We start from the raw sequence: 121,896 nt of genomic DNA, 5'->3' as shown, positions 1-121,896 counted from the left end.
AGAGGGCAGATCCAGGGGCAGGGCCAGTACTAGCGTTTTTGCTGCCCTGTGCGAACAATTATGGTGCTACTCCCCACCTCCGTTCTGTTGTTTTTAATACAGAATTTTTGTTGTTTTCCCCAATAACCAACGCAGAATAGAAACTGTCAGTCTTGCATTCTGTCTCATTCCCCCTTTCCCCGCTGAAAAAAGCCTTGCGCCCTCCGACAATCCAAACTTTCAAAATTGACACACCCCCTGAATCTTACCCCATCCACAGGTCCAAAACACCTAAATTGTGCTGAAGTCATCCCCAGGTACTCCTGCCCCACCTACCAGTACATAAAAATGGCACTGACTGGTTCCCATAGCATTCATTGTGATGCCACCCAGAAAACCCTGCAAAAAATACATTAGGAACCCATATGGGATTCTGCCTATTGTAGTGCGTGTAGATGTGGGTTTGGCCTTCAGAAAGCCTAGAGTAAACAAAGACAATGATATAGTAAACTTCCTGTACCAACAAGTTACTAACTGTCAGCACTCAAAAGGGAACATCCCTATCTATGAAAAAGCAACATTGTAGATATTACACCAGGCCCTAAAACACCACTTTTAGGAATGCAGAACAAACCAGGCTGTATAAATCCCTACACAGAAACTACATGCTAGCAGAATATGCCACCTCGGTCAAAGATGCTAAATACAGACAGACCCCTCGCCAAATGCAGAATAAAGAGACCACAAAGAATAAATAGAAATTTATAGACAGAAACCGAACTGGAAACTGCAACAAACCAGACAATTTATGCAATGCAGCAATGGAAAACCAGAAACATTCCTAGTAAATCATCAAACAATAAAATCAAGAAATATAACTCAAGCATAATAAACCATACTAATAAAAAGAATATTGCCAAAGGAATGACAAATAGAATAACATCCAATAATTGAGAACACATATAAAAAGTTTATAATTTTTCTAAACAGCAATAAAATATTTCAAAATAGCAGACACATCAAATACCCAATAATTGAAACTAATAAGAATAGAAAAATCCCCCACTCTCCATACCTGAAAAAATTTGATATCCTGACACCTTGTGAATTAGTGAGGATGGCACAAACATTTCTTCACACACACAAACACACAAAACTAAGGCAAGCTCCCATTCACACAACATACACACACAATCCAGGCAGGCTCCCATTCACACAAACACACACACCTAATCCAGGCAGGCTCCCATTCACACAAATACACACACACACACACACACACACACACACACAACCCAGGAAAGCTCTAATTCACACAAACACACACGCACATGCGCTCTCTCTCACACACACACAACCCAGGTAGGCAAGCTCCCATAAACAGATACACCACTGCTTCCATTCTTCTTTTTACAGGGATCCCTGCCTTGCTCAAAACTTCTGCAGCTGCTCCTGCTTTTTTTTCTTCTTCCAACCAGTTCCTCTGCAAGATAAGCCCTCCTAAAAATTTAAATAGGCCTGAAAGCAATTCTGCATACCTACTGATACAGCTCCTTCTGTTCTTGGCAGCCAGCACCAGCGGCACAGAGTAAAAACTAGCTAGATCAAAACAAGCTGCTCAGAGATGTTCCGCCACACCACTCTGCGTGCCTCTGCTGGATGCAGCAGCCATGGCTTCGGGGAGGCTCAGGGAAATCTAACCTTAAAAAAAAAATGCTGTCTTCAGTGGCAGACAGAAGGAGGGGGAGAGTCATGCTTTCTAAGGCATTTTTTCACCTTGGCTCTGCGTTTCTACTGATTGTCTTGAGCTCTGCTCTTCGGTACACTGGCCGAGCGTGACTCATGAGGATGAGGCTGCCATGAATCTGCTCGCTTCCACTGCCACCGCCACCCCCCACCAGGTGTGCCGCCCCATGCAAATGCATGGTACGCACACCCAGTTGCACCGGTTCTGTCCAGGAGGCAGGCAGTTGTGGTCAGGTCCAGGCAAGAAGTCAGATCCAGGTGGCAAGTAATTATGGTCATGTCCAAGCAAAAAGTCAAGATCTGGAGAGTCAGGCCAAGGGTGGATGAAGACACTGGACAAGATGGACAGGATGAGGCTGGACAAGGAAGGCTAGAGAAGAAAAGGCTGGAAGAGACCAGGCTGAAGAGACAAGGCTGGATGAGGCAAGGAATTGACCACCGAACACTGTGGAAGTATGCACTGCTACTAGGCAGGAAACCTGTTACCAAGGCAACGACGGCGCGCAGGACATTCTTAAGTAGAGAAGTCCTGCTGATATCATCACCAGGTGCCGCAGTGCCTTTCCCACCAAAGGCCTTTTAAATATAGGCTCGTACCCAAGGGAAGGGTCCAGAGGAGCTGGAAGATGGCAGTGTCCAGCCACAGCATCAATGCGCGAGCTGTGCGAAGTGGCCCTGGTCACATGAGGTGGCCTTCCAGCCACGGAGGAGGTGGTTCACAGGTTGTCCCGCAAACTGCTGGCTTTGGCAGCAGAGCACTAATGAAGAAGCAAACAAAACTGGCTTGGTTTAGAAGTGATATCCTACAAGTCACTGGCTAAAGCAGGAAGCTGGGTTATATCCAATATAATATGGACAAGAATAGCCATACCTGGGAACTCTCAGGATTTCACCCTGAGATGCAGGGGCTCAGGGGAAACACTAGACATATATCAGGGCCTCTCTGTATACAAGCTCAGCTGTTCCTTTTCCTCAGTAAGCCTGCAGAGAACAGGAGAAGTGGGGTGAGTCTGGAGCAGACATGGCAAGTACCAGGTGGGAAGAAATCAGAGAGAGGGGCTGCAATACGCTCAAAACTCCCATCTGCAGCTATGATTCTAGGACTTGGGACTCACTTAGCTTAGGGTTGAGTGAAGATGCATAAGTGATGAAGCTTTGACTTATAGGGGTAGGAAGAAAGAGAGTGCTGGAGTCAGGGAGAGAAGAAGGGGGGAGTATGATGGTGATGGTGGGAGAAAGAGAGAAAAAGTGTGGATTAGTTGGGGGTGGTGGAAGGGAGAAAGCTGATACATATTATTCCATTTCTTCCCCGCCACGTCACCCTCTGCTAATCAACAGCAATCTCAGGGGATATCTAGGTGCTTTGAATGGATCAATTGGTCTTTTTCTGCTGTCGTCCACTATATTACTATGGTACTGGGCCACAGGCCCGGATTTCTCAATGGGTACACTAGGCCTGTGCCTAGGGCAGCAGAAATCGGGGGGGGGAGCAGTCTGGCTGAAGATCTGCTGCCTTTCAGTTGTGCTGAATCTCAAAGGCAGCGAATAGCCCTCTGTTTCTTGGCCAGTCCCTCCCCTCCAGGCAGCATGCAGGGAACGGGAGAGCCTGCAGTAAACAATGCAAAGGGGATCATTTTGGGGAGATTAGGAGAAGCTGAGTAGAGATCATCTGAGGGGTGGGAAGAGAGACTGGGAGATGAGACGGGGGATTGGCTGGGGGCTGTATGTCTGTGTGTGAGAGGAGAATAATGGTAGGTGCAGTGTTTATGTGCATGTCATATTGAGCAGGATGTTAGAGAGGGGATGCAAGAAGGAACAGAACTGGAGCATGGCAGGGACATCTCCCTCCTCACTTCCCCACCCACTGAAATTCAAATCCTTGGGTTCTCTCTCCCAGATCCTGACACTTCCCTTCCTTCTCCCCAGATCCTAGAATCCACTCTCCAGCTGTTCCTACTCTCTCCTCCCCTTTCTCTTTCTCATCTTCCCCAAAGTTCTCTTTCCTTCTCACACTCTTCTTCCTTTGTCCTCACTCCATTCCTTAATCTCTTCCCTTTCTATCCCCATCTCTGAGGTCTGCTCCCAGCATTGAAACTTGAGATCATGATTCTTTGCCCATTAAAAATAAAATAAATTATACTAATCATTATAGTATGAAACGACTTTATTATTATAATGTAAAATAAATGATGAAAATGTTTGTCAGTTTGCTTCAGAATTTTTTAAATTTTTGCCATAGGATCTACCCCTGAGCTTCACAGGAAACTAGGGGACTCTGCTTCTTCTTCACAAACTTCGGGGGAAAGAAGGGGGTGAAGCACTAACAGTGCCTAGGGGTGCCAAAATCCTAAATCCGCCCCTGCTGGGACAAATATACTAAAGGTTTCATCCTCTTTTGTATCTATGGGGAAAATGCTGAGTGCATAGTTCCACTTCCCATTATGATTCTTTCTAGCTTGCTGGCTCACAAAGAGTCCTATAGACTAAGTATTTTTTCCCAAAAAGACACAAAAGGGGAGAAACCCTTCAGTAAATAGGTCCCCTAAAGAAGGGATAATTCATATTTTTCAGACTTTGAGATTTAAATGTTAATTTCATTATGTGAGGGATCAGGCTGCCAATAAGTTTCATAGAAATGTCCCCCATGAAAGACTCCTAAGAAAATTAAAAAGTCATTGGATAAGAGGTGATGGCCTTTTGTGTACTGCAAGCTGGCTAAAAGATCGAAAACAGAGAGTAGGATAAAACTGTCAGTTTTCTCATTGGAGAAAGGTAAACAGTGGAGTGAATCAGGAATCTGTACCTGGACCGGTGCTTTTTAATAAATTTATAAATGATCTGGAAAGGGGAAATATGAGTAAGGTGATCAGATTTTCAGATGACACAAAATTATTTAGTTAAATCATAAGTGGATTGTGATAAATTGCAGGAGGACCTTGCGAGGCTGGAACACTGGGCATTTAGATTGCAGATGGAATTTTAATGTGGACAAGTGCATGTTGCGGTTTGATGCTGCTGAAGAGGATAGTGGACCCTTGGGCTGACCTACCGAGGGAGACAGGGTAGGCCGGGGGGCGTAGCCACAAGCTGAAAGGGTTCAGCCAGGAACCGGGGACCCCCCGGGAGGAGCCCGTAGGGACCCGGGCCCTTGGGACTTGGGAGCTGTAGTAGAATGTCCAGAGAGCTGTGGTGAAGCGAAGGCCGGGACCGGGGCAGGCAGAGTGAATAGGAAGTTCAAGGTACCCGGAGGGCTGGGGCCGGCTGCGCAGGCCGAGGGCCGGCTGTAGGCAGGACAGCGGGCGGCAGCGGAGTCAGAGGCAAACCGGAGTCGGAGGCGGGCAGCGGGCTGAAGCGGAGTCAGAGGCAAAGCGGAGTCGGAGGCGGGCAGCGGGCTGAAGCGGAGTCAGAGGCAAACCGGAGTCGGAGGCGGGCAGCGGGCTGATGCGGAGTCAGAGGCAAACCGGAGTCGGAGGCGGGCAGCGGGCTGAAGCGGAGTCAGAGGCAAACCGGAGTCGGAGGCGGGCAGCGGGCTGAAGCGGAGTCAGAGGCAAACCGGAGTCGGAGGCGGGCAGCGGGCTGAAGCGGAGTCAGAAGCAAACCGGAGTCGGAGGCGGGCAGCGGGCTGAAGCGGAGTCAGAGGCAAACCGGAGTCGGAGGCGGGCAGCGGGCTGAAGCGGAGTCAGAGGCAAACCGGAGTCGGAGGCGGGCAGCGGGCTGAAGCGGAGTCAGAGGCAAACCGGAGTCGGAGGCGGGCAGCGGGCTGAAGCGGAGTCAGAGGCAAACCGGAGTCGGAGGCGGGCAGCGGGCTGAAGCGGAGTGAGAAGCAAACCGGAGTCGGAGGCGGGCAGCGGGCTGAAGCGGAGTCAGAAGCAAATCGGAGGCGGGCAGTGGGCTGAAGCGGAGTCAGAGGCAAACCGGAGTCGGAGGCGGGCAGCGGGCTGAAGCGGAGTCAGAGGCAAACCAGAGTCGGAGGCGGGCAGCGGGCTGAAGCGGAGTGAGAAGCAAACCGGAGTCGGAGGCGGGCAGCGGGCTGAAGCGGAGTGAGAAGCAAACCGGAGGCGGGCAGTGGGCTGAAGCGAAGTCAGAGGCAAACCGGAGTCGGAGGCGGGCAGCGGGCTGAAGCGAAGTCAGAGGCAAACCGGAGTCGGAGGCGGGCAGCGGGCTGAAGCGGAGTCAGAAGCAAACCGGAGTCGGAGGCGGGCAGCGGGCTGAAGCGAAGTCAGAGGCAAACCGGAGTCGGAGGCGGGCAGCGGGCTGAAGCGGAGTCAGAAGCAAACCAGAGTCGGAGGCGGGCAGCGGGCTGAAGCGAAGTCAGAGGCAAACCGGAGTCGGAGGCGGGCAGCGGGCTGAAGCGGAGTGAGAAGCAAACCGGAGTCGGAGGCGGGCAGCGGGCTGAAGCGGAGTCAGAAGCAAACCGGAGTCAGAGGTGGGCAGCGGGCTGAAGCGGAGTCAGAGGCAAACCGGAGTCGGAGGCGGGCAGCGGGCTGAAGCGGAGTGAGAAGCAAACCGGAGTCGGAGGCGGGCAGCGGGCTGAAGCGGAGTCAGAAGCAAACCGGAGGCGGGCAGTGGGCTGAAGCGAAGTCAGAGGCAAACCGGAGTCGGAGGCGGGCAGCGGGCTGAAGCGGAGTCAGAAGCAAACCAGAGTCGGAGGCGGGCAGCGGGCTGAAGCGGAGTCAGAGGCAAACCGGAGTCGGAGGCGGGCAGCGGGCTGAAGCGGAGTCAGAGGCAAACCGGAGTCGGAGGCGGGCAGCGGGCTGAAGCGGAGTCAGAGGCAAACCGGAGTCGGAGGCGGGCAGCGGGCTGAAGCGGAGTCAGAGGCAAACCGGAGTCGGAGGCGGGCAGCGGGCTGAAGCGAAGTCAGAGGCAAACCGGAGTCGGAGGCGGGCAGCGGGCTGAAGCGGAGTGAGAAGCAAACCGGAGTCGGAGGCGGGCAGCGGGCTGAAGCGGAGTCAGAAGCAAACCGGAGTCAGAGGCGGGCAGCGGGCTGAAGCGGAGTCAGAGGCAAACCGGAGTCGGAGGCGGGCAGCGGGCTGAAGCGGAGTCAGAAGCAAACCGGAGTCGGAAGCAGGTGGCAGGCTGATCAACAGGAACGCAACTGGTAGCAACTATGAAGTTGTGAACCTCGTTGCAAGGTGACGAGAGAGTGTCTGAACGCCGGTTATATCGGGGATCGGGTGTGATGTCAGCCGCGAGGGCGGGGCCGGGCTTCCGGGAGCTGGGCACTCAAGAAGGACGTCCTCGCGCGCGAGACCAGAGGGAAGCAGGCCCGTAATGGCGGCCGCCACGTGGAATGAGAGAGGCCCCCGGGGCCCGGAGCGGGCGGAATCTGGCGACAACTGAAGCGGAGGTAGGCGGGCCTGAGCCCTATCAGGAGGGGAGCGGTCGGGACCGCAACAGTGCATAGGTGTTATTACCCAGGAAAAAGATCTGGGTATCCTAGTGAACAATACATTGACATCATAAGCTCAGTGTGCTGCATCAGTCAAAAAAGCAATTAGAATGTAAGGAATTATTAGGAAACAAATGGTGAATAAAACGGAGAATGGCATAGTACTTCTGTATCGCTCCATGGTGAGACCACACCTTGCGTACTTTATGCAATTCTGGTGGCTGCATCTAAAAAAGATATAGTTGCACTGGAAAAGGTTCAGAGAAGTGCAATCAAAATGATAAAGAGGATGGAAAGGCTAAAGAGGTTAGGGCTGTTCAGCTGGGAGAAAAGACGGTTGAGTGGAGATATGATAGAGGTCTGTAGAATCATGAAAGGACGAACGGGTAAATGTGAATTGTTTATTTACTCTTTCAGATAGTACAAAGACTAGGGAGCACTCCATGAAGTTAGCAAATAACACATTTAAAACAAATTGGAGAACATTATTTTTCATTCAATGCACAATTAAGCTCTGGAATTCATTGTCAGGGGATGTGGTTAAAGAAGTTAGTATAGCTGGGTTTAAAAAAGGTTTTGACAAGTTCCTAGAGGAGAAGTCCATAAACTACTATTAATGAAATAGATTTATGGAATATTCACTGCCTATTACTAGCATTAGTAGCATGGGATTTATTTACGTTGCCAGGTACTTGTAACCTGGATTAGCCACTGTTGGAAACAGGATGTTGGGCTTGATTTGACCCAGTATGGCAACTTCTTATGTTCTTAGTAACATAGCAAAATTTCTATTTAAATTCAGTGAGAACCAGAACAATTTAATGAGTCAGCAGAACTATAGTTTAGTTTACCTTCAAATTTTATAAATAAATTGGAATAGTTCCATGAATTGAGTGTAATATCCCATTCACACCCATCTAATGCAATGAGTGTATGCACCAATTATATCTTTCCATCCAGTTTTCTGTCCATCCTATTTATTTTTTTTTATCCATTTGTTTTATCTTCTCTTCTGTGATTGTGCTTATCCTCTTTGTCCACATCTTTTGTCTTTCCACATTTGCCTTCCTCTCTGCTTCTCTTACATTTATATCGCTCTGCTCAAATGGGATGCAGATTTACTATACACTTTTCCATCAATTCCACTGATGGTGAGAACACTGCAGAAAGCACTCAGAGACCGGGCACACTTGATCTCGTCACTCCAGCGTTGCACAGATGTATGATTCTCTTACCTCGTCTGATTGCCAATCAGACTTTGTCCCTCTGGGATCCAATCCAACTTTGCTAACTCAGAAGGAGGGTTGTCTCTGTCATCTGAATCTTCCATCTCTCAACTTGATAGCATGGATGTTGAGCACTCACTAATCTCATTGCTGTTATTATCCACGGAAGTTGAGGATATTGCAGTCTCCACCAGGACGCCTTCAAATACAGTTTTAAATTGTAAAGATTTTCATCTTGGTGTCCAGCAAGCTCCTGGGACCTGTTTACTTGCTGGACACAAGCTAACTAGCAGCAAACCACACCAGATACCTGGATAAGTAGAAGTACTGACTTATCCAGCTCTGTGTCAGCAGTTCATCGCTACTAGATAACTGGATAGATTGGTACTTATCTGAGTAAGTGGCGGCAGCTGCCATCGTTTACCTAGATAAAGCCCTAAAGGTTGATATTCTGACCTAGATTCAACGATGTTTTGAATGCAGTGAAGACTAATTTTTGATAGAAAGGCAGACATTTCTACCATGAAACCAAGTTCCAAGCACATTTATTCTTATACTAAGAATAACTTTCAAAGGAAGGGGCTTAGGAGGAGTTTATTGTCCCCATACATCTCATCTTCTATTCATTTGACAGTGTCACCTTTATAGCAAGACCATCATTCTCTCAACCCCTTCACTTACCTCCATAAACAGAATGGAATCCCCCCCTTTCTACTGTACAGTATTTCTTGGCTATAGCCCTGTACACAATAGGGCAGGCACCAGGTCTACTTGTCTTTGATTTCTGTGCCTACAAATGTTAAGTCATAATTTAAAGCTTCCCTGGGTCAGAATGGGAATGACTTGTCTCTGGCTGATTTGGACTGAATTTCTTCCTTTCTCTCCAGCAGAACTTTTCAGCAGACCCCCAAACAGGATGGTTTAAGTTCAAATTCCATTCTTTTTCATCCAAAAGGATCTGTTACTTTCCATGAGACACTTACTAGAAGTCTGCTGGGGACATAAAGAAAACAGGGAGGCTCTTCGGGACCGGAGATTACCCAGAGAAAGGGAAAGACTCCTTGAGCTCAACATGCCAAACTGCTCCTCGGGTAAAGAAAAAAGAAATACTAAGAAATGGCATGGTGTCCTCTAGCACGAAGAAAGCCAGAGCAGACAGTTCTGCAAAGCCGAATATAAATCTTAGCAGATGCCAACACACTATTAAGGAGTTATGCACGAGAGCAAGCATCGTGAGCCCCTGAAAGGTCAGGCGCTTGATGAAGGGAAAGTAGCAAGAATACTGTGATGCTTCCCCCCACTTTCCTGTGTTAAAATATGCATTCGGCCAATGCCAAATGCACATTTTACAATTTTTGCTTGCGTTTTAACTCCCAATGCATTTACATACCATTAGCTTACTGCATCGGGAGTTAAAAAAAAAATTAATCTAAGCAATAAAAATGTGCGTTGAAAACCAGCGCACATTTCAGATTATTGCATCAGCCTGCTTGTGTTTCTGGTCTTTTCCCAATCCCCAGATGGAAGCTCCAAACTGAAACTTTCTTCCTCTCTGTACCTACTTTCTGACCAGAGATAATTAGACAGAACAGCTTTAACAGTGGATGGTCAATCATAATAACTGATTCAATCAGAATAGCTATCTCTCTGGGAATCACAGAGAGCAACTAGTTAACTCTTTAAGTGCCAGATAGTTAGGTGGCCTTCACAGGGAGACACACATTTAACATACTCCAACAAGTATGTGCATTCTCCTGGATTATGGCTCAACCCCGCCTCCCAGAGCTCCTAAATTGAAGATCTGATCATAGTGTGCACACTTATCTCCCTTCAGATCCTGCAAGCACAGAAATAAAAGGCAAAGCAGCAATAGTCTAGGCAGCCTTATAGGGGCTGCCTAGACTATTAATACTCTAAAAGAGAGGAGGGATAAGGGAATAAGATAGAGAGATATTTAAATATTTCAAAGGTGTAAGTAATGTACAAGAAGTAAACATTTTCTAGAGGAAAGGAAGTTCTAGAACATTAATTTGAATAGGGATAAATTCAGGGTGGAGATATACATAAGGAAATATTTCACAGACAGGGTGATGGATACTTGGAACAGCCTCCCGGTATCCGTGGTATAGGCCAGAACAGAATTCAAGAAAGAATCTTTAGATGTGCAGAATTAGGGTAAAGCCTGAGACTAAGGTTGGGATGGGATCTGCGTTCTTGCATCAGAAATGTTCCGATGAAATGGACCTTATGGTCCTTATCTGCAAGCATTTTCACTGTTTCTTTAAAATAAGTGCCATCAGCTATCTTTCTAGCTATTTATTTGACATTTGATATTAAGCTTTTTAAAAAATGTCTCCCAAGGCGAATTATAAAGTTAAACTCTCAAGTTTTTTCTGCAAATTGTGAGAAAGGGCAAGGAAATGATTTTAATGTGTAAAAATACAAATTTATACTGAATCTTATTTGTCATGTACAGGACATCCTTGGACTTAAGACACAATTCCTGAAAACCCTGTCTTAAGCTGAAATGTAACTAAAACTTGATTGTCCTATGAGATCAATAGAAATGGAGGATTGGTTCCAGCACCAAGGCCTTGACACCCTGTTTCACACAAATTACCCAGAATTTAGTAATCTATTCTACAGTACTGTAAAAACATAGATACATTTTAAAGCACTAACATTTTTTGTACTATATATTAGTGAACTTTTTATATTAATTACGGTATTTATCTTGATGAAAATCACTTTGGATTCCTATTTATGAAGGAAGGTGGTATAGAAGTGTAAAATGTAAGTGTAAAGTAAAGAATGTGCCCAGACATTCTTTACAAGACATTATAATGACATTGTTCTAAGGAGAGAAATTCCCTGGCACTATTCTGGATGATGTCGCTTCAAAGTCATCAGCGTCTGTTTCACTTGCTGGGAAATGCGCGCATATTGTAAAGTTGAAACAAACATTGTAAAGCTGAATAAAGGGATTCAATTTCAAAATATAACTTTGATTGTTGAATGTGGACCTCTTCAATATGAGGGCTACTTCTAGTCTTATTTTGCAAATCTTTTTTTATTTTCTGTACCTATCCTTTGCTTGAAGATTTGTATCTTTCCTTTGCATTTCATTTACAATTTTGTTCCTCTGTTAAAAGTTAAACTATTGAATTATTTTGGTAAAAAAGTAAAACAGTTGCATAGCTGCTAATGGACTGAATTTGTTTTTCTGTATGTTTTATGTATTTACTCAAACAATGTCACTAACTGTGATCATCCCCTCTTCTTTCGACAGCTTTCTGGTACAATGTTATTATTTACAAAACCTGAATATGATTTTGCATCCAGAAGGATCTAGTCAAAAATATTGTTAGAGATTTTTTTTTAAATTATTAACAGTCAAGGAAATTTTGTGGAATGTTCAGTTGAATTCCATGGGGCAGTACTGCCACGTTTTCACTGTCATATATCCAGCTGAACTGATGACAAACATCTGTAAAATGGGATAGCTCAGTGTTTATCTCAGAGTTCATAATTGCTCCTGCTAAGAGTGTAATGTGTCCCAAATTACTGAGCAGAAATGAAGCTTTCCACAGCTTCTGGTAATAACATACTTTAACCTCGTCATATTTTTTTTGGATGATTCCATTGGCAATTAATACAAACCCCTGAGATTTCTCTTTTTTTATTCTGATTTTCATTTCATTCTTAAGATATTTGAGTTGAAAGTTTCTGAAGGCTCCTACTTAGCCATTTTCACCATTCTGCATCTTAGGTAAAATGGGAGGGTGAGCCATGGCTAGCCTTCGTCAGTGTCCTGTGCAGACATCACACATTATGTGAAAATTATGAAAGACTCCCTGAAGAACTAAAGATTGAATGCATACAAAGGGGGTTTCAAATAGAAGAGGTGATTGTAATAAGAGGAACACACATGAATTGCAAAAGGTGTGAAAATATAAGACATACAATAGACAAGTTAAAAATAAAAGATAAGGAACAAACTCAGACATAAAGAGGAAGCAGCATAGCCCGAAAATCATGGGATAAATACAGAGAATTGTTAGTTTTGAAGGAAAAGCCAGGGATCAAGTGTTTTCCATAGCACTGCAAAAAGAAATAAATAGGATAGATTATATGGGCCTTACTTTATACTTGTAATTCACTTTGAGGCCCATTCATGGTCTAAAGTGGAATATCAAATGTCAATACATGAATAAAAATAAATAAATAATCTGCAGTCATATTCTTTGTTCCTAAGAAATAGATGTAGCCATATGGAAAATAGGTTCTCATTAGGACTAAGAAAATGAAGGAAGAATCTTGTTCATGGCCTTCAGAAGTTCCTGGGAGGTGGAGAGATTGTAGCTGTGTCACACTGATGTCATTCATCGCGCCGGAGAAGAGCCCTCAAAGTCAGCTGGTGTGTGGCGCATGTCCCTTGTTTCCGCTTTTCTGATCATGGGAAGGAAAAGAAAAGAGAAGGTAATTGCTTCCCCGATGGCGTCCACCCCTATGAGAGGTTCCATGGACGACCAAAATCTCATTTCTTAGTATTACAGAGGTCAGATGAATAGGCAAGATACCTGGGGGCTCATGCAGCACTCAGGATCAGATCTGTCTCTAATAAGCACCACCACTGACTTATCCTGCTGTCTAGCTTGTAGGAGAAAAACTCCAAAAAAAATACCATTTCCTGGTGATCCCTTTCAACAAAATGACTTTCTGTGTAGATTTGCAGGTAATGTACTGCAACAGTTGTCAAGGAAGCACTGAGAGGATTTTGACATGCGTAAACAAAATCTGTCATGAGAAAAGCTAATTAAACTTACCAGGCAACTCCTGGAGGTGCTCCTTCTTCTCTTGCTTGACTACATGCAACTCAGTATCCTTTTAGAGGTCCTCATATTCCTCCAACTGGCACATACCATAAATATACAGATACTCAGGAGTGCATAGAGCTGGACAATACTATTCTGTGATCTAGAGCTGGATTTCAATGTGCATTGTAGTAAGTGACCACAGGGACCTTACCCAAAGAATTAGATACGAGTAAAGGACATGCAGCTGGAAAAGGCTGAAGAGGGAATTGTGTTTAAATGCACCTTCTTGGGAAAAGACCAGGCTGGAAATTTGTAAAAACTGTTTATTATTTGTATACTTTTTTGTGTTAACTTTTAGGCCAGCAATGAAAATAAATCCAGCAGTAAGAGCTCCCAAAGTACCCACAATTAGCTGTCACTAGGAATGTGCAGCCGAAATATTCTTTTGTTTCATTTCTTGTTTTTTATTTTTCACTTATCATTTCATTGTTGTGCCTGCTAAATTTTTTAATGTGCATAAAAACCCGTTTAGTGTGCAGTCATTTCAGTGCACACTAAATGATGTTTTCGTGCACATTTAATTGTGTACATGCATAATCAGTCACATGCCTGCATAATTCTTTTAATGTATACAGAAAAAATATTGGGGTAGATTTTAAAAGAAGCGTGCACAGCCTACAAGACATGCACCTTCTTGGGAAAAGACCAGGCTGGAAATTTGGTATGGTATTTTTTTGGAGTTTTTCTCCTACAATCTAGACAGCAGGATAAATCAGTGGTGGTGCTGATGCTTTGCTGGATGGTGATTTTGGTGAGGCTAAGGAAGCACAGGATCAGGCAGGCTCCTCTGAACGCCATGCTGCTTTTTGTAGTGAGAGGATGGCGGTCTCTCCTGCACTTGTTAGGCTGTAATCAGTAACATCTGCAGAAGAAATACTTCCAGATTCTCATCTACCTATTCCTAAGAGATTATATACCAGTGGCTCATGCAGACAAATTGCCCTTCCTGGGTAGAGCTTGCTACCAAGTGCCATTCTGCAAGCAGTACCTTATCAGCAAGAAAAAAAAAATGTATTTTTGTCTCAGCCACAGAGAAACAAAGCCCAAGGCCCTTTTCCCCTCACAGGAGCAGACACAGATTAAATAAGAGAGTGAAGAAGAGCTGGCACACCAGATAGGGGTTACATCTAATCACCAACAATGCTCATTAAACAAATGCTTGAGTGAAAAACTTTGTACACAAGTGCACACACAGTCTGTAATCCATAGCCTGTAAAATACAGTCTGAAGGTGCTTATAAAGAATGATAATGTTCTTGGTGTAATTATGGCCATACGTTCTACTACTGAAGCACAAATTGCCAAGTAGTTCATATGGGTTTTCTTGGATTTCCTGCGATTCCTAATCCTGCACAACAAAAATAATATTTCTCTCTCTCATGTTTTTGGAATGCTGCAGTAGATGAGAATCTGGAAGTATTTCTTCTGCAGACGTTACTGATTACAGCCTAACTTAAGAGGCAGAGGCACCGCCATCCTCTCACTACAAAAAGCAGCATGGCGTTCAGAGGAGCCTGCCTGATCCTGTGCATCCTCAGCCTTGTCCAAATCACCGTCCAGCAAAGCAACAGCAAACTCAAGCTAAAGCAAGCAAACTCAAAGAAAGGTATGGCACTTCTGTAACTCTGGGGAATTGTTTAAAGAACTATTTTCTTCCTCAAAAGAAATGTAGGTATCCATCCAGCATGTTTTATGTCCTAGTAGATATATTATGCCATATAGCTTAAAAAAAACAACCCTCTTAAATGCCATTGCTTATTTATCTATATAGCTATATAAATTGCTCTCTGTTTTAGATGAGATATCTATATCTATATAAATAGATAGATAGATATTGACACACAAATATAAACAATTGAATGTGGCCAGCACATTGAGCACGCACAACGTAAAGACAGATATGTAATGGAATGTACTAGCAAATAGACTGAATGATTAGGTAGAAAATATGTCTGCAGATACTGGACTCATAGTAAAAGGCACAAAAAGGCATTGAATTAACATGAGTTTGAAACTTGAGAGTGGTAGTGCCAATCATCAAGGCTTCAGTCTTGGTGACTATCCATTCATGCATCTTTCATATAGTCATCATTCAATCATCTTTTTAAAAGTCTATCTAAAGTGGAGAAACGTCTCTCACATTTACTTAGGTCTTGCTTGGATCTGAAATTGTTGAACAGCATTCAGATTTAAAATATCAATAGGAGAACAGCTTTTTTTTTTTAGGTGGCTATGATTTATTCAGGGAGGGGGACGGAGGAAACGGGATCTGAGAGAGAAGTATAGGTAGACTGGCAGATGAGAGATTGAAAGAGTTCAACAGATAAATGGAATAGCTAATAAAGCAGTTAACTCAGTAACAGTCAGAACACATGGGTTTTTCCATCCCTTGCAAAATCCATTTGTTATTTGTTCTCGTCCATGATCTCCCTGAATCTGACAAATTAATTTCAAGAAGGAGAAAAGGGACAGCAGTTGTTTTCCCACTATTACTGTGTGTGCAGAGAAGCCACGCAACTACCGACCATGACCACCAATGTTTTGGGAAGACTTGACACAAAATGCAAATTGGCTAAATTGTTTTATTCTTCCAATAACTCATACTTCCATTAAAGCAATGTTCCAAATACTTAAAATGTATTTTTGTTCAGTCAGACTTGGGGAATCTAATTGAAAAGATTTTTGGAAATACAAAAACAAACAAATCAGTTTCTTTTTTCACTTTTCATAGTGACCTTGTTCTTTCTCTGTTTTCTACCATCTCACATCTCATTGGCATGGCTGTGTGTGTGTGTGTGTGTGTAATGGTTGCCCATATGATGAGGATCTGTGGACCAGAGGCTAGCCTGGAGTGAAAAAAAGCAAGTGGGAACATTTTCAGCTGTTGTAAAATGATATGGTTTGTTGGCTTTTTATTTTGTTTTCATACTTCTGTATAGTTTTAATAGTTAACTTCTTGCTCACCATTTGATCCATGATTCCATTATAAATTTATATAAGGAATTATACAGTTTTACAATCTCAGCAAGCTTTAATCATGCTCTGCTTGTGAAGTGTCACACCCATACACACTGCAGTGAATTTCACACTTCTCTGCCCCCATTCCCTCCGTAGCCTTTTGTAAACCAGAGAGCTGCAGTGGAAATTCATGTGATGTTAATAGGGGAGGAGGATCTGCCAGGTTTAGTAGCATAACTCTATGATGGTAACTTTCAAACCAGCACGCGGGCCACATGTTCATGCATTCATGTGCCTGCACCCAGGGAAGAGGTCATTTTATAACATACGCGCATACATGCAGGCCTGTTATAAAATAGCCTGAGTGAGCGCACATATGCACACAATTTTAAGTGGCTGCACACTTGTATGGGCAAATGCTGCTTCTTTCGCATAAGTGGGGGGAATTTTAAAAACCACGCATGCCGATGCCATTGGCCGTTCTCCAAGTTTGCCCAGTTGAGGGTTAGGATTTCCAAATCTCCCTAGTTTAATAGCCTCCTTTTCCCCTGTTAGCCCTGACCTTTAAAACCCTGTTGATCTGCCTAGATTTTTTTGTTTGATCACTTACACATTATCCATAGCAGAAGTAAAGTTACATGGCAGGGGACCCCGGCACGCGCCAGCGCACATAAGTATCAGTGTGCAAATTTAATAGTATAATTCTGGAATGCCCATGCCCACCCAGGCAACACACATGCCTCACCCCTTTTGGAAACCTTATTTGTGCATGCAGCGGCATGTATTCTGGCGGCTTTTAAAATCCGCTTGGCATACACCGGCCCAACATATTCGTACATCCCCTAATTCTGGCATGCGTCAGGCTTTTAAAATTCAACTTTATGCGAGCTCAGCAGAATGAGAACCATTTCAAGTGAATGAATAGGTCTGGCTTTTTAGAAAAAAACAAAACTTTTTTATTATGATTCTATGAATAATACAATATACTGAAAAGAAGCGTGACATTTTGATCAATATTTAGATCTGAAAAGTAACTTTCATTGTACAATATTAATGAAAGAGTCATAGAATAAACTAGTGAAAAAGGAGAAAATCTTCCCACGATGCATGTTTTGTAATGTTTTAGACTTTTTATTGATTGATCTTGTTGTGTTGTGTATGTCTATTATGATTTTTTTTTATTTGTTAGTAATGTATTTTTATAGTAAACTACTTTGATTTATACAAATAATTAAAATAAAAAACTAAACTAAACAATGTGGAAAAATCTGGATGAAACTAAAATCTGTCTTTTTAGTTAGAAATCATAATCAGATAGCACACTATTTTTTCTATTTTATCTTCCTGCTTGAGGGACAGTGCCAATGTCTCGCTTCAGCCCTTGTCTACGATGTCTTGCTTCAGCCCTCGTCTACAATGTCTTGCCTCAGCCCTTGTCTACAATGTCTCTGCTTCAGCCCTCGTCTATGATGTCTCTGCTTCAGCCCTCGTCTATGATGTCTTCAGTGTACAATGGTCTGCCCTCGTCCCCTGTCCAGCGACAGGTCCGAAAGGGCTTGGAACAGTCGGAGGACCGTTCATCAACCAACATTGCATTGCTGGTTGCCATGGGCGTGCAGGTCCGGCTGAGGGTCAGACTCCGCTCCTTCAGTACCCGCCTGGCTCATCATGCCTGCACTGGCTCACCTCCCACGCTGTGGCTTGGGCTCCCCCTAAGTCTTGCCGTGGCCCAAGGGCTCACCATCTGCTCTAGAGGCGGCCGCGCCTAGAATGGTACCCGAGGGCCCCCAACCCTCGGCCCGTCGGCGGCGTGGTGGACGCGCCCGTAACAACAAGGCAGATTGGAGAGGCCAACAGGGAAAGAGCAGGAACATCCATGAACGGAAACCCCAACCTTGGACGTCTGGCCGGGCACCCAAGGCAGTGGCCATGGACGTTGGAAGGCAGCGGGGCCTCCAATCATGGACACCCGGAAAGAGGCGGGAACGTCCATGGACGTTGGAAGGCAGCATTCCCGTCTATGTTTCTGGGTGTCCATGCTCAGAGGCCCCGACCTTCACATACGCCCGAACGTTCTTGCACGTCCATGCTCAGAGGCCCCGACCTTGGACGTCTGGCCAGGCACTCAAGGCAGCAGCCATGGATGTTGGAAGGCAGCAGGGCCTCACCTCCGATCATGGATGCCCAGAAAGAAGCGGGAACGTCCATGAACGGAAGCCACGACCTTGGACGTCCAGCCGGGCGTTCAAGGCAGTGGCCATGGACGTTTGGAAGGCAGCCGGGCCTCCGATCATGGGCGTCCATGCTCGGAGGCCCCGACCTTCACAGATGCCCGGATGTCCTTGCACGTTCTTAAGCGCCCGGACGTGGAAGGTTGGGGATGGCCTCCGATCAAGGACATCTGGATGCTCAGGGCAGCGGCCACGGTGTCCATGCGGGGTCTGTAGAAAAGAACCATCCACTTACCTGCTGGAATGACATTTGAAATGACCGGTATGGCGCCAGCGCACCCTGGATACTGTATAGGCGTTGTATACTGCTCTATACAGTAAAATGGATTGCGAATGCCTACCGCTTCATAGGCGCACTTTTTACGCTTCTTTGCCGCTACTTGGATTTGCGTCCAATCTGAATACTGAATCGAGCAGCTTGTGAACAAAAATGTGCGCGCATCAAACTCGCGGGCGCCCGGCTCTGCCGCACTTTTTTTTACGCGACGGTATTGTATCGGCCTGATAGTATTCAAAGGTACTTCCTTACCAGACAAGCGAGGATTTAGATTCAAGGCAGCTCAACTGAATTCAAAGCAATCCTTAAGATCTAGCCAGGGAATTAAGGACTCGTGCCAGCAAAGTCTCTGCTGGCTAGGGGTTTAAAAAGAAAGTGCTATCAGGTGTGGGTCTGCCCTTGGGCCAATGAGCACTTCACTGGGTGTGTCCTAGTCCCTAAAGTTGGAGGATATAGGACTAATACTGTCTCCCCAGCAATTCACAGCCAGCATGGCTCTCTCTGGAAGGTTCCAGCTTGCTGCTCCCACAGTTACCAGTTCTACTGGACCTGACAATATCTTGAAATCTTTACCATCAAGTAAACCTTTGTAAAGACTAGATAATGTGCCTTTACCAGCTTTATATAACTGTATCAGCCTCTGAAATGCTGGCAAATAATATTTAGAGAAAGATAGCTTGTTTTGCAATGTAGTTTCTTTGTTGAAGATAGGCGAAGAAATCTTTTTTTTTTTTTCCTGAAAGCCTAGTTTTAATAAACAATAATCAGATGATTGTATATGTCCTAAGGTTGGTATCATCAAGTCATGTATTATCTTAAGTCCTGAAACCTCTAAAACCTGAAAGATTGGATATATGTCCCCAGGTAAGAATAACAAATTACCTCTGAAAGGGAAATAATATGAGAATTCATACTAAAGATTCATGAAGCTTCTCACAAACTTCCATACATACTTGGCAGCCCTCACAATCACGGAACTTAATAAGCACTGCGGTAGCTCATGTGTAGTCTGGTGTAAAAGATATTTCAAACTTACAGAACAGCAAATCACAGCTCCATATCCGGATTGGAATAATTGCTTTCATCTACCAACCAGTCTCATAGAGATCTTAATAAACATTAGGGATGTGAATCGTTTTAGGACGATTAAAATTATCGTCCGATAATTTTAATATCGTCTTAAACCGTTATGGAACACAATACAATACAGATTCTAACGATTTATCGTTATAAATCGTTAGAATCGTGAGCCGGCACACTAAAACCCCCTAAAACCCACCCCCGACCCTTTAAATTAAATCCCCCACCCTCCCGAACCCCCCCCCAAATAACTTAAATAACCTGCGGGTCCAGCGGCGGTCCGGAACGGCAGCGGTCCGGAACGGGCTCCTGCTCCTGAATCTTGTCGTCTTCAGCCGGCGCCATTTTCCAAAATGGCGCCGAAAAATGGCGGCGGCCATAGACGAAAAAGATTGGACGGCAGGAGGTCCTTCCGGACCCCCGCTGGACTTTTGGCAAGTCTCGTGGGGGTCAGGAGGCCCCCCACAAGCTGGCCAAAAGTTCCTGGAGGTCCAGCGGGGGTCAGGGAGCGATTTCCCGCCGCGAATCGTTTTCGTACGGAAAATGGCGCCGGCAGGAGATCGACTGCAGGAGGTCGTTCAGCGAGGGTTCCGGCGCCTCGCTGAACGACCTCCTGCAGTCAATCTCCTGCCGGCGCCATTTTCCGTACGAAAACGATTCGCGGCGGGAAATCGCTCCCTGACCCCCGCTGGACCTCCAGGAACTTTTGGCCAGCTTGTGAGGGGCCTCCTGACCCCCACGAGACTTGCCAAAAGTCCAGCGGGGGTCCGGAAGGACCCTCCTGCCGTCCAATCTTTTTCGTCTATGGCCGCCGCCATTTTTCGGCGCCATTTTGGAAAATGGCGCCGGCTGAAGACGACAAGATTGAGGAGCAGGAGCCCGTTCCGGACCGCCGCTGGACCCGCAGGTTATTTAAGTTATTTGGGGGGGGGTTCGGGAGGGTGGGGGATTTAATTTAAAGGGTCGGGGGTGGGTTTTAGGGGGTTTTAGTGTGCCGGTTTTTCGATTTTTCGATTTTTAACGATGTTCCGGCGAGGGATGGGGTTCGGGAGGGTGGGGGATTTAATTTAAAGGGTCGGGGGTGGGTTTTAGGGGGTTTTAATGTGCCGGTTTTTCGATTTTTCGATTTTTAACGATTTTTAACGATTTTTCACGATATTTTACCCCCCCAAACGGCAACAATACGATTCCCTCCCCCTCCCAGCCGAAATCGATCGTTAAGACGATCGAGGACACGATTCACATCCCTAATAAACATGCCATATTATAGTTTCTAAAATTTGAAAAATCCACACTTCCCTCATCCATGGGCATCATTAATTTAGAAAGTGGTAACCTGAATTTTTTTTTTACCTTTCTACAAAACCTTTACACACATATCATTTATATCTTTAAAAGATTGGTCTACTTGCAGGAAGGAGCCCTGCAGGCTCCCACCATCGGCAGGTGAACCCAAGTAAAGCAGCGACTGGTCAGGACATTCACTTATATCAGCCCACGTTCCTCTCGAGTTGAAATTTTGGATGCCGAGGCCAACAGGATTTAAGATGGCCGGAGAGAAGGTCCGTAGTAAACTGGGTCATAGGCAGCCATATCCAGGGTTCAGGCAATGGTCAGAGGCAGGCAGCGGTCATTCGTATTCGGGGTCCAAGCTGAGGTCAAACCAGGTATCTGTCCAAGGGAGGAGGAGAAGAGGGGCGGATAGGTAGAGCAGGCAGGTGAGGATAAGAACTAGCGATCAATGTGGATAGAGCAGATGGGGACGAAGACAGAAGACAAATCGAAGACAGCTGGTTGAGGACTGAAGACAAGCTGGACGAAGACAAGACAAGGCTGGAATGAAGACAGGAATGTTGGGAAGCAACATGCACTATTAGAAAGTAGTTGGATGTGTTGCTGAGGTGAGGTGCTTCCGGGGAGCTGCCCTTATATAGGACTATGCCACTGATGTCATCTCTAGGGGCCGCGAGGACTTTCCCTCTGTGGTCCCTTTAAATATCAGGAAGTGGTACGCTTGCACGCCTAGGCAGAGGCACAGCGTGCACTACGGGCGGTGTCATGCTGGCGGTGTCCTGCTGCGTTGAAGAGTAGTGTCCTGCCGTGTGGCCGACTGGTGGCTTTCGCTGAATCGAAGAGGAGCAGGTCTTGCCCGCTGGGGGAGACGAGTGCAACAGTTCACCAGGGCAACCTGCAGACTGCCAAACGCAATAATCTGTAACATGTATAATAATTTTGGAAGAAAACCATCTTTATCAGAGCAATTCTGTCCTGCAGCAACTCCATCCAGCTCTGCAACTTGTTCTTAAAGACTGACATCATGGGGAAAACATTACATGAATACTAAAATTTAGAGATTTTGTGAATCTCTCTAGTTCTAGATATTTAATATAATCAGAAATCACCTGCCTATCACAAAAGAAAATTTTCCCATTCAACAGACATTCCCAATGCATCCAAGGCCTCTGATTTCTCTAGACTTTATCTAAGGCCTGAGAAACTGCCATAGCGCTTTTGGCAGGCAATTAGCATTGCGAGAAGTATGAAAACATCATCAGCAAAAAGAAGGCTTTAGGAACAGGCTAGCATCACTCATACCAATAACTCCTTTTTCCTTTTCAATAATCAAAAACTCTAATGTCAATATAACATATTTATTTTTATTTATTTATTTATTTATTGATTTGGAGTTTTTTTCTATACCGGTATTCGTTTTCACATCATATCGGTTTACATAGAACAGATTAACAAAGTGAGAGAAATACATTGAACCAGTAGAGCTTAAAAAAGAGCAGGTAGAATAAAATAGGTAACAACATTATAATAAGTCAACAGGAGTGGATTATTTACAATTATTTACAGTTTCACAAGAGGTAGGTATCAAACAGGTGCGGCAGGCGTTGATGGGGGGGGGAGGGAGAGGAAGCGGGGGAGGTATCTGAGATAAAGTGAGCGGAGAGGGAAGGGAGGGTGGAGTTATGCGAAGGCACATATATAGTAATGACGGCAGAAAAGGATCAAAATGGTCCATCCATTCTGCCCAGCAAGCTTCTTATGGTGGTATCTGTCATGCTGTGCAGGTTACCTCCATATTTCTCTTTTACTTGATGATGAGCCTTCTTGAAAATTCAGAGTGTGCTGCTTGACATGCTTTGCTTATGGACTTGGCTGTAGAAGCAGTCCTGTGCCTTTTCTCTTGTGTCTGTATATTAGTACCCCAGACTACAAAAGTCAGGGCCTGTGTTGGTTGTTATCTGAATCCAATACCTCTTTCCACCCCCCATCCACTAACGTGAAAGTGGAGAGTAATGTTGCAGTTGTGTCAAGGGAATCAAAGTTTATTGGTTAAAGGTAGTAATCCCATGCCTTATGTTGATAGCAACTGCCGCTCTGTGATGATTATCCCCATGCTTATCGGTTCCCTAGATCGTAAAGTTGGGGCCCTTTTTCTTCCTGCCATTGATGTGGAGAGCAATGTTGCAGTTCCATCAAGGCTTATTGGTTAAGTGCAGTAATCCCCATACCTTCTGTTAAGGGTAGTAACTGCCATTCCAGCAAGTTACCCCCATGCACTCTTTTCTTCATTTCCATCCTTTAGCTTTTAGGGATCCACAGTGTTTATTCCATGCCCCTTTGAATTCTTTGATTGTTTTAGTCTTCACCACCTCCTCTGGAAGGACATTCCAGATATCCACCACCCTCTCCAGGAAGAAATATTTCCTGGAGTTTAATTTCATGACCCCTGGTTCTACTGATTTCTTTACAATGGAAAAGGTTCAAAGTTTGTGCATCAATAAAACCTTTCAGGTATCTGAAGATCTGTATCATATCACTCTTGTACCTCCTCTGTTAGAGAATATACATTATATAGATCTTTCAACTTTTCCTCATAAGTCTTCCGATTCGGACCCCACACCATTTTGGTCTCCCTTTTCTGGACTGCCTTCATCCTGTCTTTATCCTCTTTGAGATTTGGGTTTCAGAACTGAATGCAGTACTCCAGGTTACGCCTTACCAAGGATCTGTACAGGGGCATCTTCACCTCCTTTTTCTTACTGGTTATTCCTCTCTCTGTGCAGCCCAGCATTCTTCTGGCTTTAGCTATCACCATGTCATATTGCCTCAGCATCTTCAGATCGCAAGACACCATCACCCCAAGATCCTTCCCTTGGCCTAAGCACATCAGTCTTTCACCTCTCATCATATACAGCTTTTACGGCATCCCAGATGCATGACTCTGCAGTGTTGGCATTGAATCCCAGCGGCCAAGTCTTCAACCATTCTCAAGTTTTCTTAAATCACTTTTCATTCTCTCTACTCCATCAGAGGTGACCACTCTTTTGCAGATTTTTAGGATTGTGGACCCTTGTGTTGGGGTGAGGTTGATGCCATCTACAGGAGGGACTCTGTAAGTCCTCACCATCAAATGGCAAGCAGACAAGTGTAGAGACTGAACTGGAGCTTCACCTATCCCAGCCCTTTTCCTAGGATTGTGTCTTTGGGTTCCCCAGAGGCTGGCAGGACTTAGGTGGCAGTCTCTGGGGCATAGGCAAAAGAGTAGATCTGGAGTTAGCCTGAAGTCAGTGGCAGGCAGCAAGCAAGGATGATCAGAGTTCAGGCTAAGGTCAATGGCAGATGGCAGTGAAGGATGATGAGAGTCTAGATTAAGGTCCATCTAGAGTGAAAGTGGTAGGCTGGGTGAGAAGGAAGAAGCAGACCAGGCAGGAGGGACAAGGCTAGAGTAGGCAAGGCTGAAGAGACAAAGGTGTGTTGGGCAAGGTTGAAAAGACAAAGGTAGGAACACAGCAACACACTCTACTGGAGGTCATCGACCAGTTTCTGAGGCGATGCTGTGTTACAAGGCTGGGGTTTAAATACCTGGCTGTGTGTTGTCATACAAGTGTGCTGGGGAGAGCTATTCTAGCCATGGGGTCTTCATAGGCTGGTGTGTGCCATGCATATGCCTAGGGGAAAGCCCCGGCGGGTGATGGTGGCAGCGTCCAGGCCGTGTGGGAGCTGCTGATGTCGCTGGGGCTGGCAAAATCAAATGAGTGAGCCAGCTTGCAGGGGCAGCCCACGAGCCCGCAAACATAAAACAGATCTTAGTATCAATTGCAAATAGACAAACTTTACCTTCCATTCCTTCCGCAATATTCCTCACAAAGATATTGAACAGAACCAGTACAAACACCGATCCCTGTGGCACTCCACTCAATTATGTCCGTGTCCACTTCTACCGTTAAGGCCTGCAGTTCTGAGATTTTATTGCCCAGAGTATGAGTATCTGTGGTCATAGCTTTCCAACTTTTTTCCTTTGGTTTATTTATTTAAGGTTTTTATATACCAGCATTCATGAAATGATCACATCATGCTGGTTTACAAATAAACAGGGGTACAATAAATACATCAAAAACAGAAATAACGTGTCGAAGAAAGCAGTTACAATTAACAAGGACTATTGAACTGGGATCAGAGGAAATAAAGATAGCTTAGCAGAGACTAAATTATATACAAGGAGAAGAGGTACAGCTGCTGTGTTGGATATGTTGATGGTGAGGTGCATTAATTTAAGTCCGAGAAAGCTTGCATAAACAGCCAAGTCTTGAGTCTTTTTCTAAAGGTTTGTCTTTTTCTAAAGGTTTGTCTAAAGGTTTTTCTAAAGGTTTGTCTTTTTCTAAAGGTTTGACTTTTTTTGTTATTTTGAACTGATTGATTTTGTTGTTTTTCTTCTCCCAATTCCTGTATTGCTTAGAGGTGACATGGCAATTTCATTGGCCACTTCCTGCCATCCTTATCCTCTAGTTTAAAAGCCCAATAATGTATGATCTGAATTTTTCACTTAGAATCCTCTTCCCTGACAATAATAAATGTAGACCATCCTTTCTATATAACCATTCACTGTTCCATTTATGGTCCTAGCCTCCAATGTATCCAATCCACTTTCTTTATAGCATGTTTTGAGCCAGAAGCTGACGTTTTCTATATGGCAGTGCTTTTCCTTCCCCTTTCCATGAACAGGTAATACTTAAAAAAAAAAAAAAAAAAAAGACAATGGTCTTTGCCATATGTTTAATCTTCTTTCCTAGATTTTGGAAGTCTTTCTGTACTGAAAGGATACAATTTCTAGCAAGGTCATTGGTTCCCAGGTGGATGATATCATTGATATTTGAGTTTCTACTTTCTTCTATAGTTGCATTGACTATCTGGTTGGTATTTCTATTGGCTGAGGATCCTGGAAGGCATTTAACTGTTACCTCCCCATCAAAATGATTTCCCAAATGGGAATCTCTATTATCAGAGGAACCAATCAGAAGCAGCTTCCTTTTATGACCTTTGATAATGTTTAAGGGTTTCTGGGTACACTGGGTTACTACATCTCTTTCAGATATCACCTCATTTTCCATTGCTGGAGCTTCTTCATGATCCATTGCAGAAAAGATATTATATAAGGGTAACAACATGGAGAGTGGGTGTTTCTTCATCACAGGCCTTATTCTGCTAGAGCCCACTGTAATCCATTTATTCCTGGATTTCTGAATCCTGGATGCCTGCCTTCTGTGAGGGAAGGGGTGGTAATACACAGGATGTTCCAAAGTTGGGGAAATTGGGTGTCATGTCTTGTTCTACCAGAGCCCACTGTAAATCATTTTTTCCTAGGTTTCTGAATCCTCTGTGGGAGTTGGGAGAGAGATACTGGATAGTGCAAGGAAGGGGAGATTAATTTAAACAAAAGAGGGGAAAGAAGACATCTCTACCAAATACCTCTTGACAAATCAAAGGTTTCTGACAAGGCACCACTAGCAAGAAATTGTGCTGTAGGATTGGAATGAACAACTTTAATATAGATAGCTCCTAAAAATCCATATCTAATACTTGCCAAATTATGAACATACTGGGTCAGGTCAAGTCCAGTATCTTGTTTCCAATAGAAGCCAATCCAAGTCACAAGTACCTGGCAGGATTCCAAATAATAGATAGATCCCATGCTTCTAACGCCCAGAAAATGTAGTGGCTTTCCCCATGTCTATCTAGTTAATTATAGTTATGGACATTTCCTTCAGGAACTTGTCCAAACTTTTTTTAAACCCAGCTATGCTAACTGCCTAATAATCTCTCATTACAGAAATAAACCTGAATCCTTCTTGTGTTTTCACAAGATTCAGCAAGATTTTACCAGATTAATTTCAATAAAGGAAAGGAAATTTAAAAAAAGTAATGCTTCTATAGGGACTCTCTAGGTCCCTAGTTCAGGCCATGGATTAGGATTTAGGAATGAGAGAAGAGATAAGAGTTGGCAAACCATCCCTTACAAGCTTCTCCAGTGAGACTGCTTGGCTTGGTCAGCCAGTATGCATAAAAGCAAGCAGTACAGGGAAGGTAGTGTGGCAGTTTTTGTTAGAGGAAGAGGAAGTAGAAGTAGAAGAGTACCAGAATGATTCCCCTTTTTAGGCCTACAGCCTGATTCCTGGGATAGAAACACATTCATAGCTCAGAACCCAGCTGGTCTGGCAGGGAGTATCTCAGGAACTGGAGAAGATTGGTAGAGAGTCATTGTTTTTTATGAAGAGACTTTTGGTTTTTGGTGGATTCCTATGCCAGCCTTCAGAAGGATTTCTCCCTTGACTGGAGAAGGTCAGGAAAAAGAGGATCTGTCCTCCCCCAACCCAGTCATAAAGACCCCAGAACCCTGGGGTTAGTAGAAAGATTGAGTTGTGGCCCTGGGATGCCCCTGTATTCAGGATGCCCATCAAAAAAAAAAAAAAAAGTTACATTTCAGTGAATGCAAGGATGCTAGAGCTCTTTGATATAAAATGTATTCAATAGTTTGGGTGTACACATAAAGTTATCCACAACCCATATCTTTATTTTGACCTGACATCAGCCCTTTATTATTATTAAGCATTTTCCCCATGCCAAGTTTGTCTTTTGCAGCTGCTCTTTTCCTAGCAATAATGATGCTTAGAATTTCACCCCTAAGGACTGCTTTAGCAATTTCCCAAAATAATATAGGATTACTTTGATGCTGAGCATTATCCGATACATTTTTATTCCATTTTTCTACTAAAAAAGATTACAATTTCTGATCTTGCATTAATCGAGGAGGTATTCTGTAAGTCCCGCTGATGTACCAGATGACTTCAAGCCAAATACACAGGAGACCAGACTGTGCTCCAAAATTACATTGCATCGCATCGCAGACCCCACAGGGAATAAACTCTTACTCTCTGAGAGCAAAATATAGTCAGTTTATTTATTTATTTTAAATCATTTATTATTCGCTTTCCAGATCAAATCTGGAAAGCTAAATGCTCATTCCATTTGAATTATCGTGAGCTCTCGCATAATGGTCAAAGTCCATGGTAATCACATTCAGAATTCTCCAGATACCAACTAGTTTAAGATTATCACAAACTTAACATCTTTAAGACCACTCAAAGAGGTGAATTTTTAAAAGATGTGTGCATAAAAAAAATAACGTGTGCATGTAAAATCGCATGAACGTGAGTATTCACTATTTTAAAAACCACAACATACATGAATATATTGGGGATTTCAAATGCATTTGTGCATGTAAAAAAAAGGGCAGACCAGGGGCATTCTGGGGCAGGGCTAACAGTTGCGTACACAAATCGCTGTTTTACAACCTGCCGATGTGACGTGGTGCAAGTGATCTTTAACATTTCAAAAGTAAAAAAATGATTGGGTGGTGGGGGGTATAGATGAAATGGGGGGGGGGGGGACTTCATGCTGAAGAGCCAGGAGGGTCTTCACAAGCGCAGATGGACTGGGCAAACTGGTAGACTAATTGGTAAAATTGGTAATTTCATTGCAGCGCAGATGTTATAAAATCCCCGACTTGCACCTCTAAAAGCTGACTTACGGAGGGGGGGTGCGGGTAAATATGTCTAAATAACGTGAGTAAATTCTATTCATATATGCCCTTAGAATTAGAAGTACAAATATGCGATTATATCAATTTTGCACACTTAGCTGGCTACATTCCGGTTTATCTGGCTAAGTATTGCTTTAGCTGCTACTTGGGGCACATTTGAACTTAGCTGGATAAACAGCCTTTTGTTTTAGACTTATCCAGCCGTCTTAAATGACTGGATAAGTCAGAAAAGTGCTAATTAGATAGACAAGTAGGGCTCTTCAGACTTATTTGGCTTAAGTGCCTTTACATAGCCACATCTATTGGAATTTATCCAGATAAGTACCACTACTTTTCCTGATAAGTCTGAACTTGCGCAGGTCACGGTTTTTACATATGCAAGCATGTATCTATGCATATGTACTTGTATTTTAGAACCCACGTGTGGTAATGCAAGCAGTTGGTAGTCAGCTTACAGCCAGAGAAAAACCACCAATAGTCTCTGTCTGTGCTCCAGTGAACTTTATTTACAGTGGGAAAACAGTGACAAAAACAAAAAGTCAGCACAGCTTAACTTCTGGTCAAATTATACAGTGCTGTTCACCTTAACTTCAGGTCAAAAGCTTTTGGCATAGTTCACAGTAACTCAAGCTTCTAGTTCAGCTCAGCATAGCTCACAGTAACTCCAGGTTAGACTGCTAGTGCAGCTCACCTTCAAACACATACAGTTTTACCAACCTTACAGATAAGTGGTCTGTGTATACACTGGAACTCCGTCAGCTCCCTTAGGCTTGTCTAACCATCTCAGGCCCTCAGGTTTTAAGATCTGGTGAAGGGCTCTTCCTTTCACCCAGGGTTCCCTGCATGATTCAGCCATAAGGAGGACCAGGCAAGATAGATGTGCCCAGTCTCTTAAGGTAGACTGAGGAAGTTGTCTATAAACTCCCTCACATACCCCACCCCCTCAGCTCAGCCTTGCCAGGGTAAGTGTCCACCTGCATGAAAGAAAGCTCCCTTGACAGGAAATCCGCATTAGCATTCTCCTTTCCTACCCTGTGTCGGATCTTGTAGCTGAAGAGTTATAGAGCCAAGAACCACGTCATGACTCTCGTGTTGGATTCTTTGTTTCTATTGATCTAAAGGAGCGGATGGTGGCCCGTTACAAGTGTGAACTGCCACACCCAGCAGATAATAGCAAAAGGCCTCTAAGACCCACTTGACTGCCAAGGCCTCTTTCTCAACTGTGGAGTACTGTCTTTACATGGCATGAGTTTCTGGCTAATGTAGGCCACTGGATGTTCCTGGCCATCCTTCTTCTGGGCTCACACAGCACTCAAGATGACCTCTGAAGCATTGGTTTACACCGTGAAGGCTTCAGTAAAGTCCGGGCTGATCAAAACCAGTTCTGAGCATATTGCCTCCTTCAGGGCTCTGAAAGCTTTCTCAGCTTCCTCCGTCCATTGGACCTTCTCTGGTGCTTTATTTACTAGAAGCCTTGTGAGAGGCTCCGTCTTTTCAGAATAGTTAGGAATGAATCTTCTATAGTATCTCATTATGCCTAAGAAGGCTCTCACTTTGGCCTTCATTGGTGGAAACAGCACCCGGGTGATCATCTTGACCTTCCGGATCTGTGGATGGACCTTAACCTTCCCCAAGGTGTAGCCAAGATACTGGACCTCTTGCCCACCTAGCAAGCACTTCTTTGGGTTAACTGTTAGGCCTGCTTTCTTCAGACTGGTCAGCAGGGCCTGAAGTTGAGTCAGGTGGGTTTTCCAGTCATGGGTGTATATCATGATGTTATTTAGGTAGGAGGCTGTGTACCCTTGATGTGGGCAGAGCAAGCAGTCCTCCAAACACTGAAACATTGTGAAGGCACCATGATGGTCAAACGGAAGTACTGTGAAATGGAATAGCTGTAAGAAGATAATTTTAGGCAGCTTACCCCTCATTTATCAAAATGTGTTAAGGCGTTTTTGCATGCATTAAGGGCTTATTGCATGTGAAAAGCCTTTTAATGCGTGCGATAGCACCATAATCGTATGGTGCGATGCAAATCCGAAAAAGAGGGGGAGTTAGGGGTGGGCTGGGTTTGCCAAGCCCTATCACATGGCTTTAATGCCAATTTTAGCTAAAACGTTTTCAGGAGTGTTAAGCTGTGTGATAGCTTGTGTTAATGCTGATCACCTGTTGTGATGTGTTTTTTGGATGCTGGTTTTGGTAGTTTGAAGCTCCCAGAGCATCCACCTAGGAGAGAGAGAGCGGGAGAGAGAGAGAGAGGGGGGAGGGAGAGAGATAGAGAGAGAGCAAACCTAGCCATATTTGCCTTACCCTAGATACGTATTTGTATGGGAGGCCCACCTAGTAACTGGAGGTGAGGTTTACGTATTAGTGTATGGGGTTAGGGGCCACTTTGACATTCAATGTGAGACGTATGAACAGAACAGTGCTTTCTTGTGAACATTTGATGACCCTCGGAGTGAGGAAACTCACCCAAAGATGAGATTTGTGCAGTGTTCTCTCAACCTAGCTTGATGTTACCCAGGTAGAGAGTCCATCAAGCTAGGTTGAGAGAACATTGCACAAATCTCATCTTTAGGTGAGTTTCCTCACTCCGAGGGTCATCAAATGTTCAAAAGAGACCACTGTAGGAAATACCACATTCTGGCACTTATCTCAAAGGGTGAAAAAGTTATCGCAATTTGTAGTAACTTAGCTCTTCACATAGGTATTATTGCAATAAACTCCCTATTACCATAAAACATACCCCATTTTCCCATCGCATGTGATATTTACCACATTTTGATAAATCCAGGCCTTAGTTAGATCTCTGTAACACTTTGTGATGGGCCAGAACAGGCTCTAATGATTGATGATTATTGCATATAAGTTGAGTACAGGGATTGTATAAAGACATGACACTATCATGTTGTTCCTGAGCCATGCTCTGCTTAGGATTGTTACCTTGACTTCCGAATATGTGGCCATCCTCTCTGAGTTAGCTGTTTGATAGGCCTCTTGACTCGGTCCAATAAGTAAATTTCCCAAATATATAGCCCATCTGTCCTCTGGCCCCTCGGCCAGTCTTGCAGTACACTCAAAGTTCAAGAACTCGTCTGGGCCCTCCCCCAGATGTCATCTTCAGGAGTGGCAGCACCACCGACGCTAGGCAGGCCACAGCAGTTTGCACCAGCTGGGCAATCTGCATAAGCACAGTATACTGCTGCGCCACCAGTTCCCTGAGCGAAAATGGACAAATGTCTGTGGGCAGGCACAATAGGTGTCGGGCAGCTGACAACAGGGAAGGGTGAGGAGACAGGGATCAGGCAGGGGAGGAAGAAGATTAGGCAAGAAGGAACAGAGTAGCAGGGGAATGGGCGGAAAAGGTAAGACAATTAAGGTAAAGTGAAAGGGAGGGGTCGGAGGCTGCCATTGGACACCCACCGGGGTTTAAAACCTCCCAACTGGCAGATCACCCCCTCTTCGAAGCGTGGGCATCCTTGGCAGCAGTTCCCCACCCACCCACCACATCTAAGGTAGGATGATCTAGTCTTTCGCAGTGCAGGAGGCAGGGTGACCAGAGGACAAAAAAGGGGACGAAGCAGGAGACGCCCACAACGGATATTAACTCAAAATAGAGATGGGGCGCAGCTAATAAAGTTGAACATTGTCTCTGCTTGCTTCAACGGCAAGGGACATATGAAGAGGGCAAGCATCAATGTTGGGGGTCCCGGACTTCTATGGAACAGGCCCCTGGCCAAGTCATAGGCCCGCTGGCTGCCCCGGATCATTGGCTTCAATGGCTGGGAATGAAAATAAGACTGAGAACAAAGAATGGGTCAATAAAAGGCATGCCTAGTCACCCCCTGTTAGATTAGGAGGTTCGAATTATATGCAAATGTTTGGGTGTTTATATTTGAAAATGTTTAATCTTAAGTTTTATTCTGTATTATATAAAGCTTGTGCTGCGGACAAAATACCCAAATAAAAAATGTCTATTGGTTGGAAAAGAGCGTGTGTTGCCTTCTTCTTATCAAGTGGTCGTAGTAAACATGCATTGGAGGAGGAGGAGGCGCTTGCCCATACACATATTGTGTGCTTGTAACACATCCTGCTGGGTAATTTGTGCTTGCAGGGCATTCAGGAGCTGCTGCTGGCCCGTGGCAAGAACTTGAACTACTTGCTCCATTTTTACATCTCTCTTCGGGGATAGGAGAGCAGAAGAAAACAACAACAACAACAACAAAAATGCTGGCCTCTCCGGCCCTTACTTACTCCTTGACTCCTAACTACCTAGGAAGGGATAGCCCCCTTGGCCTGTGCACAAGCTGGGTTGGAGCTGGGAGGGCCCCCAGGAAAGCAGGGAAAGAAAAAAAAAATTCTGCAAAGGGGTTTTCTTTCTTCTGCTGCTCTCTTGTTACAGCTGTGAGTCCTTGGCTGTGCTTCGCGCTTTAGGCAAATAAATCCCACTCCTACAACCATATGTGGTAATGAGAGCAGTTAGTAGCTGGGAATCCAGCCAGAGAGAAAACACCAATAGTTTCTGTGCTTCAGTTACAAAAACAACTTAGCTTCTGGTCAAATTATACAGCGCTGTTCACCTTAACTTCAGGTCAAAAGCTTTCGGAATAGTTCACAGTAAGTCAAGCATTTAGCTCAGCATAGTTCACAGTCACTTAAGCTTTTAGTTCAGCTCAGCATAGCTCACAGTAACTCCAGGTTAGAGCGCAAGTGCAGCTCACCTTCAAACACATGCAGTTTTACCAACCTTACAGATACATACACTGGAACTCCATCAACTCACTGGGGCCTGTCTAACTCTCTCAGGCCCTCAGGTTTTAAGATCTGGTGAAGGGCTCCTCCCTTCACCCAGGGTTTCCTGCAGGATTCAGCCTTAAGGAGGAGTGGGCGGGCTAGCTGTGCCCATTCTCTTAAAGTAGACTGAGGGAGTTGTCTTATAAACTCCCTCACACCATGTATATCATTTACTTGCAGTTTATAAAATACAGTAGTAAATTACTAATCACCCTTATACATGAGTATATGGGTGCATGTGAGCTGTTTTGAAAGTTATCCTGAAAGGTTTTATTTGACTGGCAGACTGTCTTTCCAAATCAGGATCCACTAAGCCAGGAGCGGCCAACTCCAGTCCTCGAAAGCTACAAACAGGCCAGGTATTTAGGATATCGACAATGAATATGCATGAGACAGATTTGCATGCATTGCTTCCATTGTATATCTCATGCATATTTATAGTGGATATTCTGGATACGGTGCCTGTTTGTGGCTCTCGAGGACTGGAGTTGGCCATCCCTGCAACTATGCAATTCAAATCTCCACCCATTATAATAGGAGGCAGCCCCAAGAATAGAACCTGACTCATTAATTAAACAAAGAAAGCATGATCACATTGATTTGGCACATAAACTAAGACTAGAATAGCTGGTTTACCAAATAATTCCCCCAAAATAATAATAAATCTTCCAGTGGTATCTGTAGTAGATTTTTCCATCTTACAGGAAACATTTTTATTTATCAAAGTAGGTACTTCACAGCTTTTAGTAAGACCCTTGGCTGCAAAACGTTGAGCAACTCATTTGTTTTCTATTTGTTTCTTGCATAAATGTTACACGACATTTGGACTTCTCTAAAAAAAAAAAAAAAGACAGTATTTTTTTCTCTTTTTACAGGTTTTCCCAGTCTAGCATCATTACATGTAATATATTTAACATGGGTTCCAGTCCCATACCTCAGAAGTAAATCTTAAAGAATAACACCAATTTTTATATTTTAAAGAGCTGCTATGTCCCAAATCGAGCAGCAGCCTCCATGATAACCATCTATCTAATTTCATACAACAGTATGAGATGATTTTATTGACGATCCTCTTCCACTTATTCACATACTCTATCCCCGCACTCCCACCCTTCCCTCCTCATGAAAAATATAAAATGAAAACCAACCAAACTGTAAGGATTCAAAAATATATCTGTTGCTTATTAAGGGTTCGGGGCACATTGTGAAAGGTTCAGGTGTCACCTCCCCCCCTTAGCAAAACAAAATATCAGGTGTCAGAGTCAAACAAACAAAAATCTTTGATCATTAAAATAGCAAGCACTGTCAAATTCCTCCAGTCCCAAAATCACCACAAGGCCAAGTAATAGATGTTTTTTTGCTCCTTAGTCAGTAATCAAACTGTATGCTGTGACGCAGCTTTCAAGTAGAACATCCGGTCACCGATTGACATGCCTGCCTGTGGGAACACTCCAGATGTAACTCTAGGTTTAGAGCCCTTTCTCCAGGTTACCAAGAGAGCACCTAAGATCTCCAGGTCCTAGAAATTGTGTATTGTTTCAATGTTATTAGGTTGTAAGCTGCTTCGAGAGATGTAATCAGTAAGGCAATTAAAAAATATGTGTTTAAATAAATAAATAAATCACCTTCTCTTCTAAGCCTAGCTGTCTGCTTCCTCTATCTGGGCTGTACAGAACACAGGGAGGAGGACTGAATCGGTGGCAGAAGACAGGAAGAAGTTCTGCTGCGGGATTTCCGCTTCCCATCCCTGATTGGTTCTGGCTATTACAATGAGCCAATCAGCAGCAAGAGGCAGGGAAGTACTGTCTTCCTCTTCAGTCCTGATGGATCCTGGTAATGGAGAGGGAGAGGAGAGAACAAGGGAAACTGGGCGCGTATGAGTGAGTGAGGTGGGGGGGGGGGGGTGGAGAAAAACTGTGGGAGTAGAAGACAGGGAAAGGAGAGCATAAGAATGAATGTGAACAGGTAGTGTGAGGAGAACGCAGAGTGAGTACTGGGAGGGGTAGTAAAAGGAAAGAGCAAGAGTGTGTGTGTGAGAGAGAAAGAGATGCAAGCAAGGAGAGTGACAGGAATGCCAGAAGAGAGAGCAAGAGTTGGGGGATAGACGGAAAGGGGGGAGCAAGAGGATGAGAGAGAGAGAGAATGGGAGAGCAAGATGGGGAGGGAGAAGTCAAAAGCAAAGAGGAGAGCTGAATTAGGGGAAGATGAGAATAAGGGGGACAGAAAAGGTGGGAAATGGGAAGAAGGAAGAGAAAGGATGAGAATGGGCAGGAGATGGAGAAAGAGGACCCAGGGTTGGGGAGGAATCCAGGGTGATAATGTAGAAAGAAGGGGATGAGGAATGGAGAAGAGAGTGCAGGAGAAAGAGGAGGAAGAATTGTGAAAGCAGAGCAGGTAGGAAGAGAAAAAAGCAGGAGAAGGGAAGAGAAAACCAGAAAGAAGAGAAAGTATTAAAGTGTCTGCTGCTGAAGGAAAGAAAGAGAACTGAAATAAAAATAAAAAGACAGGCGGCAGAAACCAGGGATGGTAACTTTAAACCGGTGAGCAGGCACACATGTGCACGTGTTCGTTGGCTATTTTATAACTTGTGTGGGTATATGCATGCGTGTTATTAAATAGCTTGGCCACATGCACATGGGCACCAAATTTTAAGTGGGCGCATGCAAGTACATGCAAATGCTGCTTCTACTGTGTAAATCAGGGAATCTTAAAAGGGGCACGCGCCATTTGCAGTTCTACCGGTTTGTCCCCAGTTCACCCAGTTAAGAGAGAGTTCTTCCAAGCCCCCTCTGGTTTAATAGTCTTCACTCCCCCCAGTTATCCCAGACACTTAAAACCCCAAAGATCTGCCCATTTATCTTTATTTTATAACTTACAAGGCATCCATAGCAGAAGTAAAGTTACGCGGCAGAGCGAGATGTGCGCGCTGTGGCATTTAGTCGCACATCCAGGTGGCTTTTAAAATACGCTCGGCACGCATGAGCCCAACATATTTGTGCATCCCCTAATTGATGTGCGTGCCAGGCTTTTAAAATTCACCTTAAAGAAAGGAATAGAGATAAGGACAGAGAATGAGAAAAAGACGCTGAGCCAGAAAACCAAGCCAGAGCCACCAAAGGTTGGAAACAATTTTATTGTCTGATAGAGAATATTCGTTATGAAGGATGGAAGAGAGAGAAGCTGCACCCCCGCACTAATCTCAGGGGGGAGCAGAATCTCAGGGGGGAGCAGAGTTTAAAATTTCCCAGGTTTGCTACCAATTGAAGGCCACAGCAAGTATGTGTACTTCCCATTCGATAAATAAACTCGTGGAACAGTCTCAAATGAAGCAGGATCGTTAGTTCAGTAATATTTTGTTTCTTCATACCTCAGACAAAAAAAAAAAAAACTTGAAGGAAGTATTAAAAATCTGCAGATCAACATCACACAGCAACTGAAGATTACAATCAACTCAAAAGAGAGAGCATTTATTTCCTGCACATAAATAAGTGCATGCGAGTAGAGAATCAAACTAAAAGGCTCATTAAGATCACTTTTTCAGCTCCTCTTAGATTTTAGCGCACTACTTTTTTGCTGCAAGAGCAACGAGATGAAAGTCTTGGTAGCCATGACCGTTTCTAGATCTTGCACTGATCCACTGTGCCACGTTCAGCTTGGTAGGGATGGAAACAATAGAGTGAATTTAATATTGCGATTTACCATCTATGAGCAGATCAGTGAAAATTCCCTGCCTTTCCCAGATATAGAACAGAAAAGTCTTGAAAAATCATTACTTTGTTCCTTTGATGCTGTACAATTTCTTTCTTCCAATATGCTTGCATTATCAAGTTCTTATGTGCATAAGTTTGTTTGTTTGTTTGTTTGTTTATTTATTTATTTATTTATTTATGCATTTCTTATATACCGTGAGTCAGAACACATGATTCTATCTTTATGGTTTACAATATAGCTAAAAACAAGTAAGAAACAGAAAATACAATAAAATTGATAAAACAATAGGAATAATTAGTTAAAATTAAACATAATACTAAAAGACTAAAATCTAAAGTAAGAATAAAATAGATAGGAACTCGATAGATAAGAAAAATCATGTGGAATCCAGCTTTCAATGATCTTTTAACTCTCGTCTCCATAGGCTTGTTGAAAGCACCAAGTTTTCAAGTCTTTCTTAAATCGTTTTAAATCCTCCTGCAACTCTGGAGGCAAGCTGTTCCAAAGTTTCGGTCCTGCGACCGAAATTGCCCTGTCTCTAACCTCATTCAGGCGCGCTGATTTTATGTTTGGTATTGATAATAATCCTTTATTGTAAGATCTGAGATCCCTTTGAGGCACATGCAGCTTGATGGTAGAGTTCAGCCATTTGTTTTTGTCTTCATGTATAATCTTATGGATCATACACAATGCTTTATGTTTTATTCTGTACTCTAATGGCAACCAATGTAAAGATTTCAATACTGGAGTAATATGGTCCCTTTTCTTCGTGTTTGTTAATAGCCTTGCTGCAACATTCTGTATGACCTGAAGAGGCCTCAGGGTAGATTTAGGGAGACCCAGCATGGTTGAATTGCAATAATCCAGTCCTGTAAACACTAGTGTTTGTAAAACATACCTAAAATTGTTAAATGAAAGCAGTGGTTTAAGACGTTTCAATAGTCTCATTATTAAAACCTTCTTTGACTTTTGTCGATACGTGTGCCTTAAAATTTAATTCATAATCAATAATTAATCCTAAATTCCTGGTTATATCTGACAAATTAAAACTAGTTTGATCATCAAGAATTATCTTTTTTTCTAAGTTAAAATTTTTCCTGTCTAAAACCATAAAAACGGATTTGTCCATATTTAGTACTAATTTCATCTGAGCAAGGAGTTGACTTATAATTTTTAAATATATATTAATCATTCTAAAAGTAGATTCAATATCACCGTCTATGTTAAATATTAACTGTATGTCATCTGCGTAAATATAATAATTCAAGCTCAGTCCGGTTAGCAGATGGCAAAGAGGTAAAAGATACACATTAAAAAGAGTTGCCGACAGCGCAGAACTCTGCGGAACTCCAGTAGCTAATCTTATCTTATCTGACAAAGTGTTTTTTATCTTCACAGTAAATGTTCTATTTTCTAAAAATGATTTAAACCATTTAATGTGGTGTTTGCTAACCCTATATCATACAGCCTGTTAAAAAGAATTTCGTGATCTACCGTATTAAACGCAGCTGACAAATCTAATATAACAAGTACAAAACTTTGACCTCTGTCAAAACCTCTGAGAATAAAATCTGAGAAAGACAATAATAATGTCTCTGTGCTAAATAGCTTACAAAAACCATGTTGCGTTGAATATAAAATGTTATTATTCTCTAGATGTTTGTTCAATTGTTTACTACTTTTTCGATCAGCTTTGCCAAGAAGCATAAGTTTGAAACTGGTCTGAGATTGTTTAATACTGTAGCATCTAGATCAGGTTTTTTCAAGAGTGGTTTTATAATTGCATTTTTCAATATTGTCGGCATCAGTCCTTCTGACAGAGATTGGTTAATAACGGTTTGTAAGAACGTACTAATTGAGTCAATACATTGTTTTAGAGTTGACGTATCTCAGCAATATAATCTCATTTGGGATGGATTATAAAATATATGCAGATGTTATACTGATGACATTCAGTTTTTCTTTCCAAACACGTCCTCATGGTCCCCTACCCATCAGTTCATTTCCCTCTGCCTCTTCTGTTTGAGTTTGCTTCAGTCATAACCAACTCTCCCTTAATCTTACTAAAACTGAAATTATGATTCTGGGTTGTTCCACTCCAAATACCTACAGTACCTGAATGTAATCCACTTTGAAGTGCTGAAAAAAGTGCAAAAAGCAGAATATAAATCTAAAAAAAAACAACACACAAAATTCCCATTCCCTCTTCCCTTCAATTTGATTCACAATCCATTTCCATAACTGAAACTGTTCATTACCTTGGAGTCTCCCTCAGTTCTACTCTATCCATGATACTACATGTAAAGAATGTTGTTCGGTCATCATTTTATAAACTACGCTTATTTTGCCACCTAAAACCCCTGTTGAGTTTCAAACCTTTCGCACTTTCTTCCAGCCTTTAAATCGAACCGCATTAGATTATTGTAACTCCTTGTACACTGGTCACCCTTACTCCACTACCAAACCTTTCCAGCTGGTTCAGAATTCTGCCACTAGGCTGCTTTCCAACACTCACCGCCACAACCATTTTACACTGACCCTGTAAGCCCTACACTGGCTCCCAATTGAATATCAAGTTCCATTTAAACTTGCTTTACTCATTCATAATCTACTACACTCGTGTGAATTGCCCTTGGGCCTGCAGCACATTAAAAACCTATACCCCTACCAGAATCCTTTGCTCTGCCTCCTAGTCCCTTCTTGAAATTCCTTCTCTTCATTCTGCTAAATTAGCATCCACTAGACAGATATTCCAAAAAAAGCTGTTAACACTGCATCCAGGTTTATTTCACATGTGGTTACACATAATATTGCTTTCCATTCACATGGTAAAATAGCTCTTGATGGCAGAAAAAGACACAATAGCCCCATCCAGTCTGCCCAGCAAGACTATTCACTGTTAAAACTGCTACTTTGCGCAGGTTACCCTTATGCCTTCTGTGAAGGTTTTTATTTATATTCCACCTTTCAGGCACTTCAAAGCAGATTACATTCAGCTATTGTAGGTATTTCCCTGTCCCCAGAGGACTCACAATCTAAGAAATTCATTTCCAAAAGGTTTTCTCCCATTCTGTGTCTGTGGGGGAAAATGAAGCCCTAGGTTACAAGGATTAGCAGTGGGATGTGAACCCTGCTTCAATGGCTTATAGCTCGTAGCTCTAACCACTAGGAAGCTCTTCCACAGACTTGTAGCTGCCTTTCCATGCACATTACCCCAATGCTTCCCTAGCATACCAGGGTTCTGTGTTTATTCCATGATTTGTTTTTAATTCTGGTATCATTTTTTTCCACTGCTTCCTCTGGGAGGGCATTCCAGGTACCCATTAACTTTATTGTGAAAAAAATATTTTCTGACACTCCTGAGTCTATCCCTTTGGAGTGTCATATGATGCCCTCTAGCTCCAGAACTTACTTTCCATGGAAAAGGTAAACCTTCTGAGGTTTAGCTAATTTTCTAGCTTTGCATGGCCCACATTAGGCTTGTTAGATATTAGCATTGTCTAACATTAATATATAATGAGTTTATTAGCATAGGATTACCCCCATTTGGGTCATTAATATGTGCTTTAGTGTACCTTCACAGTAATGCTAATGCACATGCAGATTTTGTGCTTTAACCTGTTCAGTTGAATTGGGTGTTAGGTAGCTCATGAGTTAAGATGTTAACTTCACACATTAATTCTAGCACCTATTAGTAAATGGACCCTTTAGCATGGAGAAAACTTGAATCTTCTCTCTTGAAGCAGTGGCGGTGGCAGCTAAGGAGCAGCCCCCCCCCCCCTCCCAGAGCGAGAGGAGGAAGGAAGCCGGCACCGAGGCAGCGAGGACCACCTACCACCCGCCCACCGACAACTGAACACCATGGTGGCAACGAGGTGAGGCCTACCTGGCCCCCCCTCCCACCACTCCTCCAGCAGCAGTAGTGGCAGCAGCAGCGGCAGCTAGGGAGCAGCCCCCTTCCAGAGCGAGAGAAGGAAGGAAGCTGGGGAGAGGGAAAACATCGCCGAGGTAGCTAGGACTACCTACTGTCTGCCTACCACCCGCCCACCGACAACTGAAAACTGCAGTGGTGTCTCCGAAGGCGCTTGCTCCGTGAGGCGCTTGCCCTCGGCGCACGCACGAAGGAGCACAATAAAGGAGCTTTTCCCTTTGTGCGCGCCTGAAGTGCAAGCTCAAGGTGATTATACCATTAAATACTGGCTTTCTGGCACACACTACCTCAACAATGGAACAAATATGCAATATTGAATCCTTACTTGGACAGGGGATACACATCAAGCCTCCTTAGAACCAAGTCTATTAGTGAGATGAGTAATGTCTCGGTTGAGTGATATTTCCTAAATTCAAATTGATTTAGGAAGAGAATATTTTGATCTTCCAGGTAATTTCCAGCTGGGATAACATTGCTTTCTCAAGAACTTTTTCAAGAAAAGACAGGTTGGAAATTGGACGATAGCTGTCCCAGTAGTCTGTTCTGCCAGACTTGTTTTTTATGATCAGCTTTATCACAACTTGTTTTAACCTGTTTGGAAGAGTTCCTTCTGAGAGGGACAAATTAATTAATGTTGGGATTGTCTTAGTGATTACCCCGTGTACTTCTTTAAAGAAACTGGCTGGAATTCTGTCATTTGGATGATTGGCAGGATTCATTTTAGTAATGATTTGACAAATTTCCAGTTTTGATACTCTGCTGAACGTGGACCACTTAACCATGCTATTTGAATCTTCAGGTGCTTTTATTTTTGAACAGATAGGGAATTGTGTTTTCAACTTATTGATTATGTCTAAGAATGTGGTGGCATAATCATTGCAAGAGGTCTTTGTGAAGTTGTAGTTTCTCAAGATTGAGGATGTCGGGTCTTTAATTAAATTTTTAACAACCTTGAAGAGCAGTTTAGAATTAAATATAATCCCATGAATCTGTGTTGCACAGTACTCTTTTTTTTGGCTTTATTAGTTAGTGTACGGTATTTTGTAAGGAAAGATTTATATTTTCCTAGGGAGTCAGCAGATGGGCATTTCCGCCATTGTTTCTCTAATTTTCTCAGGTTCTGTTTAGTGCTTCTTAATTCATCATTGTACCAGGGCTTCTTATGTTTGGAGTTGTTCTTATCTTTGTTAATAGGTTTTCTATGTCATTGACTATCTTATCCCAGGATTCAAATGCTGATGTTGAATTGGTTTGATTTATTTCAGGGAGCTTATTTTCTATTGCTTCAGCAAATACTTCCATCTCAATCTTTTTCTTAAAGGTAAAAGTAAGTTTGTTACCTATACTATTATGGATTTGGTTGGTGAAGGCTATTTCCACCTTTATTAAATGGTGATCAGACCAGGGCAATATCATGTGCGACGTATTGATTAAGCAATTGCTGGAATTAGCAAATATTAGATCTAGAGTGTGGCCCGCTTTATGAGTGGCCTTTGAGACAAATTGTGACCACCCAGGGCTTCCATTGCTTCTAAAAACATTTCACAGACTAAGGTTCTCGGTGTTTTGTCTGCATGGAGGTTAAAGTCTCCTACAATTAATGTAGATTCTTAGTGAATAGTTCAATCAGTGGTGAGCAATCTTTGTGTAGTATGCCTGGGGGACAGTAGATCAGTTCTATGTTTATTTGAGGAGATTTTAGAATTGCAACCTCATATGGTGGGTTAATCTCTACTTTGTAAGGTACTAGCTTGAGTTCTTTTTTACTAATTATTAATAATCTCCCGCCTTTTCGTTTGGGTATTGGAAAGTGATATATATCATAGTTATTTTATATTTGGTTTAAAAGCACATTATCTTTGTCTTTCAGCCAGTTTTCAGTTATGCAATAAATGGAGGGATTTAAGTCCTCTAGCAGGTCATTAATTAGAGGGACTTTTTTTTTTTTTTTTAATAGAGATTGAGCATTCAATAGGAGCAGAATAAAAATAAAGCAGGCAGAGACAGAGGAAGATTTGTTACTTATCATGGGGAATATCAGCTTTATGTTCTTTGTTTCTTTTTTTGTGCTTTCCTTCTTAGCTCTGCCCTCTCAGCAACACTATTCAATATTTAAGAACATAAGAACATAAGAAATTGCCATGCTGGATCAGACCAAGGATCCAACAAGCCCAGCATCCTGTTTCCAACAGAGGCCAAACCAGGCCACAAGAACCTGGCAATTACCCAAACACCAAAAGATCCCATGTTACTGATGCCAGTAATAGCAGAGGCCATTCCCTAAGTCAATCTGATTAATAGCAGTTAATGGACTTCTCCTCCAAGAACTTATCCAAACCTTTTTTAAACCCAGCTACACTAACTGCACTAATCACATTATCTGGCAACAAATTCCAGAGCTTAATTGCGCGTTGAGTGAAAAAGAATTTTCTCCGATTAGTCTTAAATGTGCTACTTGCTAACTTCATGGAGTGCCCCCTATTCCGTCTATTATCTGAAAGTGTAAATAACTGATTCACATCTACTCTTTCAAGACCTCTCATGATCTTAAAGACCTCTATCATAGCCCCCCTCAGCCGTCTCTTCTCCAAGCTGAACAGCCCTAAACTCTTTAGCCTTTTCTCATAGGGGAAATGTTCCATCCCCTTTATCATTTTGGTTGCCTTTCTCTGTACCTTCTCCAGTGCAACTATATCTTTTTTGAGATATGGTGACCAGAATGGTACACAGTACTAAAGATGCACTCTCACCATGGAACGATACAGAGGCATTATGACATTTTCCATTTTATTCACCATTCTGTTTGCATTTTTGACTGCTGCAGCACACTGAGCTGATGATTTCAATGTATTATCCTAGATCTTTTTCCTGGTGGTGGAACCTAACATCCTGTAAGTATTGCATGGGTTATTTTTCCCTATATGCAATACCTTGCACTTGTCCACATTAAATTTCATCTGTCATTTGTATGCCCAATCTTCCAGTATCGCAAGGTCCTCCTGAGATTTATCACAATCAGCTTGTGATTTAACTGCTCTTAATAATTTTGTATCATCCACAAATTTGATAACCTCACTCGCCATATTCCTTTCCAGATCATTTATATATATATTGAAAAGCACCGGTCCAAGTACAGATCCCTGAGGCACTCCACTGTTTACCCTTTTCCACTGAGATAATTGTCCATTTAATCCTACTATCTGTTTCCTGTCTTTTAATCAGTTTGTAATCTACGAAATGACATCGCCTGCTATCCCCTGCTCCCACTATGTAAATTACTAACGAATCTAGGAATAACTTTCTTCTTGTATGTTGACGATATACAGTTTTACATACCGCTCTCCAAATCCTATGAAAACACAGCTTTGATACTTTCTACCTATATGAAAGCAATACAACAAACTAATGCAACTTAAACTAACATTAAACCCTAAAAAGACTGAAATCATTTGGCTGAGTAGAAACTCATCGATAGTTAAACCACCTGCCTTAAACCTAGGTAATTTTCAAATTAATCCCTCAAATCAAGTATGGGACCTAGGTATACAGCTAGATGAGAACTTTGCAATGAAAATGCACATTTATTTATTTATTTATTTATTTATAGATTTTTCTATACCGGGGTACGTAAATAACATCACCTCGGTTTACATACAAACAGTAATTCAGCATTGCGCTTTACAATATAACATGGTAACTTGAGTACAATACAGTATATAACTTTGTATAAATAGCATATAAACAATATATGAGAGATTGTGGATGTTAGGAAGAGTAGATGAGGATTCAGATTATTGATAGTAGGCTTTTTTAAATAGCCAGGTTTTAAGGTTTTGTTTAAATTTTTTGTGACAGAGTTCCTGGCGTAATTCAGAGGGCATGGTGTTCCATATTGTTGATCCAGCAATGATGAAAGATCGTTTTTGTACTAGAAAGTTTAGTCAGATTGGGTGCAGGAATGTTTAATTTGGCTAAATTCTGGAATCTCGTTGGGCGGGAGGAAGTTTTGAATTGTAGTTGATCTGTGAACCAAAGCATTTCTCTGTTTTGAATGGCTTTGTGTATCAGAGACATAGATTTATAATTATCCTGTAAGCCACGGGTAGCCAGTGCAAAGACTGAAGAGCTGGAGTGATGTGATCATGGCGGCTTGTGTCGGTGATAATACGGGCAGCTGCATTTTGCAGCATTTGTAAAGGTTGAATGGTGGTTTTAGGTAGACCCAGTAACAGAGCATTGCAGTAGTCAATCCTTGATAAAATAGTAGCTTGTAATACTGTGCGGAAATCATATTGGTGTAATAGAGATTTTATACGTTTAAGCGTGAGTAGCTTAAAGAAACCGCTTTTTACCGTATCCGCGATGAATTTTTTAAACGTGAGATTGCTGTCAATGATGATACCAAGGCTACGTACTTGTTGTGAAATAGGGTAGTTGTTTTGAGAAATCTCAGAGTTGATCAGTATTGTGTTTTTTGGAGGTGAAATTATGATAAGTTCAGTTTTGTTGGTATTTATAGCCAATTGGTTGTCTGTGAGGATAGTTTTAATTTCTAATAAGGCTATCTTCCAGGTACTCAGTGCATTTGTGATTGTGCTGGTGGTTATGGGTATGAGTATTTGAACATCATCTGTGTAGATGAAGTGTTGAAGACCCAATTTAGAGAGAAATCGGCATAGCGGTGTAAGGTAAACATTGAACAATGTGGAGGAGAGAGAAGATCCTTGGGGGACTCCTTGAGAGAGATTTCTTGGTTTGGATTCACTTTGTCCACATCTAACGCTGTATGTTCTATTGCTCAGGAATGACTGAAACCATTGTAAAGCCGATCCCGATATATCTATTTCAGAAAGACGGGTAATAAGGTAATAAGGATGAGATATGATTTGCCAGTATCTAAAGCTTTTAGCAGCACCTCAGATAGTGATATCAAAAGCGTTTCCGTGCTGTGGTACTTTCTGAACCCATATTGGGATGGGAAGAGTATAAATAAATTAATCAAGACAGGTTATGCCAAGTTGTGAATATTACATCAATTGAAACCATTATTAACTTTTGCGGACTTCCGAACTGTATTGCAAACTCTAATCTTCTCAAACCTAAACGACTGTAACTCCCTATCACTAGGTCTTCCAGTATGTCACTTAAAACCACTACAACTATTACAAAATGCCGCAGCAAGGCTCCTATTAGGATCCAGAAAATATGATCACATAACACCCTCACTGACATCACTGCATTAGTTACTGGTACAATATTATTAACGATAATATTCAACATCATTCATTCCAGTAACAAAGGCTTGTTACGAGTGACACTACAAACGTACAATCCTAAACGAACACTAACGGCCAAATTTTTAATCGGCCATGCGCGTAAAAAAAAGCAGGAGTTATGCGCATGGCCAGGCCTTGCGCGTGCTGTGCACATTTTCAAAGGGGTCCAGAGGTGGCTGGTACAGCGGCCATTTGCCACTGTGCCGGGGAAGGGACTGCTGGCGCACGCAAGTTGCTTCTGCTCCAACGGAGCAGTAAGCAACAAAATAAAAAAAATAAAAGGTAGGAGAAAGGGTTTAGGGGGTGGGGGGAAGGGGAAGGGGAAGAGGAAGGGGAAGGGAGTTTAGGTACAGGGGTAGGGAATTTCCCTCCCAGTCCGCTCCTATTTATTTATTTATTTAACTCTTTTATATACCGATTAGCGCGAAATTGCACCATGGCGGCTTGATGCTTCTACCAGTTAGATTGTGAGCCCTCCAAGGACAGGGAAATACCTACAGTACCTGAATGTAATCCCCTTCAAAGTGCTTGAAAGGCGAAATATAAATAAATACATAAATAAATAAAAAATGCAAACATCCACTTTACTAGTTAAATATCTTTTTAATTTGTTTATAGAAACATTTGGATTTTATGTAAAATAGCAGACAAAATAGTGCATCATGTAGTACTGACCAGAAACTTGAAAATTAAAGAGCACTGTGAGACCTAATGTGTTCAGGAATCTCCTTCCCTGCCTTATACCTTTTTATCTCCTCTGCAGTGATGTGATCTTTGTTCAAATTCACTTTTTGTTTTCATTTATATTTTTACTTTGCTACTTTTTTTTTTAGTGTTTGTGGTAAACTCTGTTTTATGACTTGGCAGATGTGGTAACCATGCAGATCATTGAAGATATGAAGAAGCAGATTAATGACATCTTGCAAGACGTGAACTTACTGAAGGAACAGCAGGCCCTGCAGACAAGTAAGACTTCCTTGTTAACCATTTAACATGAGCCTTTTCACAAAATCAACCATCCCTGAACACCAGTTCTGCAAAAATACAGTTTGTCCTATAATTACATACCAGTTATACTACTTTTATCCTTCACTTTGGTAATGAGCTAACCCTCCCATATTAGTATTCATTTGTTCCCTTCCATTATCTTTGTTCCTTTATATTTTAATTCTGCCTCTATTCTATAATGTGCTGCTGTATCAGTTTTTTTTTTTAATATAAGAGAGCCACAATGAGCATCTTAAACAGCCAGACTGAGAATCAAGGATCTATGGAACATGATAAAAGACACGGTCTTGATATTGTGGTCCTGAGTTTGCAGTTTATCCAGTTGAGGAGAAGGTAACATCCTCAGATATTTGTATCTGAGCATTTTCTTCCTTCCACGCCATAAAATGCATACACCGTCCCCTCACCTCAGAGTGAGTCACAATTAGTTGCTAGGACCTGTGGAAATGGAGAGCAAACTTCCCTGCCTTTGTCCTAAGACTATCATCTCTGCCATGAGGCCTGCCAGCCTGAGAATTAAAGGTCATGCAGAGGTCACTCTGTACCTGAAGAGTCTTCCTGATAGCTTTGGATGATGCTTTCAGCTGGGGTTTTGGCTTTCATCTTCTAGCCCTGTTTAACTCCCGGTGCCTTGCCTCTGGAACTTGCATTTTATTATTACAGAACCAAAGTCTGAATGATGATTGCACCAGGACCCTACTGAGAGTTTAAGAGGATGATTTTCAAATAGCCCACCTACTTTACACCACCTATTTTGTGTGTGTGTGTTGGGGGGGGGGCACCTGAGAAAGGTAGAATATCACATGTATTTTTGTCATGTAGAAGTGCTGTTTTCCTCCCCTGACCTAAACACACCCCAGAGAAACACCTCCTCACAGTCCAGCCCACGTGTACATTCATCTGGGCAAAGGAAGAACATTTTCAGAGAGAGCAATGTAAGGTGTACTATTCCATTGCCATGCTGCTACATTGCTTTGAAAATTGTCCTCTGAAGTCTGAATGTGCACCCCTCTCATCTTCTGCCTAAACATGACTAGATGGATCAGTATTTATGTTCATCTGGCTTTCCACATTATGTGGCTGATGTACTGAACTGCACTAAAGATTGGCCACTAAAACACATGCTATTAACATGTGTTAAGGGACAATTTTAATTCAGTTTGCATTACAGTGAATGGGACCTAGTTTCTTGGGGGGGGAGGGGGGGTTTATTAACTAATTTGATGTCCATATTCAAAAGCATTTAGCTGGCTAACTCAGAAGTTACACACCAAAAACTCACAAAGCCCAACTGGTCCTCTCTTCAACAAATCAAAACGTAACAAACAGAAGACACTTTATTTTTTCTTTATCTACACTGATGTTCGGTATTTTCCATTAGCTAAACCATAGATTGGTGACAGCCTTACTAATAAATATACCTTTTTAAAAATTTTTTTTATTTTTCTTCAATAATTTAAAATTCTCTAGTTTTGCTTATTGACCATCCGTAAATGGTATCCCTCAACCAATAGCGTTTGACTGATATGCTTAAATCAGCTCCCTCTTACGGTCTCCATCAATCGCCTATGTTAACAATATTTTATACTTAGATGTTTGAGTGGGAGGGTTTCCTCTCCTTGTAAAGTCCATTCAGTATTGCGAAATTGGAATTGTCAGCCCGACACTGGCAGTGTTTCGACCATCCCATCTTCATCAGGGACTGAGAGAGATTTTTGTTGACTTGAACCCTTTCATAACGCCATGTTGCTGTCCGTTTTAACTCAGAAGTTAGCCAGCTAAATGAATATTTGGGCATATATCCAGCTAAACTCTAGCCGGCTAATAAGTTAGGGAGCTAGAATTTAGCTGCCTATGTTAAAGGTGTTCCAGGGGTGTTACTGGGAGGAGTTGAGTTAGCTGGCTAACCTTATGATAGCCGGCTATATTCAGTAGTGTGGCTGCACTACTGAATATACCTCCAAAGTTAGTTGGATAAGTTTATCTGACTAACTTTGCTATCCAGATTGTGTCTGAATATGGACCTCCAAGTTTATTTAATACAACATTTTCACATATGATGCAGGCAAAGTAAACAAAAGAAGAACAAAGTGAATGTTACAGTTATAATTTGGAAAAGCATTACAGTGAGACTCAAGATATTTTCTGATATAGTCAGTCCCTCACACTCAAATCACACTTACAACATCCAACTGGACAATTATCAACATGGCAATCCAGTGGAGTAATAAGTTTAGCAAACCACTATTAACCAATCTAGGCAGATCAAACAGAAAGTGAAAAAAAAAAATCATTGAATCTGCGAACTGACAACCAAATCCTGAAGTAACCCCATGACATAGAACATAAGAACATGCCATACTGGGTCAGAACAAGGGTCCATCAAGCCCAGCACCCTGTTTCCAACAGTGGCCAATCCAGGCTATAAGAACCTGGCAAGTACCCAAAACCCAAGACTATCCCGTGCTCCTGATGCTAGTAATAGTAGTGGCTATTTTCTAAGTCAACTTGATTAATAGCAGGTAATGGACTTATCCTCCAAGAACTTATCCAATCCTTTTTTAAACCCAGCTACACTATTTGCACTAACCACATCCCCTGGCAACAAATGCCAGAGTTTAATTGTGCGTTGAGTAAAAACGAGCTTTCTCCAATTAGTTTTAAATGTGCTATATGCTAACTTCATGGAGTGCCCCCTAGTCCTTCTATTATCCGAAAGAATAAATAACCAATTCACATTTACCCATTCTAGACCTTTCAGGATTTTAAACACCTCTTTCACATACCCCCTTAGCATCTCTTCTCCAGCTGAACAGTCCGAACCTCTTTAGTCTTTCATCATAGTGGAGCTGTTCCATCCACTTTATCATTTTGGTTGCCCTTCTCTGTACCCTCTCCATCGCAACTATATTTTTTTTGAGATGCAGTGAGCAGAATTGTACACAGTATTCAAGGTGCGGTCTAACCATGGAGTCCATCAAGCTAGGTTGAGAGAACATTGCATAAATCTCATCATTCCGAAGGTCATCAAATCTTCATAAGAGAGCACTGTTCTGTTTGTACGTCTCACTTTGAATGTCAAAGTGGCCCCTAACCCCTACACTAATACCTAAACCTCACCTCAAGTTACTAGGTGGGCCTCCCATAGAGATAGGTATTTCTATCTAGCATGAGGGCATTATGGCTAGTGTCTCTCTCTCTCTCCCCCCCCCCCCCCAAATAGCTGAGCTGGCTCTCCAGGAGCTGAAACATGGTCCCCCCAGTGGTTGTATGTAGGAAATACATCAATTCTGGCACTTATTGTAAAGTGCAAAAAAGTTATCGCAATTTGCTCTAAGATAGTGCTTCGCATAGGTTTTAGCGCAAATTGCTATAAACTACCTATTACCATAAAATACACCCCTTTTCCTATCGCATGCAATATTTAGTGCATTTTGATAAATCCAGGCCTAAGTTAGCCGGCTGACTCTGAATATCAAAATTAGCTGGATAGCCTATCCAGCTAACGCTGCTCCTTTCTGGAATGCCTCCCACCCATCCCAGAACACTCCTGACTTATCCAACTAAATTTAGCAGGATAAGTTGCTGAAAATGCCTTTTTTGCCATTTAGAAAGATAACTTTTAAGTAATACATCTAAATGGCTTTTGAATATGAACCTCGTCATTTCTTTATAAACACAGCATACCACATGAAGTTGGTGCCTCTCTTTAGGAAGAATGGAATGAGCAAAACATGTCTCTGTTCTTCTTCTTCTGACCTTTTCCAAACACCTGCTCCTCACGATAACCATCCTGTGGACTCTCTACCTCCAGGAAAGGGAAACTTAACAAATATGCTTACAAATTAATGAGGGAATGCTTCTTTGCAAAACATGTGCTGATGATAAAATTACTACAGGGTATCAGTCCATTAGGCTCTCAGATACATAGCAATATCCTAATTAGCTGTATAAGTGAGGTTAATTTGAAGAATGTTGATGACTGATACTTTCCTTTCAACTAAATCATTATAGTTATGAGATTTGGTCAAACTCCAGTCCTATTTTCTAATTCCAGTTTGTCAAAGTTTTGAGCCTTTGTTAATGCAAACCACAGTCTTTTAGGTTTCCAGTTTGGTTTTATTGAAAACAGCAAGATAATAGTAATGTCCTGGCTTATATGTAGCAGGTTTCAACAAGCATAAGTCAAATTATTTCAAAGAACTTTACATTACAGGAATTTCATTTCAAAGCAGACATACAAATTCAGTTCACGTTACTTGGTCAGGTCTGGTTCAAGATCAGAACCTCCAGATGTTATGTTCCGTCACTTCAGCAAGCATATATACAGCTTACTTTAATAATAAGACTTCATACATCTCCCACTGGGTTCTTTTGCATTGCTCAAAGTCCTCAACTTGCTGAGAACCAGGTGGTGTTCCCAGAAACCCCTTTTTGTAAGCCCAGCGATGATCAATCCTGTTCCTTAGAGACAGAGTTGCAAGTCAGTCTCAGACACTATGCACATGCTCCTTACTTGCTCAGGCTACTCCTGGGAGAATAATCTGCACTACTGCAGAGTGCAGAATTTGCACAGAATTTCATTTATTTAGTGCATAATTTGGAGAGAGTGACAGTGGGCTGCGAGGGCCTACCAGAAGAGCTGGCAGGCCCGGTGGCCATGAGCAGAGCCTATCCCACATGCGGTGAAGATGAAGACCTGGCGACTGTGAGCGGAGCCCATGCCACTCACGGCGAATGTGTGACAAGCTTAGCTGAATGAGGGTCCCAGTAAGAGAGCTTGTGTGCAGAGGTGTATGTATGTGTGTGAGAGAGGGAGCCTGTGTGCAAGAGTGTGTGTGTGTTTGTATGTGTGTGTGTGTATGTGTTTCATTTTTGTGTGTGAGAGAGAGCGAGGAAGCTTGTGTGAGGATGCATGGGTGTTTTTGCAAGACAGAGAGAAGGAGCCTGTGTGAGGATGTATGCCATGGCTGTGTGTGAATGTGAGGGAGTGTGTATGAGTGAGAAATTGGAAGCTTGTGTGTGTGTATGAGGAAGTAAGGGTGCATGTTTGTGAGAGAGGGAAACTGTGTGGAGTACTAATGTAAGAGAGAGAGAGAGGGAATCTGTGTGCAAGGGTGTGTGTGAGAGAGAGAGAGGGATCCTGTGTGAGGGTGCTTGGGTATGTGTGCAAGAGACTGAGAGAGAGCCTGAGAGACTACTGCTAATATTACAATGCATGTGTGTGTGTGATTGTGAGGAAAGATTGGTTGCTGGTGTGTGTGCATGAGGGAGTAAGGGTGCATGTTTGTGAGAGAAGGAAAAAGAGTGAAGGGGTGTGTGTCAGAGAGAGAGGGAGCTTGTGTGGGTATATGTACAAGAAAGAGAGGTAGTCTGTGTTAGGGTGTGTGGGTATCAGCATTTCTGATAATTTTGTATTTTGCATGGAAGAAGCAAAAGTGCATTTCTGTTTCTATTTCTTCCGTGCTGCACTGCATGCAGAGTCTGGCGTCTTGGGTTTTCCAGTTCATTTTTGTCTGATTATTATTCATAGTCACTTTTTCTGTATTTGATGAGGCTCTATCCATGACAGAGAGAAGGAGCCTGTGTGAGGATGTATGCCATGGCTGTGTATTAATGTGAGGGAGTGTGTCTATGTGATGGTGAGATATTCCATTAGCGTGTAATTTCTGTGTAGTGATCCAGCTTGTTCTGTTTTCCCAATAGAAAGTGCACTGGTGGTCTAGGCTTAGGTGTAATATTTTCAAAGCTGTCATTTCATATGCCCTGCAGTCAGGTGTAGGGCAGGGCCATGGGTGATTGCTTTTGCCCATCCCACCCGAAGGAGGATCCTACATCTGAATACTGGCACCTTTACTTCCAAAAAAAAAAAAAAGTGCTAGCTATTACAGTCTATTTGGGTAGAAGGAGCAATAAATGAGAGAACATAGAAGCAATAAAATGCAGAAGCGAGTGATGGCATGCGAGGGGAACAGGAGTGTATATGCCGAAAATCTGTTTTGTTTCATTTAGGGAGGGGGAGTTTGTTTTGTTTCATTTTCCATTTTTACTGTGCACTAAAATTGGAATATGAAGTAAAATAAAATAAAATTCATTTCATTTTGAAAAGATATGAAACAGCTTATTTCTATTTCACTGAATGAAATAGACAACCAGACAATTAGATATTTCTAGCTATCGATCCCTGCTTTCAGATTATCAGAATGCTATTACTGCTGCCAAGAAATCACATTTCCTGTAAATTAGCCATACCATTCAATAATCACAGAGAGATATTTCACTCTGTTAAACAGATCATTGATCCAGTTTCACTTCCTACTGCTGCACTTTCTCCATCTCCAGGACAGAATATGGCAGATGCATAAGAACCATATTTCAGTGAAAAAGTGGTGACTATTAGAAATACATTTCAGACTACTGCTAATATTAGAACTGATGATTATTTCTCTGATGGAATGAAATGGTGTGTGGGCAGCCGTAGAGGGGATGTTATGGTCACAACCTCTGGGAATGGTGCAAGACAGCAAGGCTGAAAATAGGTGTGGGCAGTCTGCTGAGTCTGGAACAAGCTACAAGTGCAGGCTGAGCTGGAGCTCAGGAATGAAGTGCAGGCCGGACTGGAGCTACAAAAAGTGACGTGCAGACTGAACAGGAGCTCTGGAGCGAAGGACAGGCTGAGCTGGAGTTCAGAAACAGACTGAGCTGTGTGGTGCTAAGGGTAAACTTAGGTACACTGGAACAGAGTATAAGTAAGCATTTAACTGGAAGCAGGTAAGCATGGAACTGGAACACTGGAACTGGGGCAAGACTGACTAGGACAGGACCGGACAGGGCACACAGAGAACATGGAACACCCAGAGCCCGAAGACAAAAAGATAAGAAGGCCTTGTGGGACAAGGCAGAGAGAGGCTCAGAGACAGAGAAGAGACCTAGGAAGTCTCAGACTAGGCCAGGGGTCAGGGAATAGCGAGAGAAGCCTAGAATCAGAAGAGACCTAGGGAGGTTTCAGGCTAGGCCATGGGTCAGGAAACAGAGAGGCCTAGGGTAGGCCACAAAGGCAAGGCAGGTTCAGAAGGCCCGTAGGCCACAAGGCAAGGCAAAAGGCAGAATCAGAGGGCTTAAAGGCCACAGGAACAAGCTAGGCGGAACTAGAATCAGACGGCATGGAGGCCACAAGGGAACACAAGGAAAGGTCTTAAAAGGCTGCAGGGCAGAAGTAGCTAGAGCAAGGAGCTGAGGAGAACTTGATGCCGAAGCATTGAGGGAAAGGTCAGGTAGGGTTAAGTAGGGCAAGAATCTGGGTGTGTTGCAGGCAGGAGAGAGGGGCCTGGATAGCCTGAGGGATGTGCTCAAAGCTATCCTCTGGTGGAGCGGAGGTAGTACAACCAGAGACCAGAAACGTGCTGGAGAGAATGGTTCCAAGCAGGGTTCGCAAGGGTCCCCTGGTGGAGGGGAGGCTGCCAATGGCCAGAAATGCAACAGTAACCCACATTTAAGACCCCTCTTCCTGGGTCCCTTTTCTTCTGAGAGTCCTGAAGGTGATGCTGAGGTTTGGCCCGGGTGAATACTCTTACTAAGTGGACTGACTGGTAACAGATGCCCCTTACTGGGCAGACTTTCTGAAAGCAGGCACCTCCTGCTAGACTTGCTGAGAACGAGTGCTTCCTGCTGGACAAAATTGCTGTGGCCCCTTTCGGAGAGGCACGATGACTTGGGCTCCCTCTGGAGCTACATGACTGACTTGGGCTTCCCGTGGAGCAACATGGCTGAACTGGACCCATCCTAGGGCAGCAGGGCTGAACTAGGCCCTTCAGGGGTTGCTTGGCTGGACTGGAACTGACGCTCCTGTCTGGGTGAATTGGTTGCGAGCAAGCATCCCCTTCTGGGCAGGCTGGTTGTGAATCAGCATCCCCTGCTGGACAGGCTGTTTGCAAGCAGATGCCACCTGCTGACTGAATTAGCTGAGTGCGGGAGTGTGCTGCTGGAAGAACTTGATGGGTAGAGGCGCCTCCTACTGGTTGAGTTGACTGTGTGCAGGAGCCTGCTGCTGGAAGAATGAGCTGCAGGCAGGCTTCCCTCTGCTAGGTGGACTGGTTGTAGAAGAATTGTGCTCTTTGCTGGCTGGCCAGACTGTGAGTAGCAACCCTTGACTGGACTGGCCCTGACAGGGTAAGAGTCTTTTTGCTGGCCTGATTGCCAAAGGAGGAGAGCTCAGTGCAGAGCTGATGGTAGCTGGATTCAAGCTGCAGCTCTTCTGTGCTCCAATCTCAGGTTCTGGCATGTGTAATTGAAGATTAGAAAAAAAAAAACCCATATGCTGCCTTTAGCCGTTTCCCTGAAAAGCTTGTTAACTTGTGTTGGCCTGCAAATGGAAAAGGCTGGGCTCTGTTGGGCTTGATTAGTGCTTTGTGCTCTAGAGTCTCTAATGTCTGGGAACAGACCAAAGAAGCCACAGAAGCATTAGAAATTGGGTTAGTGTCAGTCTTTTCAGGTGAGTGTTTTAATCTCTCTTGATGAAAGATTTTTCTAGAGATGTTGTGCTAGAACTTTTTACAATAGCTTGTGCTCTGTTAGCTTGAGTTAATTCCCCTCCTGGCCCAGGCTCTGGTTTTAAAATTGCTATGGATTTTCCAAGGGCTGGCTTGGTGACCCCACAGATGGAGGTTAATTAATTCCTGCTGCTTCAAGCAATTGGGTGTCTGAGCTCGGAGCCTGGAAGCCACTGGATCCCTGTAAACAAGGGCAAGAGTCTGGGTGTGGTGCAGGCAGGAGAGAGGGGTGGCCTGGTCAGCCTGAGGGATGTGCTCATGGCGATCTCCAGGCGGAGCAGAGGTAGTACAGCAGGGGGAGGCCAGAGACCAGAGACCAGAGACATGCTGAAAAGTATGGTTCCAAGCAGGGTTTGCCAGGGTCCCCTGATGGAGGAGAGGCTGCACAGCGGCCAGAAACACAACAAATGGGAGCAATTCAACATGGTATCGGAGTCTGATATTATCCAAATTATTGCTAATATGAACTCATCTACTAGCCCCCTCAATCCCTGCTTCACAGCATTATTGAAAATAATCAGCATAAAAATAGCTAAATTTATTGTGAAGTTTGTAAACTCATCACTGAATTATGGTTTCCTCCCTGATTCCTTAAAAAGGACTTCAATTTGCCCAATACATTAAAAAGTCTCTATCGACCCAACCTTTCTGTCCAATTACCGTCCCATTTCATCACTACCATATCTTGCTAAAAGTCTGTAAAATTCAGTACTTAAACAACTTATGACCTTTCTTGACTCGATACCAATATCAATTTGCTCTCAAAAATACCAAAATGTTTCTTCTCTCTAGTTTTGATACTATCCTGTAGGGACTTTGATCGGGGAACCTCTTTTGTACTTACCTTGTTTGCTATTTCTTCTACTTTCGATAAAATTGATCACTCAACCCTCCTTTAAAGGTTGCAGTCTCTTGGGATTTTGGGTTCTGTTCTCTCCTGGTTTTCTTCTTACCTTATGAACTGAGTGCAACAAGTCAAGGCTGGCTTGGAGACCTCAGCCTGGATCCCACTTTTGGTGTACTCCAAGGTTCTGCATTATTGGCAGCCCTTTTTAACATCTATCTGACTCTGCTGTGTCATTTGCTTGCTAGCCTTGGGATCCACTACAAGTTATATGCAGATGACATTCAATTCTTTTTTTCCCATCAAAGCATCATGGGCTCTTACAGAAGAATTTCTTTCTTTCTGCCTTTCAACTATTCATGATTAGCTGAATTGGAACAAACTCACTCTCAACATTATCAAAACTGAAATTATGATTATTTCTCGATTTCCACTGATATGTATTCTGGAAAAAATTGTGTTCAGAAATCAAACACATTTCCATATCAAAAACAGCTCACATTCTTGGCATTCTTCTATACCCTCACTCTCAATGCAGGATCACATCAAATCCCTAATACAGATCTCATTTTTCAAACTATGGCTTCTGCATCATCTGAAACCTCTATTAGACCCTAATAATTTTTGTACTGTTCTTCAATTGTTACTTTTCCCCAGCCTTGACTATTATGACTCACTTTTCCTTGGTCTCCCAGCTTACATAATTCATCCAGTACAGGTTATTCAAAACACCACGCAATCAAATTACTCCTGTTTTACAATCACTGCACTGGCTTCTGATCTCTTATCAGATTCATTATAAACTGGCATTACTATTCATACTCTTTTACACAAATTTTCATTACTATGGATTGCTGCTGTACTGAAAATTCATAACCCCACCAGAAGGTTGAGGTCTTCGAACTAAAGGTCTAATAGATCTCCCTTCACCTAACGTAGTCCATCTGGAAGAAAGTGGAGAGCGTGCCTTTTATATTGCCAACCCTCTCCCTCTGGAACTCCCCTCCAAAGGAGTTAAGATTGATTACAGAACCCAAATTGTTTCAGAAAGCCCTGAAAATGCACTTAATGTCAAACGGCAAATTCCATGTAACTGTCTGATTATTACTCCCACACAGACACGCGTTCCTCGAAATGCCTTTTGATGCAATCATATTGCTGTATTTTTGTTTTGACAGTTTTTTAAATTTGTTTTTAATCTGTATACTATGATTGTTCTTTTGTATCCCACCCTGAACATAGGAAGGGTGGGTAACAAATATTTTAAAATAAAATAAATAATAATAAAAAAAATAACCTTAGTGGGGAGATGAAATAAAATAAATAATAAAAAAACAAAACAAAACCTTAGGGGCAGATTTTCAAAGGGTTATGCATGTAACCTCTGAAAAGCTGCCCCTTCCACTCCCTTGCGCGTGCCAAGCCTATCTTGCTTAGGCTCGGCGGCGTGCGCAAGCCCCGGGGCGTGCGTAAGTCCTGGGGCTTTCCTGGGGGGGGGCGTGTCGGGTGTGTGTCGGGGGCGTGTCGCGGCTGGCGTGTCATCGGGGGGCATTGCGGGGTGTGGCAGCAGGCGTGGTTCCGGCCCAGGGGCATTCCGGGGGCATGGCCGTGGCCTGCGGACCAGCCCCCGGACCAGGCAGGCATAACTTGTAAAATAAAGGTAGGGGGGGGAATTAGTTAGGGCTGGGGGGCGGGTTAGATAGGGGAAGGGAACGGAGGATGGCTGCGCGGCTCGGCACGCGCAGGCTGCCGATTTTGCATAGTTTTGCATGCGCCAACCCCGGATTTTATAACATGCGTGCGGCAGCGTGTACATGTTATAAAATCGGGCGTAGATTTGTTCGCGCCAGGTTGCGCGAACAAATCTATGCCCACGCATATGTTTTAAAATCTGCCCCTTAGTGGGCAAATGAAAGCAGAGCCTAAAGGAGGGTGGAATGCCTTCCTGAAGGAATGGGATTCTCATACGCTGTTTTCTGATTGCCCTTGATAAGAATTCTGTCTCAGTTTGTGGAGGGATTAGAGTAACAACCTGTTCCCTTTATTTCTCACAATCTAGCCCCCAGTGATGGCTCAAATTACCATGTCTGCCATTGCATGGACCACGTTCGAGTATTATAATTTCGAAGGCACGATATTGCAGTCCATAAAAATACGAAGTAATAAAGGATTAATGTTTCTCCCACTGGAAGCACACAGTTTTGGAGGAAATAAGTAAGCTGAGGGGCAGATTGATCAAATGTTTGCCCTAGTGAAAAAAAAGAAATTGCTCTAGCATTAATCAATCAAAATCTCCCAGGCAAACAAAGGGGCAAAAGTGGAACAATTTGTTTGAACTGGAGCAATGCTTTGTTAAATCAGCTCATTAGAATAATGTGAGGTTGGAGGGAAAGAGAAGGGGGTAAGGGAGAGAGAGAGAGATACTGTGATTTATGGGCACATGAAAGATTGACATTCACGTTTACACTGTTTTGTCTTTTGCTTTTATTAGTTTGTTTGAAAGGTTTCAAAGTCCACAACAAGTGTTTCCTGCCCTTCTCTCAGGCAAAGAGTTACCATGAAGCCAACAATGAATGCATGGCTCAGGGAGGCATCCTCAGCACCCCTGAAAATGGCGACGAGAACGATGCATTATACGAGTACATGAGAAAGAAAATCGGCTCAGAGAAGGAGATCTGGATCGGCATGAACGACATGGCAACCGAAGGCCGGTGGGTGGACATGGCTGGCAGCAGCGTGGGCTACAAGAACTGGGAGACTGAAATCACCACCCAACCCGATGGTGGGAAGCAGGAGAACTGTGCATCCTTGTCGGGAGTAGCCAATGGCAAGTGGTTTGACAAGAAGTGCAAAAATGAATTGCCTTTCATCTGTCAATTTGCAATTGTGTAACCGTCACAGTGCACGTCTACTGCTATGCTAGACCGGATTTGGCTTCAGGAATATTATTCTCATCTCAGCAACAAAACCTCTACAAATGCTCCAGAATGCAGCAGCCAGAATCTTAACCAACACTAACCGAAGGGCTCACATTACCCCCATCCTCCGAAACCTACATTGGCTACCAATAAAATACAGAATTCTACATAAAGCACTCACCATAATCCACAAAACCATCCACAAACAGCTCACCCTAGACCTTCAGACCCCTTTCAAACACCATGCTTCAGAAAGGCCCATCAGAGAGGCATATAAAGGAATGCTTCAAGTCCCACCTACCAAATCCACTCGTCTAACATCCACCAAAGAACGTTCCTTCTCCACAGCAGGCCCAGTCCTTTGGAACAAATTATCGACTGACCTAAGACTGGAATCCTGCCTCCTCACCTTTCGAAGGAAACTTAAAACGTGGCTTTTCCTCCAAGCCTTCCCCTAACTCAAAATAATCCGTCAGACTCAGATCAAGGAACTGAATGTTTACTAATTTCACAAACGATCTTATATGATTTATATGTAGTTATTCCTATCTCTCTTATTCCCAGCTACTATAGCTACCAAGTTTAATCCCCCTGTTATATTGTAACTTTGCTATTTTCAGCCTTCTTGTTTTGGTTACTTTTCGTTTATCCCTTGTTCTATGTAAACCGGCCTGATATGAATCCCATTCATGAAGTCCGGTATAGAAATATTTTAAAATAAATAAAATAAATAAATTAGACAAATGTATATAAATATCAATATTAAATGGTCATGGCCTACTGTGATGGATTAATGTGGTCAAGATCTATGCTGGATTTTGATAGCCCATGCATTAAATTCAGATTCATAGATGCTGCATAAACCTTCTCTCTAAGGCATGTGTTAGAAATCTATTTTTTTAAACATTAAACTTATCTGCCGGCATCTTCTATGTTACTATGTAAACCTTGTAGATGAGATTATATGAAATCATTACTGACAAACTATGCAACATACATGTTTATAAAATAAAAATAAATATTTCTTGCAAACATTTTACAGTCCATGTTTTTAAATCAGATTATTTTTCTCACAGCGTCCTTAGTACTCTGCTAATACAGTGCATTCTCATTTGGCATTCAAGTATCTGTGCCATATACTTGCTTGATTTTGAAGAATCTAAGCAAAGCCTACCCACACTTTCTACCCTTTAAGTAATTCAACCCATTATTTTACTCCTTTGATTTTCCATGACACATTAAAGAGACTTCCTAGCAAGGCCACAGAGCCCTAGAAAGTCAGCTATTCAAGCAATAGCCTCACTACGGACCTGATTTACTAAGACTTTTCTCCCATTCTGTGCCTATGGGAAAAATGCTTAGTAAATAATCTCCTAACTGGTAGCTGTTTGGATTATTGCAGGGCATGGTGATGGGGCTGGGTGTTGGATTAAGTATGGGCTCTTGTTTGGTCATATGCCTAGGATGATAAACCAGCAAAAACTGAGTTGAATAAGAAGTGATATATTACAAGCAGTCAAGTTTTACAACTGGCAGCTGGGCTATATCCTTTGCATTGTGGACAGGCATACAATAGCTAGGCAGACTTAATGGTCCAATTGTTCTTTTTCTCTGCTGTCATCTACTATGTTACTTTAATGTGCAGGTCTAAGTAAATTTTTTTTCCTTCTGTTTTGGCATACTTTGGGTAGCATTTGAAATGTAGATTTTCTTCTGAAATTGCTAGCACTTTATTAATTTGTTTTGATCTCATTTGACTCTCTCATGCATATTTCCAATTTAAAAGGAGCTGCTGTTGTTCCCAGGGCATTGATGGTAATTTAAACCCTTTAATTAAATCATACTTGGATACAGAGTATTGTTTTATAATAAGCAAAAGCAGTCATTCCTGTCACAAGCAGCAATATAGAATTCCTGTGCAGTATTAAGGTATTTCTCAGCTTTGAAGACTATTTCCTTTTCAGTCATCCATTTTCCAGATTTTAATCTTTTCTTTAAAAAAATGTATTGAATTTTCTTCATATAATACAGAACCGAACAAGCAAGTTCCATATGTCATTGACAGTTCACCGGGCCAAAAATACAAATCGATCATTCATAATGGCACCAAAGTCTCTTATTGTTGGGTATTGCTTCTGAGTTTATATATACACAGTAAAACTATCCTAAACTCACATCTCAGTCCAAGTTGAACAGGTTGATCCAGGGATCTCAAATTGTCTTAAATTTATAAGCATATCCTCTGATTTTCTAGGCTATCATATCCATTGGCATAACAGATATCACATCAGAGACCTATTCTTTTCTAGATGGTATGTGTCATCTTTTCTATTTAAAGCAATACTTTTCCAAGACATAGAACATTCCAGTAATACACAATAGAAGATTAATCTAGATCTCCTGTGCAGGCCAGCAACCAATTCTGTATGAACAGCAAGATCACCTTATCGTTAACATCGTTTATTCCAGTCATTATATTGAAGAGAACAGATTTACAGTACATCTTCACATTATCCTATTTTGTGAAGAAAAGATGTCATCTTACTTACTCTATAAAAGGCCTGATTTTCAAAAGCATTTGCACACTTAAAACTAGGTCTTACATAGAAACATAATACCATGACGACAGAAAAAGACCGCATGGCCCATCCAGTTGGCCCATCCATCCAATTAATTTAGCTTTATAATTCCCATCAGTTCCTTAGAAATTCCCTCTATTTATCCCATGCTTTCTTGAATTCAGTTTTAGTTTCTACTACCTCCGCTGTTGCATGCATCAGCAACCCTTTCTGTAAAGAAATATATCTTAAGATTATCCTCATTCCATGCCCTCTCATTTAAGAGCCTCCTGTCCGTTTTACACGTGTAAATGCACTTTACTCATCTAAGTGGGTCTTTGAAAATTGCTGCAATATGTGCCATTGAATCGTCCATAGGTTTTTGCCCATGTTAATGCACTTAACATGGGTAAATGGCTTTTGAAAAATGCCATGATAGTAGGTTAAATTTACATGTCTATAGCCTTTGAAAATTCACTTGTTAGTGTGTAAAGGAGAATCCCATAGGTCCATTTGAAACAACCTGTTCAGGAGTTTGGTTTAGCCTGTGAAGACATTTATAGGAAGCAATTCTGAATAGCAGTAGGACATGACTTTTGTGCCCGCATTCCTTGTAAATCATTTTCAAAGGAAAAGCTACCCATTTACTTTGCACCTGCAGTATCTGTGGATGCAGAACCATATTAAGGCCAGGGGCGGATTGGCCTATCGGGGGATCGGGCGTCCCCCGGTGGGCCAGTCGCGCTAGTCACATGGTCTGGCCGAGCGCGGCCGTGACAGAGCCGTGCTCGGCAGACCATGTGGTATCTCCCGGGCCGGTCTTCGTCGGGAATCCGCCGGTGATTAAGGCCAACTGATACCCTAAGCTCAGCCCAACAATGATGCCCCCTTGGCCTTTACATTGCTTACCTGACAGGAGGACATTAAGACTCAGTAAGGGCTGCAGGGGAAATAGATTAAAAATTCAGTTTTCTTCCAGGCCAGACCCCACAAGTATAGTAAATATAAACATTTTTTTAAATTGTATTTCTTTAACACTAAATAGCAGTAAGCAAAATAAGCAAATTATTTACTTATAACTAGGGGGGCAACAGATTTTCAGCACTCTGCGGTGCCCCCCTTCCCTTGCACGTGCTGATTTTGCTTAATGGTTAATCCAGGGCTGCATGGATGGCAGGACAGGGCAAAACATCGTGTACATATTTTAAAATCAAATCTGTCTGTATGATTTACCTCCCCTGACCTAATCACTCCTCCAGGATGCCCTCTTTTCCCCATGCCTAGGGAAGCCGGGTGAGAATATTTATCTGCTGCAAGGGGGACAATTTTCAACCAGGGCAATGTAGCCAGGCAAATCTGTTTGAAGTGAGGCAACTTTCCCAGTGATCCCAGAAAATGTCCCTAAGTGGCAGAGACAGGGTGAAGCAGTGGGCAGGGGCATCTGTGAATGGAAGAAAATAATCTGCATATGACCCCGGTTGCCCTATCTGCGTTGGGAAAGCAGGGTCCTAGTTCTGTCTGTGTACAACAGCCAGAAGCCAGGACTTGGATTGCAAGTTTTCCTGTGCAAGAGTTCATGTTGCAATAACCAGTAGTTAAGCACTAGCATTCTGGGTATATCTTTCCCCTGCAGCATTTACTGGGCTTATGATTTTGCATGCATCCATTTGTAAAAAGTACTATCAGTGGAGGAGATATAATATATTTATACATATATATATTTAGGGCCAGATTTTAAAACATGTACGCGCGTAACCGGCCTTGCGAGTGCGCTGGGCCTATTTTCAAAAGGCCCGGTGACGCGCGTAAAGCCTCGGGACGCGTGTAAGTCCCGTGGCTTTACTAAAGGGGCGGGAAGAGGGCGGGATCAGAGGCTCCAGGCACAGCAGCCATTTGCTGCTGTGCCAGGGATCGCGCGCCGGCAGTCAGCCAGCGCGCACAACTTACTTCAGCCCCAGGGCTGAAGTAAGTTTTGCAATATAAATAAAAGTCATCAAAGGTAGGGGGGAAAGGGCGGGGGAGGGAAGGGAAGGGGAAGGTGGGGTGGGGGTAGGGAACAGGGGGAAGGCAGCCCAGCTCGGCGCGCACAAGGTGCACAATCGTGCACCCCCTTGCGTGCACCGACCCCAGATTTTATAACATGCGCGCACATGTTATAAAATCGGGTGTACATGTGTGCGCGCCGGGTTGCGTGCACACATGTATGCCCGCATGCCCCTTTTAAAAATCTACCCCATATTGTTTAAAGCGAACCTGTTATATATAAAAGCAGCAAAGTGGGAACACTAGCATTAGAGTGCTATGCCTAGTGAATTAACCTAGCCACATGAGATTCACTACACCATCTGAACAAACAAAGCCATGTCCAACGTCTTCTCTAAGAGATGGCTACATTTAAACCCAGGTCCCAGTGTTTCCTACACCACCAGCCCCCAACTCATATCGTAAGGTCCAGTTCCTAACTGACTTGTTCATATCAATTCAAAAAACTATAGAATCTGTGTTGTCCTGCACTATAGGAAGCATAATTGTACTCTTAGAAACAGCACAGAGAAGCTTAAATGGCTCAAACCTGCATTGTATAATTTAATTTGTAAGCATTCTTCAAATCTTTATGCAGAAGTTTAGTTCAGAGATGACTTGGCTCTGTCTCCTCTTCCTTTCTGCCCCCAAAGAACTTAGTGGCATTCTTACAGAGTCTAAAACTCACAAAATGTTCAAGTTTCCTTTTTCAGAATACTAGTCACCCTGAATTATAGGGCCCTCTGTAAGTTTTGCATCATCTCCCATGACACTTAACTAAAGTATTTGTAGACAGTGAATGACTTTTACTGTAGCACTACCTCTTCCCTTTTACTCCCTTGCCTGGTTGTTATGGGTAGAATAACATTCAGACATTACGTCCCTGCTATTATGGGAAGCAGAAAAACTACCCGTGAAGGACCGTAGGCTTGGAATCCCTCTATCTACCACTGGAAGTCACTGTTGCATTATTAAGGAGTATAAGGAGAACATTACAGCATTACTATTGCAAAGGCCTTTACAAACATATATTGGACATAGTAACATGCAGGCAAAAGGGTGGAATTAGCACAAGTTTGAAACTCAAACATACATATATATATATATATATATATAAAAAACACAAAATCAAGCAATATTAATAATTAACTGTGTCTATTGTTATCTATAACACATCAAGACACTCTACACAGAGTGAAATACAGACACTATTGATCATTTATGAACCATATATCATTTTTTAACAAACATATATGTTCTGTGACTAAATATACTGCTCTGCCAACATGCTTTAAATCTGCTCTGATGGAGTCATCTTTTACAATGTGGGGCTGCTTTCACCCCTTGCCATTTTATCCTTGGTTACTCTTCTGAGGCTGCCAATAAAAGGTGACTATTAATGCCAATTTTGAGTTTCATACTGGGGACACTTGTCTGCTGAGGACCAGACTGAGCAGTCAATCGTTTTATATTTTATAAGATTTCTACAGTGAAATGACTCATCATGTAACCCTGCCTTCCCTTCTCCTTATATTAATTGGGGTATACATTCCCACTCCAGCCTCCTTCTGCTATAGTGTTCTAATGGCTATCTTGCTCCTGTCGTACACTGGATGCTCTGCAGGTTGTTGTATTGGATTAATGTAAGAATTATAAAAAAATATATATATATTGTACATGAGCTTTAGAAACATATAGGTCCCTTCTTCAGAGGTTGCACCATGGACATTTATTAATATCTAAGAAAAAAGACTTCCATGGTCTCAAAAGCTACCATGCTACCTGCCTGGTATGACTACCAAACTCTGTTGATGGCAGCCAGGGAGGCAATTGGGTGTCTGCTGCCACAGGGATGGGCTACTCTTGGGCGGGTTACTCCCAAAAGGATGCCCCAAAGGGGTTTTCCTCTTTGGAAAATCCTTCAGGAATGACCAGAGACATTGGACACTTTGCTCGGTAGTTAGCTATTTGGGGACAGGATGAGATTAAATGGCATGGGTTACTTCCTTCCTTATTAATTATTTTAGTTGAGCTGTGGCCTTCACCTCCCTAGGAAGAGCAGGGTGAGTTAGGGCAACAGTTACTTTGGGTATTTGTTGTGTTTTTTGCTGAACTATTATGTGGAGAATTATTTTGATGTATTTTTTTATTTCATTGTTTTTTAAGATGATGCATTTGCTCTGCGATGTATTTATGATATATTCCTTTGTTATGTATTGTATACTATTGTTATTATGTAACACACATTGAATACGGGTTTTCCTGTAAAAAAAAAACCCCAACAAAATGTGAAACCACTGAATTTAGATTAGAATAGATTAGAAAAGCTCATGTACAATATTTTTGGATAGTTCTTCTATTGATCCAGTAAAAGTTTTCAGAATATGTCAAGAAACGACCAGGAATGTTGTGATTGGAATGTGATTTTTCATTATTAAATTTGTGTGTAATGTATTTTCTATTAAATGGAGTGATGCGGTGGAAAGTTAAATAACTTTATGAAAACAAAGGGATAGATTTTCGTAGGTGCACACGTGCGCACACATGGACCTGACAATTTTATAACATGTGCTAGGCACGCCCAAGGGGGGGGGGGGGGGAAATTATGCAATTCTCGCACAGTGACACATCACGGCCTTCCCCAGTTCCCTCCCAGTCTGCTCCAATTAAGGAGTGGACTGGGAGGGAACTTCCCTACCCCCTACCCTAACTTCCTTTCCCCTTCCCCTCTCCTCCCAAATCCCTTAGTCGTACCTTTTTTTTTTTTTTTTCCATATTTGTTTTTCAACTTACTTCAGGGCCCGACCTGAAATAAGTTATTTATTTATTTGTTTGTTTGTTTGTTTGTTTAAAGCTTTTCTATACCGAGGTTCCGGTAACAGAGTTACTAATCACCTCGGTTTACATTTAAACCATCAAACAAATGACATGAAATATGTCTTACAGTGAACAAGGAAGAAAACAACTTGGATACAAAAATAACATGGTAGAACCATCAAACAAATGACATCAAACCATCAAACAAATGACATGAGATATGTCTTACAGTGAAAAAGGAGGAAGACAACTAGGAAATAAAATAAAAAGGTAGAACAAGGAGTGACAAGGAGAGGGAAATGATCTAGTGTGGCCTAAGCCAACTAGAATGAGGAAGGTTGACTGCAAGAGGGGTGGAGGGAAAGTGCAATTATAGCTTTATAAAGTAAGTTAATGAGTGTTGCTCTAGGTAAGGTTGCTCTGGGTAAGGGTGGTCCGTGGGAGCTGTGGAAGCTGAGTCTTAAGAGAAGGCTTGACAGAATAACAAGGTCTTGAGTCTTTTTTTGAACGTGATTGGGCATTGTTCCAGCCTGAGGTCAGGTGGGAGCGAGTTCCACTGTTTGGGACCAGCCGTGGAAAGAGCTGTTTTACTTAAGGTCGTTTTGATAGGTGGAGCCTGTAAGGTGCCTCTCTGTGCTAATCTTAGCGGATGGGAGGAGACATGAGATTGTAGAGGAATCCTGAGGTCCAGTGGAGTGATGTTGTGAATGACTTTATGGATGATTGATAATAGTTTATAGCGGATTCTGAATTTGATTGAGAGCCAGTGGAGATTCTTTAGAATAGGTGTTATATGGTCTCTTTTTCTGGACTTTGTTAGAATCCTTGTTGTTGAGTTTTGTAGCATCTGAAGGGGTTTTAATGAGTTGTCTGGAAGTCCATGTAGCAGTGAGTTACAATAATCGATTTTTGAAAAAATGATTGATTGTAAAACAGACCTAAAATCGTGGAAATGGAGAAGGGGTCTTAACCTTTTTAAAACTTGGAGTTTGAATTAGCATTCTTTAACAGTGTTGTTGATAAAACCTCTGTAGTTCAGTTGATTATCCATGATTACCCCTAGGTTTCTGACCCGGGGTGATAAGGCTGGGAGTGTAGAAAGGATTGAGTTATTTATCGGGAAGTTGCCATCTTGTGAGATCAATAGAAATTCTGTCTTGTCGGTGTTTAGTATCAGGTTGAGGTTTGAAAGAAGGTTATTGATGGAGAGAAGGCAGGAATTCCAAAAGAGAAGTGTCTTGTGCAGTGAGTCGGTGATAGGTATGAGGATTTGGACGTCATCTGCGTATACGTAATGGGTTAATTTTAGATCGGACAGCAGCTGACATAGCGGCAGCAGGTAAATGTTGAATAAAGTTGGGGATAAAGATGAGCCTTGAGGGACTCCTCGTGAGGAATTGAAAGGTGTAGACTCTGTGCTGTTGATCTTGACTTTATAGTACCTGTTCTGGAGGAAGGATTTGAACCAGCTTACAGCTGTGCTTTTAATGCCGATCTCGGTTAATCGTTCTGTGAGAATCTCGTGGTTCACTATGTCAAATGCAGCAGTTAAGTCGAGGAGGATGACCAGACTGGGTTGTTTATTTTCTAAGTTCATGAGGATGTTATCTGGTAGAGATAATAGCAGGGATTCTGTGTTACGGGATTTACGGAATCCAAGTTGCACCGGGGAGAGGATGTTGTTGTTGTCAAGGAACTCGGAAAGTTGTTTATTGACAATTCTTTCCAGGATTTTGGCGATAATCGGAAGATTGGCGATCGGGCAAATGTTAGCTGGGTTGTCAGTGGAGAGATTAGGTTTTTTTTAATAAGGGTTTTAAGATGGCGAGTTTAAGGGGGTCCGGGACTAGGCCCTGAGATAGGGAGGCGTTGATGATCTGAGCGATAGGCTTAGCGACATCTTTAGCGCATGCTATGAGGAGGTTGGATGGAATCGCATCCATAGGGTGTGATGCAGGTTTGAGTCTCTTTAGCACATTTTCTATCTCTAAGGTGGAGGTAAGTTCAAATTCTTCCAGGCATGCGGTTTGGAGCAGAGAGGCGGTGAATCGTTGAGTAGGTTTGGAGTTGAGATGAGGAGAATCTGTGATTGTATGCGGTAAGGCAAGAACCTTGTTATTAGTAAGCGGGGCCAGTAAGTTTGATATTTTGTTATGTGCGCTGGCAGCTAGCCAGCATGCAAGACTCCGGGACAGCGATCAATGTCGCTGTCCCAGCCTGCCCCCCACCCCTTCTTGCCTCCCGGCCCGTCCCTTGGAAGAGGCCTGGCTCTTGTGTGCGTAAAGGGGATTACGCACATGGCTGGGCCCCTTCTAAAATGCATGCAGTGCGCATGGCCCAGCACACGCTTGACCCCTGTTTTCCCCGTGTGCACCTTTTTTAAAATCAACCCGAAAGTGTCTCACCAAGTGGAGCAAAGCTGGTGGGAGCCCCTTGATAAGAAACTGGCTGACCATCACTGGTTCTAGATGCAAGAATCAACACATGGCAATGCTCCATTCTTAAGAACATAAGAATTACTATACTGGGTCAGACCACGGGTCCATCAAGCCCAGTATCCTGTTTCCAACAGTAGCCAATTCAGGTGACTGGCAAGATCCCAAATCGTGATAAGGAGTTGCCTTGCCAGTTCTATGCTCTGTATTTAATATTTACAACATAAATTGAGAAATTATAATTCTTTTTTTTTTTTTTTGCCAGAGCAGGGGGTGCTATTTAACTATTATGGAGAAATATTCTAAATCTGCTCTTATCCAATGTAGAGGGCATTTTCTGTGGACATGGAATGTCAGTTTGCAGAACTGGAGGTGTAGAGTTTCTACTGGGGTTCTGTCTGGGTTAATGATGGACCCCAGACTTTACTCCCATACAGAAAAATTGGTTGAATAATGCTATTCAATAATTTTAATACAAGGAGAAGCTTTTTCTTGTAGTGTCTTTATAGTCAATTTAAAAGTCCCTGAAGCACTTAGATGGTAATTTTCAATAGACTGTATAAGACAGCACCTAGGCCCAAAAATTGATGCATCTAAAGTTACAGCTGCATGGTGGGAGCTACATAGTTTATAAAATACTGCACATTTCTGTCCCAAATGTATGTGCATATGTTTCAGTGCCCACACCTACTTGTAAAGCAGGAAAATGCATACTTTCTCAACCCATTTTATAAAAACATGTAATAATTGTAACATGCGAGCACAATAACATTGAGCTATATGTGGAGGCAGGTATTTTATAAAGAATTTGTGTACTATGTTCATGAAAATGTTTACTTGTGCACGTACTTGTAATCACTAATTCACCAATACCACCACCAGTTCATCCTCACCTTCCAGCTCTTCACCCTGACTCCTTCCCCACCACTTAACCCAGACCTCTCACCCAAAAATTGCAGACAAAATACAGGTGCACTTTCACTTCCACTTCCACAACTTCATTAGCAGGTGTAAAAGTGCATGGACAAGTTCAGGAATGTATGCACGAATATTGCTTACAAAATAGTAACTTGTGCCCTTACTTCTGAACTCCACACCGGAATGACCCTAACCTGTCTTTTTTAAAATTTTCACATTTCACATCATGGGAGGAACCAGACCATTTGCCACTTGCCTCCAGCCTGCCACATGACTAGCGAGATGTACAAGACAGCCAGCCAGCTCATCCCATGAGCCCAGTGATGCCAGCATTGGAGCCACAGACAGCACCTCAACAACTACCAACCCCACTACCTGCAGCACCAGTAGTGGATCCAACAGTGCAGGTCACACTAGACCACATTGAGAGGAGGCATGGGCTGCAACTCACGATGTATGGGCAGAGATGATCCATTTGTGGAGAGCTTAGGTTGCCCAGAACCACGCCGTGCAGCAGCAGACAGCGGCCCTTACACAGTGCTTAACCACCATCTCAACCTCCATCAATAATTTGACAACAGCCATCCTACAACTAATTTGGCATTTGTCACAGCCTGCACCCTTGCCATCACCTTCCTCGCAGGAGTCCACTCTGAGAAGCAGTCCTCGGCTCTTAGGATGGAGCTGGGGTAGGCCACTTGTAGTAATGCCATCCCTAGCCAGCCAAAAGCCCCGGGGAGGAAAAGGCCCAAGAAGCTGACTGGTGCCAACCAACCCTTAACAATTGCACTCAAAGATACTGGTTCCAAACAAGCCAGGCCTATCCTCTTTTCAAAGTTCCTGTGCCGGCTAGATGGAAGAAGACTGCTGAGCCCATTCTGTATATAAAGTTCCTGTGCTGGCTTGCTGATGTGGATAGTCTGTCTGCCAGTGTTATCCTGCTGCTTCCTTCTTATGCCCTACTCTATGCTCTGCCCCTAGTCCTGCCTCCTTGCTGCAGTCTCCAGCCACAGTCCTGCTGCTGTCTCATCTCATCATGTCTCATTTCATCCTGCTGCTGTCTCATCTCATCATGTCTCATCTCATCCTGCTGCTGTCTCATCTCATCATGTCTCATCTCATCCTGCTGCTGCCTCCATCTTTCTTTCTCATCTCCTGGGGCTGTTGCCTCCATGCTCCTTTCATCATTCCTGGTCCTGCTGCCTCCATGCTGTGCTCTCCAGTCCTTGTCTTGCTGCCTTGTATGTTAACTTTGCTGCCGTGGCCCTTTGCTGTCCCATTTGCGTGCACTCTTTCAACATGGGCTGTTGTGGGTCTTTTCTTGCCATCAAACTGTTGTGCTGGCATCAGCTCTAACATTAGAGCTGTACTGTAAAAACTGGGTTGCCACTTCCGCTTTTGCTATAATCATCATTTTGCCAAAGGATCAGATCACTTTTTTGTATATATAGTGTTGCCATTTGTAACAATGTATGTGTATGAATCCACAAAATTACAATGCCATGTGCTATTTGAGATCGTGTCCTTGCAGAATATGATTACCAAAGATGTTGAATTGCTTTGAAAGTGGTGACTACAAATGTTGCTTAATAAAGAGGTCAAATATTTTGAAACTTTACTTTCTGGTTGCATCTTTTTATTATCTGGTTTTTGTTTTGAAGTTTCACTAGATTAGAGGTTTGGGACCCATGTGACCTTGCATGCAGGAGTACCATTGGCCAGAACCAGACTAGAGTCAGTTAATCAAAAAGCAGGAGAGTCACTACCATAAAATGTCCGATTAGTGAGATGACAACAAACTGGGTTTGCATAAAGAAGCAAATCTAAAGAGTGTGAGCAAAGTCAGAGAAGGTGAGGCTGTTATAAACTTTATAGTATTGAAGGAAAACAATCAGAGGTGAGACAATTGTCAAATTACAGAGTTAACAAAATGCCAGAGGTCACAGTGTGAGTTGCAACTAAATTGGGAACCAGAAGTTGGAGAAAAGCCTTACTATTAGAGCCCTATGTTTATAAATTGAGTTTATAAGAGAGTTGGGTTGACAGTATGAGGCCCCATTGCTTGGTGTTAATTTGTCTGTAGAGTCATTTTGTACTGCATGTAACACTATGCATCCAATGTACATGTGGATATCTTAAGATGCACACAGATGTGAGCTAGGGAATCAGGTTGCAAATGTGGAGTCTGTGATTGATGCCTGAAAGTGTCAACTTGTAACTTCAGTTTGTGCCTTTAAGCAGCTGAGTTACTACTGATTTGTAAGACTTCTAAAGGACGGCCCCATATCCTAGGCCCTGCTGGAGTTCCATCATATGTAGGCCACTATCTTGCCAACATATGAGGGCTATGACAAGGTCCAAGGGGTAACCGAGGCAAGAAGGTGCCATCTATGGCAGCCTCTGTACACTGTATTGCTAGTCCTACACGAAGGCTATGGTGAGACGTTACTCTTTTGGATGGCAATCCACTATGAAAAGATTAGGTCAGCCACATCTCAGTGGTGTTAAGTTTATTTAGTGTGTACATTGGGTACTACAGTCTCTTGCACCTATTGCTCCATTATGACTAGGTGGCCTAACTAGGCCTAAGTCATTGCTGTGATACAAGTCCTCTGTCTGGGTCAGTGTAAGTACAAGAAAGATAGAGTTAAGACCAGCTGAAATCATTCTGCTGGGGTCTCTTCCATGGAAGGGGAAGGAGTAAATGAGGACTGTAAGGCAAAGTAGCATTGGATGATGCTTTGCTGAAGTTGACCGCCAGTCCATGTGGTCTCCCTGGCTTCTGCACGGGGATATAGGGTATCCTGGGGTAGATCGGGAACAATGTCTACTGGGAGACCATGGTATAATGCCAGATGATGGAATACACAGCAGAGAGCAATATCTCAGCGACTCTGGGTGGGACGTACATTAAAGCTCCCCTCAATTTGTCCAAACTGTGAAATCTACTTTTGAGAATTCCAAAGGTGCATTCTATGACACAGCGGGTAGAACATGGGCCTCGTTGTATCTCATCTCCGTTGGCATGTTAGGAATAGCAACTGGTGTGAGAAGCCACGGTCTACAACTGTATCCTGAAACTCCTGAATGCCAGCATCATTCACTTCACTCTGACCGTGATCTCTCTGCCAACACTCATCATGCTATCAGACATTACAAGCTAGGCTCTAGCCTGACAGGAACCTTAAAAGGCTATTGGCAAGTCCTTGCCAACTTTTATTGTGAAACAATATGAATGCTCTAATGCTTACTTAAGCGGCAACAGATCTTCCTGAATGGGAAACCACTTCTGGGGTTCCTACACAATGTTTCCATGTCACCTTGACCGGATGGTATACACCCCAGGGTTCTGAAGGAACTAAAAAATGAAATTTCAGACAGATTAGTAAAAATTTGTAACCTATCATTAAAATCATCCATTGTACCTGAAGACTGGAGGGTGGCTAATGTAACCCCAATATTTAAAAATTGGCTCTAGGGGTGATCTGGGAAACTACAGACCAGTTAGCCTGACTTTAGTGCCAGGAAAAATAGTGTAAAGTGTTCTAAATATCAAAATCGCAGAACATATAGAAAGACATGGTTTAATGGAACAGCATGGCTTTACCCAAGGCAAGTCTTGCCTCACTTTTTTGAAGGAGTTAATAAACATGTAGATAAAGGTGAACCAGTAGATGTAGTGTATTTGGATTTTCAGAAGGCGTTTGACAAAGTTCCTCATAAGAGGCTTCTAGGAAAAGTAAAAAGTCATGGGATAGGTGGCGATGTCCTTTTGTGGATTACAAACTGGCTAAAAGACAGGAAACAAAGAGTAGGATTAAATGGAAAATTTTCTCAGTGGAAGGGAGTGGGCAGTGGAGTGCCTCAGGGATCTGCATTGGGACCAGTATTTTTCAATATATTTATAAATGATCTGGAAAGAAATACGAGTGATAAATTGCAGGAAGACCTTGTGAGACTGGAAATTTGGGCATTGAAAAGGCAGATGAAATTTAATGTGGATAAGTGCAAGGTGTTGCATATAGGGAAAAATAACCCATGCTATAGTTACACAATGTTGGGTTTCATATTAGGAGCTACCACCCAAGAAAGAGATCTAGGCATCATAGTGGATAACACATTGAAATCATCGGTTCAGTGTGTGCTGCGGCAGTCAAAAAAAGCAAACAAAATGTTGGGAATTATTAGAAAGGGAATGGTGAATAAAATGGAAAATGTCATAATGCCTCTGTATCGCTCCATGGTGAGTTCGCACCTTGAATACTGTGTACAATTCTGGTCGCCGCATCTCAAAAAAGATATAGTTGCGATGGAGAAGATACAGAGAAGGGCAACCAAAATGATAAGGGGGATGGAACAGCTCCCCTATGAGGAAAGTAAAGAGGTTAGGCCTTTTCAGCTTGGAGACGAGACGGCTGAGGGGGGATATGATAGAGATGTTTAAAATTATGAGAGGTCTAGAATGGGTAAATGTGAATCAGTTATTTACTCTTTCGGATAATAGAAAGACTAGGGGGGCACTCGTTGAAGTTAGCATGTGGTGCATTTAAAACTAATTGGAGAAAGTTCTTTTTCACTCAATGCACAATTAAACTCTGGAATTTGTTGCCAGAGGATGTGGTTAGTGCAGTTAGTGTAGCTGTGTTTAAAAAAAGGATTGGATAAGTTCTTGGAGGAGAAGTCCATTACCTTCTATTAATTAAGTGGACTTAGAGAATAACTGCTGGTATTATTAGCAACAGTAGCATGAGATAGACTTAGTTTTTGGGTACTTGCCAGGTTCTTATGGCCTGGATTGGCCTCTGATGGAAACAGGATGCTGGGCTTGATGGACCCTTGGTCTGACCCAGTATGGCATGTTCTTATGTCACTCACAACTAGGCTCTCAGAAGCCATTTCTTGCATTCCTCTAACACAGAAATTGTACATCACAGCTGCCACAAATTTCTTAGCAGAAAGACTGCAACCTGTGTGATGGTCAGGACTTACTTGGCTGACATCCTGGTTGACAGATCACTAACAGGGCACACTTGACCTGGGAGTCCCTGCGGTGAGGACACAAAATGGGATTGATTTACAAGTGACCTTTCAACACCTCCAAATGAAAGCATTTTATCAGCCTTTAGCTTAAAGTTAACCAGTAGGAGTATGTAGTCCATGTTTACATATAAAGTTGTGGCAAGTGTATTGTTTGGGAACGCAACATTAGCAGGCCTCTCCAGAAAGGAGAAAGAAACCAGGCCCTGGCTTGCTGGTTTGTCAACTGAACTGTACAAGCTACTTGTCATGTTACCTATGCTGTCACATCCCCGACATCCCCTCTCCCCCCCGTGTCATTGCCATTTGCTAGAAACACATAGCCCACGAGGGACTAGAGAAGAAAACATCAGTCTTACCTACAAGCCAACAGTCACCATAGAGGCTGTCTTCAAAACATTCAAACAGGGCTGATTGTCTAAGTAAAAAGGAATCGTGCGCGGCTCCTGGGTATCTGACTACCACATTGAGGATGCGCATTCGAGAGTCAGAGACCAGTTGCACGTTGATGGAGTGCAAGAGCTTTCTATTGCGGTAGATCTCCTTCCTGCGATGCGATGGGGTAATGGCCACGTGAGTGCAGTTAATAGCTCCCAGAACATTTGGAAAGTTGGCAAAGGCATAAAACCCTCTCTTTAATTCCAGCAAGTCCCGCCTTTTGCGAGGGAATGCTATGTACTGATTAATGCAGACATGTACAGATGTTATGACCTGGCCCAGACAGCAGGAAAACGAGATCTGGGGCATTCCCCCAACTTCCGTTTGGAAGAAGCTAGGTGCCATGCACAAAAATTTAGTGAGGCTCGGTATAGCATGGGACCTTTCTGTGACTGGATCCAGATCCCCTCTAGTTCTTCATATAATGCCATGATAGCCTGAGAGCTGAGGTGTTACCCCGCTAACCACATGTTCTTCTGGCATGACCAAAAATGTGGTTTGTGGATGAAAGAAGCACTCCTTGTATGGCCAGTACTGCCGTGGGCTGGGATGCTCAGCCTGCAGGCTCCGGCTCCAATGCTGGGACTTCCTTAGGAGGGGTTTGAACCTCCCTTGCCTGTTGTAGTGGTTCTTCTTGTTGTCATCACTGCCGAGCAGCCCGAAACAGCCAGTATCCCACTACAAGAAAACTTCCTCCTAACATTGTAGCTTTAGGAAGACAGGCCAGGTAAGAAAAGGTGTTTTTACTGATTCAGGAGTCCTTGGTAGGTGTGTCTGATAGAAAGCCTCATTTTATCACACACGATAATAGCCATGCTCTGCGATAAAAAATGTTATGGCCCTCTACCACCCAAAGAAAAAGGTATTGTTATTTCTAACATTAAAACCCGTGTAATGGTGCATTATTTCACTGCTATATGCAGTAGGAAGCCCTAATTTGCATAATTTTCAAACTTTTGCATACTATCGCACCACACACAATTATCACATGTCTAATGTGCGTTAGACCTCTTTAATTGCGCCATACGGCCCTAATGCAATTTGATGTTTGACCCTATCTGGTTGTGCCATAGAGCTATCCTAAAGTTAGCTGGATAAAGTTATGAAGCTATCTTTAAGATAGTCATATATATTCAGTGGCATTGACTACAACAATTAGTAATAATTTTTTTCCCTCTTTTCTTTAGAACTGGCTCTCATAAAAAAGATAAGTGTCTTGTCAGATACGTTTAGTTTTTTTATTTATGCTTTTAGCTATTTGTAAGTAAATTAAATTTCATTGATATAAATTGATTCTATATGATGTTCTATCTCATTACAGGTGTGTTAATTTTCCGGGTTCTTCTCCTTGGATAAGAATGATTTATTATGTTTTTTTCCCCCTCTTTTCAGTGTCTTTCTCTTGATTAAATGTACTTAAGTTTTATTCTTTTCTTGAGTGCGTAGTCATTTATATTTTCCTTTCTTTAGTCTCTTGGTCTAGCTAGACTGGATGTACTTTTAGTGCAGGTGGTATGCACATTTAACTTGTTCTTCGTGGTCTCTACGGTGCATTGTAGCCATTGTTTTCCTGTGTTGATCATGTATCGTCTTGCTCTTTTCTCCTTCATCTCTTGCTGGTACCTAATACTGTTTACTTAAATCATAGAAGAGATTCTGACTACTTTTTCCCCATCATGTTTCCAAAGTTCTATTATATTCCCTAGTGTGCTTGTTATACTGAATACTAGCTAATACAAAAATAAAAGGATAATCTATGTTCCCTATTCAAATAAATTGCTGGAACACCTGGCACAGAAGTTCAACAATTTACACTATCATTTGTTCTCTCTCCGGCATACGAAATACTGTTTTATGAATGTTAGTCACTTCTTTGACCATTTTATTTCCGTATACTGGTGTATTTTGTATCAAATGACTGCATCAGATTCCTTGTAGTACTGTCTTGTTCCACTGCTATACTATAGATGAGTTCCTATGGCAGCCCTTCAAACATAATGTGGTTTGAGGTAAACCTTGGCATGGAATTATGCTATACTGTATATAGCTCACATATCCAAAACCTTCCTGGGTCACAGACAGACATCCCCTGTGTATGGTGCAGGTGGCAGGGGCTTGCCCAGGGCACTCTGCACTTATTCTGCTCTCTTTATTACAACTGAAAATTGCACAGCACTGCTGCTGCTATTTCCTAGATGGTCTCCTATGTTTTATTAATGTGGTGGGGGCTTGCTCATGGCCACAGCCTCTCCATCTGTGTCCCTTTTACTTTAAATTGTATTTATTTTCATATTTTTTTTTTAAATGGCAGTGCCACGCCCCATTCACTTCATTACCGCCAGCAAATTCAGCATTGGGGGCTTTCCACTCCTCAGAAACACTTTTCAATGTCCCCCAAGCTGGCATGAATGTCGGTATATAAAAGTTCTAAATAAATAAATAAATAAATGAGTGACGGCCACAGCTCTTGCACTTGGGCCATTGCTTCAAAAAAAGTGCTACACTGCCTGCAGTTATTTGGGCTATTCCGCTCCTTCACTTTCCTTGTCAACTTTATGTGTCAGCTAGTTGTTTTTTTTATGTTTTGCTTTTTTAAAGGTTATTATAGCCTCCCTTTTCTCAATCTAGGCACAGCATCCTTCCTTCTGGTAGCAATAGCAGCACTCTTCCACCACTTCTTCATCCAGTTGCTTCTGTGCCTCAACCAGCCAGGATAAAACAATCCATCCGAAAAGGTCTCCCCCAAGGGCAGCAATAGGAACAAATTTTAAAGGAATCCCTTATTTTTTGCCCTTATTATATGTGTTTTTTTTATATAGGCTGGCTGACCAATCTAGACATCCTCACAGGAGAATCCTGTAAGGGATGGTCTGCCATCTACTATCAAAGATTCCTAGCTAGGGCTTAAACTAAGGCCAACTGGGTAATGGAAACCTTGAAGGTCCTTACTCATGTGATTTGAAAAGTTGCCCATAGATTCCAGGACAATGTTGCCCTGCCATAATGTGGTTTAACATAACCCAGATGTTTGTTTTCATAGGGAAGGAATAATTTCCTGCATTTCAATGCAATGTGTCACAGAATATCTGTCATACAGTCATTACAGTGAATTGTCACTCCTGCATTATTTATAATGAAACAGCACTGAATTCACTTTATGAAGAAAAAGCAGGACACACATATTTAGCCCTACCAAGGCCCCTTCATTCTATATGTCTTATTTATTTAGATTTAACTCATGCCTTTTCATTAGTACCTCAAGATGAATTATATATAGGTATTTTTCCCTAGCTCCAGAGGACAAACAGTTTATATTGTACCTGAGGTAATGGAGAGTGAAATGAATTGCCCAAGGTCACAATGAGCAACAGAGGATTGGAACTCTCACTTTCCTCAGCCCTCTGCTCTAACCATTAAGCTACTCCTTCACTCCTTGCTTTGTCTCAAATTATTTTCATTTTGTTTGAATGACAAAAAAAAATCCCATAACCAGAAGCTTGCATCTTTATGATTACTGAAAATCCAAGTTGCATAAATAATGTAGAAGTGTCCTGCTCTAGCAAGCGTTTCCCGTAAGAACATAAGAAATTGCCATGCTGGGTCAGACCAAGGGTCCATCAAGCCCAGCATCCTGTTTCCAACAGTGGCCAAACCAGGCCACAAGAACCTGGCAATTAACCAAACACTAAGAAGATCCCATGCTACAGATGCAATTAATAGCAGTGGCTGTTTCCCTAAGTAAATTTGATTAATAACCGTTAATGGTCTTCTCCTCCAAGAACTTATCCAAACCTTTTTTGAACCCAGCTCCACTAACTGCACTAACCACATCCTCTGGCAACAAATTCCAGAGCTTTATTGTGCCCTACAGAAAATCAGAGAGGATTGCAGGTAAGATCAACCCACCAGCTGCACCATGCTGACTCAGTATCATATTGCTAATAAGAGGGAAAGATGAATCATTCATGAAATTATAATTAAAATGAAAACTTAAATCAGTATAGTTTGAACAGGTACAGACAGAGTTTGTATGAGTAAGTATCGCACAGCCAGCAACCAAAAGAACTGTGCCTAAAGGCACAAAAATGTGAATAACTAAATCACTGGCCTTCATAATAATCACCTCACATTCTTAGGTGTGGCACTGTTGGATTTATCTTCCTCTATCCACCAAGGATGCCTAGGAAGGATTATTTAAAATGAATTATTGAATCAGTTTAGTGTTCTGGAAGCGCCAGAAACCAGTGCTCCATTAGCTCACAGATAAGATACAGACACTGCCCTGCCAACACACTTTAATGCTGTTATGGAGGAACCATTTTTTCAGAGGGATGGGGGTTGGTTGACCCCACAAACTATGAACAGTTATGTTAAACCACAACGAATGCAAATCTCGTTGAAAAGACGTCAGGTAATTTTATTTTCTTACATTTCAATGTGCATTACTGTTATTTATAGAGCCATCATAACACCTGCAGGCATACCAGCATATTTAGCTTGAAGGTTTTGCCACTTCAGGTCATATTTAATCATTGGCTCAAGTCCTTTATTCTTCAACTTATTTTTGTTAATTTTTGTTTTTGTAAAATTCTGTATCGGGGTAAATGTATTCCTTGAAAGTAACTCAGAGTGTCAAGGAAGTTTAGAGCCCAGTCCGACGCGCGTTTCGCACTGCTCAGACGCCAGCAAGAATCAGACGGCGACAAGGTTGGAAGGCTAGAAGCAAGCCAAAAAACAATTGAGTAACGGGGCAACTCCTCTCCGTTGATAATAACAAAAGCGGAGAATCTGTGTTTCAGTCCCTGATGAAGCAGTGCGAAACGCGCGTCGGACTGGGCTCTAAACTTCCTTGACACTCTGAGTTACTTTCAAGGAATACATTTACCCCGATACAGAATTTTACAAAAACAAAAATTAACAAAAATAAGTTGAAGAATAAAGGACTTGAGCCAATGATTAAATATGACCTGAAGTGGCAAAACCTTCAAGCTAAATATGCTGGTATGCCTGCAGGTGTTATGATGGCTCTATAAATAACAGTAATGCACATTGAAATGTAAGAAAATAAAATTACCCGGTTGGTTGACCCCCCCATGCCCATTTAATCCCTGGTCTCTGCTATCTGCCAATAAAAGGTGTCTATCACTGCCAATTGTGATCCTGATTTTCATGATGGGAACAACAATCTACCCAGACTAGCGGCTGATTTCACATAGCTCCTGAACAGCTAGCTGTCAGATGGGAATGCTTTTCTGGCACTACTAACCTAAGCTAGTTTATAATCAATGACCAAAGGGCAGACGCTTCTGTGTCCCTGTGCCAATTCCTTGAGCCATCCATTCCTGTCCCCCTTATTACACAACAGAGCTTTAAATCACAGTACATTTATAAATAAAGTGTGAAAATGTGTAGTTCTGTCTATCTAGTCCTATTAAAGCAAGTGCTCTGGTGAGCTGCGGATAATGGCATTGTGATGAGTGACCTTGGAGAGTTTGCAGACTGAATAGAATCCTGCATCCATCTGGCTCAGTTAGTCCTCTGGTTGCCTATAGCAACCTCATCTACTCTGTTTTATAATAATAAATACCTGTATGCATCACACTTGTGGAAAACACTTTTCAGACATAATAGAAAAAAAAATCTGACTAAAATTGGTGCCTATTATATCTTCTTCAGGTAGAGAGAATGACCTCGGCTGGGATTTGCCCCTGTAAGACAGAGCAGAGCAGCAATACTCCTCGAATTCCTGCAGCTCTCAGGAGGCAGAAGGGGGAGAGCAGGATCCCTGGTTGTAGTTCTGCACCACTATGCTCCAACATTCCCCCACCCCACCCAGTGGTAGTGGTGTGGATTTTCTCCCAGCAGCCTCCTCCCTCCCACTCTCCGGAGGCAGTAGAAGAAAGTATCAGCGTTGAGAATTTGCTCCCAGCAGAGCTCCCCCCCCCCCCAACCCCCTCTGGAGAAGTGAAAGTGCATCAGTGGTGTGGATTTATTGCCGGCAGGCCCCCCTTCCCTGAGGCAGTCAAAGACGATCAGCAGCAGCATGGATTTGCTCCTGGTAGCCCTCCCCCCTCCGTGGGAGGCAGTGGAAGAGTAGAGACCAGCTGGCCATGTGGTCGACTCTCAGCCTTCCCCCCCCCACCCCAACTCCCCCCCTGGAGACAGAAGATCCATAGCCAAACAGGACCCCTGCCCTAGTGGCCAGAGAGGCAGAGGGTAAGGGCTTAGAGAGGAGAAATATTTACAGCACCTGAGTGTAATCCGGTTTGAAGTGCTGAAAAGCAGAATATAAATTAAATAGCTAGATAAATAGAGGAAAGCCAGGAAGGCTGCTTTCTTTCTAGTGTGATGCAGCCGGGAGGGGATGGAATTGGTGATCACCCTAGGACCAACAGGGATTGGGGGGTGGTGAGGCTTGAGGACCAGAGAGAATCATGAGGTGGGGGTGCTAGGGGGCTGAAGGACCAGCAGCAGAGAGAAGAGGAACAAGAAAGGTAGGGACCGTGAGGCAGGGGTGGATTGGCTTATTGGGGCTTCGGATATGCCCCTGTGAGCCAGTAAGGCCAGTCACGTGGCTGGTATGGGTTGGAGTGGTCCATGCCTGCGGAGCCACTGCAACCAAACACCAGACCCAACATCTCTCTCCTGGTATTTTCACAGTGGCAACAGCAGCAGCAAGGCCCCTGCGCCTGCTCTGCTGCTCTCCCGCACTCCTCTCCCGCACCCCTCTCTCTCAATCTGAGAAACACTTTGCCACTTCCTCTGAAATCTCCTCTGCCTTTTTCTGGTGGGAGTCAGGTAACACATCCCCAGATGTTGCCTCAGGCTTTCCCACTGTGCTTCTCTGCCACTGATCCCCTCATTCTTGGGCTGCAGCAAAAAAATAAAAACAAAAAACCAAAACCAAATTACAGTATTGGGACCTTGAAACCCTCGCCTTCCCATGCTACACCTTTCAGTCTTCCCAGAGCATTAAGTGGCAGCCCACCTTGACCTTGTTCTCCTGGGGCCTTGCCTAGATCCTTCCAGCCACCAATGTAGTTAAACCTTCTTTTTAACATGTCAGTGAGTTTGTGAACTGTGTGTCAGCGAGCACGCTTCAGTAAGAGACTGTCAGTGAGCATATGTGTGTGAGTGTGCATGTCAGTTAGTGAGAATATGAACCATGCCATGCTGGGTCAGACCAAGGGTCCATCAAGCCCAGCATCCTGTTTCCAACAGTGGCCAATCCAGGCCACAAGAACCTGGCATGTACCCAGTTTGGAAATTCTGAAAACCAGTGCGTGTGTGTGTGAGAGAGAGAGAGAGAGAGACTGGTTACTTCTAGCCCTGGCCCCACCCTTGGCCAACCCACAATTCTACTTCTTTTTTGTCTATAGATTAACTGCTTGTCTATATTATATTATCCAACATAGAAAAATGGACCGTTAGTCAGATAGAAATATAGAAACATGACTTCCGGGTATGACGTCATCGGGATCTGGACCGGGAGCGTAGCTTTATAGATCCGTGGCCCCCCTCACTCAATCAGCATCAATCCTCCCCTTTGCCGGGGCCATTTAGTTAAACCATTCCATTGATCCTCCTTATCACCCATTTCACAAATAATAAATAATGATGTAGAATCTAAAAATGACAATCATTGAATCAGAATAACTAAATACATGGGATAAATCTATGTCATAAACTTACAAAGAGTGAAATAATGTATCTAACATTATAAATTCCACACAATATTTTTTTTAATATTAAACTTATGCAAAATTCTCAATCATAAATAACTTTAATCAATATAATCTTTTTGCATAATTTTACAAAAGATATTCCAACATTTATAAAATAGTATACAAAAAACAAGATGTCAAGGTTATGGACCCTTGTTACTGTGGGGAGGTTGGCTCAACCTACAGGGAAGACCCTGTAGGTCATCCCCGACAGCTGGTGGGACTAGGCTGGCAGGAGACTGGTCTGGAACTTCACTTATACCAGCCCCTTTTCCCTTAGGTTGAACCCTCAGGTTCCAGGATCCAGCAGGATTTAGGCATGAGTCTTATGTAAGAGGATAAAGATGTAACTCCCAGTCGTGGCTAGGGTCAGAGGCAAGTGGCAGGCAAGGATGGTCAAGGTCCAGACTAAGGTCAGGGGCAGGCAGCAAGCAAGACTAGTCAGAGCTCAGGCGGAGGCACCTCAAACATTAAACCTTATACTTCACTTTGATGCAGCTCCAAAACTGCTCTCTGCATCATTGGTGGGGGTGGAAGGAAATTAGAATCAAAAAGTTACCAATAAGGGCCCTGAACTCAGTGGTCAGAGTAACAGATAAGTATGAGAAAACAAGTGTGAAAGCTTGCTGGGCAGACTGGATGGGCCTATTGGTGGTCTTCTGCTGTCATTTCTATGTTTCTATAATGGCAAGGATGGTTGGAGTTCAGGCTATGGTCAAGGCAGGCGGCTGGCAAGGATAGTCAGAGTTCAGGCGCTGGTCGAATCCGGTAGTCAGTCCAAGGATGAAGACACTAGGAGGACAAAGAGAACAGGGCAATAAGACAAGGCAGGTTGGGCTTGGAGAGGCAAGGCAGGCAGGCAGGCTTGAAACTGGAATGCAGGATCAGGTACACTGGATGAAACAACACACTTCTGTAAGGATATAGGCAACCCATGGCTGGGGCAGTGAGCCTGTGTCTGGAGGGGACCTTTATAGGGCTAGGTGTCTGATGTCATCAATGGGTACCACGGGTCCTTTAAATTAGGTTGAGTCTGGCAAGGGAAGCAGTGGAAAATTACCATTTGGCCGGTCAAGTGGGCTGAGTGAGTGCGCTGACTTGCAGGGGTGTCCCACGAGCCAGCAAACATAACAATAGAAAGCCCAAGATATTAGTTGGTTTCTTTGTGTCCAAAGGTCTGAGTTCCTCGACAGTTAGGCGGGCTGTGGGGCAGTCCACAGTGAGAGGCAGAGACAGTGGCATCCAAGGATATTTCTCTAAATGATCTAGAACAGAGAGGACCCAGTAGTGCTACTCACATGGTTGTTATGCGAAAACTCTGCCCAGGGTAGTAGAGTGGCTCAGTCATCTTGCCTTTGGTTAACATAATCAAAGGAAGGTTTTGAGAACCTGGTGGTCCCCTCAATCTGCCCATTGCCCTAAGGATATGTTATGTTGTGGTGAAGTCTAGGGTGATGCCCAGTTTTTGATAGAAAGCCTTCCAGTAATGGACTGTGAATTGGACATCCCTCTTGGACAGAATGTGAGAGGGTAGGCCATGTAATCTGAAGACATGTTGGATGAATAAATGAGCCAACTCAGGAGCCAAAGGTAGCCCAGACAGGGGTACAAAATGTTCCATCTTAGAGAATCTGTTCACCATGACCCATATTGAGGTTGAGCTGGGTGAGAGGAGGAGATCCACACTGAAGTCTGTGGAAGTGTGTGGCCAGTGTTCTCTGGGAACTGGCAATGATTGTAACATCCCCCAGGTCAGGTTCTGTGTGCAAGCAGGAGAGGAATCCATGTAGTTTTTTATGTCTCTCTTTACTTGAGGCCACCAATAGTGTCATTGAAGGAGGTCAAGAGATCAGGATATTCCAGGATGTCCTGCCACACGAGAGTTGTGTGCCCACTTTAACAACTGTTCCTAGATCCTCATGGAAACAACTGTCTTCTAAGCTGGGACGGAAGTAGAAGCAAGGATGAATCTTACAGGATCTACATGTCAAGAAGTCTCCATTACATCTTCTGTTATAAAGGAATGGGATAGCGCATCTACCTATAGATTCTTTGCAGCTGGTCAGTAGTGGTGCTCAAAATCAAACCAGCAAACGAAGAGATACCAGCAAACCTGCCTGGGATTGAGTTGTTGGGCTTGCTGAAGGTACTTGGCTTGGTGAGCCAGTGCTTGGCATCCTCTAGGATGACCGTGATCTGGATATCGCAGGCAGGGACCTTGAGTTTTAGCATCTGAAATGAATTGATGGCTTGTGAAAAAATGAGACTGTAAAAGTGAAGATAAGTTTGCAATGAATTGTAATTTTGAAATTCAGGGTTCGGCAAAAAGGATGGCACATTGCATCCTTGCATAGATTACAGAGGCCTTAACGAAATAACTATTAAGGACCGTTATCCCCTGCCTCTGATTTCAGAACTTTTTGATAGACTACAAGGAGCCCAGATCTTTTAGGGATGTGAATCATTTTTGAACGATTAAAATTATCGTCAGATAATTTTAAAATCGTCCAAAATCGTTAGAGTGCACGATACAATACAAATGCCCCCGATTTATCGTCAGGGGCATTTGTATTGTATTGTTAAATAGGGCGTGGGAAAACCGGCACACCAAAACAACCCTAAAACCCACCCCGAACCTTTAAAACAAATCCCCCATCCTCCCGAACCCCCCCAAAATGTTTTAAATTACCTGGGGTCCAGTGGTGGGGTCCCGGCGCGATCTCCAGCTCTCTGGCCACAGCTGCGTTGAGAAATGGTGCCGGTGGCCCTTTGCCGTTATGTGACAGGGCAAATGTAGCGCCGGCGCCATTTTGGTTCCTGGCTCCCGACGTCACGCGTGCAGGAGATCGCTCCCAGACTCCCGCTGGACCCCCAGGGACTTTTGGCCAGCTTGGGGGGGCCTCCTGACCCCCACAAGACTTGCCAAAAGTCCAGCGGGGGTCCGGGAGCGACCTCCTGCACGCGGGCCGTATTGCCAATCTTCAAAATGGCGCCGGCGCTACCTTTGCCCGTATGACATAGTGAGGGCAAAATCTTCAAAATGGCGCCGGCGCTACCTTTGCCCTCACTATTGTCATACGGGCGACGGTCGCCCGTATGACATAATGAGGGCAAAATCTTCAAAATGGCGCCGGCGCTACCTTTGCCCTCACTATTGTCATACGGGCGACGGTCGCCCGTATGACATAGTAAGGGCAAAGGTAGCGCCGGCGCCATTTTGAAGATTGGCAATACGGCCCGCGTGCAGGAGGTCGCTCCCAGACCCCCGCTGGACTTTTGGCAAGTCTTGTGGGGGTCAGGAGGCCCCCCCAAGCTGGCCAAAAGTCCCTGGGGGTCCAGCGGGGGTCCGGGAGCGATCTCCTGCACGCGTGACGTCGGGAGCCAGGAACCTAAATGGTGCCGGCGCTACCTTTGCCCTGTCACATAAGGGCAAAGGGCCACCGGCGCCATTTCTCAACACAGCCGTGGCCAGAGAGCTGGCGATCGCGGCTGGACCCCCCCCCCCCCCACTAGACCCCAGGTAATTTAAAACATTTTGGGGGGGTTCGGGAGGGTGGGGGATTTGTTTTACAGGTTCGGGGTGGGTTTTAAGATTGTTTTGGTGTGCCGGTTTTCCCGCCCTCTCCCGATTTATGATTTTTAACGATTTAAAAAAACAAAAAAAACACGATGATCAGATTTCCCTCCCCCCCCAGCCAAAATCGATCGTTAAGATGATCGATCACACGATTCACACCCCTAAGATCTTTTCAAAACTGGATCTGAAAGGAGCATACAACCTACTTCGCATTAAAGCTGGTGATGAATGGAAGAAGGCCTTCAACACTCGAGACAGCCACTTCAAGTATTTAGTGATGCTGTTCGGCCTGTGCAGTGCTCTGGCCGTCTTTCAAAATCTAATGAACGACATCTTCCTAGACCTCCTCTATAAATGTGTTATCTACTTAGATGACATCTTAATCTTCTCACAAGACATCACCACTCACCAAGAGGATGTCAAGAGAGTACTACAGAGACTTCATGAGAACCATCTCTACGCCAAGCTATCTAAATGTGAATTTCATAAGGAATCAGTGCCTTTCCTAGGCTACATTGTCTCCAAAGAAGGTTTTCAAATGGACCCACTGAAGCTGGAGAGTATCAAGAAATGGGCACAACCCACTGGTTTAAAGGATCTCAGATGCTTCTTAGGTTTCACCAACTATTACAGGACCTTCATCAAGAATTACTCCTCACTCACAGTACCGCTGACCGCTATGACAAGAAAAAGTACCAACTTGGCTAATTGGTCTCCCGAAGCGATTGCTGCATTCCAAAAGCTGAAGGATGCCTTTTCAACCAAGCCATGCCTTCGACATCCAGACCCCTCAAAACTTTTCATCGTAGAAGTCGACACCTCAGACTTTGGCGTGGGGGCAGTACTAAGCCAGGCTGGCGATTCTAAGGTACCACATCCATGCTCATTTTTCTCCCATCGATTTTCTCCTGCCGTGAAAAATTATGGAGTTGGAGACAAGGAACTTCTGGCTATAAAGATGGTATTTGAAGAATGGCACCCTTGGCTCGAAGGAGCGCAACATCAAGTAACGGTCTTCACAGACCATAAGAACTTGGAGTATTTCTGCCACGCACAGAGCCTGAACCATAGACAAACGAGATGGTCTCTGTTTTTCAACAGATTCAGCTTCATGCTCAAGTATTGTCCAGGAGACAAGAATATCAGAGCTGATGCTCTTTCACACTCCTTCCTTTCTGAGGACGTACCCAAAGAGCCGCAACACAACACTGACCCTGAGAAGGTCATATTGGCAGCTACCCATTTGGTGCCTGCAGGAAAGACTATCATACCCAAGAACCTCAGGAAAAAGCTATTGGCTTGGGCCCTCGACTCCAAACTCTCAGGACACCCTGGGTAACGAAGGACGTTGTCTAAACTGCAAACCTTTTATTGGTGGCTCACCATGAAAGAGGACACGTTCGCCTATATCGCTTCCTGCGCAAACTGCACTAAACAGAAGACGCTGCCAGGATGTCCATAGGGTCTCCTCCAACCCTTGCCGGTCCCTGAAGAACTGTGGACATATTGCCACTGACTTTGTGGTAGATTTACCATCATCAGGAGGGAACAACATCATTTGGGTAACCGTTGACAGGTTCTCAGAGATGGCACATTTTGTGGCTCTCCCAGGCTTACCCACTGCCATGGAGCTCGCACATCTTCCGCCTGCATGGCTTACCTAAGCACATAGTCTCCAATCACGCAGTTCAGTTCACAGCTAACCTCTGGAAGGCATTATGCAAGAAGTTCGATATAGCCCTCTACTTCACATTGGCATATCATCCTCAGTCCAACGGCCAAACAGAAAGGATGAACAGGACACAAACAGTTCATTCATGCCTATGTGAACACCCTACAGAATGATTGGAGCGAGTTGCCATGGGCAGAATTTGCCATAAACTCTCATCCAGCAACATCCACTGGATAAACACCATTCAAAGTGGTCTATGGACGACTACCATTACCACCACTGCCACTTCCGTTATCAGTGTCGTCCCCAGCAGCACAAACTACTGCTACAGATATCCATCAACTCTGGACTCAGACTAAAGAGATGCTTATGAAAGCAAGAATACGAGCCAAGAAAGGATATGATGCTCATCATCGCAAGGCTCCAGACTTCAAACCTGGAGACAAGGTCTGGCTTTCAACAAAACATTTAAGACTCAAACTTCCTTCAGCTTGATATGCTCCTCGCTTCGTTGGACCATTTCCCATTCTCCGATGACTGGGCAACCTCACCTACAGTCTGAAGCTACCAGCTACTTTAAAGATCCACAATGCATTCCACATCTCACTATTGAAACCAGTGATACTCAGTGAATTTTCCAACAAGATACCCGACTCTACTCCAGTAGATGCAGAAGACATCGAATACAAAGTTGACACAGCTCTCGATGTAAGAAAATGAGGCAGAGTATGGTAATACCTCCTGTCATGGGATGGTTATGGCCCAGAAGACAACTCTTGGACTCCAATGTCCAATATCTTGGATAAGAAGATGCTTCAGGATTTCCATCATCTACATCCACAAAAACCTAGACCTGGTCATTGCGTGGACGCCCTTTGAAGGGGGGTACTGTTGCGTCTGTCAGTCTTTTGACGGCTTCACCCCACTTGTTGCATCCCTATCTCAGCTCCTCATGCTTACCTGGGCAAGATGGCTACTGCAGCATCGTCAAGCCGACCTCTCTGGCGTCCCCGGAATGGCTATGGTGCAGCCGTATGCCTTTGCTCCTCCCAGGTACTTGCTAGGGTGCACGCGCGCAACCCACATCTAAGTATGCCCAGTGGCGCGAACCTCGAGGGCGTTCCCTCATCTGACATCACGCCAATCTGGGTATATCTACTTCTCAAGATTGCTAGCTCATTGAGTTGGCAAAGGCTCGAATAGACTCGTTTGGACATGAACTGTTCCTGTCTGCGCTACTCTGCCGCTTCCCTGCTGCATGCAGGAAGCTTTCCTTCCGCCCTTCGGGGTTTTATTACTAACTTGGGTACCTGATCCTCGGGGGCCCTCTGTTCTATTTTCAGGTGCCATTCAGGGAACAGGTACTCGCTCCTCGAGGGCCTGCTCTCCCTGCCTCAGTGCCTGTACCAAAGACAACTATCTGGTGGAATCGCATCCATAACAGGCTAACTCCGAGTGAGTACGCTAATCTCTCATCTGTCTCATCCACAGTAACTCCTTGCTGCAGAACCTCCTGATGTCATCGACGAGCGAAGGGCTCCCTCTGCTGAGGTTCCTGAGACTATAAATCACCACTGCCACCTGGTGGCTACTTCAAGCTGTATAATAAGAGAGTTCAATTCCGGTGTTTTGTGTATAAGCGTCTAGCCCAGTGCTGTGGCTCCTCACGGGGCTCTTCCCCGTGGGCGTGGTCATCTCCACAGCACCTAAGGATCCACTAAAACACACGTAATAACAACATTTAGAGCTGGAATTAAAAAAAATGTTGACAAGCTAGATGCGGTAACCGAGCGAATGACTTCATATGATACCCATTTTGGGGAAATCAAACAGAGAATCTCTGAGAACTATGGTTCAGAAATGGCTGCCAGGGTGGGGATTAGTGACCTGCAATTGATCCTGAAGAGGCATGAAGACTACTTGGAAGAATTGGAAAACTGTTTTCGATGCAATAACCTTTGGTTTCTTGATCTGCCAGATTCTTTGGCAGATGTCGATCTGGCCTCCTTTTTGGAAACTTGACTGGTGTCAGACCTGGGCCATGGCATGGTGTGGGGACCCTTGCAAATTGAGTAGGCGCATCAGCTTGGAGCGCGTCGCAAGCACGCGAACAGGTCTCATGTAGTTATTGCTAAATTCTTGGACTTTGCTCATAAAGTTGAGATCTTGCATGCACTGAGATCGGGGAAGAAGCTGACCTATAAGAACAAGAATATTTTGGTATTCCAGTACTATTCATCTAAGCTTTTCGGTCTCCAGAAAGAATTTTCCCCCACTTGTGCACGGTTCTACAAATTGGGCCTGCAGTTTGTGCTTATGGATCCCGCCAAGCTTTGGGTACAGTTGCCTGAGGGGGTTGGTTGGATTCAGATGGTGGTGGAGGCAGCCAAACTAGCAGATAGTGTGGAGAAAGATCGCGATGTTCCACCTGCAAGCTGAGGATTTTCCTTTCTTTTGCTTCAATCGCTGCCTCTTTTTTCCTCTCTGACAGTTTTCCCTTTTTATGGGGTTTTGGCTGATCAATCACTGAGGAACATGAGCATAACCCGCAAAGTAGTGGGGTAGTATTGCTTAAATGTTGAACTTTGTCTAATTCTTTATTGGGGATTCCCGTTCAGATGGAATTTTTTCCTTTTTTTTCTCTTCTGCTGATCCCATCTTTCGAGATGGACAAGAGTCTTTTGTTCATTTTTTTGGACAATTTTACAGCTTGATGGATGCCAAACCTTGGCTGATCTCTGCACCAGAAACACAGAGTTCGTATGTTTATCAGAGACACTGTTGTTGCCATGTTTCTTTAACGTTTGTGGACAGGGGGAGGGTTCCTCCCCTTTTTTTCTCTTATGGGACCGTTTAGATGGGAAGTTACACTTGACAATTATGTTTAAGGGGTTTTAAGAGGTGAATTGTGGCAGGTTGGGAGGTGTATGGCTCTTTGAGTGACTTTGTTCTCTGGTGATTGCTGGAGAATGGGGGGGGGGGGGAGGGGTCAAACAGTTTTTGTCAAGGATATATACTACGGGCCAAACTAACTAAGGTGTTTCTTGGAAAGGTTGTTTTAATTTTTTTGTGAGTGCTTTAGCTGGGAGGTGTCCACTTTTGGTTGATATTTTTCTCTTGGATTTTCTCCTTTTTTGTATTCCATCCTGGGAAAATCGAATTTGAAATTAGTGCCTTGGTGCATTCCCATTAAACATCACAAGGTTTTAGCAGCCTTAAAAAAAACAGGCTGTGGACATTGGGTTTTTACAGGAAACCCACATTAATGATATCAAACACTAAAAACTTAAGCGGGAGTGGGTGGGGCAGATCCTTTACGCTTCTGCCTCCACTAGGTCTGCAGGTGTTGCCATTTTGGTACATAAAAATGTGACTATGCAGGTCCTACAGGAAATAAAATACCCACAGGGGCACTATATAATCTTGGTAGTGGAGATGGGAGGGAAGTGAGCTACCTATTGTAATCTTTATGCTCCAAATACTTATAATCACGTTTTTTCTTCATAATCACACAAAGGTTATTGTCTATCAGGGAGGGGCCAAGAATCATAGGGGGAAGACTTTAATATTGTTGCAGATCCTGACTTGGATAAATCACATTCCTTGAGAGGTACACCATTGGGGACCAGGAAAGGTATAACTTTTTTGCTCTCTGAATTGCAACTTGTGGATTCCTGGCGCATCTTTCATCAATGAAACGCAATCTCAGAAAGTTAGAAAGGAACTGGCGTAAAGACCCTTCTACCATTCAACTCGCCAAATACAAACAAGCCCTGCACACATACTGTGAAAAAATCCTAAAAAATAAACAAGATTTCCATGCACAACGCATACATGAATTCCACTTTAATCCCAAAGCATTATTCGAATACATAGCTAATCTAACCAAAAACTCCCCCCCCCTCCCACCTATCCCTGAAGAGGAAGTGGAAAACAAATGCCAAGACCTAGCCCAATTTTTCCATGATAAAATAGCAAAAATCATGACACAATTTCAAACAAACCCATCTTCATCTTCGCCAACCACACCCAAGAGCCGTACATTAACACCACTAGCAACCATGAACTCCTTTGAGAACACCACTCCCTCTGAAATTGAAACATGTCTAAGAAAAATGAGACCATCTACACACCCATACAACACTATACCCACCAAACTCCTCCCTCGCTATTCCCACCACTATATCCCACCCATTAGCCCAAATTATTAATAGATCTCTCGCACTGGGTCAAGTCCCCTCAGCATTAAAACAAGCAGGGATCAAACCCATTCTCAAGAAACCAACTCTAAACCCAAATGAACTTACAAACTACCGCCCAGTATCCAACCTACCATTCATATCAAAAGTTATGGAAAGAATAGTTAACATCCAGCTTACGGAGTACCTAGAAAACAATATCCTATCCAACTCACAATATGGTTTCCATAAATCCTTCAACACTGAATCCCTCCTATTATCACTATCCGACCACCTACTCAAAGGACTAGATAAAGGCCACTCATTCATACTTGCACTTCTAGACATATCAGCGGCATTCGACACCATAAATCACAATGTGCTACTTGAACGGTTAACTGAAATCGGCATCTCAGGAACCCCCCTCCACTGGTTCACATCTTACCTAAAAAGCAGGCAATACAAAGTAAGAATAGACAACCAAGAATTCAAAGCATTCAATCTACTGTCCCACAAGGCTCCTCACTCTCCTCTACACTTTTCAACATTTACCTCCTGCCCCTCTGCAATTTCCTCTCAGATCCTGGACTCAAACATTACATATACGCAGACGATGTACAAATTGTCATCCCAATCACAGACTCACTTCCTAAAGCCATTAAAACATGGGAATCATCACTTGCAGCCATCAAGAACTTCCTCTCTAGTCTCAACCTTGCACTCAATACTGCAAAAACAGAAACCTTAATAACTATCCTACACAAACATCTCATATCGAATCAACAAAACACTCCCCCTAATAATTCAATGCTTACAACTCAACCTCCTTCAAATTCAATCATTACATCCCAACACGCAAGAAATTTAGGAGTCGTCATAGACTATCAACTCAACCACAAAAAATTAATTAAGAACTCCCTCAAGGAATGTTACTTCAAACTGCATATTCTAAAAAAACTGAAACCACTCTTACATTTTAATGACTTCCGGACTATACTCCAGTCCACAATATTCACAAAAATAGACCATTGCAACTCGCTACTCCTTGGCCTTCCAAAAAACACCATATCACCACTCCAATTACTGCAAAATGCAGTGGCACACATCTTCACCAACACGCTCAGGAACGAACACATAACCCCAATCCTCAAAGACCTACATTGGTTACCTATTCAACAGCGCATACACTACAAAAGCCTCACAATAATTCACAAATCCTTACACAACCCAGGTAAATGGCTACATAACACCTTCTCCTTCCGCAGTGCAAACAGACCTACTCGATCACGCTATCTAGGAATCATAAACATTCCCACACCCAGACTCACTCATTACAATGCCACCAGAGAACGCGCACTATGAGCTGGGCCCACACTCTGGAATTCCATGCCCTCTGATATTCGTCAAGAACACTGCCTACACAATTTAAAAAAAGACTCAAACTTGGCTTTTCTCACAAGCATACTCAATCTCAAGAATTCTACTTAAACTGATAATGTTAAATTCCACTCTAAACTGATAATCTTAAACTGTCAAACTGTCAGTTATACTGTAAGAATTTGTTAAAACTGATTATGCTGCAAAGCATGGTTGCTAACTCAATGTTGCTTTAAACTGTTAAAACGACATTATAGTTATGTAAAAATAGTTATTTGTTACACTATAAAGCACTGTTTGCTGACAATATGTTGCCTGTAAACCAATTTGATGTCCAACAACGAAGGTCGGTATAGAAAAACCCTAAATAAATAAAATAATTCCTTTAGAGAAAGACTTTAACTCATTTGTCCAAAGCCCACTCCACTTTATCTCAGACTACTTTTTGTGATCCAGCGATAGTCCTCTCTCAAATGGAGGATACTGGTATTAGAAATATAAAAATTTCAGATCATGCCCCTATTTAGCCAACGGTAACTGGGTTGGTGGGAAGACCCTCTCGCTTTTTTTGGAAATTCCCTTATTACTTGGCTACAGATACTGCTTTCAAGAATATTGAGGCATTTCTAGGTGAATTATGTGGCTACCAATGGGGCCCATTTTGAAATCTCTCTGACTCTTTCCTGGTATACTGCTAAAGCTTTTTTATGGGGAGATATGAATTTTGTATTTAGCTTGGAGAAGGAAAATCATGGAAATTAGTTTGAGAAAAAGTAAGGCAGCGTTGCTGCTTACAGAGGATTACTGCATGTCCCCTAAACTAAATCTACACATCATCTAGCATTCAGAGACCGGCCTTCTCTACAGCGGGACCATCTATATGGAATGCCATTCCCCCTGATTTCAGACAGGAACCATGCTTACCAACATTTAGAAAAAGGCTTAAGACTTTGTTGTTTAAACAAGCCTTTCCCGAACCTAACTGAAGCACCACAACAACTCTTGAGAGACCCTCAGCACTATGTAAATAATTGCTCATCCCACTGTTAAGCTACTCTAGCTTTGTCGTCTTCTTCCCCAGTTCTAGCACCCTTGTTTTATTGTAACTTTATTGCTCCTCTTCACTTGTTAATTGTTCAACCCATTTACACCCCTTGTTAACTGTAAACCAGCATGATGTGATTGTATCATGAATGCCGGTAATAGAAAAGCTCTAAATAAATAAAAAATAAATAAATAATAATAATGTGGTTAACAGGAAAGCTTTTTTATCAACACAAGCTGCTTTAAACATGGTTTTGCATCAGAGAGCCAAAAAAAGCATTTTATATTATAAGTTTAAACTAATAAGCCAGGGAAGATGTTAGCCCAGCTTATCAAATGGGTGTCATGCATCTTAGAGACCAGAGTGGGAGGCTGACTCATTCTACCTCAAGTATTTTATGGTTGTTCTCCAATTATGCACAGCTGTATAGTTCTGGTGGTTGTGACATAGCTAAGTGTCAGGCTTTCTTATCTAAACTTGGCCTTAAACAATTTGAGGAAACCCATCTGCGCAAACTATATAGGCCTATTAGTATGGGGAAATAATTGTGGGCATTCGTTCAGCAAAGTCCTTGAAGACCCCAGGCCTGGATGGCTTTAAGGCCAAATTTTATACAATTTTAGTCGATGAAGTACCCCATTTACTTGTTCATACCTTTGCTAATTTGATTAAAGATGGACAATATCTGGCTGCTGAGAAGAAAGTGATTATTACAGTTATCCTTAAATCCGGTAAGGACCCTGCTTCTCTAGTGACCTATTGACCTATTTCCTTGTTAAATTTTGATCAGAAGTTGTTAGCAAACATTCTGGCCAATAGATTGGCTTTGGTGTTGCTGGATTGCATTGGGCCAAGACAAGTAGGCTTTGTCTGTGGGAGATATGCATTGGTGAGTGTTCGCAAATTGTTATCTGCCATTCATGGCAGTTAACTTTGATGCAGAGAAGGCATTTGACAGAGTGGAATGGCAGTACTTATTGAAGTGTTGAAGCATATGACCTTGAGTGGGTTCTTTTTGTATGGGATTCTTTTATTGTATGCTAACCCTTTGGCCACAATCACAGTTAATGAGGATTTTTCACTGGCCCTTGCTGTTTATAGGGGCACTAGACAGGGCTGCCCTCTATCCCCTTTGTTATTTCTTTTAGCTCTAGAATCATTATTGATAGCGATTCAACAGATGGTTGGGATTCAGGGCATCATGCTGGGCTCCTTTCTTTTTAAGTATGCAGCTTTTGCAGATGATCTTTTGGTTGGTTTTTTGTTTGGTTTTTTTTATGTGATCCATTAGATTCTCCATCCCATATATTACAGCTGTTTCAGACATTTGGGGAATTTTTGGGATTCAGATTGAATCAAGATAAATATGAGGCCCTGGTCTTTCCGGACACAATCAGGGAACAGTGGTTTGGACATTTTCCTTTAAAATGGGCATGGAGTTCCTTTCGTTATTTGGGGATTTTATCACACTGAACCTAGACAGCCTTTATTCTCTTAATATTTCTCCTTTGTTAACGTTTACTAAAGATAAACTGGCAGTGTGGCAGAATTTACCATTATTGATGGGAGGGAGGGTAAATCTCTTTAAGATGATTGTGTTTCCCAAATGGCTTTATGCACTGCAGACTTTGCCCCTTTTGTTAAAACGAATGTATGTTCATGCCTTGGACAAATTGCTTTCATGTTTTATATGGGTGGGCAAGAAGCCCAGAATTGCATTGTCCCGGCTAAAAAAGCCATGGCTCCATGGTGGGTTGGGTCTCCCGGACATAATGGGTTACAATTTGGCCTTTTACATATAGTTAGGGATTGGTTGTATGATGGCTCTATTTTTACTCTTGGTGAATGTGATAGAGCAGTTATGCATAATTTGGACCTTCACTTTTTACTGCATGCTTCCCTGCATAGCCTTCCCTCTGGTCTGGCTAAGCATTGAGTCCTATGCAATGGGCTTGGAGAATTTTGAAATTGTTGCACTCAACTGCTTCATGATCTCCTTTTTTTACCCTTACGGGGAACTTACAATTTCAACCAGGGTCTCATTCTCGGGGTTTCTTATATTGGCAAAATCAAGGTATTACACAACTTCAGCGGGTGTTGTCTCCTGATGGGTCTGTCCTACCATTCCAAACACTACAGATGCATTTTGGGTTGTGAGATCTGGATATTTTCTCATATGCCCAATTGTGACACTATATTTGTTCTCTAACCACTGCAGATCTGGCATTAACTTGGTACATAGACTAGATTATTTTTTCCACATTGAGCATAGGAAATTTTCTCTCTCTCAGACCCAGAGGGCACTACAGAAGTAATCCAAACTTCTTAGTCCAAATTCTATCTTGGCCCGCTGGCATTTGGACGGGTGGGGGGTTCCATTGGCTAGTAAAAATTTATTTACCTGCTTAAAGTCGATGAAAAGTGTGTCCCAGATTTTAGCCTTCAGAGCCAAGCTTACTCCTATGGCAGATTGTTTAAAATGTTCATCTCTTAGGCGCTCTTTTTCACATGCATTCTGGAGTTGCTCTGTCATTCTGTGCTTTTGGGGGGAGGGTTCTAGCTTATATTAATGATTTATTAAGCAGCAATATTCTTCTATTGCCTGAAATTTTGTTTGAAGTGGACCTTTCTAAATATGTCCATAAAGACAGTGAGAGGATATTAATAAGGACGTTTTTTGCCCAGGGTAAATGTTACATTTGGTTTGGAGGGAATGTATTCTTCTCTCTTTCTGGCAGTGGAGGGACGTGATTCATAACATGATGTTTATGGAATCCCTTGCAGCTCGTTCATCTGTTCATTCCAAGTCTAGATTTCTGAAAGTATGGGATTTGTATCTTTCCAGCCTTTCTAGCAGAGCTCAAATTCTAACTTTAAACACCTTATAGGGATGTTTTTCTTTTTTTTTGGTTTGCCTGTTACTTGGGTGGGTTGGGTTGGGAGGATAGGGGTGGATTTAGGGTGGGGTAGGAATGGGATATCTGCATTTCTTATAGGGGTTGAATGAGCATTTTGATTCCTTTACCATTAGCGTTGCTGGTGGGGAAGAAATTGTAAAAATTGATCTTGCACACTTCTTGTTTGCATGATTGTTACAATGTTAATAAAGATATTTAACTAAAATAAAGTAGCACTTTTACAAATGGAAAAAAAAAAAAAAGTCATTCAGTCTGCCCAGCAAGGGGCTTAGGGTAATAACCGCCCTTCTGTGCAGGTTACTCTCATGCCTTCTGTTTAGGATAATTGCCACTCAAACTCAAATTTTACATTTCTGCATGAACAGAGGTTACTCCATTGCCATTCTCTAGCCTCTAGGGATCCTCTGCTTTTGTCCCAAAGGAAGGGAGTAATAATGCTCTTTTGGTACAATTAGCCCTCTCCACTGCATTCAATACACTGAACCATATCCTACTCCTAGGGCATTTGATGGACCTCGGAGTGAGAGGGACCCTTTTGGCTTGGTTTACAATTATTTATTTATTTATTTATTTTAAATCAAATAGGACCCAATCTGCATATTGGGAGGAAGGAGAAAATGTTCTGAATCTTGTTTATGTCCTATGGGTTTACTACAGGACTATTTTGTCTTAGGTCCTATTTAATGTTTATGTAGCATCTGTGGCCAAAGTAGTTGAAAAATTTGGCATCAACTGCCACATATTTACAGACATACAGTCTACATGGCATGGGACCAGCAGGCCAGTATTATTAATTTGAATATTTGTCTTGGGACTGTTTCAAAATGGATTTATCATCATAAACAAATTGAATGTTGTAAAGTCCACAGTTTTGTGACTGTCACAGAAGAACAATCTGCTACTTGGTTTGCCATACATTTCAGGAATAACATTGGAGTCTATAGTTCTCACTTTTAGCTTAGGGGTAAAATTAGATGCTTGTCAGTTATCTACTGAGGTAAGTTAAGAGATTTTTGTTTTGTTTTTTACTTACATTTTTTTTGCCAGCTTCAATCATATTTGGATCTGTTATCCTAAACTGGATTTCTACAATTCTTTATACTAGGGCTTGCCTAATTCCTGTTTAAAAAGGGTTACAATTTCTTAAAAATATTGCTGCCAGGTTGAGAGGTAGAAAAAATGATTACATTACTCATATACTATGCCCCTCATTTGCTTCCTGTGGAAGCTAGATCAAAATTTAAGATCCTTTGATTTTTTTTTAAATGTCAACATACAGGTCAATCTTTTTTGGTATGAGCCTGTTAACATCTTTGGATCTTCGACAAGGTTTCTTGACTTTGCCATCTCTGAGATAGGTTCATTTGACCTCTACAACATGTTTAACCTTCAGTTATTTTGGTCTGTGGATTGTTTATTTGGAACTCAGTCCCTGGGGAAATCCAGGATCAGTTAAACCTCTTACAGTTTAGGAAGCAAATTGAATCTTGGCTCTTTACTCAGTTATTTGGAGAAAGGGAACTACCTAGCAATATTGCTTAAGAACATAAGAAATTGCCATGCTAGGTCAGACCAAGGGTCCATCAAGCCCAGCATCCTGTTTCCAAGAGAGGCCAAACCAGGCCACAAGAACCTGGCAATTACCCAAACACCAAGAAGATCCCATGCTACTGATGCAATTAATAGCAGTGACTATTCCCTTAGTAAACTTGATTAATAACAGTTAATGGACTTCTCCTCCAAGAACTTATCCAAACCTTTTTTGATCTTTATGGACCATTAGCTGGGGTTCCATTCTATTAGGCTGTTTCAGGTAACATGAAAGAAGGGAACCCCAGTACCTTCTGCTCTAGACATGGACCCAGTTGCCTTTTCTTGGGTGAAGTTTTTCCATGGGCTACAAAAGCCTTTGTACAGGTGCAGTTTGCTGCCTCACTTGCCCCTGTTTGTACGGAACCTCAGCCAGCGACATCTCCCTCTCCCATTCCCACCAACAGACCCTGAGGCATGCCTCGCCTTACCCAAGGATATCCCTGGTAAGGACCCGGATGGCATGGAAAAAGAGGACTACCCAGATTCCTTGAAGATGGGGAAATAATCCCCCCTGGGTTGGAACCATATTGGACCATGTTTACAGATCTTTCACAGAGACAAATTGCCAGTCCCTGTTTTCCCAGACCCTGAGACTTTGTGAATTCCTGGGGTGTATTCTATGACTGAACCAAATAAGAATGCCATTCTGATTTCCTTGTGAAAAGCTTCTCCTATTTTCCAGTGATGGACACCATCCAGGAGTTGATTGACCTGGAATGGGATGTCCCAGAAGCAAGTTTTAATAGGGGCTGAGCGTTGGAAGCTCTATACCCTCTGGACCCGGTGGTAAAAGAACATTTGCATTTTCCTAAATTACATGCACTGGTCTGTGCCATCTCTAAGCGAACAACTATCCCAGTGGAGGGAAGTACGGCCTCAAAGGATGCACATGATAGATGGATTGAGCCTATCCTTAAACAAGCCTTTGATGCAGTAGCAATGACCCTACAGATTACTTGTTGTGCTCTGGTGGCTTGTTCATGTCTACTCTCTCAGAAGTAGTTGAATTCCAGCGCTGATATGGAACCTGCTACTGCCTTTTTAGCAGACGAGGGCTCAGATTTAGTACTATTTCAGCCAGAGGAGAGGCCTCAGTGGTGGCGGCCAGATGACAGCTATGGCTGTGGTATTGGTCCACTGACGCAACCTCCAAAGCTAATCTTACAAAGATGTCCTTTAAAGGATCACTTCTATTCGGGAATGAGCTGGAAAAGCTGGCTAGTAAATGGGGTGAATCTCTACTTCCCCAGTTACTGGAAGATAAGAGGAAGCAGTTACAGCATCCTTCACCTATGAGGGATCGTTCCAGGGGTTCACAGCATTTTCGCCCCCTACAAAATTAGACATCTCAGAGGTCTGGACCCCTTGGGAGGTCTCAGTCATTTTTTTTTTTTTATTTTTTTTTTTAAATCGGGTAGCCCAAGAGAGGGGAAGGTTAGGTTTCAGACTCAACCTGAACCTCCCAATGAAAATTTACCGACTCACCTTCAGGACTGACTCTCTTTTACCAACAGTGGATCAAGATTACTTCAGACAAATGGGTACTGGAAGTCATATGAAAAGAATATGTACTGGAATTCCACAGCACTCCTTGGGACGTATTCATGATATCTCCTTGCCACTCCCAGCTCAAGAAGCAGGCAATGGAGATTACACTTCTAAAGCTCCTCAGGATGAGGGTTGAGATCCCAGTACCTTTGTTCAGGAACATATGGGGCGTTATTCCATTAATTTTGTCGTACCCAACAAGGAAGGTTTCTTTCGTCCATCCTGGACTTCAAGAGAGTCAACTGTCAACTGCGAGTGACTTATTTTTGCATGAAGACCTTATGCTCTGTGATAATGGCTGTACAAATCGGGAGAGTTCCTAACCTCCCTGGACCTATCTGAGGCCTACCTACATATTCCAATCTGACAAGAATACCAACGTTTCCTATGTTTGCGATACTGGGTCGACATTATCAGTTTTGGGCACTGCCTTTTGGCCTAGTCACCTCCCCCAGAACATTATCCAACAGGATGGTCACCAGGAGGCCAAGAGCAGCCTCAAGCCTTTCCAATCCTTGGAGTATCTAGGAGTCTGGTTTGACACCACGCGGGGCAAGGTCTTTCTGCGAACCAAATGGATACAGAAGTTGATGCACCAGGTGTGTCAATTGGTGAACACTGTATACCCGGCAGTGTGGAGCTACCTCCAAGTCCTTGGTTTGATGGCAACAACCCTGAAGTAGTGCCTTGGGCAAGGGCACACTTGTCCACTTCGACGCTCTCTGCTATCATGTTGGAATCCAATGTTTCAAGACTATGTGGTTCATCTCCACTTACTGATGGAAGTCGGTTCTTGCCTCTAGTGGTGGTTGCAGGAAACATCTGAGCAGGGACGTGTCCCTGACCTCCCCAAACTGGCTGGTTCTCACAACAGATGCGAGTCGCTGGAGCTGGGGAGCTCACTATCAGAAGCTGACGGCCCAGGGATATTGGACGGAAGAAGAGGCCCTCTGGAATGTCAATCGCCTGGAAGCCTAGGCAGTCAGATTGGTATGTTTACATTTCAGCTACAGACTCTAGAATCAAGCGGTCTGCATGTTATTAGACAACTCAATGACTAAGGTCTACATCAACTGCCAGGGAGGAACCAAGAGCCATCAGTTATCACAGGAGATAGACCTCCTTATGGAGTGGGCGGAAGTACATCTACAGATGATCTCAGCCTCCCACACTGCAGGAAAAGACAACATCAGAGCAGACTTTCTAAGCAGGCAGAGTCTGGATCCAGGAGAATGGGGGTTCTTGACCAAAGTGTTTCATTGATAGTAGATCACTGGGGCCTCCTATCAATCGACCTGCTGGCCGCATCTCAACACGAAGGTTCCTTGATTCTTCACTAACAGAAGAGATCTGTTGTCCCTGGGAATAAACGCTCTCATCCAGATCTGGCCAAAAGACAAGTTGCTATACACCTTTCCTCTGTGGCCCCTACTGGGCAGGGTCTTTCGCAGAATTGAACTCCACAGGGGACTAATCCTACTAGTAGCTCCAGATTGGCCCAGGTGTACATGGTATGCAAACATGTGGAGACTCCTGATCAAGAACCCCCTGCGGCTCGCAATGCACAGGGACCTGTTGCAGCAGGGACTGGTTCTTCACGAGGGTCCAATTTGATTTTGTCTTAAGGTCTGGCCCTTGAGAGGGCTCACCTGATGAAGCGGGGATATTCTGAGGCAATAATTGTCACCTTACTCTGTACTTGGAAGTTCTCCATGTCCCTAGCATATGCATGGGTCTGGAGAGTATTTGAGGCCTGATGTGAAGAATGCGGTGTCCCCCCCCCTCAGTCGGTCAAATCCCACTTATTCTGGAATTTTAGGCCTTAACTCCTTGAAGGTGCAGGTAGCAGCTCTCTCCTGTTTCAGGAGTGAGGTGAATGCTCCCTGTCGGCTCATACTGACGTGAACCATTTTCTGAAGGGCTTGAAGCACCTTTGACCTCCATTATGGTTGCTAGTTCCCTTGTGGAATCTTAATTTAGTACTGGATTTTTTGGCAGGTCTTTCCTTGCGTTTATTGACCTTGAAAATGGCATTGTCGTACTGGGAACCATTCTTCCAGAGGAATCCAGGAGCGTTACAGCTACGTATGGTTCCATCCTTCTTGCCTGAGGTAGTATCGGAGTTTCATTTGAATCAGTCCATTTCATTTTCATCCTTAGATAAACTCAAAGACACGGAAGGATATTTCCTCCTCCATCATTTGGATGTCAGGATTCTCCTAGTGTGGTATCTGGAAGTCTCAGAACTAGTCTGAAAGACGGATCACTTGTTTGACCTTCACAGTGGAAAGAAGCAGAGCGAACCAGCTTCATGGGCTACTATAGTTCGCTGGACTAAGAAGGTGGTCACGGGCTCCTATGTGGAGGCTGGAAAGCCATTGCCTGCTTAGGTAAGAGCTCATTCCACTAGGGCTCAGGCAGTCTCATGGGCGGAAGTTAGACTGCTGTCGCCCGTCAATATCTGCCAAGCGGCGATGTAGTCGCCTTGCACACCTTCTCCAGGTTTTATCACCTGGATGTAAGGCCCAAGAGGATGCAGCCTTTGCATGGGCAGTGTTAACCAGACTGCGGATAGCCTCCCGCCCCGATCGGGAGTAGCTTTTGTACATCCCACTGGGTCCTGAGTCCATCTGGCTACACGCTAGGAAATTGAGAAATTACTTACTTGATAATTTCATTCTCCTTAGTGTAGACAGATGGACCCAGCATCCCGCCCTTGGCTGCCCAAGGACTGGATGTGGAGTGAGTCCTTGGGCAGCCAAGGGCGGGACGCTGAGTCCATCTGTCTACACTAAGGAAAATGAAATTATCAAGTAAGTAATTTCCGAGGAGTGAGTCTCGAACCTAAGGAATTACGGGTAAGTGTTCATCCAGTCACTATATTAGGATACCTATATTCTTACTGAAGTTCAGTGTTTATGGCTGGTTGAGTATAGTTACGGTTATCCATTTTTAATCATTATTATTATTATTTTTAATCTCCTTTTACTAATATGTCCACAATGGCTTTTGAAGAGAATACTGGGAGGGCTGAGGTCACGGCTGGGGTATATGTACTGTGACGTTAGATTTACAGCCTTACTCTGTCTCCATCTGCTGACAGGGGACAATAACTAAGTGGACCTGAGTCCATCTGTCTTCACTAAGGAAAACAAAATTATCAGGTAAGTAATTTCTCCATTATAAGCCACATTGTTTACAGCAAAAAGCAGTAAATCCAAGTTTGAATAAATGGAATAAAATAAGTTTGGGATAACAGATCAGCATGGTGCAAAGAGCTGATTTTAACTGTCCAAACTTATTTAACAGCTTTCTATTCCAAAAGAATTTAAAACTTATCTAAATCTGCTGCTTCTAAATGAAACTGGATTGCCTGGTGAACATGATAAGCAAATATCTTACAATTTAATTGGCTGTGCCTAACTGCCATGCAATACTTTTTTTTTTTTTTTTTTACCTTTTGAATGGCAGCTAGCTTTCAGCCAATTAGGTGTCAAGTAATTGTTGTAATCTACAAAAGAAATCAGATTCGTTTTTCTAAAAAGAAAAACACATAGTATTAATTTCAGCAAACAACAGATAAAGAATAAGAATAGTACATAACTTTACATAAAAACTAGTAAAGTTATCATCAGAAATTAAACATTTTTCATATAATTATAATCAAACATTTATAATTGATATTATCTGAATGGAATTCATAGACCAAAATGAAATATGGTACTCCATATTCACTAACCAAAAACCTCAGCTTTTCTTCCCCTGGACAATAGGGGATGTCTAAATTCAACTTTTATCAAAATCAACACATTTGTATTCTAGCTGCGAACTGGAAAAAAGAGAAAAAAATATTCTAAACCGATATACTGAAAAAGGTATCACAAATTCTTCCATAGAAACCAGAAGTTTGCATGAATTTCCTTGTATTCAGAAATAACAATGCATAGAAAAGATTCATCACCATAATCAGAGCTTGAGTCTAGGAATAAAAGAACGGGGTCATAAGCTCTGCATGCTCAAACTGCATAATAAAAAGCACAAAGCAAAATTATTGGTAATGAAAGGATCACACCTCCCAAGTTTATGTAAACTAAGCAATATCCCCCATATGTTCTACAGTGAAATAATGCTAAAAAAAATTTGTGAGAAAATATCATATGTCAAAGCTGAAATCATTATCTTTTCATGCAATGCTGAGCAGTACAATCAAATCATGCTGGCGTTAGTTCATTTTTTTTTTGTATGCCAGAGGTAGGTTATAGGACTAATGTGGTGATTTCAGGTCCTTGAGTGCTACAAGCAGGCCTTGTTTTTCAGGATTTCCACAATGGAAATTCAGGAGATATATTTGTATTAATTTGATTCAAGAACTGTGTTAATTTGCACACAGTAATTTGACTACTCTGAAAACCAGACCTGTTTTGTGGCACTGGTGGCCACTGGAGTCCACCCGTCCTGCTCTAGGGTTCAAGCACGAGATTACGAAGAAGTAATCAGGAAAATGGGGAGAGAAGGGGACAAGGGGGGAGAGACTGGCCAGACTGCGGGAGAGAAGAAAAAACCAATGGAGTCACCAGGAGACAAAACAGAAGTGGAGGGGAATGCTGAGCAAGAGCCACAGAAAGGTGGATGCATAAGCTTTGGACAGAGAGAGAGAGAGAGAGAGAGAGAGAAAGAGAGAGAGAAAATGGAGAGACCTGAGTTAGAAGAGAGGTCTGCTTATGCTACAACCCTACGACCTGCACCCCATTCTGCCGGCCCATCCATGGGAGGAGATATTAGTGAGAAAAGAGCTGGCACTGGGGCCTGATGTGGCCTTTCCTGCTAGGCGCACCCACAGAAGCAGCCTGCCTAGGGAATCCTAAAACATTCCATGCTTGGTGGGAACTCTTCTAATACTAATTTATTAACATACTACTTAATACAATTCCTACTTAGAATGACTATGCATTAGGAAATTGCAGGAAAAAATGTTTCAATTTGCCCTGTGGCATAATTTTAGCACAAAGCAATCCTAAGACGAACCTTGTCCCTAGTCCTATACCTGTTCTAGAATAGATATTGTAGGTAGAATAAAAAATAAACTAATCATGTCCACACTGCATGGGAAGAAAAGATAGCCTGTATTAATTTAATAAAAAAAAAAAAAAAAACAAACCCACACAAAAAAAAATTTAGTATGTCAAACCAAAAATGAAAGGTATTTCATATCACAACTACTAAACTATTCCATTATCCAAACCACCCAGAAGACATCTGAAACAGGAGTTTGGAAAACAAAAATTATGAGGACAAGACAGAGCAGAGGCTGCAGGATGAGATGAGGGCAACAGGCCTCCACAAGCAGCAGGAGAGCTACACAGCTGCAACACAGGCCAGATTCCCCCAAAAGAGCCAGGGAGCTACAAGAGGAGGCAGAACAGTTTGGGCAGAGATCTATACAACAAACTTGAGGAACTTCTAAGAGCCAGTGCAACTTGGGTCTGGCCCCTACGAACAACTGTGAAGTTGCAGAAGGCAGCAAAGCAGGCATGAGATACACTTGGAAAAAAACAGCCAGTATCAAACGGGATCTGTGGGAGAATGTGCTGTGTCCACGGCTGCTTGCCTCTAGCTTTCAGCTGTGCATGTTGGCTACTGCTCTTCACTCTCTGGCTGTCACTTCCTGCTCCCTCCAGTTCTGCTAACTTTATTTTATACTATGCTTCTTGCTCCCTCATATGCATCAAGTGCACCATCACTACCACTCTCTTCCGTAGCTAGCTCATAATCACTCCTCTGATTGTGCAATTTGTAGGGAACATGAGCACAGTTCACTAGATGAAGAGTCTTGAATTAATAGGATTTGGAAACTAGGACTGCCCTAAAGTTGAGCTTATCTAACGATCATACAGCCATCAACTCAGGGTAAAGCTACTGGTGTGTTTCCAAATGGCAAAAGGTTAGTATCCTCTAGAGATGCAAAAATACTTTTGCTTTTAACAGAAAAGGTAGAGGGCCCCACACACTACCACTTAAGAATTGTCTTTTGTTCATTCTCTTTCATCTTGAGATTCATAATTCAGATCACTGTTGCAGAAATTACTGTATAATATTTTATTTGGTCAGAAAGCAATTGTTACCACAAGTTATCTTTTAAAAAGTGTGCCTAATCTGTAGTTTGACTCTGACACTCTATGATTGTAAGAAGAACGTAGCTAGGGCCTGGTCCAGAAGCAACCCCGTTGGAGGGCTGATGAGCCACAGGGTGGGTCTCTTCACTTGCAGCCAAGCAAGCTGAGAAGACTTTCACACCTACCCTTCAGTCCAGACCTGCAACCCTGCCCTGGAGAACTTGGATTGGTCCTTAGAAGTTCATAAGGGAACGTAGGATTATCCCAGTGTTTCTGGCAGCTTAAGGGCTGAGCTGCGTGAAACAGCGGCAACTGGAAATTGTCTTTGGAATCTGCAATGTGTTATACAGACCCGCAAGTGTGCGCCCAGACAGACTTATGATGTGTGCACAAAGGATGTTCTAACAACAAAGCCCAGCTATTAAATGCAGGACTGAGTGACTTGCTGGTGGGAGGCTCTAACTTAACAATGCTAGTTACTTTAGGAAACTGCAATAACAGAGAACTGAGAGGATAAGCATTCAAGCTGTGTGCAGAATGTAGACAGTAGAAATGTGTATTTATCAAGGATCTAAGGAGACAATATATTAAGACATCACCTTAAAATTTCTATAGAGAAAATTTCTGATATAGGAGAAGTTACAGCTTTAAAATATAGAGTGATCTCAGAATGGGCAATTTAAACAATTAACAATACTTGCTGACAGAATAAAGTAAAATAATACTCATTAAAGTACATACACAGAAGATATACTGCAGTAGATCTTGCCAGCATAAAGGTGAAAGCTAAATAATAACTGCTGGAAGATTGTATCTATATCTGTCCCAAAAGAAGAAACATGGCATACAGTATTAAAAGTCTTCTTTGTCTATGTTTCATTGATTGTAGGACTTGCTCAATGACCATGGATTTAGAGAGTTTTCTATCCTCTGAGCAGTGATGCTATAATCTTATCCACTGAAATTGTGTCCCAACTTTCTAGAGCCAGTACCATTCATTAGCAGTCATTCTATACTTGTGCAATGCAGATTTTGAATACCATCACAAGCTGCTCACCTCCCATTAGCAGAAAGGTAGGCTATAGATAAAGCTAAAAAAATCTGTGATTCTGTAATAGAGTACTCATATAATGTTAGTAAAGCGGCCTCGATCATCCATCATCATGGAAATTTTTAATCGCAATCACCCAAAATACTCAGAAGTCAGATTAGATATTCTATAATCATCATTTATCTCATGTATTTTAGCTGCTGTAACGTAGGCTCTGTTATAATACTTTATACACTAACAGGCCGATTCAGTACGGTGCGCTCAGGCTGAGGGCACAGTTAGCCCCCGTTTGGACGCACGTTTTCCACGTGCTATTATTACCCCTTACACAATAAGGGGTAATAGTGCATGGAAACCGTGCATCCAACCCCCCCCGAAACTAATAGCGCCCTCAACATGCAAATGCATGTTGATGAGCCTATTAGTTAGTCCCGCGCGAATACAGAAAGTAAAAATGTGCAGCCAGACCGCACATTTTACTCTCAGAAATTAACGCCTGCCCAAAGACAGGAGTTAATTTCGGCCAGCACCGGGAAAGTGTACAGAAATGCAGAAAAACTGCTTTTCTGTACACCCTCCACTTAATATCATAGCGATATTAAATCGGAGGCCCCAAAAATAAAAAAAATAAAAAAATCTTTAAAAAAAAAAAAAAAATCTGCCCACGGCCTGCGGGTTGGAAACAAGACGCTCAATTTTGCTGGCGTCCGTTTTCCAAACCCGTGGATGTCAGCGGGTTTGACAACCACGCCGGTAAAATTAAGTGTCGGCTGTCAAACCCGCTGACAGCCGCTGCTTTCTGCCAATAAGGAGGCGCTAGGGACGCGCTAGTGTCCCCTAGCGCCTCCTTTTTACTGCGGGCCCTCATTTTGCATACAGAATCGCGCGCCCAGGAGAGTGGCCTGGGCACGCGTCGGAAGAGCGGGCGCTCGCCTCGGAGCGCCGGCTCTCCCACGCATTTTACTGAATTCGGCCCGTATATTACTTGAACAAAAGAGTCAGAGATGCCTTTTCTAAAGCATTTCCAGACTACCTCTCAGCAGTGTGATGATATAGATTGAAGGCTTGCAAATATTTTAACATATATGACATGAACCTGTATTATAAAATATGTTTGAAGCAGCACATATCATGGTAATGAGTCCAGATAGTTTTCAAGAAGGTACATAAGTTTCACAATAGGGGGAAGCATGATGTTTTTTGAAAAAAACAAGATTTTGATTTTTAGGTAAACAAGTAACCTGCCAAATAAGATATTGAAATAAAGTTGCTGTCTTCTCCACTCTGATCTAAAACAGCTCCACTGTAAACATTTCTTGCAAAAATGGGTATTTAGCAGGTGCTTATTTGTATAATGAACATTTTCACAATAAATACATTAAATGTTTCCAAAGAGATCTACATCTTTAATACTGATGAACGTCTACAGCCTTTCAGTCTGCCTCCAAATTGCAATAGCATCGTGGGCTAATGGAGAGAGAGTTTGATAGTAATACGGTTAGGCAATAGATAATCCCCAATGGCTTTCCAAGTGTCTAACCAATAAATTGATTTTTGGTCTTCTATAGTAAAAAAACTATACTCTCACAGTCAAAGGAAAAAGGGCTAAAAGTCAAGATAACCTAGTTATCCTTTAGTCCAGTGGTTCTTCACATTTTGTTTTTTTCTATCAGGATACACCTGACAGATAGTTCTCACATGTGGTGATACACTGAACACATGACCATCATGGGGCTAAATTGTAAACACACACTCTGCATCCACAGGAACCCCCACAACCCCCAATCATAGGTGCAGAGCAGACTAGGACATTCTCTGTACAACTCATCATGCAAGAAAGATGATCTGGTTCTGGTGTTCTCAGTATCAGCAACACAAACTCCCTCTACTACCAGGTACAATAGCCCTACTTATGAAAAGACAGCAGTTCACCACCAATGCATGCCCTACTGAGAAAACATAGCAAATAAGACTGACAAATTAGAGGTGGGAAAAAGAAAAACATTTTGTTTTATTTTTGGGGGATTTGATTTTCCATGAACTTGGTTTCGTCTAATGGTTAATTTTGCTTATCTGGTTACAAAAGCAAAAAAAGAAAGAAAAAAGAAAAAGGGTCACCTGTGTCCCTCAACCATCCCTCCCACCTGAAAAAAAAATAACCTGGAGGGGGGGGGGGGGGCGGAATCCAACACAGAGAGCTAGGCCAAAGCCTGGACCCCAGATAGATTGTGCAATCTCAGCCTAGGCCCTAACAGCCTAGGCCTACGCAATGCTGAGGCTTTAGATTAGGCCTAGGTGTTGGGACCAGACTTCAAGGCCTAGGCCTGATGCTTGGGCCTTGGCCAGATCCTGAGACCCTGGTCCAAAGACCAGATACCAACGCCACTGCCCGGTCTGGAGACCATGAACCGACACAGGGGATCTCAGCAGAGGCCAGGGCTTGGACCCAGGCCAGACAACACAGCCCAGTCCAGAGACTGAGGCATGATGCCATGGCCCAGTCTGGAAACTGGGTATCGACACCAGATCCTCGGCCCAGGTTCGGACCAAGCCTAATGTCCAGGCCTCGGATGTCTTCAGTTTGCATCTTCTCCCTAAAACAAAATGATGCAGTCTACTTGGGAGGCACCGGAGTTAATTAACTCCATCAAATCCTCTCTAGCAGAGGGTGCCAATCTGATGAACAACATCACAAATTAGCTCCAGTGCCTCCCAAACAGATGGCATAATTTTGTCTAAGAAAAAAGATGGCGCAGATGGAAGACCTATAACAACATAAGAAGCTGAAGGTCTATCAAACCCAGAATCATGTTTTCAATAGTGGCCAATCAGGTTACAATTAATTGGCAAGTACTCAAACACCAAATAGATTCCATGCTACTGATGCTGGAAATAAGCAGTGGCTATACCCTAAGACAACATGATTAATAGTGCTTTATGGACTTCTCCTGCAGGAACTTATACAAATCTTTTTAAAATCCACATTGCCTTAACCACATCCTCTGGCAATGAATTCCAGAGCTTATCTGTACATTGAGTGAAAAAAAAAAAATTTTCTTTGATTCGGTTTAAATGTGCTACTTGCTATCTTCATGGAGTGTTCTCCTAGTCCTTGTATTATCTGAAAGAGTAAAAGGATAATTAACATTTACCCATTCAAGTCCTTTCATGATTTTATAGACCTCTATCATATTCTCCCTTATCTGTCTCTTCTCCAAGCTAAACAGCTCTAACCTCTTTAGCCTTTCCATGTCCTTTATTATTTTGGTCGCCCTTCTCTGTATCTTCTCCAGTGCAACTATATTTTTTTTGAGATGCGGTGACCAGAGCTGCACACAGTATTCAAGGTGAGGTCTTAACATGGAGTGATACAGAGGCATTATGACATTTTCCATTTTATTAACCATTCCCTTCCTAATAATTCCTAATATTCAATCTTATTGACCGTCACAGCACACTACGCCAACGATTTCAATATATTATCCACTATGATGCCTAGATCTTTTTCCTGGTTGGTAACCCCTAATATCGAACCTAACTTTATGAAACTACAGCATGGGTTATTTTTCCCTATATGCATCTCTTTGCACTTGTCCACATTAAATTCATCTGCCATATGGACACCCAATCTTCCAGTCTTGCAAGGTCCTCCTGCAATTTTTCATAATCCTCTTGAGATTTAACTACTCTGCATAAATTTATGTCATCTGCAAATTTGATCACCTCACTCGTACCCTTTCCAGATTTGTTATAAATATATTAAAAAACACCGATCCAAGTACAGATCCCTGAGCCAATTCACTTTTTACCTTTTTCCACTGAGAAAAATGACCATTTAATCCTACTCTGTTTTCTTGTTTTTTTTTTAACCAGTTTGCAATCAACAGAAGGACATTGCCTCCTATCCCATGACTTTTTAGTTTTGTTATAAGCCTCTCATGAGGGACTTTGTCAAACACCTTCTGAAAATCCAAATACACTACATCTACCGTTTCACATTTATCCACATGTTTATTAACCCCTTCAAAAAACAGTAGCAGATTTGTGAGGCAAGACTTCCCTTCGGTAAATCCATGCTAGCTGCTTCCCATTAAACCATATCTACCTATATATTCATTACTTTTGATCTTTAGAATAGTTTTCATAATTTTTCCAAGCACTGAAGTCAGGCTCACCTGTCTATAATTTCCCGAATCACCCCTGGAGCCCTTTTTAAATATCAGAGTTACATTAGTTACCTTCCAGTCCTCAGGTACAATGGGCAATTTTAATGATGGGTTACAAATTACTAGTAATGTCTGAAATTTCATTTTTTTAGTTCGTTCAGAACCTTGGGATGTATACCATCTGGTCCAGGTGATTTGCTACTCTTCAGTCTGTCAATTTGGCCCACTACATCTTCCAGGTTCACAATGATTTTGTTCTGTTCATCCTGATCATCACCCCTGAAAACTGGCTCTGGAATGGGTATCCCTCCAAACAGGGCCAGCTCAAGGCAATGTGCCACCTAAGGCGGAGACCACATGCTGCCGCCCCCCCCCCGTACTGCCCCTACAAAAATAAAAACTCCCTCAAGACTCACAAAAACCCCTGTTGGACCAATCTGCCTCTCCTGGGCCATCGGCTGCCACTAACCAAAATGATGCTGGTGGCCTTTAGCATTCTACCATGTGACAGGGGCTACCAGTACCATTGGCTGGCCCCTGTCACATGGTAGGGGCAATGGACGGCCTGCACCATTTAGCCGATGGCCCAGGAGTGCCATATTTCTACTGGCCCCCCGCTAAACCATCAGGGGTTTTTGTGAATCTTGGTGGGGGGGGGGGGGCAGGAGGGTAGTGTGACCAGGGGGGGCCGGGTACAATTTTGAAGGGGCACTTTTTGCAGCTTCAAAATTTTGTCACCTGAAGTGGCCCCCTCACCCTACCTCATTATAGAACCGCCCCTGCCCACCAACATCCTCATTAGTAAACACACCGAAGCAAAGAATTCACAGAGACAGTTTACTTTCACACCGGCGAGCATGTGTACATTTTCACACACATGTCGTCCTGTGCCCAAGAATGCGGCCATTTTATTACCATGTGTCTGCATATGCATGTAAGTTATAAAATAGTCCGAGGTCTCGTCTGAGTTGGTGCAGCAGCGGATTGCGCGATTTCTTTTCTCCACACTAGAACCGGGAAGTGAGGCTGCGGTGGGGGTTGGAGTGGAGCGAACCCCAGCCCTCCTGGCCAATGAAATTTCATTAAGCCCCAGTGCACCTAGAACGCCGACCCCTCCCCTCTGGAATACAGACGGTAAGTGATATCCTTGATATCTTCTCCTCTTCAAGAGAGAGGAAGGATTAATTACTCTGACATAGGGCAAATGCTGCTTTTGGACTCTGTACCTTCAGCAAACCCGGTGGGGTTGGAAACTGTTGATACTTCAATGAAGGATCAAGAGGAGATGTTAAGAGCAAAATAAGAGGAGTCTATAGGTTTTAATATCCTGCAGAGTGAAGGAGCTGAGGATACAGTAAATTCCATTTATGCAATTTAAAATTAAAAAAAATCCTGCAATAATAACATGGATAGTATTTGGGAAGTATTGGCCACATTGGGAACTATTTCCTCCATTATCCGAATTACCTCTGATACAAAGAAACGAATACTAGCTATGGAAAGTTTGATTACTGCGCAAGATTCAAAGATTCAAGCTCTGGAAACTAAGTTTGTTTCATATGAAAAAAATACAGCAAGGTTTGGTACATTCTGAAATAATTGCCTCCAAGAAAATTGGAAATCTGTAGGAGGTATAGATTTTAAGCACCAGAAAGAAAACTTTCTGGTGCTTAAATCTATACCTCCTACAGATTTCTTTAAAAAGTTATATTGTGATAGTTTTGAAGATCCCAGCTGATGCAATGCCTCTTATAACGAAGGCTTATTACTTACCACGAGAAGAGTTAGAAGCTTCGGGAGTAGTGGCTCAGGAGCAACATAACATGGATATTACTGATTTACTGGAATTTTCTCAAGAAACAGATCTCTCAAAGGGGAACTTTGTTAATTTCTTTTGCCTTTATGAATGAAAGGAATGCAGTGTTTTTCCTGCGAAATAGGAATATCACTTTTCATGGAAAACAGATCTGGATTTATCCTGACTTGACAAGAGTTACACAAGAACGACGAAGGAAATTTCTGTCCATGAGAAGTTAAGTTCTTACCTGTGGAGGCCAATTTTTACTACGCCATCTGTGTAAATGTTTAGTGAAACATCTAGGGGCTAATTATGTATTTTTTGAACCATCCCAGTTAAGGGCTTTTCTGGACACTCACTCCTAAAATGGTCACTCATGCAGTCTTGGTAATAAGAAGAGACGTAGGCCTGCTCTCAATTTTCTGAGTATGTATTCCCCGATAAGATTCGTTCTAATACTCTTCTTGGTTTCCCCCAAATACTTCATTATTCTAAGAATGTCAATAATTATAAAATATATCATGTGGTAAATACCTATAGTTTTTTGTTTTTCTTGTGACATTCCTATTACTAGTACAAGTTATCTTCTGTTAATTGTAAATGCAATTAAATACAATTATTAAAAAAAAAAGGTTCGGATAAGTTCTTGGAGGAGAAATCCATACCTGCTATTTATCAAGTGACTTAAAAAATAGCCACTGCTATTACTAGCAACTAGTAGCATGGAATAGACAATTTTTGGGTACTTGAAGGTACTTATCGCCTGGATTGGCCATTGTTGGAAACAAGATGCTGGGCTTGAAAGACCCTTGGTCTGACTCAGTATGGCATGTCCTTATGTTCTTACCATTCCCATGACCTTTCCCTCACACACAGGCTTCTCTTTCAATGCTTTTTCACACACACACACACACACACACACACACACACACACACACACACACGCTTCTCTTTCAATGCTTTTTACACACACACGCTTCTCTTTCAATACTTTTTCACACACACACACAGGCTTCTTTCAATGCTTTTTCACACACACACACACACACACGCTTCTCTTTCAATGCTTTTTCACACACACACATCACCTCCCTGACCAGTCTCTCTCACACACATACATCGCCTCCCTGAGCACTCTTTCAATCACACACATGCTCTCAATGCACTCTACACACCATGCTCTCAATCACATACATGCACTTTCAAACACGCTGTCAATTACACATATGCTCTCAAAGTGTTTGGCAATGAAGGGTTTTCAGTTATTGAGATGAATTTGTGTGTGGAAGAGGAGAACTGAATGAGCGTGCATGTGTATGAGAGACTGGGGAGTGAATGAGAGGCATGAGAGTGAGTGTGTGCGTGTTTGCGAGAATGACCATGTATGCATAAGAAAGAGTGAGAGTGAAAATGCAAGTGTTAGTGTGTGTGAGTGTGTGTGTGTGTGTGCGCGCTGCTACCAATGTTTCCTCTAAGAACTAGGTTTCTGTGTGCATAAAATTGATAGGGTATTTCATCAAAGAAAGTAGTGCTCACAGAGTAACGAAACCAAAAATGTTTGCTCACGAGCAAAAGTTTTTGCACACAGTGACCTAATCTTTAGAGAGAATATGGAGGAGTGGTAAACTGGGGGGATTGTGTCAGAACCCATGATTTAGAAGTCCCTCAGCAGACACCTTCTTGCACTGTAGGAAAGACTCCAATAGCCCCCAATAGCCTCTGCTGCATGTGGGTGGGAAGCGTCATCAGCGTGCATCTGCTGGCACAGAGAAAGGGGTGGTGCCATTTATTTGTATCTTCCCAGTAGTGCAGAGGACTCAACGATAGACAGAAGAGATGACTTTCACCATCAACAAGGTGCCTGGGAGGGTTAGGGAGAGAGGAGGAAATGTTTCCTAGGGTTTTGGTGCCTGGGAGGAAAGGAGAGTGCTTGTTGATAGAATCTTGGTTGGAAGGGAAAGGTGTTTCATGAGGTATTTTGGGGAGAGCATAGACCATGCAGAGATTAATTGTGGAGGTCATATGGGCGGGGGGGGGGGGGGTGGAGGCTGCATGAAGTGTCTTGGGAGAAGGGGAAATGGCATCATGGAGTCTTTTCAGGGAGTGCAGAGTAGAACCTTAGTCTTGAAGGAACCCCCTTCTTGTCTTTCAATCATGGGTAGGAATGCCATTTCTAGCTGATTCTCCACGAGTTCCCCACCCCTTTAAGGTCATCCCTGGTGTAGCCTATCACACTAACAGCCAAAGAGTGAAACAGGCCCTCAGGGCTTCTGTCAACAGTCAAAGAAGAGAGGAAGAGAGGAAGAGACCAGACGTGATTCAGAGAGTGTGAGTAATAGAGCATGTAAGAGAGAGGACATGTGAGCTGTGTGCGAGAGTATATATGTATGAGAAAGCAAAAGCATGTACGAGAGAGCATGCATGTGTATGAGTGCGAGAGAGTGCATGATTTATTGTTTGTTTTTATCAAGCATGACGATTCTATTCCATTACTGCACTGCAGAGTTGGCTTGCAGCATTCTCCAATTCAATTTTTGTCTGCATATTTTTCTTTATACTTTGTGGTCTCTTTATTGTGTCTCGTGTCTGTCTGTCTGGTGCTAAAGGTAATATTGGCCCCAGTGCCACTGCTCAGCTCCTCCCTGGAATGCCCCCCAAAAGCCCCTTTTTTATCCTACTAAATTAGCCAGATAAGTGGCTGAATTTGCCACATTTGTCATTTAGATGGATAACTTATCAGTTATCTGTCTAAATTGCTTTTGAATATCTATCTTTGTTAAAATAAACCAACAGCAATTGAAATCAGCACACTGCTGATTCCTCCATTAGTTCACCCATTCCTTCTCCAGGTCTTCAAGACCCTCCTGGTTATTCAACCTGAACTCCCCCCCACCCACCCAACTCACCCAGACCTACCACCCAAAAAATAGACAACAGACAAGTAAATTGTGCTAGATAATTAGCAGGTGTAAAATTCCACAAAGAAATTGCCTAATGAATTCATATAAATCTCTTATAAAATAGCAACTTACACATGTATCTCTTAGCTCCACTCAGGAATAGCCCTAAACCACCCCATTTTTTGTGCAGTTAAATATGCATGTGAAATCAAAAATATGCATGCACATTTACTTATTTACTCATCATTAATTTTATAAAAAAATAGCATGTACACGAGTGCTAGCTACTTACCCAAAATATGCTAATTTTACACGTGTATCTCCTTTCAAAAATTCATTCAGTTGGTTTTAATGCACCAATTTACTAAATTTTGCAAACAGTATACTCTGAAATGCTTTAGCTTGTGCTAAAATAACAAGAAGTTTGTTGCTTTTTGTGTTATTTCAGATGGAAAAAGATATAAGACGATAACAAAAGCAAGCCGTGCTGGTTTATAGCACGGTGGCAGTAACAGGGGGAAAGCGCGCGATGAGTAGCAGGCAGAGCAGGGGGAGGGGTAGTTTAGGAGTAGGAAGGCGGGAAGATAGGAAGGAGAAGGGAGGGGGAGACGAAGGGCGGAGGGAGAAGCAGATTCAAAGAAGGGAACCAGATTGGATAGGGTAGGGTGACGTCAGAGGATGGAGTCAGTTAGGCAAAAGAGGGAGAGAAGAGGAGCGATGAACTTTGTGCTCCAGGTTTGGTGGCGAGTTTCGGTTTGTGGGGCACGGATTAGGAGAAATATGAGGAGTGGGGAGAGAAAAAGTATGCCTGTGAGCCAGGGCCGGGTGGGTCCCAAAAAAGGAGGTCCCGGCCCCAGCGCAGCGAGGTCAGCAAGTTTGCAACTGGCTGTTGCCACTCCGGGCCCCCCTCCCCCCCAGAGAGAGACGGAGCGCGTTCTGGTCAGCTCCGGTGAGAGCGGGCCTGAAGCTGAGCCAGAGGTATGCCCTGGCATAGCCCACAAAACAAAGCGCGCACCCTGTTCCCCCACAGACTACCTTGTACAGGCTGTCGTGCTGACCAGCCGGCCGAGCCCAGTCCGGAGCTCCGTCCCGGGTGGAGCGGGGGAACAGGGACAAGACACTGTGCCAGCCAGCAGGGCACTAGTGGAGCCTTTGCCAGTTCCCCCAGGAGCGGGAAAAGCGGTGGATTTCGTCGGTGCAGCGAGTGCCAGGGCATGAAGACAGAGAGGCCTGAAGCCGAGACCGAGCACCATAGTGAGAAGGGTGGCCAGTCCGAGTAGACTGAGAAGGAGCAAGTTGGTCCCAGAGGCAGAGCGCATGGGTTTCCATGGGGAAGGACGAGGACGGCTGAGAGCTCAAGGAGCGGCAGCGGCATATGGCCGAGAGGATCCTGATTTCAGAGTGACAGGACACGGGCACGCTTGCAGTGAGTGTGGTCGCATGCGCCAGGAATAGGAGGGGGTATGAAGGGAGGGGGGAGAGTACGGGCTCGGGGGAGATAGACCTGATAGAAGGGGGGCGGGGAGGGGTGGTTTTGGAGGTTGGCCAGCATGGAGACAGGGTGCCCAGGGAGAGGATACGGCAGAGGGCCATGGGAGAGAGGAACATTCACGGTGGGAGGGACCGAGTGGTTACAGTGTAATGGGGAGTTTGAGCAAAGTTAATAGGGATCAGATGGGTACTGAGCAGCAAGCAGTATGCCAGTCAGGTACTGGGGCCAGTGTTGTTTCTGTTACAGCTACCAGGGGAGAAGAGAGACTGAGTACATCGTACAGTGAGGAGTGGCGGAGGAGGGAGCCGCTTTACCCGAGCATAGACATACTGATGGCCGGGTGTGCGGATAGACCCAGGGGAGAGGCAGCAAAGGCTCGTATCCTGGGAGCCGAAGGTAATGAGCAGGGTGGGGTTCAGGAACATCATGCAAAAAAACAAGGCAAAGCGCAGACGGGATAGCAGTTCAAGCAATACTGACAGTAGTTCTACGACTGAATCTTCTTCGGATTCCAGTGCAGCGCTTCGATGAGAGAGGGACAGCGGGTTAGGGCCTGCGCAAGATATGGGACATCCGGCTCTGGTGTCCCTGACCGAGCTGTGGGAAGGGGGTTCCGGGAAAAGTACGCAGGCGAATTCAAAAACGCAAGTATTTCAGTTGATGACTGGCAGAAGGGGGGGGGGGGGGGGGGGGGCAGGAATAGGCGTGGCAAGGGAAGTAAGAAGAAGGGGAAGCTACTCGGGTGTCAAGGTGCCTAAGAACCTTCTCAACTGGATGAAAGGTTTCTTGTGATTGGCAAGCGTGGTGGGGCATTACAAGCCAGAGCAACAAGGGGTGTTATTGGCATATTGTGACAGCATATTAGGCACATTCAAGGACTACGAAGGGTAGGCTTGGCTTAATTATGATGAATGTTTCCGAGAGAAGAAGGCGGGTAATAAGTTCATGTCCTGGGGGAAATGCAGTCGTGGCAAATTTTTTGAGGCTCAGGGGCTGGGGGTGAGGGCAGGTGGAGGATCAGTGGTTAGTGGATTTTGTTTTATGGGCAAAGAGAAGTGGTTTGTTGGTGGCCACAGCATGTGTGGATTTAGTTGGTTTTTCCTTCTTTCAAAAAATAAAAGGTTGGGGGAACCCCAAGGGTAGTTTTCGCTTGCGCAAGGTTTTGGGTGGGTGGAAGAAACGGTTGGGTAGACAACGTGATCAACGGTTGCCTATTAGGTATCAGGATGTGATAGGGTTCACGGGGTGGTTGCCTCAGGTGTGTTGGTCTGGGTTCGAGGTAGTGTTGTTTAGCGTAGCTTTTTCATGGGCGTTCTTTGGAGCGATGCGAGTGAGCGAGATTGTGGCTCAGTCACGTCGTGGTAGTGGTAATCCCGGGCTTACGACAGATTGTGTCTCCATCCGGGCCCATGCTTTTTCTCCCGAAATCCAAAACAGATCAGAAAAGCAAAAGGTACTGTTATCACTTTATTGCCTGCTGAAAGTCCTCTGATTTGTCCAGTACTCACAGCTCTGCAGTACAACCGGTTAAGGCCGGCGATGAGAGGGACTTTCTTAGTACATGAGAACGGAGAGGTTTAGACCAAGTATCAATTTGCACAAGTGCTTCGAATGGTGGTATCTGCGGATGGTAGGGACGTAAATAGATATAGTTCCCATTCCTTCCGGATTGGCGCAGCGACGTCCACGGCTGAAGCAGAGCTGTCAGACGAAGGGATTAAAAGTATCGGGCGTTGGAAATCCAAGGTTTTCAGGAACTACATTCAAACGGACGTGGGGGGCAAATAAAAAAAAACAAAACAAAACAACCAAAACACGGCAAAATGGCATAAGGGGGAGGGGGTAGAATAACATCGATATTAATGCATTATTTTCTTTTACAGAAGCCTGGGGGTGGAGGAGCGGGAATGGATGTGCCTGGATAGTGGGCCATTCATATATCCACAGAGCACAACGAAGAGCCATGAAGCGCCCTTATGGAGAGAATTTGGACTTGGAGCATCTTGGCTGGCAGTTGGCGTGGTTTAGTCGCAGGGGCATGCAGTGGGATGAGCTGCTGCCTTTTCTGAGCGAGCGAATGGACATGTGGGGCATCCCTGATAAATTATTGGTGCATTTGGGGGGTAACGACGTGGGTCAGAAGACGTGTAGGGAATTACTGACGTGTATTTAGAAGGATTTAGCACAAATTATGGTGCGGTGGCCCACGGTGAAAGTGGGGTGGTCAGACAATTATAATATTGCGTCATAGTGAGGAGACAATATGGAAAATCGGCGTTAGAAAGATAAATTGGCAGATGGGAAAATGGATGGGGTGGGAAGGGGGTTTCTGGATTCGGCACACTTGGGCGTGGGGCAGGGAAGCAGGTTTCTTTAGCGATGACGGAGTTCACTTATCAGAGATAGGAATGGACCTATTTAATCATACACTTCAGGAAGGTTTGGAGAAAGAGATAAGCAGTAGATGCTAGGTGGCTGCAGTGGGGGAAACAAGTCGCAAGTCTGATAACCTGAGCCCATCGTAATGTTGTAAGGGGGGGGGGGGGGGGCGGGGTTGGTGGGGGGGGAGAAGTGCCCTGCGTAGCTGGGGGGGACGGCTACGTGGGAAGACCGGGGAACCGTGGGGCTAAGGTTCACGGTCAAGCTTGCTCTCGCTGGCACGAGGCAGAGTAGGTGGGGAAGGGGGAGGGTCTCTCCACCATTGGGGTTTAAGGTAGTGGAGGCAAGGGAATGGGTGGAGGGGTGCTAATGTTAAGTTAATTGTAAGGGCTCGGGTTTGTGTATTATTAAACTGTGGCCAGGTTTAAATGCCAAAAGTGTTGAGTATTCATTTGGGGTG

The 121,896-nt window shown here is 43.2% G+C and overlaps 1 protein-coding gene across 1 annotated transcript; it reads left to right on the top strand.

Moving 5' to 3' along the window:
- Positions 1–14,638: 14,638 nt before the first annotated feature.
- Positions 14,639–60,674, top strand: CLEC3B (C-type lectin domain family 3 member B). The gene is made up of 3 exons (XM_029592633.1): positions 14,639–14,822; positions 47,229–47,327; positions 59,254–60,674. The coding sequence occupies exons 1-3, from the start codon at positions 14,714–14,716 to the stop codon at positions 59,652–59,654; spliced, it is 609 nt and encodes a 202-aa protein (XP_029448493.1). The 5' UTR covers positions 14,639–14,713; the 3' UTR covers positions 59,655–60,674.
- Positions 60,675–121,896: the final 61,222 nt, after the last annotated feature.

This window comes from Rhinatrema bivittatum, chromosome 2 (genome assembly GCF_901001135.1).
Source record: "Rhinatrema bivittatum chromosome 2, aRhiBiv1.1, whole genome shotgun sequence".
NCBI classification, from domain to species: domain Eukaryota; kingdom Metazoa; phylum Chordata; class Amphibia; order Gymnophiona; family Rhinatrematidae; genus Rhinatrema; species Rhinatrema bivittatum.
The sequence above is the reverse complement of the archived record's forward strand: the minus strand, read 5'-3'. Positions and strand labels throughout refer to the sequence as shown.

What these genes read in the sequence shown, in the direction of transcription:
- CLEC3B (XM_029592633.1), top strand. Translation starts at nt 14,714, where the DNA reads ATGGCGTTCAGAGGAGCCTGCCTGATCCTGTGCATCCTCAGCCTTGTC. An exon ending in GCAAGCAAACTCAAAGAAAG is followed by an intron (nt 14,823 to 47,228) that starts GTATGGCACTTC and finishes ATGACTTGGCAG; the next exon opens with ATGTGGTAACCATGCAGATC. An exon ending in ACAGCAGGCCCTGCAGACAA is followed by an intron (nt 47,328 to 59,253) that starts GTAAGACTTCCT and finishes TGCTTTTATTAG; the next exon opens with TTTGTTTGAAAGGTTTCAAA.